The sequence below is a fragment of the Apostichopus japonicus genome, chromosome 15 (genome assembly GCF_037975245.1).
Source record: "Apostichopus japonicus isolate 1M-3 chromosome 15, ASM3797524v1, whole genome shotgun sequence".
Lineage (NCBI taxonomy): Eukaryota > Metazoa > Echinodermata > Holothuroidea > Aspidochirotida > Stichopodidae > Apostichopus > Apostichopus japonicus.
This window is the reverse complement of record NC_092575.1, coordinates 22,959,359-23,103,537: the sequence shown is the minus strand read 5'-3', so window position 1 is coordinate 23,103,537 and position 144,179 is coordinate 22,959,359. Positions and strand designations below refer to the sequence as shown.

Below are 144,179 nucleotides of genomic sequence, written 5' to 3'. Positions count from 1 at the left end.
AGACAACAGAGGAGGAAAGACAGCAATTTAAAGAGAGATTGAAGGCAAGAGAGGAAGAAAGAAAACAGCTGACTGGAAGACTTAAGAAAACAGAGGAGGAAAGACAACACTTCAGTGATGAACTGAAGACATTCAAGGATGAGAAAGAAGAATTACTTCAGCAGCAGAAAGAGGTTAGACTTCCCATAGCATGTGATTATAGATACTGTAACTGATGACCAAGTTACCTGACTTGGGTCATGAGAAATTTAGTCACTTTGGACAAGAATACCTTTCTGCTTGATCCATTTGTGAATTTTAAGTTACCATTTGCAAACACAACATGCATTTTAAGAAATAAGGGAATGGTTATTATGTCTAAAAGTAGATGTTAAATGATAAACATGTATTAAGAGCATTTGTCTCAAGAATAGTATGCAAGCATGATGTTTACTTCATATGATGTACAGTTGCTGTCACTGTATTAATATATAGGTCAACGTTCATTTGTGGTTCAGAGAGGCCAATCAGAACATGCACAGGTAAAAGTCTTTAATCCCTTTATCTCAAGAACAGAACTTTCAGAGAGTACTCATTTCCTGGTGGAATATGCTCTTTTAATGTGGAAGTTTGCTACTCAGCTGAAGTTAAACTGTATTGTTCTAATTGTTTAGTTACAAGTGACAGTTTACATTAACCAGCACAACTAAACAAAGGAATTTGTCATGTGCAATGGCAAAATATGTAGTACATTGAAGCATGTTACATCACAACATAAAATTAATTCAACTGATATATATCATTGAACATCTGTCCTTCAATGTGATAGGCCTACATTCCTATTCTAGAACGGTAATCCCACCATTCCTGGCAATTCCACTTGAAGGCAATTTGGTCACAAATCTCAGCACTACTTTATTGTAAACATGTGATTTCTCTGAGCCAGGTAGTAATTTTGCAATAGTCACACCCTCAAGTAGGTGGTCAAAAGCTTATCAGTTCAGCCTGCCTGAAAATAAGTGTGAAGAGTGTTGTCAACTTGAATAATGTTCTCCCTTCAGAGACAGGCTACTTCATAAATGTTTGATTCCTTGCCGAAGGCAGAAGGAACCTATGCGATGGTGATTACGTGTGTGTGTCTGCGTGTGGGTGCACTAATTTTGTTTGTATTCTGACTGAGGACTTGAAAAAAAGAATTTCAGTTCCTCTGTTGTGATTTCTAAAAATTCACCATGTCCTCGAAAGAATTCTATTATAATGGGGTATTGTTTTGGGTTAGGGTACATGGATTTGAACAACGGAAAAAACAATGGGATCCTCGGTCTGAATGTAAAACACACCTGGGTGTGGGTTTGTGTATGTGACGCTTTGGCTTGTAAACACGATATCTCAAGAGCCAAACATTTCCTAAAATAGAAATTTGGTTTGTAGGTAAGTAGATGGTTCATATTGTGTTTCATGGAGGTCAAAGGTCATTTGAGTTCAAGGTATGAAAACCTTGTAAACACAATATTTCAAGAATTCAAAGTTGCTTAAACTTCAAACTTAGTATGTGGGTAGCCATTAGTTATTAGATGTTCTCTAACCTTTTTCATGGAGGTCAAAGGTCACCAGAGATCAAAGGCTAACAACCGAGTAAACATGATATCCCAAGATGCAGAAGTTTCTTGAACTTGGTATGTTGGCAGCCCTTGCTGAGCAGATGACCTCTATTGTTTTACATGGATGTCAAAGGTCATTTGAGGTCAAGAGAGGTCAAGGTCTGAAAACCTTGTAAACCTGATATCTCAAGAAGTGAAAGTTGCTTGAACTTTATACTTAAGTATGCAGATAACCTTAGGTGATAAGATGTTCTATATTATTTTTCATGGAGGTCAAAGGTCATATTAGGTCTGAAAACTTTGTAAACATAATATATCTCAAGAAGTACAACTTGCTTGAACTTTAAACTAAATATGTTGGTAGCCCTTGGTGAGCAGATGATGCCTATTGTTGGTTTTGATGAATATCGTAACCTTTGCAATCATGATGGCTATGTGTGTATGTATATATATGTGTGTGTGCATTTGTGACGCCCAGCTTGTAAACACGATATCCCAAGAAGGGAAACTTTGACCAAGTTCAAGAAGCTTATTTTTTTCTGTGGTGGTCAAAGGTCATTTGAAGTCACTAGGGGTCAAAATGTGGAAACCTTGTAAACACGATATCTCAAGTAAAGACACTTTGGCAGACATCATATAGTGTGTAGAGGTACCACATTGAGTAAAAGGAGCCTATTGTTTCTGTTGAGGTCAAAGGTCATTTGAGGTCACTAGGGGTCAAAATGTGGAACCATGTTTAACACAATATTTCAATATTAAATAAGGACTGATGTCATATTAGTATCTATCAAAGTTGATGTATCTATCAAATTTGATGTATCTATCAAATTTAGTACAAGAAGCCTGTTGTTGAGGTCAATGGTCATTCCAGGACAGCCTGTGTCATTTTGAATTTATTGTTTGTCATATCACACTGCTCACTGTATTACTAATATCAAGTATGTTGGATACCCTCACTATACATTGCATCAGATTCAGAAAATAGCTCATAATACATCATCGAAACCACTATGCATTATTGCATTCTGGTTTTTCATGGAGGTCAAGGTAGTTTGAGGTCAACAGATTTGGAAGTCTGAGAAATTTAAAAATGCAAGCACTTCAGAAGTTGTGACTTCAAACTGATCTCCATTTGCTATTTACATGTGTACAGTTTTCCTTGAGGTCAAAGGTCAATTACATGTTACAGTCAGAATGAGTCTGATTATGCAGATGTGAAGTTTTTTGATCTGCAAACCTCTTTGCATAGGTATGAATTACTCAATTCTGCAAGACTTGCCATTTCTGCTCAGCAATTCAGATCGTTGTAAAATCTTGTAGCTAAAGTTTCATATTGGCAAGGAATCACTAAGTCATTTAACTTTCTGGTTATGTGTGGCGAGTAACCACTGGGAGTTGCATCGTTCTTGTCTCGTTCATTGTGTTGTTTACATGAAAGGAGCTGGAAGAGGCTAAATCAAGTCTGAGAGCAACAAAAGATGAACTTGTGAAGTCACAACTGGAATATGCCAAAGAATCCATGGCCTTACAAGAGGTCCTGAAGCAGACTAGGGAAGCCTTGAATCAGCAACAATTGGTTAGTATAATTAAGTACAGTATAGTGTATCTGTAGTTAGTATACCACCAGTATCAAATTAAGTGTGTTTACAAAGTTAGCAAAGTATTGTGACTAGACCATTAATGTGTTGAATTTATTATATCATATTCCACTGTTGATGGTATTACGATGTGACAACATAATCTTGAGCTAACCAAAAGTGTTCTAAACTCATGGTACATTTGACTACAAATAGTGTGAAATGTATAATGAGTACATTCACCTAGATGTTAAAATCAGTTGCTTTTATCAGCTACTGTAAATACTCAATTGGTGTTACTTGACAGGTGACACAAAGGAAAACAGAGGTTCTTTTTAAAGTTTCACTACACCAAATAAGATATCTCTCCTATGTTGTTTATTTTCAGGCTTCATCCGCTTCTATTACGGAGGGAGAAACCCTACTTGAAGGACATGAAACTCCAGACATATCACAGGAATCAACTTTGGCAGGTAGGATCACAATAAAAAGATACAGTAATTACTGCTGCTGGTTGTAAATTTCCAGGCAGTTTAATGTTTCCTTATATAAGTCTGCTTATCCTTAAAAAGTCCTACCTGGAGATTTTCACAGCTGTCAGTGGAGATGTACGGAGAGTGTAGAGGGGGGGGGGGTTGGTGGGGGTAGTGACTTGAGTCATTTTAAGTAGTGTAGAATGGATTATCTTATGTCTTTTATGTTAAGATATTAAAAGTCAAAAGAGCTCTGCAGAGGTCTAATTTACATTAAGGAGTATCACAGAAACAGGTTAAATCGTTTTGATTCCTTGAATCTTTGCGATGGTGATGACGTGTGTGTGTGTATGTGTAACTTACTCGTAAACGTCAGAAGGAAAACTGGGGTACATTTCACATTTGGTATGTAGGTTCCCCTTACTTAGAACTGGTTTTGGATTGTTGTTGGCAGAGGTAAAAGGTCATGCGGGTCATCACAGGTCAAATTATGTAAACATTGTTTACACAATAATATCTCAAGAAGTGGAAGTTCAGGTAGTTCAAACTTGTTGTGTAGCTTGCTGTTGGTGAGCAAAGGATCTGTAGTGATTTTTATGTGAATATCAAAGGTCATTGGAGGCCAACTGAGGGAAACATTAAGACAATCTTATAAACATGATGTCTCACGGAAGGTAACCTGTTCAAATCTTATGTAGCTTGTGGATTTCCTGTAATTAGCGAATCCTATTGTTTGTGGTGAAAGGTCATTTTGGGTCAGCAGAGAGCAAAATGTGATTATATCAAAAGTGCAATATCTCCAGAACCAGAATATTATAGGAAGTCATATATGCATGGTATGATCGCCTTGTGAATTTATAGTTTGTACACAATATGGTGTAGGTCAGAGTTCATTTGAGGTCACCAGGTGTGAATACGTGAACACTTTGTAAATATATCCAGATAGGAAACTGCAGTAGCTGGTAAATATGGCTACGGCTTCTCTATAATGAATACTAAAACCTATTGTTATTGGTGGACGGTACAGGTTATTTGGGTTCACCAAAGGTTACATTCTGGAAATTATTAACATTACATCATAAGATAGGCAGCTTCAGAATAGATCAGAATATCATAGAGGTATATGACTTTCCTATAATGTGTACAAGAGCCCAGTAATTCTTTTTGAAGGTCAAAGGTCAAAAAAAGTGTAAACACCTTGAAAGCACTATAGCTGGATAATTTTGTTTTCAAGAGAGACTTCTACATTAATTCAAGTCAGTGGCTAACAGAATTTAATTTTTGAACATCTTTCTTTATAACTAGGAATGTGGTCTGTAATAAGCGTTTGGTTTCAGCATGACTTTTTTGTGCAAGGACATGGTGTACATAAAAGCACATAATCCTCTGGTAGGCATGCGGTCACTATCTAATACAAACAAAATAACACATCTAGGTATCTGTTGTATATCTGATCCAAGTATTAGCAATTTTAATTTAACTAAGTTCATTTAGGACGCGATCATACACCCATTTAGGAGATGTGTAAAAAAAAAAAAACATACGAAGCATGGAGGGTCATGTGATGTGCTCCATGGTAACAGTTATAATTTCTATCATATATAACCAAATAATGACATAACAAGAAATTGAATTAAACGGTACATTAGATCTTCATCTGGCTAGATATCAACTGAATACAGTGACTGTGTCAGGGGAAAGTAAGCTTGAGAGAACTGTGCTAAGCACGGCTCCTACAGGTTGAATCACACTGAATACAATTGGTGAAAGTTACAACTTAGATACTCTTTGACAATGGATTACAGAGGATGGGACAGGAAGTTACTCTGTCCACATATTTAACTTTCTCCTTAAACAGAGCTGGGTTAAGCTACTGAGAAATGACCAAACTATGACATCATTGGGAATGACATCATACTGAAAGTTATTTGATTGGTAGAGATCTGACATTCCTTGCACAGACAGGTGTAGCAGGGTTTCTGTTGTAGAGACTTACTGTAGAGGTCAAAGTGTTAGTGATCTACGGGGACTTAGAAGTTTGAAAAGTATATTATTATGTTGTTGGCTTGTAAATAGAAACTGTTAGTAACTTTCTGGGAAGTGTGATGTAAGAAGACTTCCTGTCCGTGCATATAGTAGCTATAGCTGAGAGATTGTAAAGGTGAACCTAGGGTAAGGGGAAGGGGAGGTAGAGTGGTAAAATGCTCTCTATAGATCAAGCATTTTCTCACACACAAAAAATGAATCTCAACATCGTCATCAATTCATCATCCAAACTAGAGCAATTAATATCAAACGTGCAGTAAACGCCTGTTAAAGGTGTGGTGTTTGGATACAAAACTCCTACAAATTTGAACTGACAGAGGGTTAAATTAACATACATGTTAAGGAGCAGCATGGCCCTTCATGGTTGGTATGTTTCTATAGTGTATAGTATGATGTCCAGATGTTTATGTTGCTGGGGTCAACAAGCAAATAACATAAAGCATACCAACACCTCCAATGTCTTTTTTGTGAAATATTATAGAAAATAAAAGCCTTACCTAATTCCTCGTTATGATGTTTCGACTTGTCGGTCATCAAGTGAGGTAGAGCACACCAGGATCCTAAAATCTGAAGAGTATTTATGATTTTGAAATCATTTTATGTTAAATATCATCAAAAGGCTATTGCAATGCTTTAAAAAGGTGCCAGTAATGTTGGTATGGTAACACTGAGGCTTGTTGTGTAGATGAGCAGTTACATCAACAGTACTTTAAAAAGCAATTAAATTTATTCATATTCCGCATACATTATAGCTTATTCAGCTATAGAACTGATTTTAAAGAAAAGTATTTTGTTGTTATATATCAATGTACAAGTCAATCTAATAATCAACTGATAACTAGGAAAATGTGATCTCATCTATAGTCAGTTTATCAATTGTCTTCTTGTGCTGAGTGTAATCCTTAACTCTATTTTATCCTTTTATTTTCATTTTAGCTGATTACGGCAGATTAATGGTCAATGTTGCCGATGATCTTACTCTAGACAGCACTCTGAAATTAGCAACTCTGTTTGGTCTACCACCAGCAGAAACTGATATGTTACGCAGGGTTTCTCTGATAGAGACACCAGGAATCACTCTGATTAACTTCATGAAGACACGAAACATCATCAATTTGTACGATGTCACTAACCTACAAAAGGGTTTGGTTTATATTCAGCTAAACCGAACAAATGAAAACCTTTTAGCTCCATATCAGTCTAAAGTTGACCCCTTTCAGTTTGAGGAGAACCAAGCACCAGAACTGCTTGCCTGGCCTGGTAAGTATGAATAAAATGATGCAATCAAATACATTAAACAAACATATTACAGTACAGTCAGGGCTTAATATGCTGCTTTCAGGCAACTTGTTATTTTAAACTATTTACTATCACTGTGCATGTATGGTAAAAGTAATTATAAGTGGATCTTTTTGTCACTTATTTGTTGCCATTTGGTTCATTTTTTTGTCATAAAAAGATTGAAAATACAAAAACCCTCAAATTTAGGTCCCATGGGATTAGCCAATATTTCAAGGATCCATTTAAGCCATGTGGTCACTCTCAGACACGATGCTAGAATCTTTGAATCTCCTGTTGTCTGCTGCCACTAGTCAAACTCTCTAACACCTCAAAGCGTGTGAACATATTGTATAATGGTTCCTTCATTACGTACCTCCTTCATAAATCAATAGCAAGGCTGCGGTATTGTTGAAAATTATTTTATTAATGTGGCTCAGTATGGCAATCCAAAAAAAATAGATACATATATAAAGTTAAAGCTTCAGTTACTAGTGTTTGGGTTTCCATTATTTTTAGCTGAAAATGTCAGATCTGTACCTAATGATGAATCAACTCCATCACAAGGTTCTGATGAAAGAGAGGAAACAAAGGAAGATCACTACCATAGTAAGGAGAGCTTGATGGAGAGACCAGAGAGAGAAGAACTACCAAAACAAGGAAAAGATTCACAAATACTTGAAATGAGGCACCATCATTCATATATTGAACACATGGTAAAGTGTGAAGGTGGAACTATTAGCATCATGGGGGTGCATCTGGCTATTCCTGAAGACGCTGTATCCTTTGATCATGTAATTGCTGTTAAAGTTATCTATGATCCTGACATACACCTCCCTGGAAGTGCTCGTAGGGGCAGAATGACACCCCTGATAAAACTAGAGCCAGAAGGACTTGTCCTCAACAAGCCAGCCCAGCTGACTATTCCTCACTCAGCTATTATCCCTGAGCCAGATCGACATGATGTTATTATCTTCACTGGTCTGAAAGATGAAGAAACTTCACAAGAAGGTAAATATGGTGACCAATAAACACTTTTTACTCAATTGATAAATGTACCAGGAGAAATAAAATGAGTTATATGCTGGGAATCGTTACAGTAAAATAGGTCTTAGTTAATAAGCTCTTGATATTTACTGTATTTAAGATTACCAAGTAATATATTTTGTATAATATTACTTACTATACAGTAGGTGAAATAACTTGGACCCAAGAGAAATCTACTGATTGGAAGCTACACCCAGAGAAGATCAGTCTTGATATTAACATCCTGAGCTACGTCTTTGTTAATTTAGTCAGCCAAGAAACAGAACAGAAGCATATATTCCGTATTGTTCCATTTATCAATGGGATACTTGATGCCAAAGATGATGTCTTAATAACTGTTTGTTTCTGTAAGGACAGCGATGAAGAGTACAAGGTGAGGATAATCTCCTGTTACCATGGTGATATACTGTATGTAGCACCTTGAGGTCAATTCTGCTTTGTACTTTGTTCTGTAAGTCGCATAGTGGGAATCTTGCTTTCTTTCATGATTTGTATAATGAATTTTATCGTATTTTACTGGCAAATTATGAAGTGATTGGTTAAGGGTGCATTTTTATTGATTTATCATAGCACATTCAAAGAGAAAACTCTATTACTTTTGAAAAAAACATAGTTTACACTTAATTTGCAACAACGATTAAGAGGATCTGTTGAAAACATGCAACAATAATTGGTGATTTTAGTAAATTAAGGGACAAAAGCTGCTGTTACTTGATATAGCAGTATTGATGAAGAAGAATGAAGGCACAACATATTGCATAATTGACTCTGCTATTTTTTTTAAATTAACTTCCCCATTTTCTTATGTTTTAGTTGCTGTTAGAGGACCACCAGTCCAAACTGAGTCTGGGAAACTATACAACATTTCAAATTACCCGGACATTAAACGACGGAAGTGATGATGCTTCTTACATTGATCTGATGATGTCATCACCCGGTGATAGTTACCATCTGACGAAGGAAGAATCAACAAAGGTTTGTAATAACCAATGCTATTAAAGTTTGTCTTCGAACATTATATGTAAGTTGACTTGTAGTCAAGGATTGGTTACCTAAAGTGGTTCAAAATGTTGTAGAGGTTAGAATATTGGCCCTACAACCACTACTTTCTGGTTAAAAAAACCCAACAGGTACTAAAATCTTTGCAAAACTTCTGGTGGGCAGTGTTGTTGAGCATATCATTGTGAGGGTTGTTATTTTCGGTTCATGACTTAATAGATGAAATTCTTTGTTCTTTAACATGGTTTCACAAAAGACTTCACCCACCATGTCTGCACTCTGGTGATGATTAATGGGGATGTCTTTTATTTACCTCCCTTTGTATTTGGAGGTAGTGTTCAGATGCTGTGGCAAACTCTCACTTGCTGGAGTGGGATGTTGATTAGGTGGCTGTCCTGTGAGGAAGAATGATTAAGACAATTACATGCCTGCCTAGTAATTTCTCTGAACACTCATCAAAAGCAGAAGGATTAAAATAAGCCGGTATTCATCTTCAATCACATGGATATCCCTGGCTCGACTTTGTTTCTGTAGGGTTCTTACCCCATGTGACAAACTTAACCGGAAAGTTGTTATGGAATTCTATCTTCACCAGCTGCCAATGAAATGTAAGAATTTTTATTTGGCCACACGTCTTGGTTCCTTACCAACTTTTCCTTAATTCTCATACATTTATGTGGCATTGCTTCTTTGCATACATAACAAGCATTTTCATCCTCAGTACATTGAACTTCAATATCTTTCATCCATTAGCATGTAGACATTGATCACCTCTGTGCTGCCAGTAGAGTCTCTCATCAGTTCAGACTTAACAGAAACAATGATGGAGACACTGACATGGTTGATGTGAAGCTAAAAGTATCACAACATGAAAAGAACCAGACAGCCCTTATCCTCCAATCAAAGGTGAGTTATATCTGCTGATTGTCTTCCAGCTGTTTGTGTTCTCATATGTCTCTTAATTACATAATATTAAGCGGCATCTTCTCTCTTCTGATCAGTTATTCGTTTATTCATGTCCTGTCTGTTGAAAGTTATGCAGCTGTTTACCAGGTGATTGAATAATATCAGTGCTGTGACTGAATTGTAGTTATTCGTTGGCATGTTCTCTCATGGATCTTTTGCATTGTAATAATAATGGTGGATGACAATTGAATTTAATTGAATTATAGTGGCCGGTTATTGAAGTTTTTTTTCATTCTTTCCAGTGATCCTGCTGTACCTAAGTTTCTTATTTTAATCCTGTTTACCACTTTGTCTGACACTTTGGTATTGCTTTGTAATAAATGAGTAACTCAAAATGCAGTGAAATGCTGAAAAAGTATTTATTATAATACAAACAGGTCAACAGCTATTGTAAATTTTGTTTTATTTGGCATCTTAAGTACCCATTAAATACTCCATAAATGATAGGTATGTTGTCATCAACATTTCTTTTCTTAGGATTTCCAATTTGTATTATGTGTTAATTTTTTCTGTTTTAGCTCTATGTATCTAGATTACATTCCTACTGTAACCTAATCATTTACAGGGTTGTGACAGATATTCTGCACTATTGTATGTTAGACTTTCTGACATTTAAGTTTCCATTATGCATATAATTTTTTGTTTTCCTTCAGGTGAAAAACATTCTCTTATCTCCAGAAAGCCAGGAAATTCTTTTCAGAGAACTACATCCAGGTGAGTTTATAAGTAGAAGTTGAACAAATGGTTGGACTTGGCTAGTTTTAAAAGTCCACCCTGGCTAGCTGCAATCTAAGTGAAGTTGGAACCCCCCCAAAATATGAATGCTCTATATTTGATCTTATACATACACCAGGTAAGTGTGTATTAGTGGAGATGGAAGAGTATTTAAGCACACATAGAGTGCATGAACCCAGGTGAGTGTCTGAGTAGATAAGGTAGGCACACCTGAGTGTTACTTATATAACCTTAGTTTATTGGGAAATATTTGATCAACATAAACAATTATCATGGAGAGAAATTTAATCCAAAAAAAGTTATCTTTACACGCTTCATTTTCAGTTAGTATATTACTCACTTCCTACTTTGTAACAAAAAGCAACCTTGAAGGTGAAGCTGTATACAAGACTAGAATTTATGCACAAGACAAGGGCTTAAAATTGCAGAGTTGCATGCAAGTTGTTGGCAGTAAACTTAACCAATTTATTGTGTGCACCAACGGTTGACCTGCACACCAACATTGTCATGCAAGTTGCATGCTTGTGGGCCAGTAGTGTACTATAATATGCACGTTAGTTGTGAACGTTGCTTTTTGTTCAAAACTGGCACACAATTAGCATGTGGTTAAGGCCCTCTAATCTGACACATGTGCTATACTTTTTCGATTGTAAAGTAAATGTTGTTGTTCTCACTTTCAGACTTACACAAATATGAAAAGTTTAGAGAAGACATTGCAAAGCTTCTAGATAAACAACATTGTCAAAAGCTAGGTGTATATTTTGAGCTCAAGCCAGCAGAAAATGAAACAATTCAGACAGCAGCAGAATCTGGAAAGATGCTGATGAAAATATTGGATGAAAGAGAGCTCATCATGCCAGACAGAATGATTGGAATGTATCAAGGATTGAAAGCTATTCACTTTAATAAGGTTGCAAGACTGGTGCTGGAGTACATTGGTACATCACAGGAGAAGAATGGGAAGGAAAATGAAGGAGAGAAAGATGATAAGAAAATGGTTTGTGCTTTGCAAAAACTTGTTGAGACTTGAGACTATATCTTGAAGGAAAACAAGGATCAATTTGAATAAAATCAAGAACTTAGAATGGATTAGTACTGTACTTTCTAATAAGAAAATTATCCTTATTGCTGTCATTCAAGTCATATAACAGAAGAAGGAATTACTCTTCCATTACTAATAAGTCCTCCTTTAATCGTAACAAAATAACAAACATTTAATCATGATTTTATGCTTTAGTACTCAAAAGTTAGGTGTGTAGAGATCAAGTGCACAGGAAGTCTTTTTAGAATATTCAAGTGCAGTAGAGAGTTTTCTATCTTCATGAAAGTGCGATAAAAAGTATGAGTTCTATAAACAATTTGTAATATTTCAACATTATTTTAGGTAAAAATTCCAGAGAAACAGGAAATCCTTTCAAAAAGGGAACCAAAGTTGTCAGTCAATTTCAAACTTTTGTTAGAGGAGGGATACAAGAGACTGGATGTCCAAAGAGCCTTGAAATTGTCACATGGAAAACTGGACTTGGGAAGACGGCTGTTGCTGCTTGCTAAGGAAGAACATGGTAAAGTACATTATAGTTTTAGCAACATGTGTATTCCTTCTCTATTTGTTACATATATAGTTATTCTCAATCTTATGTGACATTCTAGGATCATTGCAGTTGTTTCATTAGACCCTTATGTTTCAGTATTTACCAAAATGAATGATTTTCTTTATTTCTGTATGAATATATCATTTGCCTCTAAAATAGCTTCAAGCATGTCAATGCTAGAGGAATATGATATACCCTGCATACTTATTATTGTTTCTGTACATTAAACATGTCATTGATTGTTTCATGTTTAATTCAATGATGCTACTGTAACATTTGTTGCAGATAGTTTATTACAGGTCTTACTCTCTCTTTCTCATATCAAATCTGTATTTGATTCTCAAATTTATTTTATTTTCTTGAATTATCTACAAATAGCCTAAAATAGGAATATGAAAACATCAGATTTTTTCTTTTAACAGAGGTTATTATCATATTCTGGATTTAAAACAGGGGTTTGCATTAACATATGTTTCATGAAAGTGACAAAATAATTTCCTTTCATATGAAATGTATTACTTTTCTCCTCCAGAGAGACTTCCTTTGTTTCCAGGGTCCAATCTTTATAAAGAACAATACTTTGATCAGCGTGGAGGGGAGATTTTTATCGCAGGTGTTTGTCTGCGTGTACCAGCTGGGGCACTACACACTGGAAGGATTGTTAGTCTTTGGGTTTCTGCTGACCCTGCCATTAAAGGACCCATCTCAAACAAGAGTCTAAGGTTGACCCCGTTTGTGAAATTTGGTCCAGAAAGCCTAACCTTACACAAGCCTGCCACCTTGATTATTCCACACTGTGCTATATCTTTAACTAACCAGATGGGTATTGATGTGTACTCTGGTGTATTACAAACAGGTATGTTTCTTTCCTAGTCTTGTCTTTTATACTCCAGTGAGCTTTATATATAGTCACTAAAATATTTGTATGATCAACAGAAGTATGTATATGAGCTTGTGTGTACCACCTCTTGACTTGTAAACATGGTTTGGCCAAACATTGCATAATGGTGTTATTTGACACTGGGCGTATGGTGCCATATTACATAAAAACAAAAACCCTACATTTCTGTAGAGGTCAAAGTCTGAAACATTTGTAAGCAAAATGATTTAAAAATATGTACTATTTAGATCCACTGGGACATATAAAACAAAGTGTTTTGTGCTGGTTATAAGGTCATTTGAGGTCAATATGTGTCAAAGCCTGAAAACCTTTCAAACCTACGTAACTACTAAAGTAAAACGAATGAAAGTCACACTATACGTGAAACCACCTGAGTACACAAACACAATATTGGCAAGAAAATTACTCAACCTTCTGGTTCTGTGTAATGTAGAAATCAATATCTCAAGAAGGAGGTGATGTCCAGACAAATTATCTCCATTTCAAGGAGGCATTCTCTTTTTGGTTGTACAAACATTTCAAATGTTGCACATTTTAGGGAGAAATAAACAACATTTCCAAAGGAAAATGATACCATTCAAGCTTTCTTATACTTCAGGGTTTTATATAGTGACCTTGCATCCATACATAGAGTTAGAAACATGATATTGCACTATTTTGATGTTCTTTGTATGTAGAATTGTATTTTCTACCTTCAGACTGTCCCTTTAAACTCATATACGGTATGGTTTAGGATTGGTGTTCTACCTTTCACCATGTTATAAAAGCTAACTAGCAAAATGATTTTAAAATTTTCTTCAGATAAATCTGTCAAGTGGAGCTTAGAAAGGAAACACCTCAGCTGCTCTATGAACAGTCAGCACCTTGCAGTTGAAGCTGAGAAACCCTGTCTCATCGGTTCTCATGTCCCTTTCATACCCAAGATGAGGAAACTTGTTTGTCTTTTACCGATCGTAAACAGAGTTTCTGAATCGGGCGATCAATTGACAATCCATCTTTGGTTTCATAATGATGACACTCTGGAACATAAAGTAAGTAGCTGATTTTGTCGGCTCAAGTGGTGTTGCTTAAGTATCTGATGGATTCCAGTTGTCTGCCTTTGTGAATGACACATGGTTCATGCACATGATTGTATAGGATTGATGCAGTGTTAGCAATAGCTATTTAAGTCTTCAATAATTTATTGCTATTGATCATTTCAAACTTGCAACAAGTATGTAATTACAGACACATTTGTAAACACACCTTCACCAGGTGTCCCCAATTTAGATAGCACAGAATTCTATTTCGTAACATAATCTGTCAGACTATTAATGGTCTTTGATAATGCATCCTATTAGACACTCTATGTATTATATATTTATAACAGCTCCCTGATTTATCAAACGATGGCCACCTCAGAGAGGGCCATACCGGGAAGATGTTATTGCCTGATAATCCATAGGATAACTAAGCAGTGTTTGCATTGATGTTAATATTAAAATTAACATAAATAATAATATAATATTTAATTGTTTCATTTTCTTTTATTAATAGAGTCTTATCAATGAAGAAATCTACCAGCAAAAAGGAACCATAATTCATGATCCTGTCTCCGTTGTACTCAAATCAATGACTTCAATTTTACATGTTAGCACCAACTCCAGTACATCACAGTGTAACACACATCCTAGAAAAGTGGTTAGTAATTTTGTCATATATGATCATTTATTTATGATATATTATATATTATATAAAATGTATAATGTATTATTATTTATTCTTAGCATCATGTACAGAAAGCAGTTAATTCCTGTTTCACATATTTACAACTTTTCTTGCATTTTCCAATGTATACACCTGGATGAAGACAGGCAATTGATGTTACTACCCTTGCCCAAATCCAGATCATAACCATCCAGTCGTCCAGTACTGGGACCTACATTCTTTAAATTTCAAGCCCATTGCCCTAACAACTTGACCACCATGTTCAAGACTCTCACAAGTTTTATGAATTAATAATTAAAAATCTATTGAATTTTCTCTCTTCAAGGATGTTGCTATGGAAGCGGTATGGTTAAAGAACAGACACAAGGTAGAATTCCATCTTCAGAATAAAGGGATCAAAGATCCTGTCAATCTGGAAATAGAAGCAAGATTTGGGATGTCCATGAAGAATCTTTTCCAGTTTAGCATTCAGTTGCAGGTAACTTGATTTTGGTTTCAATTAACACAAAGCAAAATTTGAATACAAGGAGTTTAACGTTTCACTTTGGATTTATCTTAGCTACTGAGACTCCTTTTATATTTACCTTTTATTTTAGTTGTTAACCATTTTTACCTTCCATAATTAAGCCATTTCTTTATTTCTATTGAAATCTCTACTTTGTTTGCCTAAATTGACGAACTGATTTCCATCATACAGGTTTGAAATATAATGTTAAAATGAACACAAAAAAAGGCCTTTGGACAAGCTGTCTTCATATCACAAATGTAATACATACAAAATATCCTAAACAGTAAGTACTAATTAGCGTATCTACAAATATCACTTAAACCGTGTTTTGATACACACTGTCAATTGATGGAGGTGAGATATGCACAAACTAATTTTCTGGGAGAGTCATCAAGCTTTCCTCTTCATTTTATCTTCACAGATTGACAAATTACTACACACTGACCAAATCACATCTCCATTCCAGCTTGTCCTACCTGAATGTGAGTAATTAATTACCTTATTAACAATTTAAAATCATGTTAATTATTTGTAGGACATATGTAAAGTGTTGAGGTTTGCTTGATAATCCTTTCATATGAGATGTGTAATCTTACTTTTCATACATCAACATTTTACAAACTGCCTACAAATGAAATTCAACCACCTGTTTCAAAATGTATATTCTGTTGAGTATTTATGTTGAGTTTCATCGAAAACTCTGAGCTTTTAAGGTTTATTTAACCCGTGTGTGTAGAAACAAATCACTGTTGTCTCACAATTCTGCATGTTGTTTGCATGACACGGGATCAGTTTAATTCATTTTATAAAAAGTAGTGTATTAAAAACATTTTCAATTTCCTTCCTTTCAACCTCACAGCCATCATTAAATCTTTTGATCAGCTAAAGCAGAACTTATCAGAACATCTTGATGTAGACAAATCTACCCTGCTGGCAAATATTTTCCAACTTTCTGAGGAAGGAATTACTGAGATCAAGAAGCACAAGACACCAGGAACTCTGTTGTTAGAGAAGCTGACCAAACATTCACTGATATCTCCCACAAACATCACAAAATTGGAAATTGCCTTAACAGAACAAGGAAATGAAAGATGTGCGAAACTTGTCAGAAAATTCAGAAGTAAAAATCATGTAGTTGAAGCTACACTGTGCCCAGAATAATGACTGAAATCATATTTTGTGTTATTGTAAGCAAATATTTATGAATACAAACATCATATCACCATTGGCGCTGTACCCAGAAATGTATTCACTTGAGAGCGGGTAATGAATTTGGTGAGACTTTTTTGTACAAACAGTTATTTACAGTGAGAGCTTAAAAATAACAACGGGACTATAAGTGCAATTACACGTGTAGGAGTTACATGAAATATTCTCCTCCCTGTCTAACATGGTTATGTATGTATATACTCTATGTGACTATGTCCATATTGGAATACTTGCCTTTTAGGTAAACAATTACAAGTAACATATGCAGTCATGTCAACATATGTGTGTGTATGTCGCCCTACTTTGTCAACATAACATCTCAACAGCAGTATTAACGTTGACAGACCTGATAATATGGATGTATAGCTTCCCTATTGTGAGAACAAGGTTGTGATTGTTTTGATGGCAATCAAAGGTCATGTAAGTTCAGCAGATGGCAAAATGTGAAATCGTTTAAGTTCTATATCTGACAATAATAACTTTGTTTTTATATGAAAGGTGCACTGTTCTTAGAATCTCCAACACATTTGTTTTATGAAGTCAGTCAATGTCGTTGAGGTCAACATATATTGAAACCTGGCAAATGTTGTACACATGGTGTCTTAGGAAGTGAAAAGTGTTCAATCTTCTAGACACCTTTAGCAAATTTCTTTGCCATTTGATAATGTTGGATAACATTTGAGCGATGTGTCAGTTTGTAGATCAACCTGTCACTTGGTGTTTAGTAATTCCCATCAAGATTGGCTACTTATTAAAGGTATATTCTGGTGGCTCAAAACAATTCTTGGAAATTGACTGCTTTCCTTTGGTCAAACCACATCCTCATAACGTTTTTTTTTTGTGTGGAAAGATATGAATCTGTCAAATTTGATCAGGAACTTGTGAATGCATTTGGAATTAACAGAATGAATGTCATCATGGCAATTGAGCTGAAAATGTTTTAGTTTTTTCTTCATAGTATATATATCATGTATGCAAAGAAGTATAATAAAGTTAAGAAAAAGCTGAGAGCTGATAAACTATCTGGCTTTTCAAAGAAATGTACATATTCAATGTATTTAATTGACAATACAGATACAAACTCAGTAATCATTGATTATTCCTATAGAGTTGTTATTACCTGTAAGTTGAGGGTGATTGGAGGGGGACTTTATCAATGCCAAATGTATCTCTGGAGAATGTGTAGGCAACAGATTCAGAATACATAACAACAGACCTCTCAATACTCATTAAGGTACAGAGATCATATGATTCTCATGAAGACCTTGTTTATAGCTTTTACTATGGCAAACCCTTTCGTTCATAACCCTTTTCGCTTGCGTACGTTTATACCTTTGTGGAAACATAATGGTTTGTTGTATTCCTATAGACAGGCTGGCAAGCATCAACTCCTAAACATGTATCAAATAACTCTTCTATTCATTTAGTATATTTAGTAAATCCAACCAACACCGACCCAAAGGCCAAAGCGAAATGAAACCCAAGCTCCATTACCCATGGAAACTCGCAACTATCAGGGCAATATTTAGCATTCAAACTAGCGGGTCATTGTAGCTTCCCCCCTGCAATTTCCACTTCCTAAATTAAAGTAGGCCTACGATAATGTGAACACATGTACAGTATGCGCTATTTCAGTTAGTTTTAGCGAAATGTTCATATCATGCCTTCTGATTTCATAAGTAGTACGCAACCTTAAGATTCTAGGCACGTATTTTAGGAATGGCGTTCAAAAAGAATACAAGGTTTGTTTTTACCCCTCATCACGTACATGCACGTATTTGTTTTCACGTGATGGTGTTTGTTAGAATACCAATAAACGTAGAAATCTCATAAGATTTAACATCTAATTTGAAAATACGGTTCATAAATACATTTATCACATCTATATGTTTTATATAGGCCTATCAGTTTCATTATAGCCCCTGTATCTTCTGTATCTGAAACGACTGACAGAGAGAAGGAATATGATGATAAGCTCCAGAAAGAAGGACATAACTAACATTTCATGTTTTTCTTAATGTCTAATTTATTAATTTTGTGCGGCCTTGCATATATAATGTTAGTTAGATAGTATACTTTATGCATACCTGTTAATTAATAATGGCAATGATACATTGTATCATATATTACATATGCAAAGTTCATATTTGGGTAAGAATTATCATCTATCATATTACAAACAAAACTGGCAGTAAGTGAGAATTATCCCTTTCCCCTGTAGGTTGCCATAATAGGAATATGAAGAGGGGACAAGAAGCTGGTGGGGGCAAGGGCGGCTGCAGCACTTTTAATCTGGGGGGGGGGGACCGACATCAAAGGGCAATTTGCAGAAATTCGATTGGAATGACGCAGCCTTATATTTAGTACCCTTTATAACTCTTATTGTATTATCTTATTTGCGTATACACATCACTTCATCAACGCCCCCCCCCCCCCCCCTCAAGAAAAATGTGCATACTTCCACTGCAATATCCAATGTGCAAATCGGGAAACAAGGAACAAGTTTTCTTTTGAGACAAAATGAGGTGAAATCATGCTATTTGCTAATGTAGGAATCTTCCGAATTGATATTTATTTCTTGTTAATATCTTAACAAATTTTGTCCATTCGAAATAGCTTTGAGTTTGACCGACAGAAATTCATTAAAAGTCAGGGGCGTATAGCCAGGATTTGCAAAGTTGTATGCACGACTATCTGAGCGGAGCGCCACCATCGGTTGGCTCGGAGCGTACAAGAAAATTTTTGGTTTTACAAACCCCTCAGATGGCCGGAAACGGCCCTTCCCGAGTGTTCATTCTGGTTCCCTGGCCTCTTGCTAACTTGAGACACCTCAATTTTTATGTAGAAAAAGGGCACATTTTTAACCTGAGGAAAAGTGCGGGGCACGTGCCCCCTGTGCCCCCCGGTTCCGCCGCCCTTAGGTGGGGGAGAGGGATGTGAGGGTCTTAGAAGAAAAGGGCTAAACTATTGCTGGTGGAAGAGGGGGGAAAGGTAGGGGTGGAAATGCAGGAGGACAGGTGATGATAGGGCTTGGAGCAATAGTTGGGTGAGATTTATAAAGTGTTTTGATCCTCTTTTCGAAAACCTTATGTTGAGTGGTAGCTATTACAGCCTACTACAGCTAGTTGTACTGTACAAATGCATACAAGACTTAGATTAAAAACCCATAGATTAAAACAACTATTTATATTGTACCTAGATGCACAATTGGTAAGTCGCAGATAGTTACTACTCACATGAGTTATGCTGCCCCTTGAACTGGCTTCTGATTTTACTGTTGGATGTTGTATCAGCTTCACAGGTCAGGACACCTGCAAATGAACCTGAAGTATCTAAAGCAAATTCAAAATGACAATATAGGAGAATCAATTTAGTATTTGGATATTACACATTTCAAGTATTTGCCTGAACTTCCACTCTAATTAAATATATTTTGCCTTGCTCTAGAGATCAAACATGATGCTGACCAACTCGAAATCATGTGTGATTCCTAAAGCCGGATCTCGAAAGAGATGCTTTGAACAGACTTTATGTTAATGCAATGGAGGTAAACGACAAAGGCAAATTAATATATATAAATGAAAATCGTAGTGAGTTGGAAAATCAAGAACAGTGAAAAAACTTTCAGCCTCCACCGGGATTTGAACCACGGATCTCTAGAGTAAAGGCAAAATATGTCACCAAAAACGAAACTATAGTATTGTTCGATACAGGTGACAAACGCCTACAGTGGAATTACGCTCTTCCTTACCGGTTTCGAACCTCTGGACACACAATCAGCGTCCATAGCCTAGTGGTTAGGGTGTCCGCGTACAGAGCGGAAGGCCCGTGGTTTGAATCCCGGTGGAGGCTGAAAGTTTTTTCACTGTTCTTGATTTTCCAACTCATTACGATTTTCATTTATATATATATATATATATATATATATATATATATATATATATATATATATATATATATACATACATATATATACATACATATATATACATACATATATATATACATATATATATACATATATATATATATATATATATATATATATATACATATATATATATACATATATATATATATACATATATATATATATATAGACAGACAGACAGATAGATAGAGAAAGATATTGATCAGAACGATTCACCATATAAGTCAACCTGTGCAAAACATAATATAACAGCTGTACGTATATGTACCAGCACAATAGTTGATCCCTATAGGATGAAAGTGCACCTCACCTTAATATGATATCAATAGAATAATTAATGTTAGTCTAGATATTGAAGTTAATTGGTATACATTTTAATATTAATATGAAAGAGGAAATAGGAAAGTAAATAGGAAAGTATATACAATATGCGTCAGTTTAGTGGACCTATCCTTGTTTATCGGCCACTATTCCGTAACTATTCTAACTTTAACGTTACAGTTTGCAGATTAAATAAAAATTATAATAGCACGGCCGATAGCAAAACAATAAATCGATGGTAATTTTTAAAGTGTGTAGTATGTTTAAAAGGGCGATGCAAAACCTCTCGCTCCCTTCCCCTACCCCTAGAAGGGAAGAGAAAAAATGGGGAGCGGGAAATCTTTTTTGACTACATTTCTATTTGGCAATTGTGTTGTGTTCAACCGCGTAAATACGGTACACGCGAGGATCTGTGGCGTCACTAGAATTTTTAGAGATGGGAAGGGGCAAGCAGATTGCAAGCAAACAAACGGTGACCTGCGTAGTGCATGTCATGTGTAAATGTAAGGGCAGAAGGAGGGGCGCACGACCACCCCAACCTCGTACCCGCATTTACAGGAAGCCTACAATATTAGTACTTGTCGTCACTAGTAGCGGCTGCAATGGGTGTTTGTAAGGGGTTTGGGGCGAGTGGTGGGGCGGTAAGGGACATTTGTTTTATGCATGCCAACAGCAAGGACAATCAGCTTGTTCTTTCTCTGTTTTCCTTTCTTGTTCTTTTGGTCAACGATTTTTCTGAAAAAGTATGCCAAAGGTTGTCGAACACTATCATTAAATCAATCGTTAATTAGTAATTGCAAAGGAATAAATTTTAAGTTTTGACCAGTTTTACAATCAATGATTGTCTGTCATTAGGAGAAAGAGAGAGAGATGGGTGGGGCGGTAAGAAATATGTTTCATGACCTTAACAAGATTATTTAAAAGAGCATGTAATACCTCATGGATGTGGAGTTATCGGCTTATTAAGTGAATATGTTTTTCAACTGACCAACCCCCTCCCCTCACCACCCACCTCTTGCTTAGAATTGATTCCCTCAATTGAAGCGCTTACAACCTTCTGTACATGCTGGATTGTTGGCTCTGCATGAGTAATCTTTTTCAGGTGGAAAGTGTCCGCTCAAAGATACTCCCGGGAACTGCAGGTTTCCTTCATGATTGCAGTCGGTCTTGGTTCAAGGGTATATTTCTCTTTATAGATGGTACATATAGTTGGCCCGTTTATTGTATGATGTAAAAGGCTTTTATATATATTGGGGATTAGTGGTTTTGTATGTCTTCGTTTCTTGTGGTACTGAGAGACACGTCAATAGCTGATATCATCTACTCTTATGCCATTTTCTAGCAAAGAGGTGTATATAGTTAGGCATATGATTATCGTAACAATGGTATTGATGTACGCTGCACTCATAGGTACATTCGTATGCAGCAATGATAGGCTCGCGATCCCTGGTGCATTACATTATTCCAATAGTAACCGTAGTGAATACCTTCAGTTCCTCTTAGTCAATGCCTGATATAGTGAAGTTGTTATTAATAACTACCGGTGGTGGCAAGGAATTGTGGTGTATGGGGATCCTTGTTGGAAAGTCAAGGAGGAGGAGGGGGTTTATTCAACAGTCACCACAAAATTAATAATAATAATAAGAAGCTCCGAATAGAGTTTGTATGCATGGTGACCTTTGTTTATAAGGACTACCTATCTCGCTGTTCTCCTGGAGAACTTCTAGGTGATAAAGACTTGGGAGTGATCGGGTGTGGTTGTGTCCCTGCAATAACAAAACATGTTTGATTGTGTCATCTTTACGTGACTGACACACAAGAATGACTTGCTTCAGTTACATCTGAAACGATGCAGATCATTTTGAGGGTCCAAATACTTTAAAGATTTATGCGTTTACCAACTTCTCTGGTAAAGTATAAACAGGGAGGTTGCAAGTTTAACGTTGTCACAAGCATTCAGAGGTAATTGAATTACTGATGACTGTCTGCAAGAAAAAGTACTTTGTTGAAGTATCAAAGTTGTCAAGAAGGTTTTAATTAAATGATATATTATAATGATTCAGCAAATAGTGAATACAAATCATTGTTTCTTAATGATCGCCTGTCACTTAGGTATAATGACCATTAGCTATATACTCAAATTTAGTATACGATTCGATGTAATAATAAACTCAAATTAAATATGTCAAAGAGTTGAATCTAAATTAACTAAATATCAGAGACTTTAGCAAGGTGAATTCTGTTTGGGGAGGGAAAATGAACATATACATTTGTCCTAGTTGATTAATTGCATGGTGCACATGCAGTGATGTATGTTAACAAACATAACTATCTTCAGTGTCTGTTTTCATGTAGGCCTATTTATATTCTTTTATCAGTTAGGAAATGCATTAATTTTTGCGGTTAGGCAGCGGATCCCAAACTTCTTTTTGGGCATATATACTTGCCCATATATAAACAGAACTAACTCAAAATAAACTTACTTAAAAATAACAACTAGCAGGAGCTTTATTAAAACTATAATTGCAGCTCCCATGACGTAATATTGTGTTAAGGGGATCACTATATGCAAATTGCAAATACATGGAAATTTGAGGACCATGTGCTAGTAACACATCCATAAACATTAAAGGCCAATATACTACTTAAAGATCAACGAACTACTTTTATTCTACTTTTATTTCTAAATTGGATGGGCATATATATATATATAAGTATTGTGGGACAAACCTTTTGATAGAGCAATTAAATTGAATTGAATTTATTGTCCACAATCGGAAAATCGGCTTACACAGGTCGTAAACGAAAAAAAGCAATAGTATAAATATCAATAGACTGCGATACACATACAGTAATACAAACATATATACAGCAAGTCCTGCAAATAAGAAACTTATTTTCTCACTTGTGAATTAAATATATGGGATAGAATAAGGCACAAATGAGTATCTGTACCGAGCCCTAAGTGTACGTTGTGGGCATAAACGCAGTCCAGAGCGGGTGTAAATGTAGTGCTCAAACAAAGGGTGTGTTGGGTCTTGCATGATAAGTTTCACTTTATTGCAGACCCTCTCATTATACAAGCACTCTAACGAAGGTAAGTGAACACCGATTACCCGCTGAGCAACTTTCCTAGGTTGCTCGAGCATCTTCACATTGATTCTTGTACCATTAAAGACAGCGATATAACCTGAATGCGGCGCTAGCAACAGTCTTTGGTATTTTGTTATGCATATACCCACAACCTAACTTACAACTCACACCCCAGTGTAGTATTACCGCTGAAGTATACGCATGAAAAGTGGTTTACGTAATACCTGAAGTACACTTGGACATTTCCAATGACATTTTTCCTACACTCCTATGCAGGGTAACTCACACGTATCTTGGCGGAAAAGTAATTGTTATGGTTGTTATGATTGCACTAAAGTTAGTCTGGTCGATATTTTCATAGTTTTTATCTCAATACATTACATGTATAGAGATATTGTAACAGTAATTGGGACTCTCTCTTCTCTTAAAAAAGTGTCAGCGTCTTCATACAAAGTTCTTTTTCTCTGGAATTTCCAGAGTAAGCATATGTCATATAGGCCAACATAAGTTTCAATTTTTTATTCGAGAATTTTATCTCATTCTATGACTTTTTCACCGATTTATGTCCAAATCGGGCTGAAACACAGTTTTCGCAAGCCTTTTTTTGCACACGCTCCGAAACTTGTTATTTCGCAATCATTAAACACTTGGCAAAAGTGGTGAAATGCATTGTGGGAGCTTAGCCCATCACTATATTGTAGTACACTGCAGCTTGGATATCGTCTGAAAATCCGTTTTAATACATATTCATAAAGCAGCAATCGAATTGCTTCAAGCAAAACTTTGAAGTAAAGAAGTTGAATATTCATGAAATATCTGTTTGCGACTATGTCGGACTCACAATGTGGATTAAATTCGGAAATTTCTTTGCCTCGGCTTGAAAAATAAAAACGAAACGTAAGTAAAAACCTTTCATTTATCGAATTGCACATTTTCCGTTTTCAAGAAGGTACCACCCCATCGTCCGGTCGATGGTATAAAACAAGTTAAACAATGATTTGAGGCTAAATTCGGAGTTGTTTCAGCATTCTGGGTTGAATAAAAGTGACATTTAAGGTTGCTCTTGTTCACCAGCTTCAACGTAACCTATCGAGGTTAATTGCATATGTACATGTATATGCGCATTACCATTGTGTGTAGCCTAGGGTTATAGTTTTAAGTATTCTATAGTGCAGTGTATTCATATTACGGGACCGTGTGTTTATCAATTATGATGTTAGCTTGAAAGACATTGTTTACGAATACAATGTCGTTGCCTTGAATTTTGGAGGACTTAAGCAGTTCAAAGTAGGGTAGTGCTAGTACAACTACACAATACTAAGCCTATGCTGGTATTATTAGTTTACAACTGACTTCTTCCACTGGTGGTTGTCAGCACTGGCAATACCTTCATGCCCATTACATATAATATTACTTTAAAATTAAATAAGCTTATTTAACAAAATACTGCCTTGGTCGGCTCTGGTTTGTACTAAGTAGTTTTACCCTTGTGTGATTTTATCCGGTGTACCTAGATACATAGGCCCACCTGCTAATTCTGGATAAAGTCACTGTAGGTTACATTACAGGTTGGTCGACTCAGTGACAAGTGAACATTGGCTCTCTACTTTGTCCAAAGGATTAGGCAAAGGATAAGTGTGCACTGAATTTTCGTACAGTGTTTGCAACGCATTTTGGTAGTACTCTTTTGTGTGTGAATTCGTATTGCGGCTAATTTTGGGGGGTTTTGGTTGTACATGTGCCTATTTCACTTGTTTCGAAGATCTTCACCCTTTAATGCTGTATGTTTCTGTTATTTTCAGAGAGAAAATGCATTTAAAAGTTCCACTACAATATGTATTGTAATGTGGGCTTGTTGCATTTAAAAGCAATGTGAAGTCATTCGTCATGTGCCTAATATATTGTCTCCTATTATCCAACGTTCTGTTAACATTTATTTTTGTTTTCTTTCATTTTCAGGACTCTTTCTGCATCTGCGGGTTGGATTCTCCTATGTGGGCACTTGGGATATAGTAACTTTTTGGACTTTTTAATTTAATTCAGTACTCTTCACGACATTCCATTCATTGCCTTGATTAAATAAACTTTGATAAACCTTGAAAAAACACATTCCTGTTATATTCTTTTGTTCTAAATCGCACATTCATATTCACCAGTGTGAAGAAAAATTAAAAAGAAGTTCCTACATAAGATGTACATTTCACGTATCCAAAAATACTTTTCAATTCATCACGAAGATAAGCTGATTGATGTCTAGGAACCTGATACATCATAAACTATATGACCAAAAAGTCCAACAGAGACTGACCCAAGATGAATGATACCACATAAAAAACAAGTTCTTAAATATTCTATGACATTACTAAACCTTGCAACGCCGTTCTCTCGAGAAACAGGCAATGAGCGCTAAAGGCAACACTCGCTGGATGAAGTGTAACCTGCAGAGACAATTCGTGGCAAAGTAGCGTAAATGCAAGTTCTCTATTTGTTGTACCATGATTGATATTGATAATTGTAGAGACAGAGCAAAGATATGAAATTAGGAATCGAAATTAGAACTTCCAGTATTGAGATACTGCGTCATTGATGCTCTTGTCTATTATTGCTGTTGTTATTATTTTTGTAGTTGTGACTATTATTTCTTGTTCTGACAAAAAATCAAACAGTAAAAAAATCGGAAACGTTGCCAGGAACATTTATCTTTTTTTTTTCATCTCTCCGTTAAATGATGATGACCGGATGGCCGCTGAAATGATAAACGATCCGCATGCAGGTTCGAGTAACGTACACAAGAAAACGTGCGGAAGGTCCAAACTGACTAAGACTGGAACCTGACTAATAAGATACGACTTGTTGAATCTTCCGTTTGTTTGTCGAATAAGAACATTTCTTGCAAAGAGTTGAGAACATATAATACATATAAAACAAGAACATATCGTTTTAAACTTTACGTGTGTATTATTATGTACTTAATTATGTACTTAATTATTAATTATTCATTGTACTCCATAGGTTTGGAAAATGAGTGATCTTAAGAAATATGTAGAAAATCCAAGGTGAACTAACCTAACCCCGGGGATCGTTCCCATGGGTAAAGTTTAGGTCTAAAGAACCTAAGCAAAATGTATGTTATTATATATTCTATGAAATTGTCCTACATTATCGAATCACTGAACATAGGCAGATACGTTTAAGCATTTTATCATTAAAATAATAAAAAATAATATTAAAAATAGTTTGTGCTTTTCATATCTCTTGTTCTTTCCTTTTTTTTATAGTTATGACGACCAAATGGATTTACGATGATGACATGAAGCCTGCCACCAATTTTTAACATCCAAAATTTCCAACTGGGGTTTGCCTGATCTTAAAACTAGGTCGTCTACCTGCATTAACTTCTTTGCGATTCCGCAGAGAAAGTCTTTAGCAGAATGCAATTGGTATCTGTTATAATGTTCGACAAATCCATATTTCTTCCATTCGAAATATTCATTATATGCGGTATCATTCTGATCCAGATATTTGATGTAATCCGCCAGATCTGTCATATTTTTAAAATCACTGACATGAATAAAAGAATTAGGAGGTGCTACTTTTTCGTAATCTTTTCGTGTTGTTCCATAGACAATCGGAACTATGTTCTTACTCAGTCCATTATTCCAAAATTTCTCAGTGATATAATCTTCACATTCACTGTTTTCGAGTGCTAAGTAAAATTTGTGACTGCTCAGTAAACGGTCGCATTCTGCTACATTGATTTTAGAACAATTTAAATTTCCACATTCACCGTATGTATCCACTTGAAGGAATTTCTGTAGATTCTTCACAAACGTGGTTCTAGCCCAAGAGGAGGTGAAACAGTTTGATGCCATCCAGGCTATTAGTCTTGTTTTTTTAGCCGCCCAGTTTCGATTGCCACTTTTGAAGTTTTCAGGTGCCATTTCAAAATACCTTCCGTACGGGATGGTAATTTCTGAAGCCGTACGGAACGTCATAGACCAGTTGAAAGCTATGTTTGTAGGATCATTTGACCACATTGGTCGGGAATGTATAGGGCTCTCTCTGGTCATGTAAATCCATATTTGACCATCTAGTCGATTCCTATTTACGAATAGAAAATGTTGCGTTAATTCGGATTTCGTCGAGTCTTTTGCCCGAGAAAAAAGAATAACACTTGCTTTGTGACGTTTATTTATGTGATAGTAGGGTATTTGAACATTGAAGCGCAATAGTATGTTATTATTTATAATTCATAACTTAATAACTAAACTATAGTTCCTTGTACAGAGTAAGAGTTCCAGATACATACAATATCTTGAAGGATAGCTCCAAATAGGCTATAGTTGTAACATGTGACTGTTTAGTATTACAATATAACGATATTAAGATATAAACGATGTAGTGGGACATTTCAATTACTCTGATCTGGTATTGGCCGGGAGGATTGGTAAATGACTGAGAAAGGAATAAACTGGAGACCACCCGCACCGGGAATTTCAACGCTACTTGGATTTTTCTTACCTTGCTATAGCCCCCAACGCCATTTCCCTTTGTGGTACAGTAAGACTGTTTGGTTGTACAGTTGCTAACCTATGATATGAGATACCGTTTACGTACTAAGGGAGCATACTTACTTGAACTTGCCTTGACATACCCTCGAGTTCAGCTCAAATTTCGCATGTGAAGTAGTATATGGCTGCATGACTCTAGTATAGCAAACCTCTGATAAGCAGTACTGCGGTACCAATTATTTTTGACGTTCCTACATTGCGATACACTACTAACTCTAATTGCTTCTATGATGTGATATTAATGCGTGGTCTTATAACTTACCTCTGATTAGAGTTACCGAAGCCTTCATGTAATATGACAACTAACTTGATTGTTCTTACCTTGCTTTATCCTCCTAACTCCAATTGCCTCTATAATGTGGTATGACTGCGTGGCTCATAACTTACCTCTGATTAGAGTTAACGAATTGGCTTTCATGTAAATAAGGCAACTTTACTTGATTGTTCGTACCTTGCTATATCTTCATAACTTCAATTGCCTCTATAATGTGGTATGACTGCGTGGCTCATAACTTACCTCTGATTAGAGTTAACGAATTGGCTTTCATGTAATATGACAACTAACTTGATTGTTCTTACCTTGCTTTATCCTCCTAACTCCAATTGCCTCTATAATGTGGTATGACTGCGTGGCTCATAACTTACCTCTGATTAGAGTTAACGAATTGGCTTTCATGTAAATAAGGCAACTTTACTTGATTGTTCGTACCTTGCTATATCTTCATAACTTCAATTGCCTCTATAATGTGGTATGACTGCGTGGCTCATAACTTACCTCTGATTAGAGTTACCGAAGCCTTCATGTAATATGACAACTAACTTGATTGTTCTTACCTTGCTTTATCCTCCTAACTCCAATTGCCTCTATAATGTGGTATGACTGCGTGGCTCATAACTTACCTCTGATTAGAGTTAACGAATTGGCTTTCATGTAAATAAGGCAACTTTACTTGATTGTTCGTACCTTGCTATATCTTCATAACTTCAATTGCCTCTATAATGTGGTATGACTGCGTGGCTCATAACTTACCTCTGATTAGAGTTACCGAAGCCTTCATGTAATATGACAACTAACTTGATTGTTCTTACCTTGCTTTATCCTCCTAACTCCAATTGCCTCTATAATGTGGTATGACTGCGTGGCTCATAACTTACCTCTGATTAGAGTTAACGAATTGGCTTTCATGTAAATATGGCAACTTACTTGATTGTTCTTACCTTGCTTTATCCTCCTAACTTCAATTGCCTCTATCATGTGGTATGACTGCGTGGCTCATAACTTACCTCTGATTAGAGTTAACGAATTGGCTTTCATGTAAATAAGGCAACTTTACTTGATTGTTCGTACCTTGCTATATCTTCATAACTTCAATTGCCTCTATAATGTGGTATGACTGCGTGGCTCATAACTTACCTCTGATTAGAGTTACCGAAGCCTTCATGTAATATGACAACTAACTTGATTGTTCTTACCTTGCTTTATCCTCCTAACTCCAATTGCCTCTATAATGTGGTATGACTGCGTGGCTCATAACTTACCTCTGATTAGAGTTAACGAATTGGCTTTCATGTAAATAAGGCAACTTACTTGATTGTTCTTACCTTGCTTTATCCTCCTAACTTCAATTGCCTCTATCATGTGGTATGACTGCGTGGCTCATAACTTACCTCTGATTAGAGTTAACGAATTGGCTTTCATGTAAATAAGGCAACTTTACTTGATTGTTCGTACCTTGCTATATCTTCATAACTTCAATTGCCTCTATAATGTGGTATGACTGCGTGGCTCATAACTTACCTCTGATTAGAGTTACCGAAGCCTTCATGTAATATGACAACTAACTTGATTGTTCTTACCTTGCTTTATCCTCCTAACTCCAATTGCCTCTATAATGTGGTATGACTGCGTGGCTCATAACTTACCTCTGATTAGAGTTAACGAATTGGCTTTCATGTAAATAAGGCAACTTACTTGATTGTTCGTACCTTGCTATATCTTCATAACTTCAATTGCCTCTATAATGTGGTATGACTGCGTGGCTCATAACTTACCTCTGATTATAGTTTATGTGCATGAACTTGTGTACACGTACATATTTGTCTTACCTTATTACATCTTCCCAGATCCACTTTGACTTGTGATGTACTATGACTGCGTGGCTCGTAGCTAACATTTCATAGGAAGTACTGCATATGTAACGGGCTTTACAATTAATGTTAGGGCATTCATATTCCTTCTCGGGGGAGGCGAAGCCGAACTTACTCCACAGTTGTATCTGCTTCACGCAATCATATTGTCCTTTGACTCCCTTTTTTGCTAATGATGATTCTGTAACATTTCCAACGCCAATTCCCAGTCGCTGCTGCGACGGTTCGTCATTTGTTTCTGTACGCGTAGAAAACCTTTCGTCCACGGCTATAGCAGGATAATCTGTGATGTCAGGGCCGTTTTTCGCATACAGAATCCTTGATGATAGGGTATTTACGTTATGTATCATCATCCTGGAACCAATTATTGTTCGAAACCGTGAATGCCGTGGTAGAGTAATTCGTTGCCAATGTCTCCCGTAAAACGCAGTTACCGCAATGATCAAGGTTATTACAACCGCCGCGTATTTATATGGTTGGTGTCCCATTGTAACTAAAGGATAGGAAATATCAACTGTTCGATAATGACTTTATCATAATTGTTATTTTCTTAGATCTCTTATAAACGGTATATATATATATATATATATATATATATATATATATATATATATATATATATATATACGTGTACAAAAGTTCATGCACATAAACTCTAATCAGAGGTAAGTTACGAGCCACGTAACTAAAGGATAGGAAATATCAACTGTTCGATAATGACTTTATCATAATTGTTATTTTCTTAGATCTCCTATAAACGGTATATATATACGGTATATATATACATATATATATATATTTATATATATATATATATATATATATATAAACACTCAAAACAGACTTGTTCAATAAACCCACGAACAAGCACAACTACCTCTTACCAAGCAGTTGCCATCCACGTCACTGTACCAGAAATATTCCGTACAGTCAAGCGTTGCGCATTCGACGCATTTGCTCCTCTGAAGTCGATTTTGATTCACGCACTAAAGAACTGTCACAACACCTCCTAAACAAACAGTATTTTCGGGGTACTATTGAAAATGCCATCAAAAAGGCTAAAAGCAAACCCCGTACCGAAACATTGACGTACAAAACTCAAACCAGTTCCAAAAGGGTACCATTGGTTACTGAATTCCACCCTGGTCTCCCACCACTGGCTAATATCATTCAGAAGAATTTTCACCTACTTCAAGGCACCGAACGCCTGAAATCAGTATTCCCAGAATTACCTGTCATCGCTTTTAAAAGACCCAGCAACCTACGGGATATCTTAGTTCGGGCATCCTTTCGGGATGACACCCCATTAGGAGAAAGCATAACAGAAACTACAGGATCATCGCCCTGTACACAAAATTGCAAAACGTGCTTACTTGTCGATTCGACCGGGGCCTTTCAGAGCAACCAAACCAAACGCACGTTCCAAATTCGGCACAAAATTAACTGCCTATCCAAAAATGTCATTTACCTCATCTACTGCAATATTTGTAACTTACAATACATTGGAGAGTCAAAAAACACTCTTAGAATGAGAATGACACAACATAGATCGGCGATCAAAACAAAAAAGATCAACCAACCTGTTGCAAATCACTTCAATCTCCAAAATCATTCAATTGAGAATTTGCGTGTTATTGCCATTGACCAGAACGATTCTTGGACAGATAAATCTAGGAAAGCGAAAGAAAATTTCTGGGAACTAAACCTAAAGACCACGGCACCATTCGGTTTAAACATCAGAAACGATTTGCCGTCCCAGATAAACCAAAACAATTCCTTTACAATTACGACGGAATCGGATTAAAATAATCCGACGCGGATTAAAATAATCCGAATTTCTAAAACTTCTGCTCAATTCAGCAGAAATCAGTAAGTCGCTTTGCCCTTACAACCATGCCGACATCTCCTCTATAAAAGAGTTTCAGTTCCTGCTACTCCTTGTCACTTTCGGTAATCATGCACTGAAGAAGAGCTAGTTTTGCTCGAAAGCTCTGCAAAAACCAAACATTGGCTGTTTTACTTCCAATCACTTACCTAATTCTATTATTGTATCTCACTCGAGATCCAGCCTTTCTCTAAATGCAGCATAGTTGTTTAACAGTTTTTCCGTTATTCCTATATATATATATATATATATATATATATATATAAACCGTGATGATCAAGGTTATTACAATCGCCGCGTATTTATATGGTTGGTGTCCCATTGTAACTAAAGGATAGGAAATATCAACTGTTCGATAATGACTTTATCATAATTGTTATTTGCTTAGATCTCTTATAAACGGTATATATATATACGGTATATATATACTGTATATATATACGGTATATATATATATATATATACGGTATATATATATATATATATATATATATATATATACGGTATATACGGTATATATATATATATATATATATACCGTATGTGTATACGTGTACAAAAGTTCATGCACATAAACTCTAATCAGAGGTAAGTTACGAGCCACGCAGTCATACCACATTATAGACATCATAAGCGTTAAAACAGACTCGAGGGAAAGATTCGCAAATATTAAGACGTTCTTGTAAACAATGTAATACTGAAGTGAAAAGGAAAAGTGTTCGGTTATGTGAAGTTACTTGTTGAATGACAATGAAATGTAATGGAGTTGCAAAGTTCACAAATTAGATTTGCATAAGACAGTGCAGTTTATGAGTTAATTTAACTCACAATTCCTTTCCCTCATCCCCCATCTACCACGAACCGTTTAAGCGATGATATGATATGATATGAGATACAAAGTTATGAAGATACTACACACCTCTGTACAACCCCCCCCCCCCTTCCGCTCCCTTGATAGAAGCTCTAGTCATATATTACCTCAAAGTCACAATTAGAATATTTAAGAAGTGTAGATCGTAGTGAAAACTTTACAGTTTGTTAGGAATCGTTCGCAATTTTTTTGAGCCAGTCCTCTTCGTATAATATCAGTTATCCTAAGGCCATATGTATACTTGCAGTTTAACCTCACCTTCAAAAGATCTCGGCTTTGACCAGAAACAGTATAATTATGTTTTTACGAATCTCCAAAATTGACTTTCGTGAACAGCTGCTCGATCAGGTTGTCGGTGTCTCGAACAGTCATTGTAAACACCACAAAGTAAATTGTTTCTATACGTATAATACAAAATGTTCTTATAGAGTATATATACTAGCAGCTATTTGCGACATGATGTATTGTATTACATTTTCGAAGAAGTCACTGTACATGAAACGTCCAACCAGCTATATAAACAGGAAATGGTTTCGATTTTCGGATCAACATACAAAGATTAGGGCAAACCTATTGAGATTGGTGCAAGTCTGCAGTGTTAATTGTAATGATACTCGAATATCTGGGACACGTTGGACTCGACTCGGCTCCAGTACGTTCCTCTCTAAATGAGATGATTTTCAATGTTCATGTCTGACATGTACGTTCTAACAGGTGTTCATCCTGCAAGATAAAGTGGTCGTCCACCCACACTAAGTAATAGATAACTCTGTTGGTATCATATACAGCATGCACAGAACTTGTAATCTTGGCTGACTGCATAATTTATGACCGTGATCGTCACATAAATGTTGATTTATCGCAAAACAAATTTCCATATCGGGTATCATTGCTTTAATAATTGCTAAGTCTGACCAATTATGAATAAACATATGGTCATTTGTGACGCTCCAAGTACGTGAAATGTTTATATGTATACATAGCACTTTGTAGCGGTTGTATAACAAACGTTTATCAAGCCTATACAGTTTAATATTTACAAAATAAATATAGAATAGATGAATCATATTTATTCATCTTAAATCATTCATAAAGTTCATTTAACAATATTGCTTTAGTTTTGAAAATGGTATTAACGAGTGTCTTCTATTAACTAGTTGAAAGCAGTTCAAAGTATATATATATATATATATATATATATATATATATACCGAATCCCGGTGGATGATGGAAGTTTTTTATCTGTTCTGGATTTTCCAGATCATGGCATTTTCAATTTTATATATATATATATATATATATATATATATATATATATATATATATATATATATATTTATATATATATACGCATGATGAAATGTTCCATGTGTTGGAGAGAAATAATAGTAGAAAAGATAAGGACAATATGTAATGCCTTTACATTCAACATATATATATATAGAGAGAGAGAATAGATATAACTACACGCTACACAAATTTTCGGACACCCTGGTACATCGTCAGGTGTGAAAAGAGTGATTGAAATCACGTTAGTCTACCGTGAGCCCCAGACTGCTCAAATTGCTTGAACCATATCCCTATTGAGACCATGACAGTGTGAACGTACTTTAAGGATCAAGTCGACTTCCTTAAAGTTTCTTTTATGATGGTCAGAAAAATTACCCGGGATTATGGCAAACTTAAGACAATATTGTGTTGTGGAAGATTAAAATGTTCAGAAAACTGGTTTTGTTGAGTCTGATTGATCATTAAGTCGTAGACGAAAAGGTGTGGGGGTTTGGCCAATGTATTGTACATCAGGACAGAAAACACAAGTGAGAAGATATATCACAAAGGGAGCAGCATGTCACAATTGTATGGACCTGGAATGTCAGGGTCCGTGATTTTGTGTAGCTATATATCTGTCTATATATATATATATATATATCTAATATATATCTTATATATATATATATATATATATAGATCTGTCTATATATATATATAGATCTGTCTATATATATATGTAAATATATATTTATATTTTTATATATATATTTATGTATGTTTATATATATATATATATATATATATATATATTATATATATATATGTACGTATACATACATATGTATGTATGTATACATACATGTATGTATACATACATACATACGCATGTATGCATACATACATATATATATATAATATATATATATATATAGATATATATAGATTACATGCAGAATACCACAAATTTTCCATTTGCTACATTTTAAATTTAAAGTGGCAATGAGATTTTTTTATAGATTAAGATTAAGATATACCTATAAATTAATGGAAACAATGATGCTGGTATCTTTGTAAGTAAATATTAGATGTGCTGCCCTGCATACAGTTCAGAGAGTTGTTACGAGTTCATTATTAGTCTGCATAGGAACGTTATGGGTAATTAACCAACGTAATAAAGATATTGGCTAAGAGTGATTCGAGTCATCGAATCGTTATTAATTGTTTAGTTTGTTTGCCGACTCGTTGATGTTTTTCCTTTATGCAATCCATTTGCTACCGGCAAAACAGATGTATAACAGTCGTTACCGGTTGTGGCGTTTCCGAAAACGACCATCGCATTGAGCTAAACACGTTCGCGATTATCCGAAAAGCCATGACAAGTATAACATTAGAAAAGGCGTTTCGGAGATAAACATGTAACATTTAAAGACTGCGATTATAATTACCGAATAGCCTATATACTTGGAAATATTCCGGAAACGATAAGGGGGTAAAGCTGAGAATTAAGAAGATTTCAGAGGAAGATCCAAGTAAGGGGAAGATTGATATAGAAGATTTCATCGGTTGTTGTGATCTGGTTACGTTTCGAAGACCAAAACGAGAAAAGTTTTTGAACTAAGAAACTTATAAAGTAAGCAAGTGCAGCAACGCTGCTGAAGCTCAGCTAACCTTCTATTTGAGAAATCTTGTTTTGATTGGCAATATTTCTGAGCAGTTTATCCATTTCTTTGAATGTGTGAAAAATATAACACATGGGCAGGATAACGGTTTCATTTCCTCTCCTTACCCAGCCATTTTTTTCTTTGCAATATATACTCCTTAATAGCAGACAAAAAAGCAGGTCATAAAAAAGAAGAAACAATGGTAGTCTTGAAAATAAGGCTTAGAGCGTGTATCAAAACCTTATCTGGGATATTAGACTTTTAAAAGGTTATATCATATTAATTTTCATAATCATGGCATTGTAGGTGCGGTCAATAAACAGTGTTTCCACATTTCAGAAATGAGTGAACTGTGCCATTGCAATAAACAAAGAACCAACTGTATAGCACTTGGTAGTTTTCATTCATGCAATAAATAATTGAATTATGCTGACCCAAAATTGCTCTCGAAAACTGCACCAATACAACAATAAAACGACCTGCCACTTGTTTATATTCGACTTACCACTATGAAACGTTAAATAATAAAACTTTCAGCTGAGCTAAAATTGAGAAAACTTAAGTGAAAGAAGATCAGAATATTGCCAAGTTAAGGCGATCCAGTACTACCACCTGACTTCCATAGTTAAGTTACCGAACATTTACTACCATGATCACGCCGTATACTTGAGTTTCTGGTGCTATCTGCTGACTAAATAGAAACACTATTATTTCAGTCATGGAAGGGAATAAGGGCGCTGCCGATTAACGAGGCCTGGCAGAGCCCCAGGTTTTGTCACTGAGCGAGTAGCAATTGACACCCACTTGAAATCCACCCCTTGCTATTCCACATTATAGCATTCCATGCAGCCTCACGAATGACACATGTTCTGCGTGTGGAGCAAAAGCCTCAACTTGTATCATAGTTGACAGTCTGGTGGGTTCGGCTCCAAAAGAAGTAAAGTAGGTATCACACATAGAGCTTGGCAAGCTGCCATCAACGATGAAAAGATGAACACGTCATTATAACTGCCTCGAATATCGTGAACCAGACCTGAGGAGCAAAACGAAATTAAATCTTGTTTTTTTCTAGATTTAACTATATGATGTGACGAAATATTCAATCAGAACAGATTTTGTTTTTAGTCCAAGACCATGGCTGGCTGGATTATTAAATATGACCAAACTGAAGAGAATTTGTTCACCGGAAAGAGGGCATGCGACAAGGTTAGGTGTGGAAGAGGGAGAGGGGAGGGGAGGGGAGGGATGATTAAGGTTGTTTGGGGTCATACCTGTATGGCTGCTGTAACTCACCAGTGATTTAATAACGTCTGTAGTGCCGTCTTCATTACAAGCTTACACAATGTGATAGAAAGCGATTACTCAGATTATTTAAACAAACAAACAAACAAACAAACTTGTCAGCGATTATTAGCTTTAAGAATAAGAAGAAGAAATAAAACATATTTTAAGAGCTAAGTAGAGGAACATGGTGTTCGTTCCTCCACGAAGCTTTGCCATTTGAAATTTCAAAATGGCTTTCACATCGTGACGACTGTTTCAAAATGCCACATAAATGTGTTAAAACTTACCAGCTATAAATCCGGTGAGGATGATTCCCGCTCCTGTTCCTAAATTCGATAAAGCTGTCGCTGTTTGGACGTGTTTACTACATACTATGTATACGACATAAGCTTGAATCCAAGTCGCGTAAAAAGAGACCAACGTTCCGGCAGTGAATGATATTGCGCAAAGAAAGATAATATGCTCACCAAAATGAAAACAGAGCATAATAACAAAGGATATCACAACTCCAGTAATTAATAAGGATAAAGAATGCATCCATTTAAAATAAAACACAGCGATGCATATCATCATACCGAGAGTAATGCCAGCTCCACCGGATGTTGACAACCAAACCGCTGTCGATGGCTCGTAGCCTTTCTCTACTCCAAACGGGACCAAAAAGATGGCCCACGAATATACGATAATCGTATTAAAAGCTCTTGTTAGAATCGCAAACAACAACGAAGGGTGGACAAATAAGATGTTTTTCTGTCTCCAGTTATAATCATTCTCTGTTTTCGTTGATGAGATGCCAGGTTCGCTCTCAAATGGAGAGCAATTCCTTAATTCAGCGTAGTTCTCCTGAAACGGTTCCTCATCTCTTTCTCTAGTTGCTCTCCTCCAAATACGAGATTCATTTTTATTGAAAAGAAGTAGCCCGCATGGAACACAATTCCACGTGAGTGCTCCAAGGAGAGCTATGGCTGCTGATAGACCATACATTCGAACGCAGTATTCCAATAACAACGGTAGTATCATCGTAGAAACACCAGAAATAACACTACTGACTGCGAATAATATCCCAAAGCTTTCTCTGCAAGTTTCCGCTAGATGTACTGCGGTAACCATATTTATTGCACCAAAACCTACACCTGTAAACCAAAAACAGGGTGAACAAACATGAATATTGAATAGTCTTTTTCAAGCAGCATCTCTGGTGAGTTCATACACCTGATTGGTCCCTTGAATGGAATTAAGGCCAAAAGTATGATCATTTACATTTTTGGCAGCCCCTGTAAAGGGTGGTAATCATCATAATGACCAAACTATACACATGTACGATAACGTTTGAACAAAGTGTATATTAACCAATCCTTTTCCATCGGGTTGGTGGTGAGTACATACATAGTGTTTGGTCCCTTGAATGGCTTATGGCCAAAAAGAGGACTATTATCATTCTTATATTTTTCGCAGTCCCACCAAATGTACAGAAAGGTTACAATTTTACCGGTTTTAGTGAAAGATATACAAAATCTTCATGGTTCCACGAGTATTTACCTTTAAAAGGCGGGAAGCAAAATTGTCTTCAAATATATTGTTACATTTGTTTTCTATTTCAAATCGCGTCATTTTCCCCTCCAATAAACCCTTGCCAACCTACCAGACGCAACGTTCGCTATTAGTAACTTCCAGATTGAGTTGGCGAAACATCCTTGGTATATAAATCCGGCCCCGATGAGAACACTTCCTGCGGTGCCAAGAAACTGGTCAGAGAATATGTCCATCAACCAGCTAATAACAGGACCTGAGTAGAAACATAAGACACAAGTTGAGCTAAAGAGTGGGTTTACGTGACTGAGCTTGTATAAACTTAAACCTGTTATGTTAATACGCTTGTTTTATCCACAACAAAAGACAGACTGGAAGTTCATTTTTAACATGTATGGTATGGGATAGTTTCTTTGAGAATTATTTGACTATATCTTTTACCTGTATTTTTGCAGTTAATATATATCGTGTAGTAACTTCCACCATATACCGGTATAGTTTCGAAAGTTACGTGCTGGCCAGTAGCCAGGAACTCTGAGTTGAAGGGCGCCAACGAGGGACAATATATCAGTTATTTAACTCGCGGTAAATCAAAGTCAAATGGTGTTGCACCTCACGGTAAACTATATGAATCATAGCTTTTAATTTATAGATTAATTTATAGACTTTATGCCTTTGTTCTAATTCATACGTTCACCATCTTGGCACTATCACGATGTACCATCATTGCAATAAACAATGTTGCAACGGCCAGCACAAATATATTTTCATTCCAGGCAAATGGGTGGCACATTAATCTACATAATCTGGGTAGTACGAAACACCCTCTTCCCTCGCTCATATTGTGACGTTATAATAAGACAATAAGACCTATAGAACAAAGGGTAACCAAGTCCTTCATGTAGTCGAGGTACACGTCCTTTTGTCGAGGTTCTTCACTAAGTACACTTCTAATTTATGATAAAATGAAACACTTCTGTAAGGAATCTTGCCTCTGCAACAACTACCCATCCCCTCATATCCCCCACCCCACACCCCTCTTTCTCCAGCTGCGCATCAACCCCATCTTACCTTATGCATTGACTTACCAATCAATAAAGATATTCCGTTCAAAGTCATGAAGGACCAACCAACCACAGGGACGTTAGAGTGAGTAAACTGAACCGTTCCTTCAAGGATAAGACTCAAACATTTGATGCAACCGAAATAGATGAAAGTTGAGAGAGTTCGCGCTAGGAATGATCTCCATTGTTTGGCATTCATAGCAGAAGTCCTTCGTAAGGTTTCGAATCTGTGGAATAATATATGAAAGGGAAATTGTTAATAGGAAAAAAAAATGTCACAAATATAGCATGCATGTTGGATATTTGTGTTATGGGTGACATTAAAACATCATCATTGAGACAATAAGAAGTTTTAATATTAAAAGATTTCAATATCTAGAGCATGATAAGAATGACTTATTGGAAATGAAATAAAAAAGAAAACAATACGACTTAACAAAATAGAATACAATACAATGCAATATAATATAAATGTCAGACGCACAGAGACCATAGTTTGTTACTGACAACAATGTGGCCTATGTGTTTAACAGTAGCCTATCATCTGTGAGACTGGTTTCCTTCCGTACTGAGTTTTTGAAGCTGTCGGTGGTCCCATTTAGAAATGATTCACTGGAGAAGATGCAGTTTTTTTAGTTTAACGTATAACGTTATATTCTTTCGCCTAAGAATCGAACTTCCAGGTAAAGATACGTCCGATCCTGTGGTAGAGCACAGTGTTTACTCTTCCGAACGATTGTAAACTACGATAGTCAAATTGATCATTAATTTTGAAGGAAGGCAAATAAAAAAAAAACTCGCGACGTACTGTGGCCTGCCTCCTATAGTTTGCGGGTAAGTAAATGACGTGTACAGTATACGTACAATAGGCATAATATTTAATCGGTAAGCAGACTAAATTAAATAAAATTACAAGAATAGGAAGGAATAGCTTAATGCCTTGTGTATAGGCTGTAAACCTTACATCAGCTACGACATTAATAATGTGCCGAGTCATACTCTGATTGTATTGTAATCCATGAATATACATACGCGTAGATGAGTGTGTCGGTCTAAAAGCAGCCAGTATCTAATTCATTTGAACGGCGCCATATTTTATTGAAATTCTTTATTGTGTGCTAAACTTTTATTTACTTCCGTTCTCTGATTGAAGGTCGTAGATAGTAAAATCCTGTTAAAAACCATTCAAGGATAGCAATTATATGTTTTTTTCTGCTCTGTCTGTACCGTCGTATTATATTGCAATCTGGCATATTCATGATCATATTAAAATGATATTTGTTTCTGCCCTTATTTAATTCAAAGTACGTCACCTGTTCCTGGTGTTCCAGGTGCATGAGTGTGATAACCCCCACCTGGGATATAAGTTCTAATCATAATAGTCTTGTACTATCTACTTTCCATTGCCTAAACGACTGTATAGTCGTAGAACGTGAAAAATTAAACAGCTCCGTACATAAATAGACCGCCGTCAAAACTGACGGCGCTCCGTATGTTGTTCGTTGGTCTTGTTTTCCGATCGTAACAAGAATAATAGCTACTGTAGCGGTCCTAATCTTGTATAGCGCCGCTCAATGAAGGAAGAAAGAAAAAAAAAAGGTTGGCTAATGGGTTTTTGCGTTCGTATTGGTTGTATAAGGAAAAGGTTGCAAACACCAAGTGTCTTGAGACCAATCTACTTATTCTGATCATGGAGCTTAAACAGATGACCTGATACACCCGCAACAGTAGTACTCTTACAATCTTACATCGAGACGAGACCGTGACCGTGTGATCATGATGTTGTCAAGTCAAATGTGTATCACTAGTCCGTTGAAATGGGAACTGAAACTGTGCATGATGTTAGCCAAAATAGCCGATGACTTTTATGGTGAAATAAGTCTATCCGGTTATTTGTGCAGCAGCTAAATGCTACGAGGAGCGTTGGTATGAGAAGTGATCGCATGAACATAGTTTGTATTCGAAGGGGAATTCGATATGTGTTGATTACAATGCACACGTAACGACAAAGGAATATACGATTGTGCAATTATACAGCACATGCATATGGAAAGTACAGAAGTGTGAATAAAATCTGTTTTGGCGACGGATCATTATGGAGAATGTTATATATAACTGCATAATAATAACAAAACTGTTTTTGCTCGTTGTTCTACAATAGCAAGCTCATAACGGAACATAGCGTCACGGCACTCCGAGAGGTTCCTTAACTGTGTAGCGCAAGAGCAATTTTGTATGTGTTTTGACCCGTATCTTCATGTGTATTTAGTCGATCAAGTTGGACCATCCACATTTTGAAAGGCGAGCTTTCTGGTAGTGTATGCCTTAATCCATATATATTTCGGTAAACCTTACGCCAATTTTAAATGAAAAAGAGAGACTTTAGGACATTTTCAATGCGAATACACTTGAAAACCCAAGTTTTTTTCGCACTGTGGGGCTATTTGGCACCGTAACGTATGTATGCGAAGTCCTGTAGTCACAGTTCAAACGGTGAATTAAACTATGAATATTCATAACGTTTTCTACCGATTATATGCTAAATTGACTAATGAGAACCTTACGCCAAATTGCCAAAACTAAAAGGAAACAAGGCATATGAGAGGGATCTTTCCTTTTGTTTCCCTTTGTTTTCAATCGACTCATGACGTCACAATACTGTACTCAGCACACGTTGGTGAATGTGCAGTCAAGAAGTGTTGTTGGTGTCTTCATTTCATTGTGATATCTTGAGTTTTGTTAGATTCAACTCAAACTACTTCTCAGTAACTTTCAAAAGACTTTATATATTCAATTAATTGTAATTTCGGTTGAAAATAATACCTCCAAAGTGACATTTTCTGTACCGTATCTTTTGGAACCTGCTTCTGACCACGCGAAGCAACGGTGAAACGACTTAGTTGGAACGTACCAAACCACGGTATGTGGGTATGTAGTTGTTCTAAAGACTATAGTTCTGCACTGTTTACCACGCAATATAGCCTTACAGTGTTTGGCCTATACTAGCTGCGTATAAGATACTAGTGCTGATACTGTAGCGTATAGGCTAATTCAAGTACAAGTCGTAGTGGGGGTTCGGCCTACATTAGTAGTAACCCCCTAATGTATAATGGAACATTCCCCGACGCTATCCGCCGTCGCGTGATTGTCCACAGAGCAGAGGGGGAAATATCTCACCAGATAAACAGCAAAGCCGTGCTTGCTGCACAGAAAAGTCTTAGTTTCCGCCGTGAGCGTTTTGGTCTAAAACTTTCCGTTATGAATCGTGTCACATACAGACGTACCCGGTATTATTCTATGATATTTTGTGGCACTGACATGTGTGTGGCAATGTGGAATCACGATTTGGGATCACATTTAAACTAAATGTCTAGTTTAAATGTGTCCTAAATCTGTTTTTGTTTCAGTTTGCTTTTGAAGATGAACCTACTAGGATAGAAGGTCAGACCATATAACTTATATTTTTGACCTACGAAGGCTTTTATTGAAGTAGATCAACACTTTGCTAACAGTTTGTTACTCTCTCTTTGACATAGGATCACGTAATCATTTTACGGACTTTTTGTCCGGCTTGGCGTACCATGTGTTTGAGCAACAACAACAACTTAAGATCTAGTTTGGATAGCAGTTTCAATTGTATACATCGTTCTTAAGTCGTGCTCGTCTTATTCTGTTTTGATTCCAGAAATGTAGTGTCAACCTGGGTATGCAAACAATAACAACAGGACGCCATGTTCCTTCCACACCATTTCAACTTTATTTTACTGGATTATGATTATGATTATTATTAACATTAGTATTATTATTATTATTATGATGATCATCATAATCATGATGATCATCTTCATCACCACTACTACCACCACCATCATCATTTTTCATCATCAGCATTATCATCATCAACATTATTCATTACTTTACGCTGATCACTTTCCGCACACAAATATTTCGTGCTCGGGAAAACAAGTTTTATTTTACACGTACATCAAGGGCGTAGGAACCGGGGGGTGGGGGCGCCAGCCCCCCAGTGAAAAATATGGGGGCGGAAGTATCATTCCGCCCCCCCCCCCCCGCTCGGCAAGTCAGAAAACCCCTTTTTCATTTCCAAATGAGAAAAAAATCTCATTGGAGCACCAAATTGCATTTAAGGCCAGGTGAAAATGCAAAATTCTTTACAAAATGGAGTGGGAGTTGAAATGCGCTATATTGCACCAAATTGCATCTGAGGCCACCTGGAAATGCAAAAAAAATTCCAAAGGGGAGGGGGCACCCCTTCCCCTTAGACCCCTCCCCCAGGCCGGCCATCAGTCTTCAGCCCCCCCCCCCCCCACTCAAAAGTACCTTAAGCCACTGACGTACATGATAATGTTCTTCTTCAATTGTAGGAAACCAAATCCAGGATGATGTAAATAAGCTGGAAAAAGTATAAGAGAAAGTAGAGAAGGGTGGTCAAACCCTCTTGGGCTTCGGATAAAGATACTCCCTAGTAATAAATGAAAGTTGGCGAGACCAACTTATTCTGTACGGCAGCTCGATTTGTCCACTTTCACGACATATTGATAACCACAGCCAAATAAGATGGCGCTGTTCAACTATAACTAATTACCACCGGTACTTCTTGCACTGAATCATCATTCCTCTACCGAACCAAGGGCGGCGGAAGCACTTTTAATCTGGGGGGCACCGACATCAAAGGGCACTTTGCAGAAATTCGATTGGACTGATGTAGCCTTATATTTAGTACCCTTTATAACTCTTATTGTATTATATTTTTTGCGTATAAACATCACTCCATCAACGCCCCCCCCCCCACCCCTTTCATAGAAAATATGCATACTAGCTCTGCAATATCCAAAGTTGTATGCACGACTATCAGAGCGGAGCGCCACCATCGGTTGGCGCAGAGCGTACAAGAAAATTTTTGGTTTTACAAACCCCTCAGATGGCCAGAAACGGCCCTTCCCGAGTGTTCATTCCGGTTCCCTGGCCTCTTGCTAACTTGAGACACCTCAATTTTTATGTAGAAAAAGGGCACATTTTTAACCCTGAGGAAAAGTGGGGGGGCACGTGCCCCCTGTGCCCCCCGGTTCCGCCGGCCTTGAACCGAACACAATCTTTCCTTAAAATTTAGTCTCTGAGCCAAATTCTATCCTCCTTAATCATTTCAATGTGCGCAATCATATCGATTAGCGATTCTTCTCCTCCAAAAAACGGTATATCTTTCGCTGACAAGAACGGTGTTTGCCGCTGTTCGGAAAGTAACGGTACCACAGCTAGTCCTACTCCTACACTTCTCGGACTTGAGAGGAACTCAATACAGTACTACAGTTCAGAGCTGCCAAGTCTCCTGCATTTGGCAGGAAACACACCATACCAACTTAAATATCCTATAACTTCTCCAGTGACACCTCAATTTGATTAGACCTAACGTACTGTTCAAGTTAGTGTTAGGCCTAATCTACATCAGGTTTACCACTGTAATAATAAAGCTACAAATCACGCAAAGTTTATACCTAACTTTAGGCTATTTGTAACTTTTGCTAGGCGTACCATTCACACAATGCACCACACACCAGCCTTAGCTAGATTATGCCTTTAGAGTTCAAACTTACATAGCCTTACATCTAGGGCCCCATTGGAAATGGGCCAACGTTCTGTCAGCCCAATGGGTTTAGCTCCTGCTACTCTTTTTGTTTTGTTTTTTCAATCTGTTCAGTTCCGTCATCTCTGTTAATTTTTGTTTCTTGAAAAATCTGAGTGTGAATAAAACAAACAAACAATCCTAGGCCTTACACTGTAACATATGTTGAGAATGACTCAGCGTTTGTTACGGGCGGGCCTTGCATAAGTTGCATAATTTGTGACAGCGGTCCATTTATATTCATTCATAACCCAATGTGAAATACCACGAAATTTTCAATTTTTGTTTCAGTACCGCCAAAAGAATTTTTCTTTTGTTGACGGATTATACCGTGTTTTCACTGGCTGCAATGTAGTTTAGCCTATTGCACGTGTCATGTAATGCAATATGTAAGCTTAACGTTATATGTCTTACTACATTACGCCACGGCTAGGCTACTTTCTTGAATCTCTCCCAGTATTGCGAACAACTTTTGCCTAAATTCCAGACCCCGAATAGCCAAGGCATCGTGATTTGAGCAAACTGCTTTAGTCCCGTATAGAGCCACTTCTTTTCGTATCTTAACCTACGCCTAACAGTCAAACGACATATACTTCACGAGTTTATAAGAAATATTAGTGATAGCTTACATCAAAGAGTCTTACCAACTTTCGAAAGGTACAGTAGGCATATGTTATCGTTGATGCAGTAGGCCTGTTTAGCTGCTGCCTTTTGATGGTTCGTATGATATACGATATTACGTACACAAAAGAGTCAACTCTGTCTCGTAGTCTTAGTAATAAAAAACTTGTAAACTGCAGTCATTTGTTGAGATTCCGAAACCACATAACACTTTGAAACTTAACAGACGAATATTAATGTATTTCCATTTGAGAAGCAATAACTATTTGTTAACATTCTTATGTACTTAACTAGATCAGATATCATAGTGAATATTAAAGAAGGTCTATTTTAATAAATGTCACCCTCCTTTGAAATCATGTGCACGCTTATGGGTATAGAGAACATATGAATGCATGAAATGCCAACTCAATACTGCCCTATTATTTACCTATATAAAACGTCACAACTTGAAAATACGACGAATTATTAATAAAATCTCCCCATACAAAAAAACTATTTCACCACGTAACCACGGAAGGACGGACGGGCGGACGGGCGGACGGACGGACGGACGGGCGGACGGGCGGACGGACGGACGGACGGACGGACGGACTGAGGACGTCATCATCAATTTAGCCTTACATAAGCATGCCAGAGATCAAGCATATTTTAAAGCTGAACATCTTGAAACACTGGGATAGCTTTGTTAGAGAAACATAACTAACACTCAGAATTGTCCTATTTCCTTGGACTATGCCATATCAAGACTCAAATATACTGCCCAACATTTTGCCTTAAGTACGCAGACCATACGTACAGTACCAATATCAACCTTTCAGCTGAGAGTTTCGACAAACCAAGAAAGTTGGACATATTTTAATGAATAGATACCGCCCTCACTTTGATCATTACGAGTGGTTATTTCAGCTTTGTTGTTTTGTCTGTTCTTTTATATCTTTCTATAAGTGAAAGGTGGGTGGGGGGGGGGGGACGGGTTGCTGAAACTTGGGTAAAGAATTACAATTATGTTACTGTTTTCTCAATTCTGCAATGGATTTATGAATAGTGTCAGACGCATGTTCTGCGATTTTGATTGGGACCAAACTTTGAAGAAAAAGAAAAGTATTCAAAGAACCTTTTTTTCTCCAAAATTTAGTATTCAGTAACATTAAATATTAACTAAATTCACAAAACTGATTTCATATATAGGTTTGTGCGAATAAATCTTTGTTTTAAGATGGTAAATATTAAAGCATTCCTAGAGAGACTCTTTGGGCATTTATTTCTAACAAGTTTTTTCACTGTTTTTTTTTCCATGATATATTTATGTTTGAATATTTTGATCTATGATAGGATTATCGGTTTTGTCTAAGCGAAGGCCTGGCTAATATTGCTGACCTTTGAGTCCCTTGGTATGTTGAGGAGGAGTACAATTGATATGATCCATCTTCATTCTGACAATTACTAAATTGATAACATTAGAATACGTGCGCAAAAAATACTTGCACTTCCAATAAAGCTAGGTATGGCTAAGAGGTTTGTCGGCAATAGTGAGCACAGAATTTCAATGGTGAGGGGGCTGGGGAGGGAGAATTTAATGGAAGGGTCAGAAGCAAACGAAGGATTGATAAATGAGGAGGCTCGGCCCTTGGGTCGTTGAAAACGACTCCCATGAAGGGGAGGGAGGTGGTTCCGACCCCAAGCCAAAATTTGAGCATTTAGAAGTCAAATGGTGCATTATGTGGCATATTCATAATTTAGGACTTTAACTAACTTTAACCACAATGCTGAGCTAAAAATATACTCTTGACTTTTTGTGTGAGGTTGACAAGAGGAAAAGCACACCCTAACAGTTATACCTTATTCGTCCCCGGACTGAACCATTTTTCTGATTATCGATGTTATCACACCTTTACCGGCTAGTGGATTATGTTGTCCCGTTATTTCGATATACGGTTTATAATTCTCTGACAAAATGTTATAGCGATGCAATTAGAAGTGAGAGACTACCGTAAAGGAGAATATTTGCAAACTCAGACACATTAAAGTTTGCAAACATAGCCTTACTTGTATGGTTAACCCTTGCTTGCATTCTTGCTTGCTTGCTTTCTATCTTTCTTTCCTTTGTTTGTGTTTATCCAAACAGTTCACTGAACTCATTCTACGTTGTTAGCAGCCAGTTGTGTTGATTTAATAATTGAGAACAAAGACGCTTTACCGACTTCTAATGTCATAGGGTCGTAACACGACATCACATTTTGATATGCCTTCAGGCTTAAAATCTCTCAGTCCATAACGCGAACGTTGTTCTGAAACCATGTTGCTCTGAGAGTCGGCCTTGTCAGCGGAAGGTTAAACTTTTTTTTCTATACTATACCATTGTGAAAGTAGGCTCTCAGTCCAACTATTCTAATCCGTTGAAGCTTGAAGTTAGTGCAGTTCGTTGTCCGACTATGTATTCGTTCTGGATTGAAGACAGAGATTTTAAAGCATCATTATCAAGCAGGATAACTATATATACAAACAACACGAGCTATTAACATAACCGTGTTTACTATATATAAAAAAAGACGTGGTGTCAAACCAATTTTCATTTTGAAGACTGAACAGTTTTATCGGATTTTACCACAGCTTCGTATTAAATCGCACGTGATGGCTTATTTTAACTTTGAGAGACCACACCAGCTCTTCTTTCCGTCGTGGACGGTAAACAGTACAAAGGGTAAGCTGTTAAACATTAACTGATAAATACTGTTAACTATGCGTCAGCTATAGATAATCGTCGTAACAATTGTATCTATGTTTATGCGTATGTGTGCGTGTGTGTATGTATGTATTTTAGATCCTCCTGCAAGCAGGAACTCGCAAAGAACCCAACATTGGCATATCAAAGCCGCAAGCTGACCGAAGTCAGTCTCTAAGATTCATATTTTAACGTCCGTGATTATGAATTATCAATTGTCAACAACTCTGTAACTGGACGACGTACATTAACCTTGGAGTGACTCGACCTCGGGACCTTATGATTGAAAGGCACCGGCGATAACCACTGAGCTATGACTCCCTATAGTGCTCTTCAATTTAGTGATATTCTTAAAGGATTACTTAAAGCAGAAATTAAGTCTTGATTTGTTGAAGTCAAAGATCAAACAGAGCGATGAGAATGCTCAATATAGCTATTCCGGAGTTCAAGATATCCATCATTAAAGGCATTGAAGACTCGCCCCAAACTGCGTGCGGCCATCTGAAAAAGTTAACTTTCTGTTGCTTGCAAGTGGCGTTTTGTTCGTGTCGCTACAAAATGCAGACAGTAATGAAACGTGATACCTTGATTATCTTTTATCTGGACCTGAGATGTCCAGCCATGCTCTGTACACTGTGTTGTGGGTATTGACCGTAGCTATATGTATTGACTGTACACTACTGTCTTATTACCGACGGTAGCAATCTGTGTGTGTATTTTCTGGGATCGATAGTGGTGTCTAACAATTCTGTTACACCTCATTCGAAACTAGGTCAGATTACTGGCATTAGACGTTTCTTTTGGCGCGACTCTTCACACCCTTTAAAATATACTTATTCTCTAGAATAGTCCTTCAAGACTAGGGCGAAAAATACCCAGGGATGTCTAAATGTGAATTTGTATTCGTTTTATTTATTTTTTTAAATTATAGAATCCCACGGAGAGCTTACAACATTCTTGAAAAGTCAAAGGAGACATATGGCTTCTACTTGTTGATTTCCCCAAAAAACAGAAAAAAACATACATTTCTCTTTGTTGAGTTCAGATGAACACAGATCAAATGGTCTTGTACTGATCATATAGCAACACTAAAAAAAAATGGAATGTTCTTCTGACTAACGAATCGTTTTAAAATCTTTCTCGAAAAACCTAGACCAGTGATTTACTCCACTGTATTCGGTCACGTGTCCCTTCTTTGTCAGTCTCATCAATACGTATAGCCCCTCCCTGCCCGGGGCCCTGCCTCTCCCCCTCCCGCGCGACCAGAAACTGCTGATTTTGCTTTTAAACTGATGATACACACACTTACGCCGTAAACACCCAACGAATAGCCTATATAGCTGACGTACGTGATACGGTGTAACGATTACTATCGCACCGTTGTGGTAGCCAGGTGTATAGTCTATACAGTTTGCTGGAGATAGTTTGTGTTTGGTGCGAGAAGAACAAATAATTACACTCTGTGCAGAGAATAGAGTTGGCCTTCGTGAGGTTTGCACAACTTTTATGAGTATTAAGTATCAGTAAATGTTAAAGTGAGGGTCAGCTTGAAGTAAACAATTTACTACCAAGGTTCACTGTTTAAATCAGACACTGTAGTTTTCAATTTCCATTCAACCTTGGCCTTGCCGTTTGAATATAATAGTAACAAACTAACACGCACTCGATAAAAATGGATCCAGATACAAAGTATGAAGTTCGCCTGTTTGTTTGTTTCTTTTTTTTTATATATATTTCGGGTTAACCTCGAGTCACACATACATGTACACACATTCACACACGACATCATATATATTTATTTTGCCTTCGTCGAGGAATCAAAACATCACTATATTTGATGTACATCGTTCATAAAGGTTTCTTTCGTTCGTGCAATGGCTTAGTTTTTTTCCCGCATCAATCATTTTCACCAACTAACCACAAAAATGTTCCTTTTGATTGTGATTCAAATTCGTATAAAAAATAAAAATCAGAATTGGTTGCCGTTCTTTGCCTGAATCATGCAAGTATTCCCAACTAACTAACCCATGCCTAAATCAATCATAAAAACCTTCATGGTTGGACATTACGTGTACATACGACCTGCCTAAGCCTTTATGACGTCATCGTGAACTAATCACAATGATATCATTGAGACGCTGGGAAACACTGAGCTCAAGTTCACGAAGAAGTAGTCAGGCGCGTATCCAGGGGGGGGCGTTGGGGGCGCGCGCCCCCCGGGTAAGAAAAAGAGGAGAGAAAAAAAAGAGAAGAAAAAAGGAAAAAAGAGGGGAAAAAGGAAAAAAGAGGGGAAAAAAGAGGAGGAGGAGAGGAAAGAAAAAGAAGAAGGAGAGAAAAAGGAGAAAAGGAGGGAGTAGAAGATAAGCGCCAAGACACCGGGAAGAGAAAGAGGAACAGTGACATCATTACAGCGCTGAACCTTATTATATACACATGGCCGGGTAGCCAGTGACGGATCGAGGATTTCGGAAGGGGCGTGCGCCTCACCCTACCCCTTACACCGACAACTCCATTTTTGACGTTTCCATTTTTCCTCTCTCACTAATGTATCTATATATATATATAATATATGGTCTATCATAACGCGTGTGTGTGTATGGACGCCTTAAACAATTGTGCTATGAACCAACTGTGGCTGGTCTCGAACTCGACCGAGTCGTCGGGGAACATGACGCATTTCGGGAATGGGGCGACCCCCGCCCCCCCCCCCGAGCATATTTTTTTATGATATCGCTAGTAAATTCGAAATAGAAAATGCTTAGATGCAACTTACAAGGCATGGGAAGTGTCATTTCCAGCGATCTGGGAGGCATTTTTGGCCAAAATTTTCTTGTACGCTTCGCGCCAATTCGTGGTGGCGCTACGCTTAGATAGTTTGCCTACAGGCTTCGCCCCTCCCTCGGCAAATTATTCGCTACGCGCCTGTTCGAATTTGTAATGCTGCATTTACACTAGACCACGATTCCCACAATCGCCACGATTTTTCAAAAAGCGTGGAGCTCCACAATATATTAATGTTTTTTTTTCTTTTGCCACGCTTTCAAACGTTTTGTTACGATTTATAACGCTTTGCTAGGAAACCAGTGCCTTCCGGTCAAGGCCTGCGACGATTTTCATTACGTTCCCTCAAGTTATCTTACGATCCCCACGATAAGCTCTCGCGTTCTGCCACGTTCTGCTAAGTTCTGTTGAGGTCCCTCAGGTTCATCAAGTTCTGTTAAGATCTCCTAAGATTTATGTACACGATTTGACTAAAATTACCACGCTTGAATCCCGATTGGGGTATAAAGAGGAGGCCGGGGCCACTCTCTCATTCGTTCCAGAGAAACAATGAGGAAGCATGCTTCCAAGAGATGAAGAAGATATTGAATTGGCAAGGAGATCTTGGCGCTGAATTTGAATGGACTTCTGCTTGGACTTCTCTTACCGACGGTGATGGAGGAGGCGGAGAAGCCTTGTCATTTTTGGCAGTGATCTTCCTTCCTCTCTTTTGCGCCATTTTGTAGGATTAAACCTGGGTCCTAAAACACAAGACAAATAAAAGAAACTAGGCTATAGCTGGTCTCAAAGGTCAGATGTTTTCGTGTGAAGCGCTCAAATGGCAATGAATCTTGGAGAGCGTGGGGGCCCTTTCATATGCAAAATCGGAATCGTGCGGGGACCTAACCTAACGTGTCAGATCGTGGGAGCCAAACGCGGCGACCGCAGCAGATCGTAACAGAGCGTGAATAAATTACTCACGCTTCTCAAAGCATCTTGACGAATCGTAGTAGAGCGTGTTCCTCACGTAGTGGATCGTAGTGAAACTTGAGGAAATCGTGTTTCAAAATCCAGCAAGATCCCCTGCGATAGTGCACCAAGGTCTGTTTCGCTCTGTTACGCTCAGTTCAGCTGTACTACGATTCCCACGTTCTTTCACGCGCTCTCACGGTTTGGTCTCAGATCGGGACAATCGTGGGAAAATTTTTGACTGTCAAAAATTTTGTCACGTTCATGACGATCATCACGATTCAACCAAGTTCCCTCAAGACCACCACGATTCTGTCACACGACCTCCCACGCTCCTCACGATTCTCTCAAATTGTGGGAATCGTGGAGAACGTGGCCTAGTGTAAATGCTGCATAAAGCAAACAGCAGATATCACATCATATCAGTGAGCATGAAAATGGCGTTCCAGGATGAACAGCCTCAAAACTGTCTGTGTGTAGTCAAAGGCGAAGGAGCCCAATTTGATTTGGGGAGCTGTAACGACTTGCCCGAAAAATATAACCAACATTTTCGCGCGCTCAGCGCGCGTTCAACATGTCAATGTCAATATCATATAAGCAAGCATCGGTTATTACATCGCATGCCATCATGTACCGTACGGTCACTGAAAGTTGCGCAGTATACCGCGGGATGCTCATATAAACAACGAATTGTCCTATGTAGATGGAGAAAAAGCATGGAGGTCCAATTATGTTAAAACTCTCTTTTACATTATAGTAATGGCGAATTAGTCGGCCAAGCTTAGAACTTTATTTTAATTATACCAAGGAGATAATTTTTAAACTATTCATTTCCTTTAGCTACATCATTGCAATGTATTTTTCTTTCAGTATATATGTGCCCGAAAAATTCTCAGCATATTGCCCGAATTTTCAGAAAGAAATATTTCGTTAGCCCCCCCCCCCCCCCTCTCGCCTCCTTGACCTATGTGTGTAGTGTTCGGTTTCGGAAATATCTGGTATTTTTTTCATTTCCTTCAACGAAGTTTTATAATAGCCGTTATAGGAGGTTTCATTATTTGTACACCAATAAATTAACTGTGTCTGAATTTTTGAAAATTTCCTGACCAACATTCTTCATCATACTTCCCTCTACTCGTGCAATTTTGACCAGTCTGTTAGGGGTTCAAGGAGGTTTTTCTATATTGGTTATCCATAGATGAAATTTTTTGCAACATTATGGGTATGTTTTGAAGTGAGTTTAATCACGTACGAGAAATGTGAATTTTGAAACTCTGAACAAAAAATGGGCTGAAAACCTTCAAAAGTGGGGCTGTCGGGTATTGTGGGCCGCGACGTAGAATCACCTACAAAAAGCAATGATCCACAGGAGATGCGATGAGGTCGAACATGATGTGTGACTGGTGACAATCTTCAAAAAGGTTATGGATGGGGAAAAAACTATTGGGAAATACTTGGTTCTCAGGCAAAAGTGTACATCTGGTTGGTCATTTTCAAGCCCGAGAAGTGTCATTTCCGGTGATCTGGGTGGTATCAAAACCAGAAATGTTCTTGTACGCTGCGCGCCAACCGATGGTGGCGCTCCGCTTAGATAGTAATTCGCGCCCCCCGGGTTAGAAAATCCTGGATACGCCACTGGTAGTCCACACCAACTAAAAAAAAATCGTAAAACCCTGAAACCCTAGAAAGAAGCGAAAAGAAAAGAAGATTACTTTTTCGTCTTGTTTACATCTTTGTTATGACTTTTTGAAGTATTTTTCCAATAATTAAGATTTCTTTTGTCTTGCTTCTTCTCTCATTCATTTGCAGATCAAGCTCTTTTGCTAATTGGATTGGCGATACTAGCCGTTCTTCTGGAATGTCTGCAGACAATTTCCGATGTTGCTAAGAGGAAGATAGTGAACAAGATATCAAAATCAGAAACTTCCAGCCGTTTTTCTTGCGAAGTAACTGAAACTGTAGAGTATGGCGCAACTCTTCAGCGAGTTCATCTTACAATAAGTCAAAGGTACAGTATTGAATATCCATGTATTATATCTTACATCCTCCCATTATCACAGTTAGGTCAGAAAAAAAGGGTATCTTCGAAAGAAAATCCTTTTCCATAAACACAAGAACTCGTGTAAGTCCTCATATAAGAAGATTTCCTATGCATGTGTACTTTGCGAATATGTTGACAATGAGCTATGGGGGCTGATAGATATGGAACGCTGATATATATGGAACGCGAAATGGGTAAGCAGCTGTTAATGTCTGGAGTCGTATTGTAGGTAGACACGTTCCAATAGTTTTGTACGAGAATTGTGTTTATGGGTTCGCGCAAACCCAACTCATACCGTTATAGCTCTAATGCACTATCGCACACTATTTCCCTACTGATTATACGCTTTCCCTCGGTGAATAAAAGACGGGGTTGCCACCATGCCGCACCTAAGTCAACACCACTGACCATCGTTATAAATCCCCCCCCCCCACTCCCCCTACTCTCTCATCTTCCAATCCCAAACCTGTGTGAACTAGAGCGGACCAATCATAGGCCATAGTTTCGTGAATGGTTACAGAAACAGAATAAAATTGATATTCATGACGACCCACCCAATTATCCACACCCTCGCTTTAAAATATTTTTGTTTCTTTGTGAAGGATAGATGCGTGTAAGAAGTGTGTTCTTCTGTTCATGGAAATACACTTTCTAATAGGAGTTATCCATACAATTAAGCCAAAATGTGATCATTTATAAGGTAGCAATCCTGTCCGTATATTTCATAACAATTTATTATCATTACATATTCTTTGTTGCATATTTATTTTCATATTCTTCGACGTCTATGGCAATCCAAAGGGGCATATATACCCGTGCTTCAATCATCTCATCAAAGTAACGAATTCACTTGTGTGATACGTTTGTTAACGCATTGGCGAAGTTCGGCGACGCGTATAGCAGAATCCAACCCCCCCCCCAAAAAAAAAAAAAAACAGCGTGCTGGAAAGTTTGTGAGTGTAATGCAAGCGCAGATTTTGTGTGTAGTTTGATCGAATAGTAACATGTACGTGCTAATTTTCTTTCAGATCAGGAAGAGCTCATCAGTGCGTAAGTTTGTTTGATCAAAAAATTATTTTAGATAGAACGTCTAATAACTTTTGTGGATTGTTTCCATGCGTCGTTTTCAATGGTAAGCCAGCACTCAACCTCTGACCGATCAGCTATTACAATTATATCAAGTCTCCGAAGGGTGCAAAACTTTAGTGCTTTACTAATTGTCATGATATCGATATATGTAACAATGAATATAACAAGTATAGATAACAATAATAAGATAACAATTATAAGAAACTCACTTTACACTTATAGTACAAGTATATGGTTGACAAAAATCTAAGTCATGAAGTGAAAGAAATACCCATCTATGCATGTCCTCGATTTTATTGTCTCTTAACATTCAACGTAACGTCTTACGTCACAAGTGATACATCTCTTTGCTTTCTTTATTTTGTTTCCCTGATCCACAGTTTACTACTGAATCTGATAGTCACTTCACTCCACATAATCAAAATCTTGCTGGCTTATATGTTGATGTTAGCTGTTATGACATTTAACTATTGGGTGCTCCTGGTCATAGTCTTAGCCGCAGTCGTCGGATACTTTCTTCGACCTTTGACCGAGTCTTTTATTTGCTGGAGTAGTATTTCATCGAAACATGAAAACATTGTGGCGAAAGACGAAGAAAGAAGACCATACATCCCTTTACGAGAATCTTCAGTTTGAGCATACGTAAACATACGTTGGAATGAAGAGCGTTAAGTATTGGCATGGACCTATACCTTTCTATCTTCTCTCAACAAAAATGCAGGACTATGTCTCATCTTCACCAGATATCAAAGGTTATATGAGGTCACCAGAGGTCAAACGCTGAAACATTGTAAACACGATATCTCATCATCTCTGTTTATACTTGGCATGTGTATGCTTCATATTGAGTAGAAGAAACATATTGGTTTTGTGGAAGTCAGAGGTCATCTGTGGTTACCAGAGGTCAAACAATCAAAACCTTGTAAACACTAAAACGCAAGATAGGATATTTTTCATACTTAGCCTGTGCATGCGTCATATTGAGAAGACATCTTTATTTTTTTCATGGAGGTTAAACAAACATTTGAGGTCACCAGACATCCAACACTGAAAACCTCAAAGGTCAATGGTCATCTCAGGCGCGGATCCAGAGGGGGGTCCAGGGGCTCCGGACCCCCCCCCCCACCTGCTCTTGGCCAAAAAAAAAAGAGAAAAAAAAAGAGAAAAAAAAGAGAAAAAAAAAGGAACAAAAGAGAGAGGTGCTTTGCATGGCTAAATTGAAGGGGGTTCCCTGTTGTACTTAAATATCCAAGAATTTCACAATGGATAGAGGGAAACCCACTCCCCTTAGACCCTAGGATCACTGGAGGCCAAACCCCTCACCCTTCCAGAATCCTGGATCCGGCCCTGCAACAAACAGTGGTGACGGAACGGGAGGGGGATTGGGGGCTAAAGGCATTATGATTTTTGTAGCATCTCAACTCATCTGATATGTATTACCATATTTCATAGATTGTTTTTTTCTCATCAATTGAGAAATTGCAGACATGAGATCCATATTTTCAGGCTAGGTACATGCAGCTTAGAATACTCGGGAAGTGCCGTTTCCGGCCATCTGGGGGTGGGGGGTTTGTAAAGCCAAAATTTTCTGGTACGCTCCGCGCCAACCGATGGTGGCGCTCCGCTTAGATAGTCTTACGTTCAGGCGCGGCTGGACCAGTCAGACCCCCCCCCCCTTGTCACAAATCCTGCATCCGCCCCTGCATCTGTGGTCACCAGAGGTCAAACAATCAAAACCTTGTAAACACTACAACGCAAGATAGGATATTTTTCATATTTAGCCTGTGCATACGTCATATTGAGAAGACATCTATATTTTTTTCATGGAGGTTAAAAAACATCTGAGGTCACCATACATCCAACACTGAAAACCTTGTAAACACGATTTATCATAATAGGAATGCGAAAACGTGTTATACTTGGCATGCGTATGCTTCATGTTGAGTATAAGAACCCTATTGTTTTTGGTGGAGGTCAATGGTCATCTGTGGTCACCAGAGGTCAAACAACAAAACCTTGTAAACATGATATATCAAGATAGGAGGCATAGATACTTCTCATGCCTTTCATGTGGATGTGTTATATTAAATAAAAGAACTTTGTTGTTTTTATTTGAGGTAAAACGTCATCTGAGGTCACCAGAGGTCGAATATTGAAAATCTTATAAATATGATATCTCAAGTTAGGAAGCATGGGTACTTTTCATAGTTGGCATGTGGATACGTTATATTGAATAGAAGAACTTGATTGTTTTGGTGGAGATCAAAGGTCATCTTGGTCACCATTGTTCAAGCTCTGAAAACCTTTTAAACATGATATCTCATAGTAGCAATCATTGATATTTCTCATATATGGTATATGGATTTTCCATATTGAGTACAAGAAGCCTGTTATTGTTGGTGGAGGTGTGTATTGCCACGTACAGTAGACTGGCCTGTGTTTATCATGCCACAGTATATTAGTGTACATCAAAATAGTAATTCAGTAAAACACTATAAGAACTATCTCTGGTGAACAAGCAAAAGTCTATGCAATGAAGTAATCAAAACCATAATGCATTTTGTATGCTCTTTTCAGAACGGCTAAACGTTTTTTTTAAAAAAAAAACTATTCATGGGTTAAAAATTAGCAGACCTATCTGGTGAAGGTGAAAACAAGGGGTACAATAGTCCCCAGAAGAAAATCAAGGGGAATCCTCCCCTCCTCCCCCCCCCCCCACCCACTAGCAAAATTAATACCAAGAAAACGCTAGTGTACAGTATATAAATATTGACATATGTATGCGGTACAACTTATAAACATATGAATGTTGAAAACAGTTTCAAAAGTTGCAAAATTTTCGTACCAAAATTTTTGCATCTAAACACACTACACTTTACCAATATCAATCGGGAATAGAACCCCCCCCCCCCTCCTCCCTCCTCCCTTGGTACAAAAACTGGTGGTTGCGCCCCTGGTTAGAACCGTTGTGGCAAGAAGCGATGTGAACCGGATACAATAAAAGTTTAAATCGCCGTCTACTCACGACGGGAATAAATCATAATATTTAATCCCCCGGCCTTATATTCTATTCTAATGTACTACGTATATCTGCATGTTATTTTATACCGGTATTTACGGCGAACTCCCTGTTCTGTTACACTGTGCACATGTATTTATAATTTTCTTTCAGATTTAGACACATTTATACAATACGTTACATAGACTGGTTTGTTGTACATTGATGAGTAAACAGCTGTTGTGTTTTTGGGGGATAAATCTTTGGATGTTGTGAATCGCTACAAAACTCCCACGATAAATGGAGTTTGTTAGGATGAGGCGTTAAATTTTATTGTTGCATGTTGCAAGTGCATGTATATATACATTATATAGAATTAACATTAATATGAAACGTGTTTAGTCTAGCCTGCACTCAATTCCTAAGATTGTACGGAATCTTTAATCACTGGTATGTCACTCATTTGATGCTCAAGAGACTACGGAGGGAGTGTCTTAATTTGTCAAAATGAAATATTGATTTCGTTTCTCTTACTACTATACTAGGTTTGGAATATCATTTAAAAAATTATTAAACAAAATTGACCGACACTATAAAACAACAACAAATTGTCAACCTTATTATATAACAGCGAAGATTCACAACCAGAGGTGCATTTATTTATACTTCCAGTTTTAATATCAAGGGGGCTCAATCCACCCGCCCTCAACAGTGGCGGAGCTAGGGGTATTGGTCAGGGGGGTCGAGAATGGTCTGTATAGGGGCGCTTTCGACACTATCTAAGCGGAGCGCCACCACAGGTTGGCGCGGAGCGTACAGAAATTTTTTGAGTAAAGATAATCCCTAGATCGCCGGGAATTACCCTATCCAGGCCTTGCTAATTTGCAGATAAACGAAGAATAAATAGGTGTCATCGCCAACAAATGGGACAAATGTCAAAAGGTAGATGAGAGTGCAATAAAAAAGTAATTAATCGCGATAAGAAAAAAAGTGGAAAAAGCTGAAAAGGGCGCCAGCAGTCCATTTGAGTCCGTCGGGGGGGGGGGGGCATCCTCCCCCTGACTGTATGGACGCTCTGCCACTGGCCCTCAATCCTCACCACCGGTCGACAGAATATTACACACACACACAAAATTCCTAATTTACAGTACATACTACATAACATGTAAGTGCTGCCCGAAAAACAGGTGAAATTCTTGAACACTTTTGCAAAAGTTTCAAATATAGCACCATGTTGACCCCCCCCCCCCCCCTTAGACCCCTCCCGTAGAGGATAATGAATCTTAGTCACCAAAATACAAACATGATGGTTACGCCCGTCACCAAATATATCGATTATATTAATAGATCGATTATAATTGATTATTCATGCTAATCACTGGGCATGTCTGCTATGATTAAATTCTAGAAGAAGATGAAGAAAGACGTATACGATTTCAAACGTACCATAAAATGACGGAATAAAGTCGGTTAGTGCTACATTTGAGCCGCATCTGTTCATTTGATTTGATTTATTTATATTTGGCTTGGTTATTTCAACAAAAAAATAAAACTGTTAGCAAACTGCTTATCCACTAAAGAGCCTGTGTAAGAGAAGAGAATGTGTAAAAGTAAGTTGGCCTGAGGTTTCGATCCTAGCAGGATCGCCTTCAGTGGCTAAATGGCAAGTAACAGTAACATAAGGGACAAGTACCCCCACCCCCCCCCCCGTCACTCCTCTTCTCGTAGCTCTCTTCTGACCATTTTTTTCTCCTCACCTTTCTGTCTTTGTACTTCTCTAGTTTATTCCCTACCCTCTTAATCCTCTCTTTGTCCCTCTACTGTTTATCTCCTACCTCTGCTCTTCCCCTGTTGGTTTCATTCTTTCTTCTCTCCATCCCTTGTCTACTAATCCCCTTACATCTATATTTTTGTGTTCACCCTGCACATTAACCTGTCTGCATTCTGCATTCTGTTTTTTTTTTTGTTTTTTTTTTTACCCTTCTGTTACTGCTACTTGTCATTTAGCCTCTGAGGAAGATCCTTCTAGGATCGAAACGTCAGTCCAACTTACTTTTACTCATATACTTATATTTCTTATATATAATATTTACAATACAGCTTGTCATATCTTACTCGTGTATTTTTTTATTTTATTTTTTTGCTTCTTATTGCATGTTTAAAAGACTTTACTTCATGTACAAAGATATATGCAAACGAAAATTGGAATAAAAATGAAGGATGAAAAAATACTAAATTTCAAAACGGTTACGATAAGGTCAACGTGTACTGACCACTGACCTCTACAGTGGTACTGAAATACTCCGTGATAAGCAATATAAAGTAAACAATGTGGGGAAACAAACACTGGTGAACTAAACCAATACTGCAGGTAACAGAGTAAATATAAGCTGTCCCTGAGTTGAACTCGCCACAACCTTGTGGTAAAATGTTTGTAAGAAGGGGCAATGAATACATACGGTTTAATACGTGCTTTATTTCAAAACACTACAACACCACAAGTATGAAGAGAATTTAGCGAACCTTTCAAAGGTTTGGCAAGCCAAAACACGAATCACGAAACATTATACTTCAGGAAAAGTGCCACAAAACATCAGGGAGAACATCTTTTTGACCTGTTATCAATCATGATCTGTTTTTTTTTTTTTTTTTTTATGGCTTCCATGTTAAAGATCATGAATGTAATTTCATGTTGTGCCAAAATATGGTCAATTGAGGCAAGTTTAGACCCCTTTAGGCCTCCCGAGGCAGCGTACGAAAATTGCTTATTAAATGGGTGAAGAAGTTTGTTTACAAGTGGCGAAATCTTCAGGCTCTATTAGCAAAAAATATGGTACGGAAAATTGATGGTGCCATAAAAGGCCAACTTTTCAGCTATTTGGTGATAGGTAGCGTTTAGCTAGTGAGAACTTCTATCTAGACTTACAGACCACAGTACTTTTGAGATTTTGTGTGTAAGCCAATGGGGCTTTTAATGGGCGTATGTTACCATATGGGACCAGAGGAGTCGAGACCCTGGCCCCGGGGATGCTTATGTCTATTAGGGACGATTTATATTAGGGACGATGTCTATTGGTGCCTACACCTATTGAAGACTGTCTATTGGGACGATGTCTATTGGGGACCGTCACAATGTGTATTGGGGATCGTCACAATGTGTAGTGGGGACCGTCACGATGTGTATTGGGGACGAAGTCTATTAATCTCGGGGACGATGGCGATATTGAAGACGAGAATGATGTTCTTCATCTTAAAATCAATAATCCGATTAAGTTGTTCTTGTTTCCTCTCCATTAATTGCTTTTTTTTCGATCGTTTTCCTTTCTTTGTACAATTTTTTGTTTCGTATACAATAGCGACAATAGGGAGACATTAGCGACCTATTTAGCTACCATCAGATGAAGCCCACTTCATCGCTCCGTTCCGCTTCGGGTATGATTTCCAGATAAAAGTTTAAATCACCATTAGGCAGCTCAAATCCCCTTCCCCTCCACCCTCACCAGTGTCAAAACTTTGTCGAATAGTTTGGCGTATGGGCGCAATTTAACGATAATTTATATGGCTAGATTAGTTTTGTAACACCCTTTATTGCGATATTTCTAGTATTGACTGCAAATGGGATTAAAGGTGAGGCACTCCGCTCCTCCCCGCCCACCTTCCACTTATCTTCATTTTATTGCAGAAAGTCTTACCCTTCTTGTACGAATATACCAAAATTTACGCAAAACCAAGATTACGCAAAACCTTACCAAGACAACACAGAAAACTGACGACACAAAAATGCTCATTTTCATATTTTTCTTGTTGTATTATATTATATATCACATACTTAAATATTTACAATTTTTAATAAAAGTAAAATGAAATAGGAATGTCCATTCGTTATGAGTTTAAACCTTCACGTGGCTTGTCCAGTTCGGAATAAATGCGCTTGTAATTAATGATTACCCTTATTAGCATACATTGACATAAATGACCTCATCTTCTGCCCAAGCATGTTGATATGCAATAATACGGTCTATGCGACTAAGAATTTGCTTCATCGTTCTGCTTATAACTTTGACATGGATTGTACAAAGTGACAACAAAAAATATTGCTAGATATGCTAAAATGGCCACAAACGTTCAAAAAATTATTTTAAAAAAGTACTCCTGGAAAAATGTGAAAATATCTATTTTGTATGGTACTGATAATTCTATGACCACATTTTTGCCTACATGTTTTCAAAGTAACATACAGTCAGCAAGACAACCATCAAGGAAGTTAAAACTGTCAAAGTTCAATGTTTCATCTCGTTCCATTTTCACTTACTTTAACCAGAGGTGATGGCAGTTCAACTTGGCTCCACCACGATTGCGTTTTAACCATGTACTGTTATGTCCTTTGAGAATTTCACCGAAACTACATTTCTACATTCTGTACATACATCCACTTCTTCAGTATGTGTAGCTATAGCAGAGAGGTAACCAATGAGTTGCTGAGGACCCCAGGATTCGAAATTAATCTCTTCTTGTAAGTTGATATCACATCAAGTACAGAGTTCATCAATGTTCACCTGCTGTGTTGCGCTCGACAGAGCTGTGAGAATGTGGGACATAACAAAACAACTCCCAGGCAATCACACTAAGAATTAATTCCACATGGTTAGTATTGTTTTCATATATATATTTTTTTAAATATGATAAATTTTACCAACAGCGGGCAAACAGACTACTGACATCTACTGAGAAAGATTCAGATCAAACTTTGATAGAGCAACGAATATGATATGAGGGAATGGTATTCTTACCACTGGTAAATATGCAATATGAATTCTGTGATCTAGTATGCAAGCAATCCAATCTTAAATTTGGAGGTCTCAAGTAAGCTGTTTCTTAGCTAGATGTTCTGGTCAGATGGAATCCATAGTACCACTCACATTCTACACATCACACCACACAAATTTCATCTGGTACAACCATTTCAGCAAGAGGAAGGTATTATCAGTGAAAATTTGGCACTTTTTACAATAAAAAAAAATAAAAATGTTATACTGAATATCAAATGTATTGACTAAAAACAACCAGAGAAACTCAAAATTGACTGGCAACAAATAAAACACAAAATTGTTGATAGAGCAAACAAATTATCAGCAAAAACCAGAGTTGAAATTAAAAATTCACCTTTGCAATTATTAGAAAAGAGTTTGATATTAGCAAAAATAACAAAACTTTGTTTGTTTTTTTTTCAATTGGGGAAGGGGAATGGGAGGGGAGAAGCGGAGGGGGTGTTTCTTTGTTAATCATATCATAATGATAGAGAAGAGCAAGCTGATAACTAATCACATTTTGTTTCACACAATCCTATGCATACACGGCAATGTATCACACCAGATAAGTTGACTTTTGATATTACTTTGACATCCATAAAGCTCTTTGGCATAATGGATATTGAAGTGTTAGTCAACATGGTCTTGTAACATCCGTCTATATGAGTACGGTTATTATGCAAACCTTAATGGACATATCTATATGCACTTCAATGACTACATCAGAAAACATGTCCCTAATCATGACAGGCCAAAGTCCATTTCTTTGTAAAACTTTTCATTTTGTCAACAACAATCCACATTTTTGCATTGCAGTAGAAGGAACTACCATTGAGGTGCTATCTAAACCCCCCCCCCCTAACCCCACCTCCCAAAAAAAAAATGGCAAAATGGATACTAATTACCCATAGTTTATTCCAGAGATGAAAGTTTAAATTTTCTTCCTGGTATGTCGTAGCTAAATGTAGCAAAAAACTGGCGAACAGTCTTGGAAAAATACAGTACCCCAAAAGTCTTGTTGCTGGCAGGATCAAAGTAGGGTTTTAAGATTTAAAATATGAGGTTAGATCTTAACTATTCTTTTAAGAAGTTAGCAAAAATCGGGAAAGAAATTTTGAAGCAAAGGCTTTTCATGCCTGCTATGCTATCACCTACTGCTGAAAGTAATTACTGTGTAAATTAAAAGCAATTGTTGTATATATACTCCATCAGTAGACCAATTTATCCTTAACATCATGCATCCAGATGAAAAGTCAGCTAATAAACTTACTAATAATGACCAAAGGAAGAACACTGAAATGCTATGAACTTATGGAGGTTGGGGTGGGGGAAAGGGGGAAGGGTGTCTACATTAAACAGTATCTGTGATCTGTCACTGTCCTCTGGAAAGATTCAGATCTTTGAAAATGTCAACTTTCCTTTCTCGACAGTTCAATATTAGTCTTGCGTTCAACCAAATGTTGAATGCTACATAACTGCCAACTTTGAAATATTCCATATGAAACCAACTGTATGTCACATCATAGTGTACACTAAATGGTTTCTGAGGAATTGTCAAAAACTTTTCCTTAAGTTAAGGATATACAGCACAATTCTTTCTGTCTAAGAATCATACATTTTTATAAGCATTCCCGAGAGACCTTTATAGCTGTAAATTTAGCACACTACCAGATGCTGTGAGAAGATGATAGCTCGAACTCTGTAAACCTTTACAGACTGGGCCAAACATTTTTAAACAACTACCTTTGCCCCCAAGAATTCAAAGTCAAGGGCTTTTTCAAGGTTCAAACCAACCATAAAATTCTGGTCGCTATAGTTGCTACTGTATATAGGGAGTTCTTTATAACCACTTAACAGTGATATAACTGCAATTTACAGTCAAGTCTATAGGCAAGTCAAGAGCATAAAGCAATGGGGAGGATGAGGGTAATGTCTTTCTGACGAGCAATTTATGCAGTTTTACGACCCTTTAGATTGGGCCAGTGGAATATCATATCTATAGTATAGTATATACTAAATGGCAGGTGTACTGAAAGCAGCACAGAACATGCATAACAGCACTACGTAATATATAAACATACAACTTTGAATTTCAGTACCCATTCAGGAGAGAAATCATAACACATTAATAAATTAAGGGTAGCATGAACTGCACAATCTATGCAAAGTCTCATCTGTAACTATAGTTAACGATGATGTGACTTCTCATCTCCTCTTTGGCTAGTACTGTATTATATATATATATATATATATATATATATATATATATATATATATATATATATATTGTCACCTCTTCAATCTCATGGCAAGGACATACATCTGGCCTTGAAAGTTTGGGCTAATTACTGGCTAAATGTCAGTGGAATTTGCCATTACCAAAAAAAAAAGGGAACTGGCAATTAGACATTGAGAATTTAAACATGTGATAAGTCCATTTCGCAATGATCGGTAAAAGAATGATTTTCGTACCTACAGCAACATGAGCCCAGTATTACTACTAACTTCCAGCAGATATTATTGCACTGCTCTCAAAATCCTGTACAGAAACTGATGTGCACATATTGTCATACAGGAAAATGGCCAGTGAGAACTTGATTTTGAGCTAGAAGCTGTTTATGGCATTCTTAAACAAGTGGGCTAGATAGGTGAAATTTTGAGGCCTTATATATATCATGCTCTTTGTGATTCAAAATTACACCTTTTTTACCCCCCCAGAAAATAGCTGAAATAACACAAAAGGAAGAAAGAAACCATCATCCTTTTTACAACAGCTTCTTACATCTGAATATAAAGATGGTGGACAACATCCTTACTTTGCACAAACTATTCATTATGTAATAGATGATCTTTGGTAAGTGTTAAGTACTCCCTCCCGAGCATCGCTGACAAGAACGGGACTGGTCCGGTCAGTTGACTCCTTGCTTCAAAGTCTTTGGATGTCAGCTCCATCGGATATCGATGATCCAGTTTCATGGCATCTCTGGATCGTTCACGTTGCTAGCATCAACTCCAGCTGTTTATGACCGTAGCAGTGTTTAGCAATAGCATCACGTTGCTAGCATCCACTCGGGCTGTTTATCACCGTAGCAGTGTTTAGCAATCGGATCACGTTGCTAGCATCAACTCGGGCTGTTTATCACCGTAGCAGTGTTTAGCAATCGGATCACGTTGCTAGCATCAACTCGGGCTGTTTGTCACCGTAGCAGTGTTTAGCAATCGCATCATGTTGCTAGCATCAACTTGGGCTGTTTATCACCGTAGCAGTGTTTAGCAATCCGATCACGTTGCTAGAATCAACTCGGGCTGTTTATCACTGTAGCAGTGTTTAGCAATCGCATCATGTTGCTAGCATCAACTTGGGCTGTTTATCACCCTAGCAGTGTTCAGCAATCGTATCACGTTGCTAGCATCAACTCGGCTGTTTATCACCATAGCAGTGCTTAGCAATTGCATCACGTTGCTAGCATCAACTCGGGCTGTTTATCACCGTAGCAGTGTTTAGCAATCGGATCACGGTACGTGTTCTCATGTTGAACGCTCTGCGGTGAGAGAATGTGAGTGAAAAAGACTTTTAATATTTTATACTTTTAACGGGCCATAAACCTTTGGGAAATGTCATGATGTCAATAGCTTTACCTGGCTTTAACCAATTTGTCTGAAGGCACCAGTCTGATCAGAGGTCGGTGTCTTGTACACTTATTCTGTCATTCTTAGTTTAGTGCATGCTTATAGTTTTTAATAGTACCCCTTCATCACACACACTTGTGCAAAGGTCACCAATTCCTTCCGTACACTACATGCTCACTTATTTATTAATATTACTATGTAACTGAAAGCACCTGTCGACTGTATGCATCAGTTTTCCTTACAATGCACCTCCATGCATTGCTACAGTAGTACGTGTCTGTCTGTACATTATTCCATAAAACTGGGGTGTAACTGGGTGACCTTGATTTGACCTAGATTTGAAAAGTCAGCAACTTTGTAAAGATAAGTCAGCAGATATTGCTATAATTAAGTATCTGTTTATACTACAAAATACAACTGATTTGCCGGTTACATTTTCATAAAAGTTAATGTTAATATGGAGAATAAAGAAAACTCAAGCTGTCACAAGTCAGAACCCTGATCTATGGATTAACCTTTAAGATCTATTTTTAAGTTTATATCCTGACTGTTTCTCTACGTTGTTGTATTTTCATACGTTATAAACACACGAATCTGTTCACAACTTCCTACGACAATTGTCACGTCGATAACTTACCTCTGAAGATGTCCTGCATTTCAAAAGACAAAGTTCATAGTGGTCTCGTGTGACCTGAAACAGGAGCCTGAAGGTGTTGCTCGCTTTGCTTAGGAATTCTTTCAGCACAGCTTCCTAGAGAATTCATAAATGAGTACAAATATTTGGTGTAAAAGCAGAAATATTTGGAAAAACAAAGGAAAAAATAACAAGACTTATAACAAAATCAAAGAAATGAAACACAGAACCTTAACGTCCTGTAGTTGATTTATTTCTTGGTGACCATCAGTGCTATCCACTTACTGTTTTCCTCATATCAATCTACCATACCAACTGCACACACTATCACTACTAACAGTTTTCACACTCTTTATCCCTCACTGAATTACCAAACTAACTACAGTCATCTCTTTTCAACTAACAGTTCTTAGTAAGCAACAATGACAGCAGGTGATCTTTAGGGGGGCCAGGGGGGGGACTAAAAGGATCCAATACTTAATAGGATCTAATGTACTATATTCAGTAGTTACAGAAATTTGTATTCATACATTATCATCATGTTGGTACAGTAGCTTGGTAGGTACGACTGCAATATCGAGTAGAACATGAAATGTCTCCACATGCAGGGAATAGGTTTAAAAATTCTCAAAAAAGTGGGCAAACTGCTACACAAATGCAAACATGTGTAGCAGTCGTGTGCTGCCATAAATTACTTTTTATTCAGATTATATGAGCCTGAGCAAAATCCATCAACCTCAACACTGCTACACAAAATGTGAGCACTAAATGACATGGGCTGAAATTAAATAGTCACATCATTTGCATAAGTTTCATCATCGCTTCTAGGCCTTTTGGCTAAGATCATGTGTAGTATCTGTTCCTTTTCGAGGGGAATGGTGATGCACACCCGTCAATGAACATCTTTACATCTTTCGTTTCGTTTCAATTATTCCAGTATAAATTGCATAAAATACAGTTCATAAATAGGAAAATGGTGAGTATAATTAATAAAATAAATAAAATGTTATGTGCATTCATAAAATGTATAAAAGTTAGGAAACAGAAACCCAATTAGGGAATAAAAATTGTGGAAACTATAGTTTATGAAAACTTGCACTCTATATGTTGGTGTCAATGCACGATTCCTGAGATTATAGCTAGTGTGTCGACACACAGTCACAGTCCCGATGCAAGTGGACTGGGTTGAGAGCGGATCAGTCGTTTGGTAGTTTGGTTTTTGTGCCCAGGTTCTTTCCTGGGTGACTTTTCTTAAAAAGTATCCTTTGCATAAGGACAAGAGAAGACACTTTGACACTACCGTACCTTTTCAGGATGGAGACAACATGAGACACAATGCTCGTAGACAGCACAGCAGTGGTTGTTGGAGCAGCCTCTACAGGTATAGTGCCTGGTTTTCACTGCAGTAGGGTCACAGCATCCACTCGGCATCATGTCCTGCCATTGGCACACATAGCCTGATTATCAAAGATTAATTTAATGTTTATGTTCAGTATCAGAAAAATGGTTGTAACATTGTGTAAAGTCTGCTAAGGCCGCAAGTCTCTAGTATACCCCATAAGCTGTGCAATTGGGTCAAATTTTGATGCAAGGGTACTCACACAATTCAATATCAATGAAATGGAATTACAACAAGAGCATCAATGATGCAGTATCTCAATACTGAAAGTTTTAATTTTGATTCCTAATTTCAAATCTTTGCTCTGTCTCTACAATTATCAATATCAATCATGGTACAACAAATATATAACTTGCATTTTTGCTACTTTGCCACGAATAGTCTCTGCAGGTTACACTTTATCCTGCTAGTCTTGCCTTTAGCGCTCATTGCCTGTTAGTCGAAAGAACGACGTTGCAAGGTTTAGTAATGTCATAGAATATTTAAGAACTTGTTTTTCATGTGGTATCCTTCATCTTAGGTCAGTCTCTGTTGGACTTTTTGGTCATATAGTTTGATGTCAATGACAACAGCCAAATTAGAAGAGGCGAACAACTCGACCATATTCTTGATGCCTGCCTTGAGAGCTAGGCCTATTGACCTACTGTATGTTAATGTAGACTGTAGTGGTGACTACCATCAAAACTGTGTCCACTTCTAGATATCAAAACAACCCACATTTTTCCATCTCAATTTTTCGGACATGAAGATTTCATGGATTTATGACTTGGAAAAAATAATGTAAAAGAAGATTACAAGTTTTTATATGCAAGTGATGGGTGGCCTCCTCTTCCCCTAATAGCCACCTCAGTTCCTCTCCATTTTGTTATTTTATTTTAATTCTTTGTACATTTGATGTCAAACATTACAGGTTCAAAACAAAGCTAAACATACTTCTAATAACCTTATACATCTTAGGCCTATATCCTTATAAATAAAACATAACCTTATACAATTTTTATTGTCTTACCAAAGTTGTGATGCTATGGCCGGCTCCTCTTTTATACGTACCCATCAAACAAACTTACCCTGGTCCTTCCTATGAAAAGCTGTCTGAACACCAGTACAATGCTAATGTGGCTATCACTGAAAGCCTAATAGGCCTCGTGGCCTATATATATATATATATATATATATATATATTTTTTTTAAATTGCACTAGGCCTACAGTAAATAGCCTTCAGAAATACAAGAATGTGTATACGTAATTATACAAAATACATGAAGGGCAATCAAACAAACTTATCATGGCCCTTGCTCTGAAAAGCTACCTGAACACCATTATAGTGTTCAACCGATTATGCATAACAGAAAATACCGATTACTGATTATTTTTTTCATAATCGTACCGATTCCGATTATTTGAAAATGAGAAAATATCCCGTTTATACGAAATCGGCAATAAAGTTTGACAGAAACAATTATTGTTGTGATTTTCCCCAGTTTCCCTTTGCTTCGTTGTTATACAAGGCTCTAAGGTACCATTTTGTATGTACCAAATTACCTCTGGAGTTTCTCGGAAAGAATTTTTTTTTTTTTTAAATTTCCAAAATACGGAGATATGACATCCTACCTAGTCAGCACTGTGCTAAGCGAATGGCCTAACCACCTCGACGTAAATGTCACCTGTTAATGGCTTGAAATGGGCTACGAATAGTTACTCAAAATATCCATCTCAAAAAGTATCTCAGACAAACCATCCATCTGCAATCTTTACCAAAGTGTAAATTTTAATGACATATTGCCTTCATTCCGACAATATTTTGTACTTATTTTCAGTATTATACCGTTTATGAACAAATAGAAATGTTACGAACTTGAAGTTAAACATACCTATTCGTTACCTATATAACTCCATTCAGGTTCAATTAGAATGTGTAAGCTTAGGCCAATCAAACTGGAAAGCAAATCGTACCATCGTAACTTGTTTAAAATTACTCTAAAATGTAATACCAGATTGATGTAAAGAAATAATAACAACTAGAAACTACTCCAATATAAAATATAACATTCCCTCTATAAGACATATCACTTACATTACCTTCCAAACAAATGCCGATTTCCAGCAAATTGAAAGTTGTAAACTAAGCTACGCAATTTTTTTTTTTTTTGCAAACCGATGGTTAGGCTACATTTCCCATTGACTTAGTGTGGTTGTTAGGCTAACATGTGGTCGAAGATTGCAGTTTCCGGGGATATTTTTAGTTTTTATTTGCGACACAACTAGAGCGAATAAACAGATGTCAAGTTTAGATTTCCATGCAGTTGATTTAGTGTGAAGTAAGGCTACTATGTGGTCGGAGATTTGTGAGGATTTTAGGTTATTTTCGCTGGTACTGCAGGCCGTAATTTACCACGGGAAGTTCCCGGTGATTGTGCGCGACCCTCTCGCACTGCTTCAAATTTTGATGCGGGGTGAGAAAACTGTTTGCGCGATTCGCGATGCAACTGCAATTCCTAGCTAAAGCAAACGCATGTCACAATTAATTTTACACAGACACCTGATATAAAGAGGGCGATTTTTTTATATTTCATTTTTCTTTTTCGCACTCGTAATTGTGCTTTAGGAGGGCTTTTTAGCACTTGCGAGGGCGAATCGCCCGTTGCCCGAGCTTATTTCCTACCCTGTCCAGCACATTCCTGAATTCGCGAAATTGCTATTGCTGCTATGCTTACTGTGCCAAGAAATATGCAGCCAATAACCACGAAGGAAGCAAAATCGGCGACCCTGGCAGCCTAATTTGATGAAAGTATACACTGTGAAAGACGTATAGGGGGTGCCTTTTTTTAATATTTCGTAGTAAAAGAACAAACCTAATTCATCAGTTGATATTTTCAACTTCCATATGTTTTTGAATAATGATATTTTCACCTTCCATATGTTTTTGAATAATCGGTATGACATAACTGGTATTCCACGTAATTTTTACCGATTCCGATTATGTACCGATTATGCAATATTCGTACCGATTCCGATTCCGATTAGGTTAATCGGTTGAACACTACACCAGTACTATCCTTAAATGGATGTTACGTAGAATTCAGCAGTACAGAATGTAATTAGCATGCAATACACTAACACCTCGCGTACCTAACTACAGAACAGAAAATTGTTCGCGAGGGTAGCCATTTTCGTATATCTAACATGTAGCTGTTATGAGTCATAGCCAATCTGCTACAAAACAGACTTGGGGGCGGGGCTTAATCATCAAAAACGGACCTTTTTACTAAAAGTAGGGGCGGCAGCTCAGTGTTGTTTTAAGAAAGAAAAATCATTTAAACATCAAATAAAGCAAATAAAAGCCATTAAATGTCATATACATGTAGTAAAATTCTTATTAATACCTACCTGTAAACAACAAATGGAAGTTTAAAATTTTAATAAAATATATAATACATAGGACCCTATCTTAGACGATACCACTGTTGAAAGACAGTTCTATTCTATTCTCTTTCATAAAACATAAGTTTTGGAGCGTGTGCAAAACAGGTCTGACAAAGTGTGTTTTCAGTCCAAATTGGCCCGATTTGGACATAAATCGGTGAAAAAGTCACAGAATGAGATACAATTCTGGAATAAAAAATAGTAACTTTTGTTGGTCTATATGTTATATTCTTGCTCTGGAAATTCCAGAGAAAAAGAACTTTGTTTGAAGACGCTGAAAAATTTTTAAGAGAAGAGAAAGTCCCACTTACTGTTACAATATCTCTATACATGTAATGTATTGAGATAAAAATGAATAAATTCCATCTCCATCGAATCTTGAAAGCTTTGTAATGCATGTACTATGTAGTTTATGTTTTTGACAAGGCAGTCAAATATTGAGATAAAAGTTGGAACATTTATAAATTCATGGCCTCTAAGATTTTACCTACAGTAAGTGCCAGAAACAATGGAATTATTAATTACTGGTAAGCCTCACTAAGTGATATCGAACATGAAAATCTCTTAGCACTTCATATACCCAAACGGGATAAATACCACAAAGAAAAGGAAAGCAGCTTTGTTATGTTTGATTACAAGCGTTATAGGATATTCCAACATACGTATCTTACAATAGGGGCAGCAATCAGTAATTTATTACAAATTTACTTAACACAAACTGACAATTGATTTTGTGTTGCATACATACCTTTTTCATCCACAATCAAAGATCGACCTTGTCCTGAATTCCTGCATGTTGTAACGTTTCTGTTGTGAGTCTCAACTCTAATTTCCAAACCAGCTCTAGTTGGTTCGATCAAAACTGTGTCACTTATCTGGTATGTTAAGTCTTGAGGTATCTGTTAGATATATAAATGAAGTTGGAATAGGAACTGATGTACTTTTTCAATTGCTTAATGTTGAAAACTTAAGATATATTATAACTAGTCTACCACACAATTAGCATTTTGTCATACTGTTATGTATTGGACAACTGTTGTTCCTTTACCTGACTCATGTCTTAAATTAAGGTGACCAGACGTCCCCGATTTTCGGGGACAGTCCCCGATTACAGTGTGCTGTCCCAGATGAACAAGTGTCCCCGAAAATGTCCCTGATTCGTCAAAATGTTCAGGAATTTCGAAAATATCCCACATTATTAGTAAAATAATTGTAAAAACAAAATTTAGTCAAGTGTGCAGTCGCAGAACAGAACTTATAACCAGTATTTCAGGTGGGCCAGCGTAAAGTGGAAACTTTGTTTAAAATATGCTAGATCGATCTAGCCTAGCACTCTTTGGACCGTATGTAATGGCAACTACGGCGACACAACAACACTTATAGTGTGAGCATGAGCAAATCACAAGCTCTCAAAGAACCACGTAAAGTAAGTGGATTTCATTTAAGAAAAAGCTACATTTTTTAAAATAAAATTGATTTAAAAAGTTCTTCAAAGACTCACCATTTTACATCTAAGCACCTTAGGCACTTGAAAATTTTCCAGAGGGGAGGGGGACTGTCCCTTCCCTTAAACCACTCCCCCATATCAGTCACGCAATAAATGTCCCCAATTTCAGTCACAAAAATATGGTCACCTTATCTTAAATGTATAGTATTTCTAACAACAACACGCTTGATGCTTCCTACATTTACACAATAGTTCTATTCATCTATAAATTATACCAATTGACATCGATTTGTTAGGGCTACCTTAGCCTAGTGTTGCGCCGATATTACCAATATCGGTTTTGGCCGATATCCGGTATTATCATCCCAATATCGGTCCGATACCGATACGCTACCGATATTTTTTAACAGACAAAATAAAGGAAAAATCATACTTTTTAGTCATGCATACATTCACAAATAAATCTTCAAGTAAACAACCAAATATGGTGTTTTGTTTTCCTTTTGTCCAAAGTTGAAAAGAATGACTTTTTTCCTGATTTTGAAAATGAAAATGGTAATTGAAATCCAACCGGAATCTTTTTCACTGCAGCGCTGCACACGATAATAAAATGGACGTAGTAAATGTGAGCCTTAACATCGTAAAGACTTACAAGTAGCTACAGTGTTAACGTATGCTTGCAAAATTGCATCTTAATTAGGTTCGAACTGTCGATCACAATGTAAAAGTTAAAATTTATTGAGTTTATACTCAATGTACAACTTATGCACTTGACCGAATAGAGAAAAAAACTGAAAATCTGTAGAGAAATGACCAATTGTGTACGGAAAGTAAGGTGGTACACCTTTCAAATATTACGAAAGATCGAGCAAAACACTTTCGAAAAATTCACGCATAACTGGCATTTTGTATTAAATGCAACTAATGTCATGTAAACAAGGCTCTATTGCATCCATTTATGAATATACCGTAAGACCAAATCTGTTGTTAAGCGGGGGAAAAAGAAAGTATTTTCTAGAATTTCCAAAAATACGGAAAAAATTATATCCTACCATACTTAAGTGTATAGCAAATAGCCTAACCACCTCGGCGGTTACGGATCTCACGTAACTAAAAAGTTCCCTGGCAACGTGCCAAAAAATGTTAACAAACAGGTGTTACACGGGGGATGAGCTCACAGTTGTGTGGGAAGGTACCTGGGAAAATTCACAGCACATGTGCCGTGGTAGTTGTTGGGTATAGGGTTAAACATTGCAGTTGTAAAAATGTACGCATTGTGCACGCTATTCATTGTTAGGCAGTCTAGAAACAGGGCTTTGCTGAACGTTGTTTGTTTCATAACATTGGAGGATTTGTAAGGTGCACTTTTTAAAGATTGAAACAGATTAAATCTCGTTTCATTTTATAACATAATATAGCTACTCTAACTTGTCATTTTAAAGTTTTCATCAGTTTCGTGACAATTTAAATAAAAAAAGTTGTCAGTATTTTGCATCCGCGAATTTTTTCATCGCCAGACACGCAAAAAATGCCAAAATTTTCCCACGAGGGGTTCTACCCCATGACCCTACCAAGGCCCTAAGGCGGGCCCCTGGACACCACGCCTTTATGCTCGCACGCTACGCATGCTCGGCGTGTTCGCTGGGCGAACACAGGCGGGAAATCGGCAGTGTGTTCGCGAAAATTGAACAAGGTTTTCCAACACTGCTGAACTGTGCAGTTATGCATCATGTTCAAGGTTTTCACGGAGGCCTTTGGGAAAATGAATGGTTAGTACAGTGTATGTATGCTGCACTAATGCTGTGTGTAGGCCAAGGTTCACGAACGAAGGTCATTGGTTATATTTGCGCGCCGTAGACGTGTTTTTAGAGGTTACGGAGGGTCAGGTCTACATGGATATTAATCGAAAATGAATCTGAGTTTAACTGACGCTAAAGAAATGGATCGTCTTGGACAGATTAACCAATCATTGAAAGTATAAAGAAGTAGCTCTGCTGTTAAAAAGAAAAGTTCAATATCGGTTTGCTGTTATCGGCAATTAGGCAAAATTTTACCGATACCGATATGCTGCCGATATTGCAAATATCGGCCGATACCGATATTGAAAACGATTATCGTAGCAACACTACCTTAGCCCATTATTCAATATTAGGGCATTGGTTAGGCCCACTACCAGCCTAGTGGCCAACATTACGGTACTGTACTAAGTGTAGTATGCATCACCTACAACTAAGTCGACTGTTATCCTACTCGTACAGTACGTTGGTATACAAAGGCATATAGACCAACGTTAGGCCTACCTGGTTAAGTGTTCGATCGAGAAAGTAGAACAGGGAAAACAGGAAAATTAGGCCAAGGAACCAGCGTTTACGCAGAACACGAATGAAAGACGAACGAATCCCTCTCATCACAGGTTTTGAGCCTTGAGGCTTCAGCTGTAGTTTCTAGTTTCATTAAAGAATATCATACGAAAAGGCTCCAGAGCCAGTGCCAGTTACACACAGAAATACACACCTTCTGAAATTTGGATTATTTCATTCTTTGTAAGGGAACCCCGAAATAAGATGACGTAATTGTACTCAAATAGTCTCATTACAGTACTTTTTGATTTGTATTATTTTTGTATAATATTTATTATTACCGATCAATAATATTTGAGCAGAAAATAGCTAGTTTGAACAAGTTGTTAATGTAATATACAGCAGCAACCCTACCATTTTTTATAAGGGGGTTGGAAAATTCACAACACTCGTGACGTTTTTAGTGAGTCATTGTTTACTAATAAATATTTTCCCATTTCTTGGGTAACGTAAATACACGTTCATATACAAAGTTATGGCGGGAAGCAACTTCCGGTTGCAAGTATGTCGATTGGGGAAAGGGGAAGGATGAAGACTCCCGTTCTAGTGGGATTATAGCAACACTTTCCAAGGTATTGGATGTTCCCATCCTGTCTCATAGACAAAATGACTTATATATTGCAAGTTCCAGGTGACAGTCCCACAACGGATCGTAGTAGTAGAATCCTAGTACTAGAAATACTAGTCTAGTTAATTTCTTGTCTATGATCTAGGCTAAGCCTAGATAACATTGGCAGTTTATGAATTAATTAATTCTGTGTAATATGAATTAATTCTGTATATATGAAAACGAGTTGTTGTGTTTTGTTTATGGCATACCGGATTTGAAATTAGATATATCAATTATATCATTGGTAAGTATCAACATTTTTTCTATATGCTGGTCAACTTAAACTTTAAAGTTAAAGGAACAACAAGCTTTTTTCCAGTTTATTTTAGTTTATCTTCTCGCAAATGGAACTTAATACAAGATCATACCGCTTCAATTAGGCTAGTTTTTACCACCGTTTACCTTCATGTTGGTTTCATTGTTTGGCTAAACACTAATCTATGAAAAGACTCTTTTTTTTTTAAATTTGTGATCTCAATTTATAAGCAATACTAACAGAAACAAAATTATTCATGTACACTTACATTATTTCTTTTATCTTTGTTTGACTGAAGGTTCAGAGGTGTTTGCAAATTAGGATTTTCAAAAAGGATATTTCCTTCTCGAATAACAATAAGGAGTAAAATCACAGTAGAAAACAGAAAGCATATATGTTAATTTTGTGGGGAACTTCCTGTTCTTCTTTCGGAAACAAAAAAGGTAAGTGAATATTTCTCTAAAACATTGCCATAGGTCTGTTATGTTTTTAATAATGTTTCCTGATTGGTGTTCCACATAAACTATGCTGATATGTGAATTACTGGAACATAATGTATATATTGTGATGTAAATTAGTCCTATATAAACATACTCTTCAAGTTTCACCAAGTTGGGGTCAATAATTTTCCACAGGCTTTTATTCACTATGGCACCTACTTGTACAGTCCTGGTTAAATTGACCAGGATTTCTGGTCAACTTTGTACCATGAATGCTGGTCATATTTCTGGATTTTATTTTCAATGATGTGAAATGTTGCCAGGATTCTAGTTTATGCATGGGTTTTATAGTTATTTATACAAAATCCAACTAGGTTGTCAAATTTTAAACATTACTTTTAAAATCTTAGTAACAATACTGCATTTGACCAAAGTGCTGGGTCAAATCCCTTCTAGTATCTTGATAAATACGAGACAAACTTTAAACACGCACTTTAGTATTGGTAAGAACTTAAGCACCCAGTTAATACTGAGTTTAAGTTGGAACTAAGACACAAATAGTAATTAGAGATGTTGTAAACTTCAATAAGAACAAAAACAGTGCTTGTACTCTGGCAACTTTGACAAGTATCATAATATAAAGTACATGCTACAAAGCAGGACAGTAATGTTTAATATAGTGTACTCTTCACCATAGTATCCTCACTCAAATTGTATTACTTTGTTTGTTGACAGTAGTATTGATTTAGCAGGGTGGAATAAATCCCTTCAGATGTAGCACCAATTGCAATATTTGGTTGCAACAGCAATGATACCTTAAGAAAAGTTTGTGCACAAGAATCTCAAAGGGTCAGGCTGAGAACTAGATAAGCTACTTACTGTCCATGCATTGTAATATTGAGGCTGCCTCTCTGCAAAACTAGTCTTAAGCTCTTCCAAAATGCCTCGTTACACTCAGAAGTTATTTGAAGACCTCTTAGTGGTGCACAGAATGTAGCTATATATGCCAATAGTCCAGTGATTGTCAGACCAGAACAACAATGATTTATCTGCTGTGCAGTTCTTTTTTATGAGCTCAGCTTACGCCTGAATACAGAGCACAGACACACTTCAGAGGCACAGCATTATTATAATTTTTATACATTTTTTATCTCCCTTAATTTCCTTAAAGGATATATTTGGAGAGGATTTAGGCAATCATAAATGGGACTGAGCATGTACTTTTCAAAATAATTTTTAAAATGCATTGCATGCTTACAGCCATGCACATGCAGGCCCATACTGCAGTATAAGCTGAATTTCACTGAAGGGAAATGTACTGTATGCCTATTGTGCCTTACCCCTGCCAACCCGATTAACTGATCAAACTCATTGGATTATGTTATAGAGGTATATATTATATGGTATATGGGAGTGATCTCATTAAATGGAGGGATGTGATTCATGTGTGGGATATTGATGTTGCGTGCTTGATAGCCTGGACTCAAAATCTGTCATGGACTCAGAATGCTCTGGAGTGATTTTTCTAGAACTATCACCCTGCTTTGGACTTGTCTTTGATTCCAACTAGCTCTTTGTTCAATGTTCTCCAACTTTTCACCCACAGTGTAGATCTATATATTAATCCTCGGAGTGGTGCAAAAAACTCCAAGAATGATAATTATCTTTCGATTACCATACCTCATTCTCTATGACAATTGATATAGCCTGTTGGATGAAGGCATAGGAATTATTGTTATATATGAATGTAATGGATGCATACTTTCACACTTGTTAGTAACATGATTACTCAACAAGTACAGTCCTGGACTTCAATCTTTGTTTGTAGATCCCATTAACAAAGAAATGAACCAAGATATCTATCAGGCTCCATTAGCACTTATGGAGGTCTTGAAAGGTGTACGATCTCTGAACAGGATAGATGGTAATTGTTAGTATTCTTTCTATGCAATCTAAAAACATATCACTAATCATTGGTTATAAAATTGGTACTTGAAACTCATATTTTTACAGTACCTTTAAGTGTAGCATATTAAATTAGAGTGGAAGTTCAGGGCAAATACTTAAAATGAGTAATATACAAATACTAAATTGATTCTCCTATATTGTCTTTTTGAATTTGCTTTAGATTAGTGTTGCGCCGATAATCGTTTTCAATATCGGTATCGGCCGATATTTGCAATATCGGCAGCATATCGGTATCGGTAAAATTTTGCCTAATTGCCGATAACAGCAAGCCGATATTGAACTTTTTTTTTCACAGCAGAGCTACTTATTTATACTTGCAATGATTTGTTAATCTGCCCAAGACGATCCATTTCTTTAGCGTCAGTTAAACTCTTATTCATTTTCGATTAATATCCATGGAAACCTGACCCTCCGTAACCTCTAAAACACGTCTACGGCGCGCGAATATAACCAATGACCTTCGTGAACCTTGGCCTACACATAGCATTAGTGCAGCATGTATACACTGTACTGTACTAACCATTCATTTTCTCAAAGGCCTCCGTGAAAACCTTGAACATGATGCATAACTGCACTTTTAATTTTCCGCGAACACACTGCCGATTTCCCGCCGGTGTTCGCCCAGCGAACACGCCGAGCACGCGAGCATAAAGGCGTAGTGTCCAGGGGCCCGCCTTAGGGCCTTGGTGGGGTCATGGGGTAGAACCCCATTGTGGGGATCCTGGGGGGTAAAGCCCCGAAAAATTGGCTTTTTTTTGCGTGTCTGGCGATAAAAAAAAAAATCGCAGTTGAGTATGCAAAATAATTTTCTTATTTAAATTGTCACGAAACAGATGAAAATTTTAAAATGACAAGTTAGAGTAGCTATATTATGTTATAAAATGAAAAGAGATTTAATCTGTCTTTCAGTCTTTAAAAAGTGCAACTTACAAAACTTCCGATATTATGAAACAAACAACGTTCAGCAAAGCCCTGTCTCTAGACTGCCTAACAATGAATAGCGTGCACAATGCGTACATTTTTACAACTGCGGTGTTTAACCCTATACCCAACTACCGCCGTACATGTGCTGCGAATTTTCCCAGGTACCTTCCCAAACACACTGTAAGCTCATCCCCTGTGTAACACCTGTTTGTTAACATTTTTTGGCAAGTTGCCAGGGAACTTTTCAGTTACGTGAGATCCGTAACCGCCGAGGTGGTTAGGCTATTTGCTATACAATTAACTATGGTAGGATATTATTTTTTCCGTATTTTTGGAAATTCTAGAAAATACTTTCTTTTTTCCCCCGCTTAAAAACAGATGTGGTCTTACGGTATATTCATAAATGGATGCACTAGAGCCTTGTTTACATGACATTAGTTGCATTTAGTACGATATGCCAGTTTTGCGTGAATTTTTCGAAAGTGTTTTGTTCGATCTTTCGTAATATTTGAAAGGTGTACCACCTTACTTTCCGTACACAATTGGTCATTTCTCTACTGATTTTCAGTTTTTTTATTCTCTATACGGTCAAGTGAATAAGTTGTACATTGAGTATAAACTCAATAAATTATCATTTTTACATTGTGATCGACAGTAGTAACCAAATTAAGATGCAATTTTGCAAGCATACGTTAACACTATAGCCACTTGTAAATCTTTACGATGTTAAGGCTCACATTTACTGCGTCCATTTTATTATCGCGTGCAGCGCTGCATTGAAAAAGATTCTGGTTGGATTTCAATTATAATTCTCTTTTTCAAAATCAGGAAAAAAGTCATTCTTTTCAACTTAGGACAAAAGGAAAACAAAACACCATATTTTGTTGTTTACTTGAAGATTTATTTGTGAATGTGTGCATGACTGAAGTACGATTTTGCCTTCATTTTGTCTGTTAAAAAATATCGGTATCGTATCGGTATCGGACCGATATTGGGATGATAATATCGGATATCGGCCAAAACCGATATTGGTGATATCGGCGCAACACTACTTTAGATACTTCAGGTTCATTTGCAGGTGTCCTGACCTGTGAAGCTGATATACAACAGCCAACAGTAAAACCAGAAGCCAGTTCAAGGGGCAGCATGATAACTCTTGTGAGTAGTATCTATCTGAGACTAACAAATTGTGCATCTAGGTGCAGTATAAATAGTTATTTTAATCTATGGGTTTCAAAAAGCATATTACACATGCCTTCTCCAATACAGTGAACTTATATTGGGACGTTATAAATCGACCTAAGTCTTGTATACATTTGTACAATACAACTAGCTGTAGTAGGCTATGATAGCTACCACTTCACATAAGAGTTTTTGAAAAGAGGATCAAAACCCTCTATAAATCTCACCCAACTATTGCTGTAAGCCCTACCATCACCTGTCCTCCTGCATTTCCACCCCTGCCTTTCCCCCCTCTTCCACCAGCAACATTTTGGCCCTTTCCTTCTAAGACCCTCACAACCCCCCCCCCCCCACAGCTCCTTGTCCCCTCTTCATATTCCTATTATGGCAACCTGCAGGGAAAATGAATAATTCTCACTTACTGCAAGTTTTGTATGTACAGTAATATGATAGATGATAATTCTAACCCAAATATGAAATTTGTATGTAAAATATGATACAATGTATCATTGCCATTATCAAATAACAGGTACATGCATAATGTATACTATCTAAGTAACATTATATGCAAGGCCGCAAGGGGACACAAAATTAATAACTGAGACATTGAGAAAAGCATGACATGTTAGTTATGTCCTCCTTTCTAGCAACCACTGATTAATGGAGCTTATCATCATATTCCTTCTCTCTGTCAGTCATTTCAGATACAGAAGATATAGGGGCTATCAATGAAACTGATAGGCCTATATAAAACACATAGACGTGATAAATGTATTTATGAACCGTACTTTCAAATTAGATGTTAAATCTTATGAGATATCTACGTTTGTTGGTATTCTAACAAAAACCATCACGTTAAAACCAAAACAAACACACGGCCATCGCATCCTCGATCGTGCATGTACGTGATGAGGGGTTAAAACAAACCTTGTGTTCTTTTTGAACGCCATTCCTAAAATACGTGCCTAGAATCTTGAGGTTGCATACAACTAATGAAATCAGAAGGCATGATATGAGCATTTCGCTAAAACTAACTGAAATAGCGCATACTGTACATGTGTTCACATTATTGTAGGCCTACTTTAATTTAGGAAGTGGAAATTGCAGGGTCAAGCTACAATGACCCACTCATTTAAATGCTAAAAAATGCACTGATAGTAGTGAGTTTCCATGGGTACTGGAGCCTCAGGTTTCATTTCGCTTTGGCTTTTGGGTCGGTGTTGGTTGGGGTTTACTAAATGTACTAAATAGGAATACAACAAACCATTATGTTTCCACAAAGGTATAAACGTACGCAAGCGAGAAGGGTTATGAACGAAAGGGTTTGCCACAGTAATAGCTATAATCAGGTCTTCATGAGAACCACATGATCTTTGAACTTTAATGAGTATTGAGACGTTTGTTGTAATGTATCCTGAATCTGTTGCCTCCACATTCTCCAGAGATACATTTGGCATTGATAAAGTCCCCCTCCCATCATCCTTTACTTACAGGTAATAACAACTCTATTGCAATAATCAATGATTACTGAGTTCGTATCTGTATTGTCAATAAAATATAGATTGAATATGTACATTTCTTTGAAAAGCCAGTTTATCAGCTCTCAGCTTTTCCTTAACTGTATTATACTTATATGCATATATGATATAGATACTATGAAGAAAAAAATGAAACCTTTTTAGCTCAATTGCCATGGTGACATTCATTTTGTTCATTCCAAATGCATTCACAAGTTCATATGATCAAATTTGACAAATTCGACAAATTCATATCTTTCCACAAAAAAAACCTTATGAGGATGTGGTTTGACCAAAGGAAGCAGTCAATTTCCAAGAATTGTTTTGAGCCACCAGAATATACCTTTAATAAGTAGCCAATCTTAATGGAATTAATAAACATCATCTTTAAATAACAGGATGATCTACAAACTGACACTGACAGTCCAAAATGTTATCCAACATTATCAAATGGCAAAGAGATTTGCAAAAGGTGTCTAGAAGATTGGACACTTTTGCACTTCTTAAAACACCACATTCACAAACTTTGCCAGGTTTCAACATCTGTTGACCTCAACTGACATTGACCTCCATAAAAACAAGAGCCCAAGGGCACTGTGGTTCCTTGCTTGGGGTATATGACAATACACATAATATTATCGAGCAAGATTGGGCTGAAATAGTCCAAGTAATTGTGGTCCTACATGTTCCCATAAAGTAACCAACACTGTAGTCAACACTTTTGTGATCACAAAATGTGATCGGATTTTTTATCAAAGGGCACTTTTGAGATCTAAATATGGCGTCGCAAATGTAAGAAATATAAGAGACCTACAAGCGTGTCAACAGATATGATAACAATGGTGACCTCAGATGACATGACCTTTAAGTTTCAAAATGTTCCACCACCCCATTCACAACTTGTCCCAAAATATCAACCATGTCACACCTTGGCATTGAGATTTAATTGCATTAAATGTCAAAAAATTAACTTTGAACTTGTATGTAACTTCACACACAAAGGTCACCCGGAGGTCAACCAATTGAAATTTTTGATCGGTGAGACCTAAATAGAGCATGACTGTAAAAATTCAAACATTTTTTCTTTGCCCATTTTCTCCCCCAAAATACTACTTTTTTAACATTAGCTGACCTTTGGTGACCTTGGATCACATGACCGTTAAGTTTGAAAATATTCCCCTATACCATTTGCAACTTGTCCAAAAAAATCAACCTTGTCACACCTTGGCACTGGGAGTTATTGCATTAAATGTGTGAAAATTAACTTTGCCCTCAAATAACTTCGCACACGAAGGTCAAATGGGGGTCAACCCATTAACATTTATGATCAGAAAGTACATTTAAAAACTGAAAATAGCATCGAAACTGTAAAAATCCACAAAACACGAAAAGGTCACCAGAGGTCAAATTGAGGTCAAGGGTCAACCAGATGCGGGTCGACAATTGGATTACATTGAAGCAACTCCCAACCCTAACGGACAATTTGTTCTCAAGTTGTCGCAAAAATACTAGTTTTTTATCATTAATTGACCTTTGGTGACCTTGGATCACATGACCGTTAAGTTTGAAAATATTCCCCTATACCATTTGCAACTACTCCAAAAATATCAACCTTGTCACACCTTGGAACTGGGAGTTATTGCATTAAATGTCTGAAAATTAACTTTGACCTCATATAACTTCGCACACGAAGGTCACACGGGGGTCAACCCATTGACATTTATGATCAGAAGGTACCTTTGACATCTGAAAATAGCATCAAAACTGTAAAAATCCCTAAAACACTAAAAAGGTCACCAGAGGTCACCAGAGGTCAAATTGAGGCCAAGGGTCACCCAGATGCGGGTCGACAATTGGATTACATTGAAGCAACTCCCAACCCTAACGGACAATTTGTTCTCAAGTTATCGCAAAAATACTAGTTTTTTATCATTAATTGACCTTTGGTGACCTCGGATCACGTGACTGTTAAGTTTGAAAATATTCCCCTATACCATTTGCAACTTGTCTCAAAATATCAACTGTGTAACACCTTGGCACTGGGAGTTATTACACTAAATGTCTGAAAATTAACTTTGACCTCATATAACTTAACATACAAAGGTCACCTTGGGTCAACTTATTGACATTTTTGATTGATGAGAACTAAATTAGAGCATCAAACTATACAAAATCAAACATTTTTTTCTTTGCCCATTTTCTACCCCCAAAATACTACTTTTTTGACATTAATTGACCTTTGGTGACCTCGGATCACATGACCGTTAAGTTTGAAAATATTCCCCTATACCATTTGCAACTTGTTCAAAAATATCAACCATGCCACACCTTGGAATTGGGAGTTGTTGCATTAAATGTCTGAAAATTAACTTTGACCTTGTATAACTTCGCACACGAAGGTCACACGGGTGTCAACCAATTGACATTTTTGATCGGAAGGTACCTTTGATATCCAAATCTAGCATCAAAACCAAACATTTTCTTTTTTGATCGTTTCCTCCCAAAATAAGCACATTTTTTCTAATGTGACCTTTGACCTTTTGTTTCAGATGTAGTTTAATCTCCTGATTCCAAAAAACAAAACGAAAAGTCTGTACAACCATCCTAACTCCGACCTAAAAACTTTGACCCCATATAACTTCGCACATAAAGGTCACACGGGGTCAACCTATTGACATTTATGATCAGAAGGTACCTTTGACATCTGAAAATAGCATCGAAACTGTAAAAATCCCCAAAACAGGAAAAGGTCACCAGAGGTCAAATTGAGGTCAAGGGTCACCCAGATGCGGGTCGACAATTGGATTACATTGAGGTAACTCCCAACCCTAACAGACATTTCGTTCTCAAGTTATTGCAAAAATACTAGTTTTTTATCACTAATTGACCTTTGGTGACCTCGGATCACATGACCGTTAAGTTTGAAAATGCTCCCCTAACCAGTTCACAACTTGTCCCAAAATATCAATCTTGTCGCACATTGGCACTGGGAGTTATTGCAGTTTTAATATTTTCGGTTTTTGGACCAGAACTGACCTATGGTGACCTTTGTGGGCACCAAAAACAATAGGGCACACCTTCTCCATATGGCGGATCTATAGTCCAAGTTTGGCCTCAATCCAACATTCCCTTATTGAGATAGAGCGTACCCAAGCAAGTGTCACAGACGCACACACACACACACACACATACACACATACACACAAACATACGCCAACCTGACTGCACAGGTTCCTTTTGCTAAAGCAAGGAACCAAAAAACTGTTGGAGATTCTGCATCTTTCATATAAATCCTCTGTCAAAGTTACAATTGTTCTGATATAGAACTTAAGCGATTCACATTTTGCCATCTGCTGAACTTACAGGACCTTTGAGTGCCATCAAAACAATCACAACCTTGTACTCACAATAGGGAAGCTACACATCCATACATCCATAGAATCAGGTCTTTTAAAATTAATACTGCTGTTGAGATGTTATGTTGAAAAAGTAGGGTGACATACACGCACATATGTTGACATGACTGCATATGTTACTTGTAATTGTTTACCTAAAAGGCAAGTATACCAATATGGACATAGTAACATAGAGTATATACAAACATAACCATGTTAGACAGGGAGGAGAATATTTCATGTAATTCCTACATGTGTAATTATACTTATAGTCCTGTTGTTATAAGCTCTCACTGTTCATAACTGTTTGTACAAAACTATCTCACCTACTTCCTTACCTGCTCTCAAATGAATAAATTTCTGGGTACAGCACCACTGGTGATATGATGTTTGTAATCATCATTATTTGCTTAAAATAACCCACAATATGATTTCAGTCATTATTCTCGGCACAATGTAGCTTCAACTACATGATTTTTACTTCTGAATTCCCTGACAAGTTTCGCACATTTTTCATTTCCTTGTTCTGTTAAAGCATTTTCCAATTTTGAGATGTTTGTGGGCGATATCAGTGAACGTTTGGTCAGCTTCTCTAACAGAGTTCCTGGTGTCTTGTGCTTCTTGATATCAGTAATTCCTTCTTCAGGAAGTTGGAAAATATTTGCCAGCAGGGTAGATTGGTCTACATCAAGATGTTCTGATAAGTTCTGCTGTAGCTGATCAAAAGATTTGATGATGGCTGTGAGGTTGAAAGGAAGGAAATTGTAAATGTTTTTAAAACACTACTCTATATAAAGTGAATTAAACTGATCGTGTTTCATGCAAACAATATGCAGAATTGTGAGACAACAGTGATTTGTTTCTACACACACGTGTTAAATAAACCTTAAAAGCTCAGAGTTTTTTTGATGAAACTCAACATAAAAACTCAACAGAATATACATTTTGAAACGGGTGGTTGAATCTTGTTATCTTTTTTTTAGTTTTTACTGCAGTGAGACAAAACTGATGTTTCCTAATATATCAAGTATTGCAAATAGCTGATAGTTATATTTCACCAGTTCACATGACAACTGCAGCCTGGACTCCTTTATGCAAAGTAAGATTAGATGTACACATCTCATATGTAAGGGATTGTAGGCAGTATGTAAAATGTTGATGTATGAAAAGTAAAACTACATGTACACATCTCATATGAAAGGATTATAAAGCAAACATCAACACTTTACATACGGCCTACAATTAATTAACATGCTTTGAAATTGTTGATAACGTAATTACTCACATTCAGGTAGGACAAGCTGGAATGGAGATGTGATTTGGTCAATATGTAGTAGTTTGTTAATCTGTGAAGATGAATTGAAGAGGAAAGCTTGATGATTCTCCCAGAAAATTAGTTTGTGCATATCTCACCTCTATCAATTGACAGTGTGTATCAAAACATGGTTTAAGTGATAATGTTAAGATAGCTAATTAGTACTTGCTGTTTAGGATATTTTGTATGTATTACATTTGTATTATGAAGACAGCTTGTCCAAAGGCCTTGTTTTGTGTTCATTTTAACATTATATTTCAAACCTGTATAATGGAAATCAGTTCGTCAATTTAGGCAAACAAAGTAGAGATTTCAATAGAAATAAAGAAAATTACTTCATTAGAGAAGGTAAAAATGGTTAACAATTAAAATAAAAGGTAAATATAAAAGGAGTCTCAGTAGCTAAGATAAATCCAAAGTGAAACGTTAAACTCCTTGTATTCAAATTTTTGCTTTATGTTAATTGAAACCAAAATCAAGTTACCTGCAACTGAATGTTAAGCTGGAAAAGACTCTTCATGGACATCCCAAATCTTGCTTCTATTTCCAGATTGACAGTATCTTTGATCCCTTTATTCTGAAGATGGAATTCTACCATGTGTCTGTTTTTTAACCATACAGCTTCCATAGCAACATCCTTGAAGAGAGAAAATTCAAGATATTTTTAATTATTAATTAATAAGACTTGTGAGAGTTTGAACATCGGTGGTCAAGTTGTTAGGAAACTGGGCTTGCAATTTAAAGAATGTAGGTCCCAGTACTAGTCGACTGGATGGTTATGATCTGGATTTGGGCAAGGGGAATTAACCTCAATTGCCTGTCTTCATCCAGGTGTATGCACTGACAAATGCAAAGAATGTTGTAAATATAGCTGTGTGCTTTACCTTGGCAGCACCCATGTCCCACAGTGGGCACATATACAGTAAACTGCAACCTATCAAATTTATGTATATTGAGATTCATGGATGTTGTAAAGTCATTTGACAAGGCTTTGGCTTACATGCAAGGCTTTAAACTATCAACTTGATATTCTTTTTAGCTCTTATAAGCTTTGAAAAGAATGATTATGCGTAGCAGCAAAAATAAAACCAAAAAAAATAAGAGACCATAACAATGACACATATTACAAAGTACTTATATAATCAATACATGGACAGTCAATGAGGAACGAATGAAGGCCTAGTCAAGAATGAAACTAACTGTATATTCAACTGTAGATGAGACCATCTGACAACTTTTCATTCATTGAATATCATAGGAATGACAGAAGGAGACAATTTACAAATAACATCATGTGCTAACAGCAAACACATACTGTACCACTCAACAGATGCAAATAACTATTCATCTAACAAATGCAAATTACCTGTGGAACAGGAATTAACTGCTTTCTTTACATGATGCTAAGAATAAATAATAATACATTATACATTTTATATTATATATAATATAAATTATAATATTTTACAAACATTACTAACCACTTTTCTAGGATGTGGGTTACACTGTGATGTACTGGAGTTAGCGCTAACATGTAAAATTGAAGTCATAGATTTGAGTACAACGGAGACAGGATCATGAATTATGGTTCCTTTTTGCTGGTAGATTTCTTCATTGATAAGACTCTATTAATATAAGAAAATGAAACAACTGAATGTTATATTATTATTTATGTAAATTTTAATATTAACATCAATGCAAACACTCCTTAGTTGTCCTATGGACTATCAGGAAGCAATAACCTCTTCCCGGTATGGCCCTCTCTGGAGTGGCCATCGTTTGATAAATCAGGGAGCTGTTATAAATATATAATACATAGAGTGTCTGATAGGATGCATTATCAAAGACCATTAATAGTCTTCAAGATTATGTTATGAAATATAATTCTTTGCTGGCTAAATTGTGGACACCTGGTGAAGGTGTGTTTACAAATGTGTCTGTAATTACATAATTGTTGCAAGTTTGCAATGATCACTAGCAATAAATTATTGAAAACAAATAGTTATTGCTAACACTGTATCGATCCTGTACAATCATGTGCATGAACCATGTGTCATTCACTAAGGCAGACAACTGGAATCCATGAGATAATTAGCGATACCACTTCAGCTGACAAAATCAGCTACTTACTTTATGTTCCAGTGTGTCATCATTATGAAACCAAAGATGGATTGTCAATTGATCCCCCGATTCAGACACTCTGTTCACAATCGGTAAAAGACAAACACGTTTCCTCATCTTGGGTATGAAAGGGACATGAAGACCAATGAGACAGGGTTTCTCAGCTTCAACTGCAAGGTGCTGACTATTCATAGAGCAGCTGTGGTGTTTCCTATCTAAGCTCCACTTGACAGATTTATCTGAAGAAAATTTTAAAATCATTTTGCTAGTTAGCTTTTATAACATGGTGAAAGGTAGAACACCAATCCTTTACTATACCGTATATGAGTTTAAAGGGACAGTCTGGTGATAGAAAATACAACTCTGCAAACAAAGAACACCAAAACACTTTGTTTGACATGCCCCAGTGGATCTAAATAGTACATATGAAGTTCACACAACCTTTTTTGATTCATTGTGCTAACAAATGTTTCAGACTTTGACCTCTACAGAAAAGCAGGGCTTTTGGTATTCATGTAATATGGCACCATACGCCCAGTGTCAAATAACACCATTATGCAATTTATGGTCTAACCATGCTTATAAGTCAAGAGGTGGTACACACAAGCTCATATACATACTTCTGTCGATAATACAAATGTTAGTGACTTAATATATAATATCACTGGAGTAGAAAAACACAACACAAGACAAAAGAAAGAAACAGACCTGTTTGTAATACACCAGAGTACACATCAATACCCATCTGGTTAGTTGTAGTAATAGCACAGTGCGGAATAATCAAGGAGGCAGGCTTGTGTAAGGTAAGGCTTCCTGGACCAAATTTCACAAAGGGGGTCAACCTTAGACTCTTGTTTGAGATAGGTCCTTTAACTACAGGGTCAGTGGAAACCCACAGACTAACAATCCTTCCAGTGTGTAGTGCACCAGCTGGTACACGCAGGGAAACACCTGCAATAAACATCTCTCCTCCATGCTGATCAAAGTATTGTTCTTTATAAAGATTGGACCCTGGGAACAGAGGAAGTCTCTCTGAAGGGGAAAGGTAATATATTTCATGTGAAAAGAAAATTTTTTGTCACTTTCATGAATCATGTGTTAATGCAAACTGTCTTTCTATTCCACTATATGAAAATAACCTCTGTAACAAAAGCTGATGTTTTCATATTCCTACTTTAGGCTATTTGTAGATAATTCAAAAATATAAAATAAATTGGAAAAATCAAATACAGATAAGATATGAGAAAGAGAGAATAACACCTGTAATCAACTATCTGCAAGAAATGTTAACATCATTGAATTAAACATGAAACAATTAATGACATGTTTAATGTACAGACACAATAATAAGTATGTAGGGTCATATCATATTCCTCTAGCATTGACATGCCTGAAGCTATTTTGGAGGCAAATGATATATTCATACTGAAATAAAGAAAAATCATTCATTTTGGTAAATACTGAAACAACTGTAATGATCTTAGAATGTCATATAGGATTGAGAATAAATATATAAGTAACAAACATAGAAGGAATACACATATTGCTAAAACTTTAGTGTACTTTACCATGTTCTTCCTTAGCAAGCAGCAACAGCCTTCTTCCCAAGTCCAGTTTTCCATGAGACAATTTCAAGGCTCTTTGGACATCCAGTCTCTTGTATCCCTCCTCTAACAAAATTTTGAAATTTACTGACAACTTTGGTTCCCTTTTTGAAAAGATTTCCTGTTTCTCTGGAATTTTTACCTGAAATAATGTTGAAATATTACGAATTGTTTATAGAATTCATACTTTTTATCATACTTTCATGAAGATAGACAACTCTCTACTGGATTTGAATATTCTAAAAAGACTTCCTGTGCACTTGATCTCTACAAACCTAACTTTTGAGTACTAAAGCATAAAATAACAGTTAAATGTTTGTTATTTTGTTTCGATTAGTAAAAGGAGGACTTATTAGTAATGGAAGAGTAATTCCTTCTTCTGTTATGTGACTTGCATGACAGCAAAAAGGATACTTTTCATATTAGAAAGTACAGTACTAATCCATGCTAAGATCTGGATTTTATTCATATTGATCCTTGTTTTCCTTCAAGATAAAGTCTCAAGTCTCAACAAGTTTTTGTGAAGCACAAACCATTTTCTTATCATCTTTCACTCCTTCATTTTCCCCTCCATTCTTCTCCTGTGATATACCAATGTACTCCAGCACCAGTCTTGCAACCTTATTAAAGTGAATAGCTTTCAATCCTTCATACATTCCAATCATTCTGTCTGGCATGATGAGCTCTCTTTCATCCAATATTTTCATCAGCATCGTTCCAGATTCTGCTGCTTCCTGAATTGTGTCATTTTCTGCTGGCTTGAGCTCAAAATACATGCCTAGCTTTTGACAATGTTGTTTATCTAGAAGCTTTGCAATGTCTCTTCTCAACTTTTCATATTTGTGTAAGTCTGAAAAGTGAGAACAACAACATCTACTTTACAATCGAAAAAGTATAGCAAATGTACAGATTAGAGGGCCTGAACCACATGCTAATTGTGTGCCAGTTTGGAACAAAAAGCAACGTTCACAACTAACATGAACAAGTAGACAACTGGCCCACAAGCATGCAACCTACGTGGAAAACGTTGGTGTGCAATTCAACGGTTAGTGCACACGATAATTGGTTAAGTTTACTGCCAACAACTTGCATGCAACTCTGCAACTTTAAGCCCTTGTCTTGTGCATAAATTCTAGTCTTGTATCCAGCTTCCCTTCAAAGTTGCTTTTGCTACAAAGTAGGAAGTGAGCATACCCATTTAAAATGAAGCATGTAAATAGAACTTAGATATGTTTTGGGTTCAGCAGCAAGATTAAATTTCTCTCCATGATAAGTGTCTATGTTGATCAAATATTTCCCAATAAACTAAGTTTATTTAGTTTATTGGTGTCTACTTCTACAAACCAAATGTTATTACTTTTTCACCTTTACTCAGACACTCACCTGGGTCCATGTACTCTATATGTGCTTACTCTTTCATCTTCACTAATACACACTTACCTGGAGTATGTATAAGATAAAATAAAGACCATTCATTTTTATTGTTCCAACTTCACTTAGATGCAGGCCAGGATGGACTTTTAAAACTAGCCAAGTCCAACCATTTGTTCAACTTCCACTTAAAAACTCACCTGTATGCAGTTCTCTGAAAAGAATTTCCTGGCTTTCTGGAGATAAGAGAATGTTTTTCACCTGAAGGAAAACAGGAAAACATATGAATAATGGAAACTTTATAAGTCAGAATGTCTACCATGCAATAGTGCAGAATATCTATCACAACCCTGTGAATGATTAGGTTACAGTAGGAATGTAATGTAGAAACATAGAGCTGAAACAGAATAAAATAACACATAATACAAATTGGAACATACCTATGCCAAATAAAACAAAAATTCCAATGGCTGTTAACCTGTGTTTAGAATAATTCATACTTTTTCAGCATTTTGAGTTACTCATTTATTACAAAGCAATACCAAGACAAAGTGGTAAACAGGATCAAAATAAGAAACTTAGGTACACCAGGATCACTGGAAAGACTGAAAATATATATATACTTGCATAACAGGCTACTATAATTCAATTAAATTAAATTGTCATCCACCATAAATATTGTAATGAAAAGGATCCATGAGCGAACATGCCAACGAATAACCATAATTCAGTCACAGCACTGATATTATTCAATCACCCTGTAAACAGCTGCAAGACTTTCAACAGACAGGAAATGAATAAAAAATAACTGATCAGAAGAGAGAAGATGTCGCTTAATGTCATGTAATGAAGAGACATATGAGAACACAAACAATCAACAAGCATAACTCACCTTTGATTGGAGGATGAGGGCTGTCTGGTTCTTTTCATGTTGTGATACTTTTAACTTCACATCAACCATGTCAGTGTCTCTATATTTGTTTCTGTTAAGTCTGAACTGATGAGAGACTCTACTGGCAGCACAGAGGTGATCAATGTCTACATGCTAATAGATAAAAGATATTGAAGTTCAATGTACTGAGGATGAAAATGCTTGTTATGTATGCAAAGAAACAATCCCACATATAAGGTATATAAAGAATTAAGGAAAAGTTGGTAAGAAACCAAGACGTGTGGCCAAATACAAATCCTTACATTTCATTGGCAGCTGGTGAAGATTGTACTTTATATTGTTATGAAGAATTCCATAACAACATTTTAGGTTAATTTTGTCACATGGGGTAGGAACCCTACAGAAACATAGTCGAGCCATGGATATCCATGTGATTTAAGATGAATACCGGCTTATATCAATCCTTCTGTTTTGAAGAATGTTCAGAGAATTTACTAGGCAGGCAATAATCATTTCTTCTCACAGGACAGCCACCTAATCAACATCCCACTCCAGCCAGTGAGAGTTTGCCACAGCATCTGAACACTACCTCCAAATACAAAGGGAGGTGAATAAAAGACATTCCATTAATCATCACCAGAGTGCAGACATGGTGGGAGAAGTTTTTTGTGAAACCATGTGAAAGAACAAAGGATTTCATTTCCTAAGTCATGAACCGAAAATTCGATTATGCTCAATAACACTGCCCACCAGAAGTTTTGCATAGATTCTAATACCTGTTGGTTTTTTTTAACCAAAACGTAGTGGTTGTAGGGCCAATATTCTAACCGCTACAACATTTTGAACCACGTTAGGTAACCAATCCTCGATTACAAGTCAACTTACATATAATGTTAGAAGACAAACTTTAATAACATTGGTGATTAATACAAACCTTTGTTGATTCTTCCTTCGTCAGATGGTAACTATCACCGGGCGATGACATCCTCAGATCGATGTAAGAAGCATAATCTCTGCCGTCGTTTAATGTCCGGGTAATGTGAAATGTTGTATAGTTTCCTAGAGTCAGTTTGGACTGGTGGTCCTCTAACAGCAACTAAAACATAAGAAAATGGAGAAAAATAGCAGAGTCAATTATGCAATTTGTTGGGCCTTCATTCTTATTCATCAATACTGCTATAGCAAGTAACAGCAGCCTTTGTCCCTTAATTTACTGAAATCACCAATTAATGTTGCATGTTTTCATCACATCATTTAAATCCTTGTTGCAAATTAAGTGTAACCTCTGTATTTCAAAAGTAATAGTTTTCTCTTTGAATGTGCGATGATGAATCAATAAAAATGCACCCTTAACCAATCACTTCATAATGCAGTAAAACACGATACAATTCATTATACAAATCATGAAAGAAAGCAAGATTCCCAGTAGGCGACTTACAGAAAAAAGTACAAAGCAGAATTGACCTCAAACTGCTACATATATCACCATGGTAACAGGAGATTATCCTCACCTTGTACTCTTCATCACTGTCCTTACAGAAACAAACAGTTATTAAGACATCATCTTTGGCATCCAGTATCCCGTCAATAAATGGAACAATACGGAATATATGCTTCTGTTCTGTTTCTTGGCTGACTAAAGTAACAAAGACGTAGCTCAGGGTGTTAATATCAAGACTGATCTTCTCTGGGTGTAGCTTCCAGTTAATAGATTTCTCTTCGGTCCAAGTTATTTCACCTATAGTAAGTAATATAATACAAAATATATTACTTGGTAATCTTAAATACAGTACATATCAAGAGCTTGATAACTAAGACATACTTTACCATACTGATTCCCAGCATATAACTCGTTTTATTTCTCCTGGTACATTCATCAATTGGGTAAAAAGTGTTTACTGGTCACCATCTTTACCTTCTTTTGAAGTTTCTTCATCTTTCAGACCAGTGAAGATAATAACATCATGTCGATCTGGCTCAGGGATAATAGCCGAGTGAGGAATAGTCAGCTGGGCTGGCTTGTTGAGGGCGAGTCCTTCTGGCTCTAGTTTTAGTAGCGGTGTCATTCTGCCCCTACGAGCACTTCCAGGGAGGTGTATGTCAGGATCATAGATCACTTTAACAGCAATTACATGATCGAAGGATACAGCGTCTTCAGGAATAGTCAGATGTACCCCCATGATGCTAACAGTTCCACCTTCACACTTTATCATGTGTTCAATGTATGAATGATGGCGCCTCATTTCAAGTATTTGTGAATCTTTTCTTTGTTTTGGTAGTTTTTCTCTCTCTGTTCTCTCCATCAAACTATCCTTACTATGCTCGTGATCTTCCTTTGTTTCCTCTCTTTCATCAGAACCTTGTGATGGAGTTGATTCATCATTAGGAACAGATTTGAGATTTTCAACTAAAAAATGGAAAAACAAACACTAGTAACTGAAGCTTTGACTTTATATAATGTATTTTATTTTTAAATGGCCATACTGAACCACATTAATGAAGTACTTTTCAACAATACCGCAGCCTTGCTATTGATTTATGAAGGAGGTACGTATTGAAGAAACCATTATACAATATGTAACACAAGCTTTGAGTTGTTAGAGAATTTGACGAGTGACAGCAGACAACAGGAGATTCAAAGATTCTAGCATCGTGTCTGAGAGTGACAGTGGCGGAGCTAGGGGTATTGGTCAAGGGGGGGCGAGAATGGTCTGTAGGGGCGCTTTCGACACTATCTAAGCGGAGTGCCACCACAGGTTGGTGCGGAGGGTACATAATTTTTTGAGTAAAGATACTTCCTAGTTCGCCGAAAATGACCCTTTTCTGGCCCTGCTAATTTGCAGATAAACGAAGAATAAATAGGTGTCATCGCCAACAAAATGTGACAAATGTCAAAAGGTAGATGAGAGCGCAATAAAAAAGTAAAAAATCGCGAATAAGTAAAAAGTGGTAAAAAGCTGAAAAGGGCGCCAGCAGTCCATTTGAGTCCGTCAGGGGGGCATCCGCCCCCTGACTGTATGGATGCTCCGCCACTGGAGAGTGACCACATGGCTTATTATGGATCCTTGAAATATTGGCTAATCCCATGGGACCTAAATTTTGAGCACTTTTGTATTTTCAATCTTTTTACGATAAAGAAGTGAACCAAACAGCAACAAATAATTGGCAAAAAGATACACTTGTAATTACTTTTACCATACATGCACAGTGATAGTAAATAGTTTAAAGTAACAAATTGCCTGAAAGCCGAATATTAAGCCCTGACTGTACTGTACTATGTTTGTTTAATGTATTCTGATTGCATCATTTTATTCATTCTTACCAGGCCAGTCAAGCAGTTCTGGTGCTTGGTTTTCTTCAACCTGGAAGGGGTCAACTTTAGACTGATATGGAGCTAAAAGGTTTTCATTTGTTCGGTTTAGCTGAATATGAACCAAACCCTTTTGTAGGTTAGTGACATCATACATGTTGATGATGTTTCGTGTCTTCATGAAGTTAATCAGAGTGATTCCTGGTGTCTCTATCAGAGAAACCCTGCGTAGCATATCAGTTTCTGCCGGTGGTAGACCAAACAGAGTCGCTAATTTCAGAGTGCTGTCTAGGGTAAGATCATCGGCAACATTGACCATTAATCTGCCGTAATCAGCTGAAATGTAAATAAAAGTAATCATAAATATAGTTAAAGATCACACTCAGCACATCAAACCAAGTGATAAAACTAATTTTTAAATAATTAATGAGATCACATTTTCCTATTTCTCATTAGATAAGTGTATTGCTTTGTATCTCAAACTCAATCATATATAACAACAACATACTTTCTTTAAAATCATTTCCATAGCAGAAGAAGATATAACTAATGTGGAATATGAATAAATTTAATTTCTTTTTCAGTACTGTTGTTGTAACTGCATTTTCTACAAAATTATTAAAAAATAATAGTTTAAAACTATTAAATATATATATATATATATATATATATATATATAATATATATATATATATATATATACATAATTGAAATCGTAGTGAGTTGGAAAATCAAGAACAGTAGAAAAACTTCCAGCCTCCACCGGGTTTCGAACCCGGGCCTCCCGCTATATATGCGGACACCCTAACCACTAAGCTATGGACGGGGGTTCGAAACTGTGGAGATCAAACATGATGCAAATCAAGTCGAAATCATTCTATATATTTATATTTATATATATATATATATATATATATATATATATATATATATATATATATATATATATATATATATATATATATCTTTATATCTATATATATCTATATCTTTCTATATCTATGTATATATATATATATATATATATATATATATAATTGAAAACGTAATGAGAAGGAAAATCCAGAACAGTGAAAAAAACTTCCAGCCTCCAATGGGATTCAAAACCCAGGCCTCCCGCTTTGTACCTTACCGACACCCTTACCAACAAGTCTATATATATATATATATATATATATATATATATATATATATATATATATATGTATATATATGTATATATATATATATATATGTATATATATATATATATAGACATCACCTTAAACTCTAAGAAACATACCAACCATGCAGGGTCCTGTGATGTGCTCCCGCTGCTCCTAACCATGTACCGTATGTTATTTTAACCCTTTGTCAGTTTGAAGTTGCAGAAGTTTGGTATCCAACAGAAAGCACCTTCAACAGGCATTTACTGTACTTTAGATATTAATTGTATTATTTTGGATGATGGTGATGACAATGTTGAAATGTCAGAAAATGCTTGATCTGTGCTTGATCTGTGCTTGTGAGTGCCTGCAAGGGAGCTACTAGACTTGTGTTGCTAAGGAACAGTGAATCCTGTCGTCTGCTACCTATGTCAATGTACAATGTGAATGTACAGTCCTGATATGCTGTATGTGTTTCATCTGCAACTCAAAGTTTTTAAAGGAACTAGCAACTTTCCAACTGAAATATTGCAGTAAACATTGATATGTGCATTACTTATTCTAAAATTCTGGGTTTGCTAACTTTCTTCAGGACTGTGCAAGCTCTGCAATGATGGCACTAGTTGTAGACGGGATACATTGATACAATGGATATGAGAGAAGTTATAAGTGTTTCCATGGAGTACATCACATGACCCTGCATGTTACCATGGTGCACATCACATGACCCTTCATGGATGGTATGTTTTAAGCACATCTCCTAATTGACATATTAAAGTGGTCTAGTCTTCTGTTTAAATGTCTATGATCTACTCCTGAATGGCCTTAGTTTAATTGCTATGAATTTGTTTCAGATATACAACAGATACCTAGATTTGTTAGTTTGTTTTCATTAGATAGTGATCACATGACTACCAGAGGATTAGCACAACATTTGGAGTTTCATAGCAATTCTAAAAATGATAAAACCCAGGTGAACTTCGACACATATATTATCCTGTTTCCATCTTCATAAACACTCATCCATACACAATAGAGTAAGATTTATTTTGGAGTAAATTAGTACCATTGTATTGCTTCAATGATCTCAGGTGAGAATGAAGATCCACCAAAACCAAGAAGAGATTAAGAAGGAAGACATTTGACATTTAATGTCACAAATTAATTTATCCCCGGACGGCTGGACTATCCTTTAAAAGATACCGTCTTTCCATGGTACCCCTTGATTTATTTACACCTGAGCACAGCTCACTTGACTTTCAATATCTCAACATCATTGACAGTTTGACAATGCAGTTACATTAATTAAATCAACTCAAGGACCATCCACCTGCCCCACCCCCCCCCCCCGAGCCAATCTTCCAACATCTCCCCTGACAGCTTTGAAGATCTGCTGGTAGAATTATTTAAGGACAAACAGACTGATATAAGGAAAAACTGTACTGCCTGCTTTGATATTTTCATTGAGCAGCAGTACTTTGTCTTTTCATTGTGATCCTACCTGCCAAAGTTGATTCCTGTGATACATCTGGAGTTTCACATTCTGCAAGTAGGGTTTCTTCCTCCATAACAGATGCATATGAAACCTGCTAATAAAACAACAGGGGAAAGATATCTCAATTGGTGTACTGAAACTTTAAACCAGAGGGAAACCTTTCCCAGAGGTATTTGCCTATAAATACATTACACATGCAGCACAAGAGTAGTTTGCAAGTTAACATTGGCTGAAGTTCATGCTGCATGTACCTAAGCCGACCTTTGACTTCCACCCAAGCAGCACAGAGGTTCTACTATATCTGGGGAAGTTAAAGCAGCATAAGTATTACAACTTCATTGAGACCTGACCTTTAGAAATTTTGTAAGGTTTGACTTCTGCAAACCTTAAATGAGCTTAAATTGCACAGACATTATCATTTGGGGAATCTACCATGCATTTATGATCTTTTTTGCAGGTTAAGTTCTCAAGATAAAATTCATTCAATATTTCAACATTTGAACCTCTGCTGACCCTAAATGACCTTTGACCTCCACCCAAAATAATAGGGTTCCTGTACTTCCTGTAAGAAAGACACTGCCATCTATGAGCTATGTGGTATAACCTATATTGGGATATTAGGTTTACAAGGTTTGTGTTTATAAGGCTTTACAGAGTGTCACCGTTGCTGACCCCAAGTGACCTTTGACGTCCACCCAAACCAATAGGGTTCTTGTACTAACTGTGGGAAAGCCACATGCCAAATATGACAACTGAAGAGGTGACCAACCTTAAGATATTGTGTTTACAAGCTAGGACATCATATAAACACTTGTATGTATAGGTTACTTGCCTGCCTATGGCAAGTAACCAAAGAGAACCTGTTTTTCTTTCTACACCTGTCACATTACACCAACTATGTCTTCAGCTGATATTTATAACCAACTGATTTTAGCATCTAGGTGAATGTACACTTACTCACTTCACACTACTTGTAATCAAATGTAGCATGAAATTTGAACATTTGTTTTAACTCATTCTGTACTATTTCTGTAAATCTCAAGATTATGTTGTCACCTTGTAATACCTTCAACAGTGGGATATATATTTGATGGTCTAGTCACAATATTTTCCTAACTTCATAGACACACACTTCTTTTCTACTGATTATATACTGGCTAAAGGTACACATTGTTCTATATTCATAATTCACTTAGGCCTACTATATTAAAGCACCTTTCACACTTTCCTGGATCGCGCCGGGTCTTGCCAGATCTGGGCTACGGGCGCATCCATGGAACTTTTTGAACATTTACAAGTCCAACTACCGATGAAAACCCCGAAAAGGACCCATAGCAACCCGTATACGATACGTAGCAACCCATAGTGAACCCTTAGTGCTTCTTAGTAAGCCGTGATCATGGCATCGTAGACATATCCACTACAGGTTGGTATGTATAGAAACAGATTATGCCAAGTAATGGTATATATGCACTACTACGGCTTGATACAATTTGCTACAGGTTGCAACTTGTTGTAACGGGTTGCTACGAATCAAGGTGCCCGACGCTTTGGTCAATTGGTGACGCTCGCCTAACTGTTCATTCATTCTACCTTACTCCATCTAGCACAACACCACATCACTGCATTTCATCATACCACCAAAGAAGAGGGAACCAAGAGAGAGAGGGAGATGGAGAGTGCATCATTAGCAGCTACAGAGTCATCAGAGTCTGGATTCAATGTTGAATCTAGGACTAGATCCAGATATGCATGTCTTTCTGGTTAGGTTTCCGGAGGTCCTTCAATGTATGAAGCAAGATGTGGAATGAATGACTGCAGCGGGCGGAAGGTCCTTTCAGAGTACCGTACCAATTTGTAATAACCCTTAGGGGATAACAGCCAATAGTAAGCTGTAGTAGAAACGCATCAACCTGTAAGAAAGCTATAGCTATCTGTAAGTTATCTGTACCTACACAGAGTAGATCTGGGAAGCTATTCGCAACATCCTTATCAACCCATAACAACATCGTTATAACCCGTACTGGACCCGTAACAACGTCATTATAACCCGTACTGGACCCGTATCAACCCATTCTGGAAATGCATTATTGCCTTTCAAGGTCACAGACGCTGCCGAATCGCCTTGCATTACCGATCGTTACCAAACCGTCGCGCGATCTGTGAAAGTGTGAAAGGGGCTTCAGTCGCTTTACCAATTGTTGCTGATTCAAGGCTTCCCTGGTCTGCTTCAAAACCTCTTGTAAGGCCATGGATTCTTTGGCATATTCCAGTTGTGACTTCACAAGTTCATCTTTTGTAGCTCTTAGACTTGATTTGGCATCTTCCAGCTCCTGTCATGTAAACAACACAATGAATGAATGAACTTCTGCATATTTATTTTCAGGCAGGCTGAACTGGTGACCTTTTGACCTTTAACTGGGTGTGACTAATTGCAAAATTACTACCTGGCTCAGAGAAATCACATGTTTACGATAAATTAGTGAAGAGAACTGTCACCTAACCCTCAAAAGGAACTGCCATGAATGGTGGAACTACTGTTCTAGAATAGGAATGTAGGCCTATCACATTGAAGGACAGATGTTCAATTATATCTATTAGTTTGATTAATTTTATGTTTTGATGGTCAATAAGTCCCATAATATGTTACTACATATTGTGCCATTGCACATACAGAATTCCTCTGTTTACTTTTGCTAGATAACTACCTCTTACAACTAAACAATTAGAACAATGCAGTGTAGCTTCAGTTAAGTAGAGAACTTCCACATCAACAAAGCATCACACCATGCATTGCAAACACTCTCAAAGATCTGTTCCTGAGATGAAGGGATTAAATATTTTTACCTGTGGGAAAACAGAGAGACGAGTAGGCTAGGTGTAGCACCTAAAGATTAAGTACAATAGGGATCTTGAACTTGTGATGTACAAGTTTCACGCCTAGATGGATCTTTGTTAATTTCTACTTTTTGATTGTCTTACCATTACATGTTTTGATTGACCTAGCTTAACCTCAAATGACTTTTGACCTCTATTAATACATGTAGAGTTAATGTACATCATATGAACTAAATATCATGCTTGTATGAATTCTTGAAAAAAAGAGGTGTTAATATGTTCATCATTCGACCTCTACTGTTGGACATCATAAACTGAAAATACATGTTGTGTTTGCAAATGGTAACTTACAAATTCACTTTATACTACTTGATCAAGCAGAAGGGTAGTCTTGTTCAAAGTGACTAAATTTCTCATAAACCAAGTCAGGTAACTTGGTCATCAGTTATCTATAATCACATGCTATATGAAGTCTAACCTCTTTCTGCTGCTGAAGTAATTCTTCATTCTCATCCTTCAATGTCTTCAGTTTGTACTCAGTTGTATTCAATCTATCTCTGAATTGTTGTCTTTCCTCCTCTGTTGTCTTTAGTCTTCCAGTTAGATGTTGTCTTTCCTCCTCTGTTGTCTTCAATGCATCTTTGAATTGTTGTCTTTCTTCCTCTGTTGCCTTCAATGCATCTTTGAATTGTTGTCTTTCCTCCTCTGTTGCCTTCAATGCATCTTTGAATTGTTGTCTTTGCTCCTCTGTTGCCTTCAATGCATCTTTGAATTGTTGTCTTTCTTCCTCTGTTGCCTTCAATGTATCTTTCAATTGTTGCCCTTCCTCCTCTGTTGTCTTCAATGCATCTTTGAATTGTTGTCTTTCCTCCTCTGTTTTCTTAAGTCTTACAGTAAGCTGTTTTTTTTCAACTTCTGATTCAGTCAGTTTGTGAGAGAGTTCCCGCCTTTTGTCTTCAATTGCCTTTAGTTGATCCTTGAGTACTTTTTTGGTCAACTTTGAATCTGAAACAACCATATAAGATACAAACATGGTTAAAGATTGTCTTCCACCCAAAAAATTTAGTAATGTAAATAAACACAGTTCAATGTATGTTAATAATTTATGCAGTAAAAACTTCCAGGAAAATATTGTGACAAACTTGCACCAAAGTTAGTGAGCTCACATTTGGTCAAAATTTAGCATGTTATTTGAGGTGACCATGCAAATCTTACACTTTCCCTTGATGTTGATTGTCGTCCTGATTCTGAGAAATTGAAAAAAATTCAAGTCTCTTCAATGATCCTCCAATATATCAAATTCAAGGATATTAAATTACAAAATTTTAAAAGGAGTGGAAATTCCAAATTTTTACCAATCTTGTCTGAACATATCCCGAATCAAACTTTTGAGTTTATCCCATCAGTAACAGACTTATGCAGAGATTTAACTGTAGTGCAAGACCTTCACATTGCATGAAACATGTAGTGTGGAATAATTACACATGTATCCAAATTGGATTATCTTTCTGGATTTGAAGTACATACATTACAGGCCATTAGGTTATTCAATTCCTTGCCAACTCATTTATCACGTTATTTGTATCAAAGGATATTGATGGAGGGTCCTTCTTCTATCAACAATGGGTTAATTGAGTTAAGTTAATACAATAGTATATTACCTCAAATCGTATCTATTCTTTGTGTGGGCAAAGCGTTTGCATGTTTCGCGATTCACAACATGTGTAACTTGTTAAACTCTCTGATATAAACATACTGTACCTTGAACTTGTTGGTAGACAGTCAATACTGCCACCAATTGACTTAGTCCTTTGTCAGAGCATGCTGTCATTAAATGGCTGATGTCATCAACAGAAACCATCCCTGCCTCTCTGAGATGGTGGACAAGGGAAGAAAAGGGTGCATCACTCTCAATAATGTCCTTTGATTCCTTAGTTGGAACTTCAAAGTAGTCAAGTAGTTTCTGACAGTCATCTTTCTCAATCAATGACTCTGAGTGCATCAGGAAGTCTTCAAAAGTAAAGATGTCACTCTATAAAAAAAAAACAACAAAAACAAAATTAATATATATTTGGTAGCAGAAAACAAAACAGATGTAGAAAATTGACGCATTGAGGCAACAACATATTCAAAGTGATGGATTTATATCAATGGTGTGGATAATGTGATTTTGGTTAACCTGAGTTCCTTTAACTGCAATATTATATATTTATTTCTAAAATCCGGATAAATTAAACGTTTTCAAAGCTGACAATGGATGGACTGATTTTTCAGACTGTTCATTTTTTTCTTTTAACTTTTGTTCTCAAGTTATTGCAAAAATACTAGTTTTTGACTCCTAATTGACCTTTGTTGACCTTGGATCACATGACCATTATATTCTGAAATGATCCCTTACTCCATTCACAACTACTCCCAAAATATCAACCATGTCAGACCTGTCAGCGGGAGTTTCACAAGTTATTACAAACAAACAAAACATTTTGACCCGTAATTGACCTGTTGTGACCTTGGATCACATAACTGTTATTTTGGAAAACATACCCCTACTACATTTACAACTTGTCCCAATATATCAGCCATGTCAGACTTGGTGACTAGAAGTTGTTGCAAAATTCGCATAAATTGGCAGTTTTTGCACATGTATATAAGCAACCTTGAATGACCTTGGATGACCTGATGGTTTTTATCAACAAGAGCCCAAGGGCACTGTGGTTCCTTGCGTAGGGGTATATGACAATACAGATAATATTATCATAGCAAGATTGGGCTCAAATAGTCCAAGTAATTGTGGTCCTACATGTACCCATAAAGTAACCAACACTATAGCCAACACTTTTGTGATCACAAATTGTGGTTGGATTTTTGATTGGAAGGCACTTTTGAGATCTGAATATGGCGTCGAAAATGTAAGAAATATAAGTTAACCTACAAGCGGGTCAACAGATATGATAACATTGGTGACCTCAGATCACATGACCGTTAAGTTTGAAAAAGTTCCACCACCCCATTCACAACTTGTCCCAAAATATCAATCGTGTCAGACCCTTGTGGCACTACTGTAGGAGTTAATTGCATTAAATGTCTAAAAATGAACTTTGAACTTGTATAACTTCACACACAAAGGTCACTTGGGGGTCAACCCATTGACATTTTTGATCGATGAAACCTAAATAGAGCATCAAAACTGTAAAAATTCAAACATTTATTCTTTGTCCATTTTCTCCCACAAAATACTATTTTTTTAACATTAATTGACCTTTGGTGACCTTGGATCACATGACCGTTAAGTTTGAAAATATTCCCCTATACCATTTGCAACTTGTCCCAAAATATCAACCGTGTCACACCTTGGCACTGGGAGTTATTGCACTAAATGTCTGAAAATTAACTTTGACCTCATATAACTTCACACACAAAGGTCACCTGGGGTCTACCTATTGACATTTATGATCAGAAGGTACCTTTAACATCTGAAAATAGCATCGAAACTGTAAAACTCCCCAAAACACGTAAAGGTCACCAGAGGTCAAACTGAGGTCAAGGGTCACCCAGATGCGGGTCGACAATTGGATTACGTTGAAGCAACTCCCAACCATAACGGACAATTTGTTCTCAAGTTATCGCAAAAATACTAGTTTTATATCTATAACTGACCTTTGGTGACCTCGGATCACATGACCGTTAAGTTTGAAAATATTCCCCAATACAATTTGCAACTTGTCCCAAAATATCAATTGTGTCACACATTGGCACTGGGAGTTATTGCACTAAATGTCTGAAGATTAACTTTGACCTCATATAACTTAACACACAAAGGTCACCTGGGGTCTACCTATTGACATTTATGATCAGAAGGTACCTTTAACATCTGAAAATAGCATCGAAACTGTAAAACTCCCCAAAACACGTAAAGGTCACCAGAGGTCAAACTGAGGTCAAGGGTCACCCAGATGCGGGTCGACAATTGGATTACGTTGAAGCAACTCCCAACCATAACGGACAATTTGTTCTCAAGTTATCGCAAAAATACTAGTTTTATATCTATAACTGACCTTTGGTGACCTCGGATCACATGACCGTTAAGTTTGAAAATATTCCCCTATACAATTTGCAACTTGTCCCAAAATATCAATTGTGTCACACATTGGCACTGGGAGTTATTGCACTAAATGTCTGAAGATTAACTTTGACCTCATATAACTTAACACACAAAGGTCACTTTGGGTCAACTTACTGTAATGACATTTTTAATCAGTGAGACGTGAATACAGCATCAAACTTTAAAAATTCAAACATTTTTTTCTTTGCCTATTTTCTCCCCCCAAAATACTAGTTTTTTAACATTAATTGACCTTTGGTGACCTCGGATCACATGACCATAAAGCTTGAAAATATTCCCCTATACCTATGCAACTTGTCCAAAAAATCAACTGTGTCACACCTTGGAACTGGGAGTTATTGCATTGATGTCTGAAAATTAACTTTGACCTTGTATAACTTCGCACAGGAACGTCACACGGGTGTCAACCCATTGACATTTTTGATCGGAAGGTACCTTTGATATCCAAATCTAGCATCAAAACGAAACATTTTCCTTTTTACTCGTTTCCTCCCAAAATAAGCACATTTTTTCTAATGTGACCTTTGACCTTTTGACCTTGAATTCAGATGTAGTTTTATCTCCTGATTCCAAAAATCAAAACAACAAGTCTGTACAGCCATCCTAACTCCGACCGAAAAACTTTGACCCCATATAACTTCACACAGAAAGGTCACATGGGATCAACCTATTGACATTTATGATCAGAAGGTACCTTTGACATCTGAAAATAGCATCAAAACTGTAAAAATCCCCAAAATGCGTAAAGGTCACCAGAGGTCAATCTGAGGTCAAGGGTCACCCAGATGCAGGTCAACAATTGGATTACATTGAAGCAACTCCCAACCCTAACGGACATTTCGTTCTCAAGCAAAAATACTAGTTTTTTATCATTAATTGACCTTTGTTGACCTTTGATCACATGACCATTAAGTTTGAAAATATTCCCCTATACCATTCACAACTACTCCCAAAATATCAACCATGTCAGACCCTGTCAATGGGAGTTATTGCTGTTTTTAATATATTGGTTTTTGGCATCTAACTGACCTTTGGTGACCTTTGCGGGCACCAAAAACAATAGGGATCTTCCTCTTACTATGGGCTATCCACCCACTAAGTTTGATCATGATACATCATTTCCTTATTGAGATATTGTGTACACAAGCCAAGCGTCACATACACACACACACACACATGTTTGTGTTTCATTCCAACCGCGGACCCCATTGTATTTTCCATTGTTCAAATCCACGTACCCTAACCTTAACAATACCCCATACAATAGAATTCTTCCGAGGACTTGGTGATTCTTTAGAAATCACAACCAAGGACCTGAAATTCTTTTGTTCAAGTCCTCGGTCAGATAGAAAAACAAACGCACACACACACACACACCCACATGCGCCAAGTTGAATGCATAGGTTCCTTGCTTTGCAAAAAGCAATGAACCAAAAATGTTCCCCTCGATGATGTGAAATCTGTCCTAAATTTGTTATACATGTGCTCTAATGTACACACACAATGTTATTGCTACTGTAATAAGGTATCACATCCAACTTTTGGCTCGTCATAACTTGAGAACTGGGTGTCCGATTGAAGCGGGAGTTGGTTTCCTCTATAGAGCACCAAGAGCCCTATCATTTATCAAAATACTGACAGTTTGTTTTTTTTGCCCCGTTTCTCCTAAAATGAGCATATTTTTCAAGATTTGACCTTTTGACCTCACGGTCAGATGTAGTTTGACACGCTGATTCCAAAAAGCAACATGACAAGTCTTTACAACCATCCTTACTGTACTTATTTAATTTTTTAAAACCTAACTTCGCACACAAAGGTCGCACAGGGGTCAACTATGGACAGTTTGGATTGGGAGATCAGATTATGGCCGGAGGTCAATCTGAGGTCAAAGGTCACCTAGACGCGGGTCGACTTCTGGATTACAATAGCGTATCTCCCAACCGTCACAGACATTTTGTTCTCAAGTTAGTGCAAATATACTAGTTTTTGACCACTAATTGACCTAAGTTGTTGACCTTCGATCACATGACCGTTATGTTTGGAAATGATCCCTCACCCCATTCACAACTACTCCCAAAATTTAAATCAACCATGTCAGACCCTGTCAATGGGAGCTGTTTTCAATATTTTGGTTTTTGGCCTCTAACTGACCTTTGGTGACCTTCACAGGCACCAAAAACAATAGGGCATACCTTCTCACAATGGCGGATCTATATATCCAAGTTTGAGTACAGTCCAACTTTCCCTTGTTGAGTTATCGTGCATACAAGCTAAGGCGCCACACATACACCCACGCACATACACGCGCACTGACACCAGCCTACCTCAATACATGGTTCCTTTGCTTTCAGCAAGGAACCAAAAAGGCTTTTTACAGGAAGACCATTGTTCTTACACTGGTTGACATGTGGTAATGTTTTCTTATGCATGGGTAGCATTGATCACATTGCATCCATGTGTGCATAGCAATTGCATGTATGTTTCACTGTGTGCTTGGTGACAGCTAATGAATGGGGATCTTCACTAAAGTTAATGAATGTACTGCATATTAAGACAATTGAGCAGGATATTGTGTATCTTCACTTACTGTACACAAAGTGATGTCTATTGTCACAAAATTGACAGGAAGATACTGCAGCAACATTACTTTCTGACTAATTTTCACCTAAGTTAAACCACCCTACTAACCTAAAACAGAAGGAAGCTTGTGTCATACCATTTTATCAAGACTTAAATACTGTCATCAGATCAAGGTCTCATCACTGCAGTATTTGCTATATATACATGTACACTAGTGCCCATAGAACTAATCAATATGACCTAAATTAAGATAATAATATTACCCTTGATTTTTTTTTTTAATTTTACCTAATTTCAAAGAAAATTGAACCTGTTGTGTTCTTAACAATAGTTTGCATTGAGTATTGTCAAATGTGTATATTTCAGCAAATTTGAGAGCCAAAAGTAATGATAAAGGAACTACTCTTTTTTTATCTGAGCTGTATGTCATGCAACGTTAATTTTGCACCACTTTCATAGAATGTTGGGCCCAGATATTAATTATAGAAATGTTTGCCCATAAAAATAGCACTTATTGCATTACTGTATATAGAATTTTTCACATTCCCTTATACCAAATTTGTAAAAATTAGCAGATTGTATGCTCAGAAAATAAGAAAAATGTTTTCCAAACTGTGTGGGTTGCTCTAATACAAAGTGCAACAAGCATCCAATAGCCTAAATTTTTCATAAAATTTTGCACCTACTTTTCTACCATTTTGATCTCCCTCTTAACAAACATGTAACATTTGTGTTCTTAATAAAATTCCGCATTCATTAGTAACAATTTTGTAAAAGTTAGCAGGTTGTAAGCTCAGAAAATAAGAGAAAAAATATTTTCCACATTTTGTGTGTTACTCTAATTAGTCTAATATTGTAAAGTCAACAAGCATCCAATGGCCTAAATTTTTCATAAAATTTTGCACTTACTTTTCTACCATTTTGATCTCCATCTTAACAAACGTGTGATATTTGTGTTAACAATAAAATTCCGCATTCACTAGTATCATATTTGTAAAAATTAGTAGATTGTATAGTCAGAAAATAAGAAAAAAAATTTCCCAAATTTTGTATGTTGCTCTATTACTGCAACGGGCAACAAGAATCCAATGGCCTAATTTAAAAAAAAAATTGCACTTACTTTTCCACTATTTTGATCTCCATCTTAACAAACAAGTGATATTTGTGTTAACAATAAAATTCCGCATTCACCAGTAACAATTTTGTTTATTTTTGAAGCAATTAAGACTGAGAAAATAAGGAAAACCAATTTTAATTTTCCATTGACAGTACAAAAGACTTCCCTGACAACCAGAATCAGCAAATCCCAAAGAAAAATTGTGCCCTTATTTTTCATTAAATTTCGCAAATTAGATCTCAAAACATCTAAGAGTGTCTTCTCCTCACTTGTTCGCATAGAATGATACCCAATTTGTTGAGCTTCAATCAAAGGATTGCTTTAATAAAAGTGATAAATATTCCTAATTTTTACCATATGCCTTTATTTCCTTTATCAGTACTTACTGTGTGATATTCATAGACTTCTCCAGTTGTGCTGGTAACCAAAAACAATCTGTTTATGTTATTATTGATCCTGATTCTCCAGGAATGATCAGGAACTTTAAAAGAAGCCAAGATATGACCCCCAGAGATGGAAGAATGACCCCCAGTGATGGAAGAATGAACCCCAGATAGAGAGTAAGCAACAACTTGTCTACCCTCACTACCTTCACCCCATAATATAAATATTAATCCTTTCTCTTCACTGACTGTTATACTATGTGGATATCTGTCCTGTGTGTTAGTATATTCATGTTCTATTTCTCCCTCACTATTATACATTAAAGCTCTATAGGCTGTACAGATGAACAGTTTATTATTACTAACTGTTATATCAAAGGGCCATTCTACTACTAATCCTTTTAAGGTGATTGTCTTCTTTATTCTCAATTCTCTCGCATCTAAGACAATCACCTTACTGGAATCTAAACCGACATAGACTAAACCATCTCTGGTTGTCATACACCTGGCTTCACGGTTAAACTTCCCTTGCTTGACCAGACCGCCATTAGTACTACTATCGTACAATGCTATCGTATCCATACAACACGTTAAAAACAGACGATCATCCAGTAAACAAACAGACCGCCATGATGAACCAAACTCGGTAAATTCCTCAGAAAAATAGGGCTCTGACGTCAATATTAACGGTTTTTCCTGAGAATCAGGATCAACTTTAAACATAAACAGATCGATAAAAGTGTTCTTTTTGTTGCTGCTATATCCAGCGACTGCCAAACGGCCAGTATCGAGCACGTCCATGTACAACGCCCGGTAGCCATCTTGTACAGTGAATCTTGGTATCGTTGTATGTACTCTGTGTGTGTGGAAGGCAAAAAGTGAAAAATAAGGTCAGGGTTGGAAGCTTGTATCCGTGGTAACGAAGAATTTAGAGTGATATTTGATCGACGGAATGTTGATGAACAGCTCTCAGACTTCGAAGTCGCTAGGCCTTATGAAGGGTACTGAATCTTTAAAAATCTATTGATAATTAAAACAATGGAATTATAAAGTCGTGAAACACAATGGCAATTGTCCAGAGCAATTAACCGACATAATAATCTTTGAAAATGAGACTTTCGAGCCTAATATAAATAATTAGGATACTGGCCTACAGTACAATGACTTACAATAGTTTAGTTTAACCCTTTCGCGCATGAGCGATAATGGATGTATATTTGGCAAGCGGTAATAAGTGCTAGAAATTGCAAAACTTGACTGAACCAAATGTCCACATCAAAGTATCCTATTAAAGTCGTAATATGAAACTCAGAATGAAGAAAAACAATGCAAAGTAATTACTGTGTGTACCACTATGAAAATATTCCTTTAACAATATAACAACATCGACTATAGACCAAATTGTTAAAAGCCTGCAGTTTCAGTCAAATTTATGAAATTGCATAGGTTGTAAATAGTTTGCTTGAATACGATTTATTTATCTTCAGTATTCATCGTTATCATATTAATGTACTGATGTAATTTTCTGCAACTTGTGCTGCGTGTTGACCACATGCAGTACATTCTTATTCATTTGCATTTGGCGCCAACAAATGTGAGTCAATTAGACACCCACAAATTATAGATGGTGGAGCTATTCAAGAAAGCTAACTTCATCAAGGGCTCCGCTTATGAAAAATGATGGCGCTATTTAAGAAAATCAACTTGGTGTAAAGTTTTCACAGGTTAACTTCAGACAGAAGTTTAGTTTTAAGTTCTTTGACATATTATAGTCTCTATAGCTACACATGTTTCAAAAATATTTTCCAACAGAACATGCCAACATAGATGGAATGCTCACTTAAGGGTACAGGGATCGATGACGCCGGTGCCTCAGTGCAATGCTAAATCTTAACGTTAATACACTGTTTTAAACTTCTAATAACTCTACCAAAACGTGTTCTTTTATCTAATTTGTATTATATCCAGGGGCGATTGACCCGATGATGTGCATCCGAGGGGACACCTTCCTCCTGTTTGGAAAAAAACCGTTAAGAAGTGCCCCGTTTCATAGATTAGAAGTGCACATCTTTGACAAATACCTTACTTTGTAACAGGCGCGTAGCCAAGGGGGGCGTAGGAGGCAGCCCCCCCCCCCCTTGAGCATATTTTCTTAGTATTTTTTCATGATATCGCTAACTTTTTAAAGAGAAAATGCTAAGATGCAACTTACAAGGCCTGGAAAGTGCCATTTCCAGCCAAAATGTTCTTGTACGCTTCGCGTCAACTCGTGGTGGCGCTAGGCTTAGATAGTTCGCAAAGCCGTATTTACGGCTCTCAAAGTTTGCCTACAGTTTCTTCCTCCCTTGGCAAATTCCTCGCTACGCGCCTGCTTTGTAAATGTGTGTTATTTAAAAAAGGCCTTTTGTTGAGACATTTAAGAAAAGTGTACTCAGGAGGTGCTATTTTGCTGATAAATTTAAGTAATCAATCGAATGGTGCTGTTTCGTATAAATTAAAATAATGGAATTTGTGGCACAGAATGCAGAGAGGATCCATTTGACCCGCGACTTGAGATGGCTTCGTTCTATACCTCCTCAATGCAGCAACACCGTGATATCCTACCCCCCCCCACCTACCCCCCCCCCACCTACCCCACCCCTCGACAGTGATCCATTTCCCCCATTTCAGGAGTTATCTGGGGAACGAACATTTCATTTATGCAAGACTTCTTTTTACGAAAGATTTTCATTATACAACATTGCTTGTATATTTTTAGGTGAATGTAAAGTTAACAAATAATCAATACTTTTCTTATACTGTCATGTATAATTGCCAAGAATATACATATTTGGATCTTTTATAAAAGAAATAATAATACTTACGAGGTTTTCGTGGTGGCCATTTTCACATGTGCTTAATTAGTTCTACGAGAATTACATTAATGCAGCGGGAGTCCTGATCTGCGAATAAAATTAGAAAAAAATTTAAGAAACAAATATGACTTTCCAAAAAAAATTCTTATCGAGGAATACAGAAATAAACAGAACGGAAAGAGGATCCTTTTTAGGGTGAATGCTGCGGCCTCATTTGATGTTTAACAAGCAACCTTGAATTAATATGATGGATGAAATTATGTTTCTGGTCATCCCCGATTGTAAAATCACACGGTGTACGATCAATCTGGAATTTACGTTACAGTTATATTTAATTTATGCTGGGATTGCGTAAAAGACGACGAAATCGTGAGAAAACAGTTGAAATTTCGAGAAAATGATGAATTCACATATACGATGGTCAAAAGTGGAGATTTTCTTCAAAGAAATTTAATTTTTTATTCAAAATGTCCCGTACAGGCCTGTTGTTCAATTTAGCTATATTTCCCTACACTGCAGTGCTGTTGACAGGTGTTAGACAGGTGTAGGTGAGGAACAGCTAATAGTCTTCGAAAGGTCTTGAATAAATACTTGTTCTTGATATAATTCGATCCGTTTTTATGCTGAGTCACTGGCAGGTCAACGAAGCGTGCAGTGTTAACACAAATTTCCAACAGAGGTCTCTTTGAGATAATTTACAAATTTAAACGAAATGCTGTGACTTTGATCAGAGGATGAAGCAAATTCTCAACGGAATATAATAAACACTGAAGCGTGGAACACAAAAGGGGTATAATGGATGGATAACTGCTAAAGTAAGAGAGGACGGTAGGCTTGTTCTGAGCTGGTGTCTAGCAAATGAATAAAATAAGAAATTACGCCCACTAACCCTTGACCTCTTAGATATAAACCATATCGCGTGATTTTTAAGTCAATATTGAACTTTAAGCAGTTCGGTGAGATTTTCCATTTTGTTATACTGGACCTATTTCAGTGTTATCTTGAATTTTATGACGTACTTTATTAAATACATCAAATTTTCAAAAAAAGGGGAGGGACAGGAAGGGAGGGAGAGCAGGGGATGGGGGGGGGGAGAGAGAGGAGGGGAGGGATGGGATGAGTTGGAGTAACATCAATACAGTTGATCTGTCTCTGCAGTCTACAGATCATCGAGATAATCACATAGCCTGAGATATTTCACTCCCTCTTCCTCAATCTGTCTTCCACTGAGCAGTTGGGTCACTATTTTTTGTCGTCTAAGAAGTCCAACATAAGTCAGCAAAACACGACTGATGTTAAGGCGTCTTTCATATATACTTACGGCCGACTTGTGTGGTCAACGTTCCTATATATATACAGTCTTATCTGATAACGGAATTGGAAAATTCTAAATGGTTTTCCGTTATTATTCAAATAGGAACCTGACAAAATAAGGAGATGAAGTGTTTCACATCAGAGTATATTGGGTCTCTTGGATAAGTTGGGGGAGGGAGTAAGGTTGGGGAATTCAGACGGGAGTAAATGCAGTGGATGAAAATATGTTCAACAATTGGTTCATTGTATGTGTCAGTGCACATGCAGGCGAAAGATGCCGAGCTTCCCTGTATGAACTTCGTTCTTCTATGAGTCAGCCTTAACTTACAATTTCGGCCTCTAAATCAAATTAACATGGTAAGCCATGTGCAGAGTATACCGGGTTTTAAGATAAACCTTAAATATATGCGTTCTACTACTTTAATACTTAATTCCAACTGTTCCTAGACAACACAGATGTTATCTAGCACTTTGGACTAGCCGTAGTTTCGTTTTAGCACGAGCTGATTGCTTTATTCAAACACTTCAAGTCCAACAGTACATGTACGTCACCAAGAATGATAACAAGTTAGATAAACCCGTCTTCTTCGTTTCGTAGAATTATGAAAACAGTCGTTTTTAATATGTTTTAGGATACTGTTTCGAGCTTACAACAGCAGAAGGAGAGGAGGAAGACGGATATGTGGATGAAAAGGGGTGTGAAGTGGTTCCTCAATTGATTCAGGTATAATTTCCATCCACTTATCGGTTATAATGTGTCCAAGAAGCTATAGCTGTGACGCGAAGAGCCTACAAATATGATTTCGTGTTCAAAGTTCGTTATTTGTGCTCAGTTAAATATATGGAAAGTAAATATTTGAGTACTTGGGTAATGATGATGATACTTATAGCCTATATGGGACTACAAGTTTATTGCCTTCACACTGCTGTTCCAACGCACCGTGTTAATTACAATACCCTATACACATTGTACCGTTTATGGAAAGGTCACAACGAACTTTCCTCATCTTGTATCTATAGCAAGGCCCTGCCCACGCTGCGCGTGTACAAATAAACACACCGGGATAAGGGTTAACAGTGGCGTAGATTTCTTTTTCACATTAGGAGGATGTGGTGATCCACAGATATTGATATGAGGATGGCGAACCACGAGCAAAGTGCGAACGCGAAACGATCGCCGGGCAAGGGGTACGAGAGGAGGAGTGCCCCCTTCCGCTCCTGAAATTTTTGACAATTGAGATATATTGAATAATGCAAAATGGTGCAACTTGAAGATGATTGTTTGCACCTTTTCGTCACATGGACCACACAAATTGTTCCTATTTGAGATGTGAACATGGAAATATCCAACCTCCATGTGAAGAAATTTGTAACAATTCAACATTAAACTTAGCCTCTTCAGCATGTCCAATCATTGTTTGAACTTAATGAGTGACCAAATGTGTCTGTTAAGGCCATTTACTTTATCATTTTTGTTTTGTTTCCAATCTTAAAGTAATTCTGCAGCGTTTTAATTGAACATTAATTATGAGACGGAGAGAAATGAATTATTTCATTGTTTCATTGTTTACGTTAATTGACAATTTAAATATATATATATAAATATATATATATATATATAAATGAAAATCGTAATGAGTTGGAAAATCAAGAACAGTGAAAAAACTTTCAGCCTCCACCGGGATTCGAACCACGGGCCTCCCGCTCTGTACGCGGACACCCTAACCACTAGGCTATGGACGCTGATTGTATGTCCAGAGGTTCGAAACCGGTAAGGTAGATCGTAATTCCACTGTAGGCGTTTGGTCACCTGTATCGAACAATACTAGTTCTGTTTTTGGTGACATATTTTGCCTTACTCTAGAGATCAAACATGATGCTAACCAACTCGAAAATCATTTGTGATTCCTAAAGCCGGATCTCGAAAGAGATACTTTGAATAAATGAAAATCGTAATGAGTTGGAAAAACTTCCAGCCTCCACCGGGATTCGAACCCGGGCCTCCCGCTCTGTACGCGGACACCCTAACCAACTAGGCTATGGACGCTGATTGTATGTCCAGAGGTTCGAAACCGGTAAGGAAGGTCGGAATTAAACTGTAGGCATTTGACACCTGTATCGAACAATACTAGTTCTGTTTTTGGTGACATATTTTGCCTCACTCTAGATCTAGAGATCAACAATAGATGCGAAATATCTAATCGAGGCCTTGGTGTCTTCAATCTATCTCTATCTTTACACAAACGGTTTAGGTCACCATATCAAAAGTACTTTTTAGCGTATTTTAAACATACATAACAACAGCCTTTTGATGATATTTATTATAAATTGATATAAAAATCATAAACATACTCTTCACATTTTAGGGGTGTGTGATCTACCCATAGAAATTGATTATCAATTTCTATGGATCTACCTCACTTGATGACATTAACCTGGTCGTCTCAATATACATTAAGATAACATACCAACCAATGACGGTCTTGTGATATACTCCCGCTGCTACTTACTTATGTATGTTAACCCTTTGTCAGTTTGAAGTTGTATACGAATTTCATATACACACTATAGCAGACATTTACGGTATGTTTAATATGTATGGCTTACGTGTGGATGATAACAATCTTGATATTTATCTTCTCTGTGTGAGGAAAGGCTTGATCTGATTGGAGCCCAGCTATTAATCAAACATATACACTCATGGTTTTATATAAGGAGTATGGTGGTCACTATTTACACACTTGTGGGTGCATGCATGGGCGGCGATCATGGGTGGGGGGACGGGGGACATTCCCCCCAATATTTTAGGTGGGGGATATAGTATCTAATATCCCCCAATATTTGGTGTTTTTTATATGGCTCTAAAGAGAAAATAATGCGTGAGATTATTTATCCAAATCATATTTGGCGGTGGCTCAAACTTCTTCCAACACATGCTGCATGAGGTAAAAGACTCTTCGTGGTCTTTTCTGTGACCTGTGACCGTATAGCATGTTGTCACTCATGATTATTATCATAATGTCTGTACATTTCTTGTGAATGAGTGTAAGTACGTACAATTATACGTGATCCACATCGATATGGGTTCACTGGGTTTCCATTTGGCCTGTATCCCACAAGATTTCTAACCGCAGGCGCGTAGCCAAGGGGGGCGAAGGGGAGACCCCCCTCCCCCGAGCATATTTTTTTGTATTTTTTTATGATATCGAAGTTTTAAAGTAGCCGTTATAAGAGGTTTTAATATTTGTACACCAATAAATTAACTGTGTCTGAATTTTCGAAAATTCCCTGACCATCATTCTGCATCATATACTTCCCTCTACTCGTGCAATTTTGACCGGTCTGTTAGGGGTTGGAGGTGTTTTTTGTCCATAGATGAAATTTTGTGCAACATGATGGGTATGTTTTGAAGTGAATTTATTATTCAAATTCTGAAAAAAATAATAGGCTTGAAAAGTAGGGCTGACGGGTATTGTGGGCCGTTACGTAGAATTACCTACAAAAGCAATGATCCACAGGAGATGCGATGAGGTCGAACATGATGTGTGACAAGGCTGGTGACAATCTTGAAAAAGGTTATGGATGAACAAAAATATTGGGAAAACACTTGGTTCTTAGGCAAAAGTGTACATCTGGTTGGTCATTTTCAAGCCCGAGAATTGCCATTTCCGGTGATCTGGGGGGCTATCAAAACCAGAAATTTTCTTGTACGCTGCGCGCCAACCAAAGGTGGCGCTCCGCTTTGATAATAATTCGCGCCCCCGGGTTAGAATATATATATATATATATATATATATATATATATATATATATGAAAATCGTAATGAGTTGGAAAATCAAGAACAGTGAAAAAACTTTCAGCCTCCACCGGGATTCGAACCACGGGCCTCCCGCTCTGTACGCGGACACCCTAACCACTAGGCTATGGACGCTGATTGTATGTCCAGAGGTTCGAAACCGGTAAGGAAGATCGTAATTCCACTGTAGGCGTTTGTCACCTGTATCGAACAATACTAGTTCTGTTTTTGGTGACATATTTTGCCTTACTCTAGAGATCAAACATGATGCTAACCAACTCGAAAATCATTTGTGATTCCTAAAGCCGGATCTCGAAAGAGATACTTTGAACAGACTTTATGTTAATGCAATGGAGGTAAACGACAAAGGCAAATATATATATATATATATATATATATATATATATATATATATATATATATATATATATATATATATATATATATATATATATATATATATATATATATATATATATATATATATATATATATATATATATATATACAAAATATCACGAAGCGCGCAAACAATTTTGAGGAAGAAAGTTGCTAAGCGCCTGCACCCAAGCAAATGTCCCCCCCCCCCACCCCAATATTTTGAACAATTCACCGCCCTGTTTGCATGCATATACAGCAATTAGAAATATGTTACTAAGGAACCGCAAATCATGTAGTCTGCTACTTATGTCAATGTACGTTTATGCATCACAGTCCTGATATGCTGCATGTGTTTCAAATGCAGTTTCAATTTTTAAGGAAAATAGCAACTTCGGAATGGCAAAGCGCTGTAAACGTTGATATATGCATCACTTAGTTAACATTCTTGCTTCGCTTAATTTTTTGCAGGACTTTGGCAGATATACGAGGATTTCATTAGTTGTAAAAGGGGTGAGGGTATACAATGAGTAAGCTAGAAATTAAGTGATACCATGGAGCACATCACACGACCCTTGTGATGGTTTCCTTTCCCTTCAGCTGCAGTTTTCGTTCTTTACAAGTAAACTGTCCGGGCAATTTACAATGAAAGTCGACGAGCGAGACAATATTGCAACGAGCTACTGTGTTCACGTGAACCAAAATACCAAAAGGGATAAGAAAAAAAACAATGAAAAACCCGAACAAAATGCAAAACAAACAAGCACAAACCAACATGCATAGCGAACAAACATTACCATGAAATAATAATGATAAAATTAAATAACTTGGTCGGGGAATCGATCCTAGGCAGACATGAAGATACATTTAATCTGTTCTAAAATATTACTACTTAGCGAGCAAAAAAAGAGAAAGAAAACGGCAGTGTAAATATTAAAAATAATTGAAAACCAAAGCTAAAGTTAACAAGATAATACGCCTAATTGGGCCATGGTTATATATATATATATATATATATATATATATATATATATATATATATATATATATATATATATATATATATAAATATATATATATATATATATATATATATATATATATATATATATATATAAATATATATATATATATATATATATATATATAGATAGATATATATAAATATATATATATATATATATATATATATATATATATATATATATATATATATAACCAGTTCCAAAAGGGTACCATTGGTTACTGAATTCCACCCTGGTCTCCCACCACTGGCTAATATCATTCAGAAGAATTTTCACCTACTTCAAGGCACCGAACGCCTGAAATCAGTATTCCCAGAATTACCTGTCATCGCCTTTAAAAGACCCAGCAACCTACGGGATATCTTAGTTCGGGCATCCTTTCGGGATGACACCCCATTAGGGGAAAGCAAAACAGAAACTACAGGATCATCGCCCTGTACACAAAATTGCAAAACGTGCTTACTTGTCGATTCGACCGGGGCCTTTCAGAGCAACCAAACCAAACGCACGTTCCAAATTCGGCACAAAATTAACTGCCTATCCAAAAATGTCATTTACCTCATCTACTGCAATATTTGTAACTTACAATACATTGGAGAGTCAAAAAACACTCTTAGAATGAGAATGACACAACATAGATCGGCGATCAAAACAAAAAAGATCTACCAACCTGTTGCAAATCACTTCAATCTCCAAAATCATTCAATTGAGAATTTGCGTGTTATTGCCATTGACCAGAACGATTCTTGGACAGATAAATCTAGGAAAGCAAAAGAAAATTTCTGGGAAATAAACCTAAAGACCACGGCACCATTCGGTTTAAACATCAGAAACGATTTGCCGTCCCAGATAAACCAAAACAATTCCTTTACAATTACGACGGAATCGGATTAAAATAATCCGACGCGGATTAAAATAATCCGAATTTCTAAAACTTCTGCTCAATTCAGCAGAAATCAGTAAGTCGCTTTGCCTTTACAACCATGCCGACATCTTCTCTATAAAAACAGTTTCAATTCCTGCTACTCCTTGTCACTTTCGGTGATCATGCACTGAAGAAGAGCTAGTTTTGCTCGAAAGCTCTGCAAAAACCAAACATTGGCTGTTTTACTTCCAATAACTTACCTAATTCAATTATTGTATCTCACTCGAGATCCAGCCTTTCTCTAAATGCAGCATAGTTGTTTAACAGTTTTTCCGTTATTCCTATATATATATATATATATATATATATATATATATATATATATATATATATATATATATATATATATATATATATATATATATATATATATATATGTATATATTAAATTAATAAAGATTAACACACCAGAAAAATTCCCCTTCACGACCGGTTTCCTCTTTTTTGGGACTCATTAGATGAAGGTAGAAATAGATCCCTTGGGACTTATCAGATGAAGGTTGGAATAGAACCCAGGACCTTTGTGTAACCTTTGTGTCCGTACCACTCAACCACAGTGATTCTACTGGTGTGTAAATGAGGGCGTATTACCTAAGTGTTATGTAGAGTTCCTCTCTATGAAGGAACTTTAGTGTTATGATTGTACAGGGGTGCACACAAATTTATTTATGTTATTTACAAGGAGTACTGACAAGAGGCAATAGGGAAGGGGAGGGGTTGGTGTTAGAGGGGCATGCAGTCCGTGGAAAACGGTGTCAATCAGGGAAATTGTGTGGGGTATATGGGATAAAGGATAGCATATTTTTTATTTCCGTAGTATATATATAGTTAAGAAAAAGTGACTGAGTAGTATGAAATGGGGGCAAGAGTAGGTGGCGTAATTTTCTCTCATATCTCATCATGAAAACACGGCAAATTTTGTTTTGCTTCTCTCTCATGCCTTTTAACCTGGGAGATCCTTCACGATGACGATCAAAGGCAACGATATCAAGAGCAATAAAAAAAACTTAAGCTGTTTTGTATAGAGTCATACTGAAACAGAGGAATACTGGGATGGTTATTCCATTCTTTTTAACTTCATATATGCTATGTGTGCAATTTGATATTTCAAGTATAAAAAGATTAATTTCAATATTTGATACCTTAGTAATAAAACAAGCTAAGAAGATGGAACGGACCAATGAATGCAGTTCACACGTTCAGAGGTGGTGGGAGGAGGATCAACGTGAGCTTGATGAGGGGACCTACCTAGAAGCCAAATGGTGCAATATTTAAGGCTGATTTTACTAGTTTTGTTGCCTAATATGTGGCCTATTTCAGAAATGTAATTCATGCTATTTCTGGTTTGCACCACATTTACTCCATGCGGACTGGTGATAAAATTAATACCATGGTTGCACAACTACATCATCATGAAAAATATCCAAAAATGAACAGCACAACTCAAACTCAGTTCAGTCATGAATATTTGTCCCCTCCACTAATCTGCTTGAGGAGTCCCGGATTCTTCAACAGGTATGAGTGGAACTCTGCACAGATTAGATGCTGATAGTTGACTTGCACAGTCAATATGGACCTAATTGCAACTACGGACAGTCGATTGCGTTCATCTGTCCATTGACTTTTCATCATAGAGAATATACGTTCAACATTTGCGTTGTGACTAGGTATGGCAAAATAGAACTGCACCAGTGGCAAAATCATAGAGAGTTGTTGTTGTGATGTCAGACTCTGACATAGCTGGTTCCATCTGTCAGTGGCTAGCATTGCTTGCCACGACGACCTTTTTGACTCGTCATCCATCTCTTGATCCACGTACTTGATGACAAGTCCAAGTTGTTCGAAGACAATGCTATCATCAGTATGCACCGCAACCCCCTTTTCTTGAAACCACCTGATGAATCCTTCTCTTTGGACCATTCTGGAGCTTGAGACAGAGTCAGCCATGAGAGGCATTCAAACTCTTGAAGGGAATGGGACCACTTGTCAATGTAAGAAACGCTAGTTTCGTAAAACTTCTCAACATCCCCCTTGAATTGCTGTTGCAAAGATTGGCCATCCAATGCCCATGATCGTCTGGGCAGCGAGAGGGACGAATGATGCTTCCTTCCTGCGGATGAGAGATTCCACTGTCTGAAACAGTACAGCATAGGTTTCGCATACCGAAGTACGGGACCTCTCCAACTGCAGGATAGTTTTCTGGAACAAAGCCATCTGCGAGTGTAGAAACCACAGGTAAGGCTCACCCAGTGGGTTGTTGAAGAAATCGGCCAGTACCTTAGGAGGATTTCCCTGCGATAGAAAGTAGGACTTTACACCATCATAGAGTTGTAGCAGCCGCTCAATTGCTGGGAACAATGACAACCACCTCGTCTTAGAGTGAAAAGAGCAGGTCTTGATAACCAACACCCACAAATTCACAAAACTCCATCAAAGTGTGTACCCTCACAGTGTAAATAGAGAAAAAGTTGTAGATCTTCATGATGATAGATTCAACATCAATGTTCATCACATCAGCCGCGGTGTGAACGGCTGTGTTGAGGATGTGAGCGGGGCACCCAATTCTTATAAACTTCTCCCCACACTTAAGTTCTGTTTTCAGCTTGGTGAAGATGTTGTTTCCTGGATTACGTGCAACACCACCAAAATTGGTGTTTGTGTTGTCCCCGCCAAAAGCAATACTTTTTGCAGCTATGTCCTTGTTGTTCAAAGTCGTGATAATGTAGTCTTTGATAGATTTAGAAGTCTCATTTGATAACGATTGCAGCTCTATCAGCTTGAACTGGTACCCTCCATCTTTCACTGAAAAATATTGGACTACTAGAGGAAATATTTTCTTATAGCCATGGTTTGATGCATCTGTGGCTATGCTAATGTATGGAACCTCTTCTATAGTGCTTGCATTACTTCTGCCACAGAATTTGGGGCAATAACATTGTTTATTATAGCCTGTTTTCGTGCGAGCAGATGAGAATTTCCTCGCACATGCAGAATCTGCAAATATTTTACTTTGCTATTTGCTTGTACAGTTCATTGATTTGTAGCTCTGGTGGTGTTTAACGGTATGAAAGGCCATGGTTCCTTCAGCTGCAGCAAGAGTCCGTTGTTCACTTGTATTTGTAACTAGAAAGTGTTTCAGGGACGATGTTGAAGAAACAGACGACAAAGCTCTTCTGTGTTTATCCGATTTCAGATGATGGCTGAGATCTGCCGTCCCACCATGAGACACAGATATGTTACATCTGTAATTGGAGAAAGAGAGAAATGAAACATACAGAACATTCATTGCATTTTTTGTTACCACATTGAACAGCTAGGGGAAGGGTTTTCTATCACAGGCAATTTTTTCAGTCAAATCCTAAATGCTCCTTGTGATGACACATTAAAAGTTGTGTGTGTCGTGGGAATATTATACAGGGGCGGGATTATGAGTGACAGACCAACAACCAATGGATTGGAGGATACGTATGTAGCTGGCTCCAGTGTGGCTCTCACTAATGGGTATTAGACCTCATGATCACTTCTGCTATGAGTGACAGAGCACCAATACAAAGTTCCAGAGCATGAGATCACAATATAGACTCGTAGTTTCGATGCATATCAAACAAAACGGGCAGTGCCATTTCCGACGATCTGAGGGCCTTTTAGGGGCCTTTTCTAGGGGGGGGGAGGGCCGCCGCGCAAGGATGATTTTAGACGGGCGCCAGGCGCCGTTTGGGTTCCGAAGCTAATGAATAGCGCCCGTGACGGCCAAAACGTAAAAAGGTGGGCGCCGCTAATTTCATTAAAACGGCGCCCGTCAAATTAGCAACGAACTCTTGTGAATACAAGCTTCGTAAAGTCCCATCGCCCAACCACCAGACCTCAAATATTTCATATTTGACATTCTAATCAAAACATCGACTTAAAATTCTGTTTGTCATCCAATAAAAGCCGACGTAATCAATGAGTCGGCCGCCCTGGTAATATACTGGGCGAGTGCATTGGAGATCAACGCAAACTAAAAAGCCGTTGTGACTGTGAGACATCGACAAATTTTAACCAGAAAATAAACGTTTTTAAGATTGTGCTAAACCACTTCAAGAAGTGCAAAGACAATAACAATTACATTTGTCAAGAGACAGCAGTTGCAGCTTTCATATCATACCATTCACGCATTTGTAGCATATACGAGTGTTCATATATCGCAAATTGAAAAAAGTTTGAAAACAATTTTGCTACAATTTTTTTCGCCGTAGCGCTGTGGGGAAATGTTGTAATTAGCGACGGCTTTCGCTATCACACCCACGTGCTGTTATCGTGACAACAAGAATCGTGCACGCTGATTGGCTGGCTAATTTGCGCCACTGGTATAAAGTATTCAGTGATCAGAAAACTTGCAAACATTAGCGATATAGGCTCCGAAACTCTCTATGCAGCACTGTGTTAGGATATCCTTAATTTCTACTATTGACGAGGTGATCGTGCTGACTATATAAAGTAAGAGCCAGTAGCGATGTATGCGAACACAAAACTGATACATACCTGCATAGTTTGCACTCGGCTTCCGTTTCATGACGGCCGGGTCTAATTGACACCTTGACTACTCCTCTTTCAATTTATCATTGTAAGTACACTTTCGTTTCGGCATGGTACTTTACAAGTTTATTTAAATGTCTTGCGATCGATCCGATATCTGTAATCGTGCATCCGATCCTCCCAGCGCAGCATGCACACCAACTTCACAAGTCGCAACTGATTTCTGTGCACGTGCTACGATAGGTCCCTTGACTGATTTCTGTACACGTGCTACGGACCCGTAGATTGGCAACATTTGTTGATAGATAGAAGAACATTGAACGTCCCACGTCAGTAACGATACTCAATTCTATCGCAACGACGCACGTGGATTCGTATTCCCGCACACTACAGGGTTACCATACCCAGGGGCGTATCCAGGGGGCGCAACAGGCGCGCGCCCCCCCTATTGGCCGTCACAAAAAAAAAAAAGTTTAGCAAAAAAAAAAAAAAAAAAAAAATTGATGACGACCTTTATGTGAGATGTCGGTGATCGCTCAACCCCCCCCCCCCTCCCGTATGCTTTATTTTTTGTTTGCCAAAAAAAGGTTCTGGCGAAGTTCGGCGGCATAATAGTTTTAGAAACATAGATGGTAATTGTGTTTGTATTATCACTATAAACACTAAATGACATGCCAGCCATACTAAATTGTGCATTTTGTGTCCATATTTACTGGAAATGTTGCTTATTATTAAGGTCGAAAAATGGATCACATATGGCCATGGGCGGCGATCCTGGGTGGAGGGGGGATATATCCCCCATGAAAATGGGTGGAGGGGATGTAATGCACCATATCCCCCCCCCCCACCAAATGCCAGGGATAAGAATATTTTCATGCCTACATTTATGCATCTTCGTTAATGTACGGCTCTTTTTTAGCTTCATTTCTCGCCTACCATAAACGCAGTGCGATCTTTTCAAATAAAGCGTCTTTATAAAGCAAAAATAGTTGACTGTAGGCTTCATTGGCCCTATAACAACAAAATGTATTATTGCGCCCACGGTATTGATATAGTACATATATGCACCCTCATAGTATTCATATAGGCCCTTTAGTAGGCCTACACACGTACATGTTCCCTCGAACAGCTGAGAATCTCATGTAACCAGGGTAATGCTTAATACACGTTTCACCTGGATGCCCTAGCAATCGGTACCTAGGAATGTAACTATGTGTAATTGTGTATTGCATGTGTATAGGCCTATAATAGCCTGCATGAGGCCATTTTCTTCATCGAATAATATAACAGTGCTCTCGAACATTCTAACGTTGCGCCTGAAACAAGATTGACAGGGGCAATTTTCCCAAATAACACCCGAAATTAAAAAAAAAAGTATTTTGGATCCTGATTATGAGATATTTCGGACATGACATCCCTATTTTAAAGTTGGGTATATGCCGCTTGGAAACCTCGGGAAGTGCCGTTTCCGGCCATCTAGAGGGTTTGTTAATCCCAAAATTTTCTTGTACGCTTCGCGCCAACTCATGGTGGCGCTACGCTTAGATAGTCAACAAGGTCATACCCCCCCCCCCCACTCGGAAGTACGGATCGCCGCCCATGCATATGACACCATTTTGCATTTCAGCCCTTCTTTGAAAGCAAAAATTGTACACCCCTCCCCTTAGACCCATCCCCCAGGACGGCGATCATTCATGCCTGGCGCCCCCCCCCCCCCTATTGGAAAATCCTGGATATATACGCCCCTGATACCGAGTCGTCGTCTGCTACAGCAGCTAACGAGCTGTTTATGTACACATAACTTGGCGATTGCGAGTCTGATCCGAAAAACTTGTACTGCGTATATTCGTTTCCGGAAAAATCGGGACAATTTGTCTTACCGGCCGGGACGCTCATTTTTCCTTTCAAAAACGGGACAATTCCGATTATTCGGGACGGATGGTAACCCTAATCAGAGGATAGATGTCCTTCAAACCTTGTAGGCATGCAACATCACCTGGGAATGTAACACTACAATAAGCTGTCATTCAACTGTGCTTCGAATACATCAATATGGAAACACTTTTGTAATAATAACAATAATAACTTTATCAACGGATAAAATTATATCAACACCTTTCCCTTGCTTTTTTGTTGCGCTTTTTTGCTACAAGACATTTGATCAATCAGTGGCGTAGGAAGGTACTTTTGAGTGGGGGGGGGGGCTGAAGACGGATGTCCGGCCTGGGGGAGGGGTCTAAGGGGAGGGAATTTTTTTTGCATTTCCAGGTGGCCTCAGATGCATTTTGGTGCAATATAGCACACTTCAACATCCACTCCATTTTGTAAATAAATTTGCATTTTCACCTGGCCTTAGATGCAATTTGGTGCTCCAAATGAGATTTCTTTTCTCATTTGGAAATGAAAAAGGGGTTTTCTGACTTGCTGGCGCCCCCCTCTCCCAGCACCCCCGGTTCCTACGCCCTTGTGATCAATGCAAAGGGGAAACTATTACTGTATGAAAGGTGGTTATAAAACAGGGGCTCCACACATCTCTCCTATTAATTTCTATCATAATTATTTATTCTCTCAATTCATAATTAAATGAAAGTGAATTGTCTCACAGACATAAGAAAGGTAAGTGATATGGCAGTTGTATTGATTATGAAACATCTTGACTCAAGTGGAATTTTAGTTGCATATTTTATCTATCTAGAGACAAAGGTCTAATTTATCCAGTGCAGCATAGCAAAATACTAAAACACAATGGCCAAATGGATATGTACATTACAGTTTTTGTACAATGAGTGTCTGAACCATTCTGTAATAAACCAAATTTTGCTCAAGATTGGATAAAAGGCTACAGTGCTTATACTTGGGTCTATCAAAGATTGAGCACTGTGTAAGCACTGCAGCATCTACTGCAGCCCTCTTTAGCCTGATCTGTATGGTTGCAATGAAGAAACTCAACAGAAAAACAAACAAGGCAGTAAAAAAGTTCCATAAACAATAACAGTTTATCTCCAAAAACTACAAAAGAAAAAAAAAACAATCCTGATTGAAATGCAACAACCTTGTGAAATGCTTCTTCTCTTTGGGCATGTATTCCAACTAATAACAGCATGGCATGACACATTCAGTTGAAGCCCAGTGCAATGTATATTTAGGCAAATATAAAAGGGGTACAAATCCATCCATGTGAATTTAAGGATTGAACTTTGCAGATGCCAGCCTTGAAAAGATGATTTATAGATGTTCCATATCACTTAATTACAAAAATGTCAATAACAAAAGTTAACCAGAACTTTTTCAAAATGCTTTCAGAAGGTTTTACCTCCAGAATATCCGAGGCAATGGGGTTTTTTTGGGGGGAGGGGGGGGGAACAGAATGTGGTCCATTGTGCTGTTACACTGAATAGTTGAATATGACTACTTTTGGGACACAGAGGGACAGATCTATTGTTTGTAGGAAAAATGTATAATTTGGCTTTATCTTTAAATTAAAAAAATATTAAGTCCTTAATATGGCCAAAGTATAATCTTGTGCTGCTTTTCATAATCTAAAATGGTTCAAGAAAGGACATAACAATAGCAGATTGTGTTGGTCATGTCTGAACAGTCAACATTTCAAGATTGTAACAGTTATAAATATTGAACTATCTTGTGCCGAAAAGCTATCCGATTGTAGTATCAGTTTGCGGCACATCACACTTTACTGCTGCGATTACCCTCAGTATTCTTGAAATCTCAAGTCATACATGCAAATAGGTCACAGGCTTCCAGTATAGGGGAAATCGGAGAAGGGTAGCATGAGAGAAAAAAATTAATTCTTTCATGCTACACCACTTGGAATACTCTTTCTTTTCTTAATCAATTTTCCTCTCCTTCAGTTCTGCTTTCCCAGGCTCTAAGGGTTCACCTCCAGCTACCACCACTGGTGGCAAATAAACTTATCCAAAAGTTGAGCAGGCCTTCGACAGCCAATTCCTTGTGAGCGGCATATCTGATCAGGTGCATCATGTGTCCTCTTCTTCCACCTCTCTGCCTCTTTTTTCTCCTCTGATGATGATTTTCAACTTCGACACCAAGTGGTCTCACATCACTATCTGTATCTTCCAAACCATTTGTAATCGTAAGGTCCTAAATATTTACTAACACCGAGATAATTTTCTCTGGCAATCTTTTCGAACGTCCACGGATTTGCATTATTCTCTACCAGATATTTTCCCACTTCTTCTTCCTCTTTCAAGCTGTCCACAGAGACAATCTTTGATCTGAAAGGGAGCTTCTTCCTGATCTCGGTCAGGACGGGCATCACCTCCTGAAGCTCGGCTTTGCCCCACACTTCAATGATGAGTCGTCCGGCCTTTACTGCAGTCACATAGTGATCCACATTACCTGGAAGAGATGCCACACAAGAGTATATGAATCATCTGTTAATTTACGAACGTATTAATATGTGAATTGTCTTGGCCACTTATAGACTGCCCACTATGACGGTATTCCATAACAATTGTAATGCAAAGAAAGAAAACATACGGAATGACAAAGGAATGCAAAGTACATGATGGACAGTAATGCAAAAATACAAAATGGTGATATAAATGTACATGATGATAATATACAAATATACATTGAAAATAAAGGTAAATAATGGCCATAGATAAATATTCTTTTGGAATTTGAGCCAAAAAAAGAAAAGGAAAAAAATGGAATTTAGAGATCTGCAATACGTAAATACAACCATACAGTATGTATGCCAAGTATTTCTGGCGAGAGAGTTTTAATCTTACCTTTTCCTCCGCCCATTCTTTGCCCTTGACCCTTCTTGGTCACTGGTTTATGGGGGGCATTCACCCTCCACCTCGCAAAGACCTTGTTCGAGTCCACTCTACGTCCAAAGGTCAACCGGATCATTTCAAAATGACCATGCTTCAGATAGCCTCCGGTCGTAGCCTGAAAATGACCAAAGAGACAGCTTTTACGGTAAGAAAACAACAGATTATCCTTATCAGGGAGATTTGACCTTTCTTTTCTCTGCTTATTTTCTTTGCGAATTTAAAATAAAAGTGTAGGTTAATCTGAGGAAGCAACTTCAATTTTGCAAGAGGGATGAGCTTGGTGGTTTGATAAATGCCAGATCACTAAATCCTTGGAAATGTAGAAATGTTTCTTGCTCCCTACTATACTGAAGATGAAAGCAATGTTTTATTTTCAAGGTTTTTATCAACTCTCGATGGATAAAGAGAGCATCAACATATCCAGAATTTGCAGAATCGCAAAATGCTATATGCAAAATTGTCAAATTGCTGTACGAGTGCAAAGATGCATAGCAGTTTTTCTACACATAAAGTATTTTGCAAGAGACAAATATCCAATGCCTTCAAAACTGCAATACAAATTTGAAGACTAGATTATTCCGTGGGATACACAGAGAACAAACAGAAATTGAGTACAGAAGTTCACCATTATTCCATACTGGCCCTCCGTAAGAATGTTGGCCGCCGTAGCTGGCCCTCGGATATCTTTCAGATTCTTGAAGCTCTTCTTCCATTTGAGGTTCTGAGGAACTTTATTCTTAAAAGTCAGTTTAGTCTTTTCAGGGACGGGTATATCTGTAGGTTGGTAGAGAAAACTCAATAGAGTACAGCACATACTGTAAAATTATGACTGTCAAATTTAATCCACACCACATACGAAGTTGCTCGTAAGAGAAAATTGTAGAATACAGTGGTTATCGAATTGCACACAGCAGGTAGGTATGAAACTTGCAAAAATTTATCCCAAAACCTAATGCACCACCCAACGTGATAAGTGAACAGGCATCCAAAAATGAGGTTGTGACAAAATTATTGCATATTCTCCAGCAACCGTATGGTATTTTGAACAGTTCATTGACTGAATTGCAATGAGAAGAGATTGTACCGATATGTTTATCCCCATGTGTGAAATTCAACTACCATAGCCGACAGTAATTGAGGGTCTATCTAATTAATTTTAGCAGAGAGCATTTTACCATTATCTTCCCCTTATCCTTACCCAAGGTTCACCTTTACAATCTCTTAGCTAGTAGCACAGACAGAAAGTTCTTCTGCATCACACCTCCCACAAAGATTAAGTAAGCCATAAACATAATTTAATATACCTTTCCAACTTCTCAGTCCCAGTAGATCACTTAATACACTTTAACTTCCACAGTAACTGTCTAGAACAGAAACCCTACACCTGTCTGTGCATTGAATATCTCTACACAGATCTCTCTGTCATGAAAGTAACTTTCAGTATGATGTCATTCCCAATGATGTCATAGTGTGGTTTCTTAGTACAGTAGCTTAAGTCTGTTTAAGCCGGGAGATAGGTAAATATGTGAACAGAGTAACTTCCTGTCCCATCCTATGTAATCCATTGTGAGAGAGTCTATAAGATATAACTTTCACCCATTTTGTATTCAGGGTGATTCAACCTGCAAGAGCCATGCTTGGCACGGCTCATCATGCTTGTTTCCCCTTGACACACTCATTTTTTCCATAGATCTATCTAGCCAGATGAAGCTCTTATATTCCCTGTTTAACTCAAAGTTCTATTTGTTTGTGATCTTACTTCTTGTTCACATCCTCCTGTGACATAATCATTAAATATGCTGACTTTGGCGACACTTTGACATTGCCTCGAAGATAATATGTTGATGCAGAACACACTCATACATAGTACATAAATCTTAGAAAATTATATAAAGAATATGGTTGAGCAATTTTCATTTCATATTAAAACTATTAGTTCACAGAGTAGTGCAGATTAGTCCTGGGGATTACAACTGCCAAATAGCAAACAAAAAGTTCAAAATAGCAATTACCACATAAATTTCCAATACCCATGGCAATGAACGGTATTTGGAATGACACAACACATAAAAAGAGATCAATGTTTAAATGAGTAGAAAATAATTATTGAAAAATTGAGTTGTCCTCCTATACAAGAAAAACTTACTCTAAAACAAACTGCACAAAGAAGACTTGGTAAATTTTAAAGTATAAATTTGCAATATATCCTGTTGTGCATTTAGTATTGATATTTTTAATATTTACATTTAACATGCTATTTTATTTGTTGCTGGAACACAACCCTTTGTTGTTGGAACACAATACTTTACAAAGAATCTACTGTACTTTACTGTACCTTACTCTCAGTAGACCTATATATAGAACACTACATCATATAAATCTTACCATCAAATTTTTCTATAGGAGTCCAGTGTTTCAGAGAACACACCTGCATGTACTTGGGAGATACATCACCTAAAAGGAGAAAATACATATGCAAAATCTGAAAACTGCTGTTATTGCAAAACTTCTTTATGACAGGCTACAAAGTTCTAAACCTCCCTCCCTTGAAGTAACACTTCCAGGCAGTGGAAGATTTGCCAGAGTCAGTTGTGCTATCAAACAATGTGGTCTAATAATCCATTGTGAGCACGATTGTTAGTACTAACATTACTGATACTAGCCTAACAAAGGGCAGCCTAACTTACACAAGTATTTTAGGCCTAACGTATTATAGTAATAATGGATATTGGTTTACTGCAACTGTGAGTTACTGTCTCTAACTTTCTAAGTAACTTCTAACTTACTTAACCATCGGTACATGCCGCAATAGAAAATGAGCTATTTCCGTCATAGAAAAAGTGCCATTCCGCCATGTTATTCCCAGGGCGGTAAAGCACTTTTTGTATAGCGGAAAAAGCACATTATTGTGGGTATACTGTAGGCCTTTATGCACTGTATATTTCTTTGCTTCACACTACCTAGGCCCGCAAACTTAACTAAATCGGTCATGAAAATCGACAACCAGAATCGGTCTTTTTAATAAACAATCAGCCTATTTTAATTTATTCAACCAAATATTATATACAAAGTGGCTATTCTTACGACTAGTTGTAAGAATAATTTTCGACTACGCATGCGCAGTTTCTATTTTCATGACCAGGAGTACTATTTTTACGACGAGGAGTAACAGTAATTTCCGGTTAGGGTTAGGGTAAGGGTTAGGATTGAGGTTTAGGGTTATGTTTAGGGTTAGGGTTACCCCTACTACATGCGCAGTTGCTTTATTTACTTCACTGCGCTTGAATTTGCCTTTGTCGTTAGAATAGTTTATAAATAATTTTTACGACTAGTCGTAAGAATAGCCACGGCCTATTATATATTTGAAGACAGTGTATAGACTCTTACGAACTTACAATTAATACTATATTACTATTCAAACAACCTGAACATTAAAGACTGTGTATCAATTTCACAATCTTGTAATAACTACAATTCAGTCTATCCAGCCAACTATCACATTTGTTGAAGACTATGTACTGTACCTACATATCCTTGCATGCGATTCAAAGAAAGTTTCACCAATACATTCCTGTACACCAGGGCAAAATCCATTCCTAAAATGTACCTTTCGGCAACAGGTTTCAAACCTATCCGCCAAAACGGAAAGGATCGGAAAGGTATGGCGGGATTTACCTATTGTCGAATGGCACTAGATCCGGCATAGCCTACCTGTACATTTGTGACTGTGTCATGTTGAGTGTCCATACATGGGATATTTCATAGGGAATTTTGGTCTTCCATACCCTTTTTCCAAGTAAACTTTGGCCGAGCCTAAGCCAACTTATATTGCCTTTCTTAGCATACATGCCAAGGTCGATCTATCCTATCCTAGCATAAGCCTACTGTAACTTTAACTAGCCTAGTTAGTTATGCTCAAACTTCAAAGAACCATTTCTATGGTTAGGCTACACTAGGACTAGCCTAACTACACGTTTAGCCATTAAGCCCCAGGTATGACCAATTGCACGACAACATTTTGTGAGCTTACATTTTCCTAAGAACTTTGTTAAACGGTGGCAACAAGTTATTCCTTTGGACGAAAACATTTTTTCCTGGTGAAATCGGTCATGAAATCAATAAGTGTGCCACAACTAGCATTTGCTACTACCGCTAAATCAGGTGATTTATTTACACAACAAGCAACACGATCACCGTACAGTTTCCCCTTTATTGACGGTTTTTGGAACGCAGAAAAGGTCAAATACTTGGATGTAGCAATAACCTACGTCCAACTATAGCCTATAGTATCGAAACACTGGGGGTCGTGAGCCTCGACACCGGGCAGCGGCGCCGCAGAGGACCCATTTTCTCCTGGACATTGATGTAATATTGCAATTTTCTCCTTCATATCAAACTATTAGAAGACTTAATGGATTCCAAACAATATCAAATCCATTATGTCTTCTCATCTTTTTAGAGCTGAGTTAAGGAAGCATCTCATGTAATTATGGGGGTGGGAGGAGAGGGAGGCACTTTTCTGTTTTTTGTGCAATATCTTCATTTTTTGTGTCATATTTATTGGTTCCCTAGTTTTTTCCATTCATTGTGCAATTTTTCGTCTATAGGGCCTCATTGGAAGTGGGCCGACGAGTCGGCCTAATGGGTTTAGCTCCTGTTACTCTTTTTGTTCTTTTCTTTTCCGTCCTTTTTGTCTATTTTGTCTTTGTAATAGTTTTGTATTTTGAACAATCTGAGTGCGAATAAAATCAATCAATCAATATTCTCCCATAGAGGTTATGCGGTATCCACAACCGTATACCTATCCACCATCAGAGCTGGGGCTAGCCCTTATAGATCTATGATATAGCGCCTGCAAGAGAAATTACTTCAGTCCATATCTTCTTCTAACTGCAATCTCCCTGGGTTTTATACCAGGAACCATCTCTTATGGTACACTCATTTGGAAAGTGCAAGGAACCATCTCTTATGGTACACTCATTTGGAAAGTGCAAGGTGTTAATAGAGGCACAATTATGAATAATAGTGATTACTAGGTTCCAAATAAACTTATGTTGTATTTCTTTAACCCTTGTCATGTTTTAAACAGCAACGTACGACTGAAGAGGAAGCATTATTGCTTCCCGGACTGTGTATATCACGATCATAAAGTTTCCTAAATCGTTTACATTCTTGGGTCACATATAGAAGAAAAAATAAATAACAGGAAAAATAGGATATCCGTCTGAAGACAATGTGTATGAAAATTAGCACACAAGACTACACATGAACGCCGGAATACACCTCACGACGAGCGCAACACGATTAGCTATTATCTAACCTACTTAGTGAGTTGCTACACTCAAATGTGAAATTTTCCAATACAAGTCAAACTTCTGAAACTCAGACAAAATGTTCCTTCTATAAATCTAATAGCAGAAATTAATTCCAAGCTGTTTATATGATCTTACCCTCATGATCAATTGTTGTGCAAAGAGAATAATGGAATATTGAAATAGCGCCATAGTCACAATCTGCTAAAGATGTTTTGATCTCTAGAAATCTGTACATATATTTCAATGGCAACGAGTTTGTCATTTCAAGAAGCACCAATCACGCGATACTAATACGTTTTCTGTCAATCTTGTGAGATTGTCCTGTGCATGCAGACGACATACGAAGAAAATAACAATATTCCACCGGCACCATGAATATATGTAGTCACGAGTTACTTGTACTTGCTTCTTTATGCTTAGTCCATACCTGTCTGCCTGGTATTTAAACGACACATGATATAGGAAGTCAATCAGAGGTTGTTTTCAAGATAATCTGCAAAAAGGTAACGTTTGACCAACTAACATAAACGTAATTAAGGTACATACAGTAGGCGCAACGAGAGTTTTATTGGCTGGTATATTATATTTTACTGTTAATTACCTACAGTTATACAGGCTAGACATACAGTACTACATAACTGTTATTGTTGAGCCTAATCAGCACTGCAGCAGTAGCTTAGTTAGGCTGTAGTGCAGTAGGCCTACCATACATCATTTATTTCAATTATATATTCATTTAATATCCCAGTCATGTAAGAGGCTTTAATAAAACGCCATTCTTAACTTAAGTGTGTAGTGTTTTTTGTATTTATTATTATTTTCCCAGCATTGGGGTGTTACTACAACGAATGACAAAATTTTGCGTTACACATAACGAATGGCAATATGTTGTACACGCTAAAAAATTACGTTGACTAAAATGAATCACAGTGAATGACAGCACAGACATTTGCTTCAACCGGATATCGCAGTTCAGACTTCGTGGGTATATTAAAGCCATGTTAACCGAGTGGACACGAAGTGCGTGGCTTACAGATCTAGTAAAGTACGGACAAGATACAAACGCACCTTATAGTAAGCAAAATTGTAAGGCTGATTTTAAAAAGTAAATTTAACATCATTTTTCCCGATATTAATTGTTAGAAACTAACAATACTGTAATCTTGAAACAGCTAAAAATTTCAGGAAGAGTCCTTATATTGGACATTTCTATGAAAAAAAAAAGATATATATTTTTTTTTGGGGGGGGGGGTGCAAAAGGGACTGGAAAAGGAGAAAATTTGCGCCAGTTATGGAGCTACTCTGTAACAGTGGCGTAGGGAAGGGGGGGGGCAAGGGAGCACACAAAAACTTTCCCTGTGGTTTCTATCCATAAATCACACCAAAACCCTGCAGCCACATAACATGCGATTTTCCTTAAATCATTTTTGCGCAGAAAACCAATAACCGCATTCACTCCACTCCGTTTATCATTCTATCTCATCTCACCACCGTCCTTCGTTGTCATTCGGTGTCATTCGAGAATGACAATTAACTCTGTACAAAGTCAATTGTCATTAACCCTGTACAAAGTCAATTGTCATTCGCTGTCATTCGTTTTAGTTTGTCCTCTGCATTGGTTAGTAACATAGATTACAAGATTCTGCTTGATAATATGAAGTCTGATGTTGTTGACTTAGGCCTAGGCCTAGGTCTTATTCCTTGTAACACTAACACTACAGTTGGTATAAGCACAAAACAGAAAGTTTTTTGTATAAAATTGCAAAGTACTTTTCCCAAAGGCTGTGTACCTGTATTTATGGAATAATACTAACAGCCAGTGCGCATCCTCTATTTAAACTAAAAGTGCGGCCTAACTTTAGAATCCATACCATATGAATGGGAAAGCTTACTAGGGGCTAGGAATTAGGGTTAGGAAGTAGGCAATAGGGTTAGGAAGTTGGGAATAGGGTTAGGGGTTAGGAAGTAGGGTTAGGGGTTAGGAATGGTACAGATTCTTAATTAGTACCAAATTAGTACTAAATTAGTGACATGATTGATTGTATTTGCACCAATTTATATCCTAGGACATTGATAGAAACTTGTAGTCTACTATATTGTTTTAATGATTACTAATACAAAATATACGCCAAGATCGCGGGCATAGGCGTAGGAGCCTAATTTGATTTGGGGGGGCTGTAACGACTTGCCCGAAAAATATAACCAAAATTTTTCGCGCGCTACGCGCGGGCTCAACATTATAATGTGCATATCATATAGACATTCATCGGTTATTACGGAAATCATATGCAAATAACTGATAAATGCCTATATGCTCATTAAGATGTTGTTCGCAGGCATGAAGCGCGCGAACAATTTTGGTTATATTTTCCGTGTTATTACCCTTCCATATTGGTTATAATTATTGGGGAAGTCGTTACAATCATAATATCAGTTTAATCATTGAAAAAACACATTGCAAATTATTCTTCTTTCAGTAGGTGCCCGAAAAATTCTCAGCATATTGCCCGAATTTTCACCAAAACAAACAGAAAAACACACTACAAATTTTTCTTCTTTCAGTAGGTGCCCGAAAAATTCTCAGCATATTGCCCGAATTTTCACCAAAAGTTTTGGTTGGGGGGGCTGCAGCCCCCCCAGCCCCCCGCCTCCTACGCCTATGATCGCGGGTGCGAACACTTGATGCAACGTATATCATTGCAGATTTACTGAACATAGCCATATATTACATTTTAATAAAAAGAAAAAGAAAAAAAACCAAAATCACCCAAGAAAGCTACTTTTATTGTTGTCTTCACATTTGAATGTAAATTTGTATGATAATTGATGAATATTTAACTTAACCTGAACTACCGGACACAGTGAACAGGAAATGTACGTATTTCATTCTCAACAGTTTTTGAATGATACAAGCAAAGTAATACATGGTGACATCAAGTGATGATCATGGAAGAGATTGATCATGAAGGAGAACGTTTATTGCAGCAGAAAGAGGAAGATGATCAGGGAGAGAATCACCACGGTGCAGTTAGAATTTCTACCCAAAGTTCAAAGGTTGAAGGATGCCAGGCCTACATCGCAGTGTCCATACTATGTCTCGTCAATTTGTTGAACTATGTCGATAGGTATACTGTTGCAGGTGAGTTTTTTATGCAAGTTTCTGTTTGAAATTATACTAATTGCAATAAATTCCCACTGCTGACACCATATGGAGAGAAATTGAAGCCTTCACTGTGGTGTCAGTATTAATGTCTTGTCAGTAAATCATAAAGTTAGTGTTTCCATAGATATACTGCAGTATGTGAGGTTTCTAGATTCAGGTTTAGTTTTGAATGTGCACTAATCAATCATTACCCACTGCTGACAAAAAAAAAAAAATTTGAAGCCTGTCTTATCAGTATCTTTAATTAAAGGTAGTCTGTATTGGCCCCAAATTAGAGTGCTGGAAGTTTCAAAAAGTACTTTCCTGGAGGTATTTACTCTCCAAATTTTTCTCAGACATTCTAAATGAACACACGAGATGACTGGATGTCCCGGTGAGGAAAATTTCCTCCAGGGTGGTAATTAAACAGTTTTTAATTTTGATCAAAGGTGACCATATTTTCTAAAATCTGGCTTATTTGGGGTCAATACAGCATATCTTTAAGTAAACAGGTGAGTTGTCAAAATAAGATTTTGTTTTGGTTTTATAGTAAACTGTACTAGGCATTCTATTCCCACTGCTGACACCAAATAAAGAGAAGTTTAACATTATATCCAGATCCAAATTATGCATGTTTCATAGCCTACTTTTGTTATGGTGTATGGGTTGGTTTAACATGACTTAACCTGAAGCTAATTTTGTGTTTGCTCACTATGTTACATAGCTGATGTATACACAGCTGAACAAAATGTGATTGCAATCAGTGGTGTTGCCAAGGGGTGGCCTGGGGGCATGTGCCCTCCCAAAACAAAATCGTGCCCCCCAAGATGCGATTGTAGTGTTAAAAAAAATACTCCAACAAACACTTTTTTACGAAGGACGAAACGTATAAAAATGCTTGCACAAGCCGGTTTGAGTAATTCAAATGACAACAACTTCTGAGAATTAGCATACAGGTGCTTAACAATTATGAGGGTAGTCCTAGCATTGTAAGTCATCGTTGGGCATATATGACCCTGAAAATGCAGTTTATTGGTAGTGCTTATGCTAGTGTACCACCCTCTTAATTGTTAAGTACCTGTTTGCTCATTCTAAGAAGTTGTCATTTGATTACTCAAATCGGCTTTTGCAAGCATTTTCATACATATGAAGTGCGTGATTTTCGCAATTTTGGAGTTGTAAATTTGAGTAGATAACACAAAATACACAAACTTTTGACTTCAGTTTTTAAAATTAAGGTTACATTCCTGAAAAATGATGTTAAAAGAAATATTGAAATTTATCCACAGGCCCAAATTGGACCCCCCAATTAGGGCCAGAAGTGAGATTTCTTTTTTCTGTTTGTAAAACGTACAGTACAACCCGCTTGACTAATTTTTGGCACTTTTTCTGTACAACTACCACTGGACAAGGATCCCATGTAAATTAAATCTCAAACATGCCTTTGTCAAGTGAATATAGAGCACACTCAAAGTAGGTCCAGAAAAGGCCCAGGCTATCTCATTTTCTGCCACTTTAATCACTTGTTACATAAAATTAAGACTGTAAATTTTCCTCAAAATTAGCTACAGTAAATTAGAAGACTGGTCACATGTCTTCCATGTCATTATCTGTAATATCAGACATAAAATACTTTACATGTATGCAAAAAATGCCTCCAAACTGGAGGGAAAATTTAGGGCTCTTAAAATGAAACATGGATTTGGTTGCTAGGTGTGGCCGTATCCTAGCACCCAAAAAGTTTTTTGCCCAATTTCATCCTCTGAGACATGTGGCAATATACCATATCAATTTCAGGCCATTCTGAGAGGGTCAACATGGAATCGACCCAAAAATCTGTTGATTTGTTATGGATTGACCTTTATGTTGATCAGTAAAATGTGTTCCACTGACCATCACAATAACCAATTGTTTTCTCACTAACAAGGTCACAGAGACCCAGGCATGAACCGCTAGTGCTTAAACTTCACTACTACCTTGCTTGAATTTAAATTTCATATTTTCAGCACTCTCACTTAAGACATTATCAAAGCAAAAGGGGTTATCCATTTTTTGTACATCTTTTTAATCAGCCTCCATTAAAAACATAAATATCAGACAGACTATTAAAGCCCAAAAATTCTTGAACATTTACTTCAGTTGCAAGATATAGCACCAGATTGCATCTAAGGACCCTCATTAATCAAAAATTTCTCCCCCTCCCCTTAGACCTCCCCCAGGACAACATTCACAACTAAACATTTGGTGCCCCCTAATTAAGTGCTGTGCCTGTCCCCCCTTCCCCCCCCCCCCAGATTAATTTGTCTGGCGACACCACTGATTGCAATTGATCAGCAAATGAATACAACGTTTCAATTGAGGCCCATGTAATCACATCACTGTTCATTTATACTGATACGTCCAAACATTTGATTAGGAAGGTGTAGGCCTGTGGGGATGGGATGGGTTGGCCAAGTTTATTCTTAACCGAGATTCCATTGTTTCGACAGAACTTATTTATGCATGTATATAAATGAAAAGTATGTAGAATTCAAATGCATATAGCGCAGCTATCAGAATATTCATTGTTTCAACTCCACAATTTGAATTTTGAAATCATTTTTAATCCACAGTACAGTTGCATACATGGTTCTGTGTTTTAAACATGGGATCCTGTCCCACTAACATACATGTATTAAAAACTCTAATCTGCCACAGAAGATCCATATATCGCCTGCTTATTTTGACTTTCTTTTGAACTTCTTTCGAATAATTTCCTTCACATTTGACAGCTAACTTGGAGGAGATTCAAAAATCATTCAAGATAACTAATGATAACAGTGCTGCAGGACTCATTCAGACAGTCTTCATCATAGGTTACATGATCACTTCTCCCATCTTTGGTTTCCTTGGAGATAGATACTCAAGAAAAGTGATTATTGCATTTGGTATAACAGCATGGTCAGGTTTAACACTGGCAGGGTCATTTGTACCAGATGATGTAAGTACTTTTAAGTTTATATTTAATTTTGTGTGTGTCTCTTACCTGTCTCCTCAATTCTATTGCACACTAGATCTGATCTACCTGGCCATATAAGTTGGTAACATGTGAACACTGTGTCTCCTGTGAACCGCCTCTGGGTCATATCCAACTTCCTTTTCCCTTTATATCTTTCATTCATAAACTCTAAAGCATAATAGGTTTGCTTTGGTTTGAATTTCTTCAAATTGTTCAGAATTTGCACTCAAAGGCAGAGTTTAACATTGTCATAGTCATTTGTAGCATGTGATACAGTATAAGTTACTAGTATAGTAACCATTTATTTAACGATTATTTACTAAGGAAAAGACATTAACAGCAAACACATCATAATTGAAACTATAACAATATATATGTAGGGGGGGGGGGGGGGAATGTGTAAGAAACCATCAAACAAAGTCTTAGAATTGAGTGAGAAGAAAAATTGCAGTGGTTCTAAGACCTCAAAATGGATTCAAAAAGTGTTTTCGAACTACAAACATAGGCAGAGTTGAAAGATTTCTTCAAAATAGTTCTTTGTGTTATTGCACAAAAAAAATACGTTCAGTTAAGAATAGGGCTGTGAGTTTTCATTTAAAGACCTAAACGTTTAAACGGCCGATTTTTCGTTCGTTTAAACGTTTAAACGTTCGCGAATATCGCGAGAAAACGCCGAGTATAAAGGTGTGGGGTCCAGGGGACCGCCCTAGGACCCTGGTGGGGCGAAGACCCTGGAAAAGGAAAAGGAATTTTTTGCGTGTCTGACGATAAAAAAATTCGCCGTTGAGGATGCAAAATACTGACAACTTTTTGAATTTAAATTGTCACGAAGCTGATGAAAATTTTTAAATGACAAGTTAGAGTAGCTGTATTTTGTTATAAAATGAAAAGAGATTTATCTGTTTTACAATCTTTAAAAAGTTTAACTTACAGAACCTCCGATATTATGAAACAAAAAAACGTTCGGCAAAGCCCCGTTTCTAGAATGCCTAACAATGAATAGCGCGCACTAAACGTACATCAGATTACAACTGCAGTACGGTTTAACCTAACTTTAATACTACGGTAGGATACTGTATATGTGCTCAGAATTTTCCCATATATCTTGCCAAACAACTGCGCGCTCATCCCCTGTCTAACACCTGCTTGTTAACATTTTTGGCACGTTTCCAAGAAACGTTTCATAGAGTATTCCCCATGATACACGAGGCACAGTTGATACACGCAGCTAAGATATCAAGCTATGGTCATCTTTATGAAAGTAAACCTTGTAATAAAATATGTTTTAGGCCACACGGCATGATTAACTAATGCTTAACATTATTTCCATGTTCTTGTAGAAAACGTAAAGTTCGCAAAATACAATTGGTTGTGTTTTTGTAGTTACGTGAGATCCGTAACAGACGAGGTGGTTAGGCTATTTGCTATACACTTAACTGTGGTAGGATATTATTTTTTCCGTATTTTTGGAAATTCTAGAAAATACTTTCTTCCCCCCCCCCCCCCGCTTAACATTAGATGTGGTCTTACGGTTTATTCATAAATGGGTGTACTAGAGCCTTGTATACATGACATTAGTTGCATTTAGCACGATTTGCCAGTTTCGCGTGAATTTTTTGAAAGTGTTTTGCTGGATCTTTCGTAAAATTTGAAAGGTGTACCAACTTACTGTTCGTACACAATTGGTAATTTTTCTACTGATTTTCAGAGT

General features: G+C 37.2%; 8 protein-coding genes, 1 long non-coding RNA gene and 1 pseudogene across 19 annotated transcripts in view; 5 read left to right on the top strand and 5 right to left on the bottom strand.

The window, feature by feature from the left end:
* Positions 1-17,714, top strand: part of LOC139980529 (uncharacterized) — a 290,788-nt gene extending 273,074 nt beyond the window's left edge. For all 4 annotated transcript variants that reach the window (XM_071992232.1, XM_071992233.1, XM_071992231.1 and 1 more), the window contains 17 exons: positions 1-173; positions 3,019-3,156; positions 3,546-3,630; positions 6,613-6,936; positions 7,474-7,965; positions 8,148-8,374; positions 8,815-8,976; positions 9,754-9,906; positions 10,620-10,680; positions 11,382-11,698; positions 12,086-12,263; positions 12,826-13,149; positions 13,996-14,225; positions 14,731-14,874; positions 15,227-15,379; positions 15,831-15,891; positions 16,269-17,714. The exon at positions 1-173 is cut by the window's left edge and continues 1,047 nt beyond it. In XM_071992232.1, coding sequence (XP_071848333.1) covers positions 1-173; positions 3,019-3,156; positions 3,546-3,630; positions 6,613-6,936; positions 7,474-7,965; positions 8,148-8,374; positions 8,815-8,976; positions 9,754-9,906; positions 10,620-10,680; positions 11,382-11,698; positions 12,086-12,263; positions 12,826-13,149; positions 13,996-14,225; positions 14,731-14,874; positions 15,227-15,379; positions 15,831-15,891; positions 16,269-16,570 — 3,524 coding nt within the window. In that variant the 3' untranslated portion in view covers positions 16,571-17,714. The remainder of the gene's footprint in view (positions 174-3,018; positions 3,157-3,545; positions 3,631-6,612; positions 6,937-7,473; positions 7,966-8,147; positions 8,375-8,814; positions 8,977-9,753; positions 9,907-10,619; positions 10,681-11,381; positions 11,699-12,085; positions 12,264-12,825; positions 13,150-13,995; positions 14,226-14,730; positions 14,875-15,226; positions 15,380-15,830; positions 15,892-16,268) is intronic.
* Positions 17,715-26,646: 8,932 nt separating this feature from the next.
* On the bottom strand, positions 26,647-34,399 carry LOC139980532 (alpha-(1,3)-fucosyltransferase 7-like). Of its 2 annotated transcripts, XM_071992242.1 has the most exons (3): positions 33,697-34,399; positions 30,641-31,175; positions 26,647-28,064 (listed from the first exon to the last, which is right to left on the bottom strand). In XM_071992242.1, the coding sequence occupies exons 2-3, from the start codon at positions 31,168-31,170 to the stop codon at positions 27,242-27,244; spliced, it is 1,353 nt and encodes a 450-aa protein (XP_071848343.1). In that variant the 5' UTR covers positions 31,171-31,175; positions 33,697-34,399; the 3' UTR covers positions 26,647-27,241. The 2 variants fall into 2 exon arrangements, with proteins under 2 accessions (XP_071848343.1, XP_071848344.1); XM_071992243.1 differs by lacking the exon at positions 33,697-34,399 and having other exon boundaries at positions 30,641-31,244.
* Positions 34,400-35,656: 1,257 nt separating this feature from the next.
* Positions 35,657-40,973, bottom strand: LOC139981053 (uncharacterized). 2 transcript variants are annotated; one of them, XM_071993191.1, is made up of 5 exons: positions 40,734-40,973; positions 40,274-40,476; positions 39,298-39,441; positions 37,943-38,788; positions 35,657-37,404 (listed from the first exon to the last, which is right to left on the bottom strand). In XM_071993191.1, the coding sequence occupies exons 2-5, from the start codon at positions 40,446-40,448 to the stop codon at positions 37,271-37,273; spliced, it is 1,299 nt and encodes a 432-aa protein (XP_071849292.1). In that variant the 5' UTR covers positions 40,449-40,476; positions 40,734-40,973; the 3' UTR covers positions 35,657-37,270. The 2 variants fall into 2 exon arrangements, with proteins under 2 accessions (XP_071849292.1, XP_071849293.1); XM_071993192.1 differs by having other exon boundaries at positions 40,757-40,973.
* A 7,629-nt stretch (positions 40,974-48,602) lies between these two features.
* LOC139981155 (protein SLC31A2-like) lies at positions 48,603-61,207 on the top strand. Of its 4 annotated transcripts, XM_071993348.1 has the most exons (4): positions 48,603-49,215; positions 54,775-54,973; positions 56,035-56,056; positions 56,476-61,207. In XM_071993348.1, exons 1-4 carry the CDS (start codon positions 49,146-49,148, stop codon positions 56,560-56,562), a joined length of 378 nt encoding a protein of 125 aa, XP_071849449.1. In that variant the 5' UTR covers positions 48,603-49,145; the 3' UTR covers positions 56,563-61,207. The 4 variants fall into 4 exon arrangements, 2 of the variants coding, with proteins under 2 accessions (XP_071849449.1, XP_071849448.1); XM_071993347.1 differs by lacking the exon at positions 56,035-56,056 and having other exon boundaries at positions 48,609-49,215; XR_011797799.1 differs by lacking the exons at positions 48,603-49,215; positions 56,035-56,056 and adding an exon at positions 49,222-49,880.
* A 1,669-nt stretch (positions 61,208-62,876) lies between these two features.
* LOC139980484 (SREBP regulating gene protein-like) lies at positions 62,877-76,949 on the bottom strand. Its single transcript, XM_071992118.1, has 5 exons — positions 76,736-76,949; positions 73,737-73,887; positions 69,471-69,622; positions 68,169-68,282; positions 62,877-67,443 (listed from the first exon to the last, which is right to left on the bottom strand). The coding sequence occupies exons 1-5, from the start codon at positions 76,841-76,843 to the stop codon at positions 67,357-67,359; spliced, it is 612 nt and encodes a 203-aa protein (XP_071848219.1). The 5' UTR covers positions 76,844-76,949; the 3' UTR covers positions 62,877-67,356.
* On the top strand, positions 68,983-69,098 carry LOC139981699 (U2 spliceosomal RNA; annotated as a pseudogene).
* Positions 76,950-77,063: 114 nt separating the features above from the next.
* LOC139980485 (uncharacterized) lies at positions 77,064-84,258 on the top strand. The gene is made up of 3 exons (XR_011797567.1): positions 77,064-77,367; positions 77,960-80,025; positions 82,051-84,258. It is a non-coding gene; the product is annotated as an uncharacterized lncRNA (long non-coding RNA).
* On the bottom strand, positions 83,700-115,043 carry LOC139980483 (uncharacterized). Of its 3 annotated transcripts, none has more exons than XM_071992115.1 (21): positions 114,715-115,043; positions 114,246-114,323; positions 111,385-112,237; positions 104,940-105,210; positions 103,657-104,183; positions 102,536-102,673; positions 100,347-100,434; positions 97,713-98,036; positions 96,306-96,797; positions 95,902-96,128; positions 95,325-95,486; positions 94,391-94,543; positions 93,699-93,759; positions 92,661-92,977; positions 92,092-92,269; positions 91,232-91,555; positions 90,533-90,762; positions 89,884-90,027; positions 88,887-89,039; positions 88,373-88,433; positions 83,700-87,826 (listed from the first exon to the last, which is right to left on the bottom strand). In XM_071992115.1, the coding sequence occupies exons 2-21, from the start codon at positions 114,263-114,265 to the stop codon at positions 87,528-87,530; spliced, it is 5,022 nt and encodes a 1,673-aa protein (XP_071848216.1). In that variant the 5' UTR covers positions 114,266-114,323; positions 114,715-115,043; the 3' UTR covers positions 83,700-87,527. The 3 variants fall into 3 exon arrangements, with proteins under 3 accessions (XP_071848216.1, XP_071848218.1, XP_071848217.1); XM_071992117.1 differs by having other exon boundaries at positions 100,347-100,431; XM_071992116.1 differs by having other exon boundaries at positions 114,719-115,043.
* A 13,685-nt stretch (positions 115,044-128,728) lies between these two features.
* On the bottom strand, positions 128,729-135,253 carry LOC139980651 (large ribosomal subunit protein uL16m-like). Its single transcript, XM_071992459.1, has 5 exons — positions 135,044-135,253; positions 133,399-133,467; positions 131,639-131,787; positions 130,966-131,128; positions 128,729-130,570 (listed from the first exon to the last, which is right to left on the bottom strand). The coding sequence occupies exons 1-5, from the start codon at positions 135,099-135,101 to the stop codon at positions 130,275-130,277; spliced, it is 735 nt and encodes a 244-aa protein (XP_071848560.1). The 5' UTR covers positions 135,102-135,253; the 3' UTR covers positions 128,729-130,274.
* A 1,220-nt stretch (positions 135,254-136,473) lies between these two features.
* The window catches only part of LOC139980649 (protein spinster homolog 1-like), a 30,641-nt gene continuing 22,935 nt past the window's right edge, over positions 136,474-144,179 (top strand). Inside the window, exons 1-3 of the mRNA XM_071992457.1 lie at positions 136,474-136,831; positions 139,225-139,467; positions 142,242-142,450. Of these exons, the coding sequence (XP_071848558.1) occupies positions 139,269-139,467; positions 142,242-142,450 (408 nt within the window). The 5' untranslated portion in view covers positions 136,474-136,831; positions 139,225-139,268. The remainder of the gene's footprint in view (positions 136,832-139,224; positions 139,468-142,241; positions 142,451-144,179) is intronic.

Coding starts and splice junctions, on each gene's coding strand:
- LOC139980532 (XM_071992242.1), bottom strand. CDS start 31,170: ATGGGACACCAACCATATAAATACGCGGCGGTTGTAATAACCTTGATC. Junction 28,065..30,640: donor ATCTGGGAAGATGTAATAAG/GTAAGACAAATA, acceptor ATTCGTAAATAG/GAATCGACTAGATGGTCAAA.
- LOC139981053 (XM_071993191.1), bottom strand. CDS start 40,448: ATGAATGCCAAACAATGGAGATCATTCCTAGCGCGAACTCTCTCAACT. Junction 39,442..40,273: donor CGGAATATCTTTATTGATTG/GTAAGTCAATGC, acceptor GTTTCTACTCAG/GTCCTGTTATTAGCTGGTTG. Junction 37,405..37,942: donor CCTCACCGGATTTATAGCTG/GTAAGTTTTAAC, acceptor TTTGCTCCTCAG/GTCTGGTTCACGATATTCGA.
- LOC139981155 (XM_071993347.1), top strand. CDS start 49,146: ATGGCTTATTTTAACTTTGAGAGACCACACCAGCTCTTCTTTCCGTCG. Junction 49,216..54,774: donor GACGGTAAACAGTACAAAGG/GTAAGCTGTTAA, acceptor ATTCATTTGCAG/ATCAAGCTCTTTTGCTAATT. Junction 54,974..56,475: donor CATCTTACAATAAGTCAAAG/GTACAGTATTGA, acceptor CCTGATCCACAG/TTTACTACTGAATCTGATAG.
- LOC139980484 (XM_071992118.1), bottom strand. CDS start 76,843: ATGAGAGGGATTCGTTCGTCTTTCATTCGTGTTCTGCGTAAACGCTGG. Junction 69,623..73,736: donor TTTGATTGTGGATGAAAAAG/GTATGTATGCAA, acceptor TTTGATAATCAG/GCTATGTGTGCCAATGGCAG. Junction 68,283..69,470: donor GTTGTCTCCATCCTGAAAAG/GTACGGTAGTGT, acceptor TGAATTCTCTAG/GAAGCTGTGCTGAAAGAATT.
- LOC139980483 (XM_071992115.1), bottom strand. CDS start 114,265: ATGGCCACCACGAAAACCTC. Junction 96,129..96,305: donor TGAAGAAACTTCAAAAGAAG/GTAAAGATGGTG, acceptor TACTTACTATAG/GTGAAATAACTTGGACCGAA. Junction 95,487..95,901: donor ACAGTGATGAAGAGTACAAG/GTGAGGATAATC, acceptor CTTATGTTTTAG/TTGCTGTTAGAGGACCACCA.
- LOC139980651 (XM_071992459.1), bottom strand. CDS start 135,101: ATGTTTTCGTCCAAAGGAATAACTTGTTGCCACCGTTTAACAAAGTTC. Junction 133,468..135,043: donor AACAAAGTTCTTAGGAAAAT/GTAAGCTCACAA, acceptor TTCTCCTTTTAG/GTGATGTATCTCCCAAGTAC. Junction 131,129..131,638: donor AGGGCCAGTATGGAATAATG/GTGAACTTCTGT, acceptor GGTCATTTTCAG/GCTACGACCGGAGGCTATCT.